Below are 144,179 nucleotides of genomic sequence, written 5' to 3' on the forward strand. Positions count from 1 at the left end.
GTTGTTACTTTAGAAAATCAGCAATGAAACAACTTAAATATGGAAAGCGTTTGCATTACCCACTAAAGATGCTTACAAAGTTAAATGGTAATAATGATCGTTGTGATGAGCTGACTTGTCTTAAAATTCTTAAGCATGGGTCTGTGGTTTCCTGCATCCACTTTTTACACTGGTGTCAGCTCTTGGTTCTCCAATAATGGCCATGTTTTTGCTAACCTGTCTGTGTGGCTGAAGCCACTAGCAGCTGCCTGGGAAGAAGCAGGTTAACCACATCTGCGTGAGTGTATATGTGGATGCATGTGAACGTAAACGTTGCTACTGAGTGCAGTTAGCTGTTTCTTAGGCAATCCAACTGTTCATACTCTTTGTCCAATTGCAGTCTTTATAAAAAGGAGTTTGATCCTGAAAATGCAGATGCACGTCCCCTCAGACGGTGAGGGGCAGACTGATTCAGAGGCAAAAAAAAAGTTGTTGTAAGAGTTTCAATTCGATTACACATGATCTTTGACTACCCTCTTGTTTTCTTATCACATCATATTAGACTTGCAGTATGTTTCCTCTTTCTTTTTTTGTTCTGTCAAGCTGTGATGAATTTTCTTCTTGTCTGGTGTGTTTAGTTCCATCTGTATTTCTGTCATGTGGATTTTCCCGTCACGCTGACAGGTTATCATCTGACCTTTTGTCCCAAACTCTGATAATTTCCCCTTTTCGCACCATTTGTGACAGAACAATCAGTACAGTAGGAGTTCTTTAATTGGCACAACTGGGTTTTTGAACAAGCAGCTTTTATTTCAGTATTACTGTGCCTGTGAGGAGGTGACTGACTTTTTCAACCAGCATTGTTTAATTGATGCTAAAAATTGACATTCTCACCCCCGAATTTGCATGAACTCTGTTTCACCGAATGATTTAGCAGATAATAAACATTAGTTAAATTTTTCACTATATTCATGTCAGATAACCGCAGAATCCTAAACAAAGCATCAATGCATTTGTTTGAATCTCTTTAGAGACCTTACAGCTGCAGTCAATTCATTTTAAACAGTTAAAGTTTCATCAGGTGTTAATGTAACTGATTTATGCGCTGTTAATTTTAGCAGCTAGGATAATTAGAATTGTAAATGTGTTATTCTTTAGCTAACACACACACACACACACTCTCACACATGGGTTATTGTCCCGAGGGGCGAACAGAAGTCCTTAAACAGAAGGTTTAGGAAGCCCCGTCGTTTTCCTGCAGAGCTGCACTGTCATGTAGATGCACCCCAATGATCATCTCTCCCATTCAGCACGCTGTCTTTGTTTTAAGTCCCCGGCCTTTGTGTTCACATGTGCATATGTGTGTGTGTGAGAGAGAGAGAGTGAGTCAGTGTGGGTGAGTAAGTAGGTAAGTATCCCTTCCAGCATTTCCTGTCTTAGAAGCTCAGGCGGCGTTAACCAGGGTTAGCTGCAGCTTTAGCACCTGCTGTCACTGCTGCAGTCCCACTCACTTGTCCAGACACAATGCGTTTAGCTTGGAGATTTGTGCTAGTAATCTGTGTTAAGAGCATTAGCTCGGCCCTGGGTGGGGTAATAGATTGCTAGAAAGTAGCAGACAATAACCAGGAACTGCCATTAATTGAGTTGGTAAGACCAAGTAAAGCAAAGCCTGAGGTTTTCTGGATAAAACTCATGTAGGACAAGGAATGTTTGTCTAGGTGAAAAATTTATGAAACTTGGAGCCTGCGTTGTAAGTGAATGTCACGGTCCTAATCAGTGAAACAACGGAGGAAAGTGGACTTCATCAGCTTATCCAAAATCCCGGAAACAGAGGTCATTAACAGAGATTTTGATGACTGTGGTTTTTCTTTAATAATGTGGACATGTGTTACTCAAATGTGCGTTTCATCAGTTTTGACAATGATGTTTTTAGCTTGTTTGCATGCACTGCAAAAGCTGTACGGTTAAATAATCCCATAATTATTCAGAGTGAATAACATCATCTACTCATCATAATATCATAACACTGTAATCATGACATATCTTCCTCTTCAGTTGACCACATATAGTGTGAAAAAGTATTTGCTCACTTTCTAATTCTAATTTGTTTGTGGCCTATTTGGCATGCTTAAATGTTTCTGATTATCAAACAATTTTCAATATTAGAGAAAGACAACCTGAGTAAACAGTAAATGCAGTTTTAAATGGTGATTTTACTTTAGGGAAAAGCTATCCAAACCTACCCGACCCTATATTAAAAAGTAATACCTCCCTTGTTAAATAAATGAACTGAGACTAACCACAGTTTTTGGAGAGCCGAGCTCATTTCCAGTAGCCAAACACAGGTCTGATTATTGCCAGACCGGTTGAATCAAGAAATTACTTCAATTGAACCTGTCTGACAAAATAGGCTGAAAGATCTCAAAATGCAACACATCCTGCCACGATCTAAATAAAGTCAAGAACAGATGAGAAACAAAGTCACTGGCATCTATCAGTCTGGAAAGCGTTACAAAGCCATTTCTAAGGCTTTGGGCCTCCAGTGAACCAAGATGAGAACCATTACCCACAAAATGAGAAAACTTGGAACAGTGGTGAACCCTCCCAGGAGTGGACAGACTACCAAAATTACTCTAAGACTGCATCAATGAGGCCACAAAAGAACCTAGAACAAAACCTACAGAACAGCAGACCTCACTTGCCTGCAGTTGGTCAGAGTTCATGAAACAACAATAAGAAAGAGACTGGGCACAAATAGCTTCCATTGAAGAATTCCAAGTGTTATTATTATTATTAGTGGCACAGTGGCAAACATTATAATTGGGTGGTGGTCTCATAAGCATTAAGGATCGTATTAAAATATTATCAGGGCTCGCAAAATTTCAAAATCCCTGGTAGCCCTTCGGGCAGGGACTCTTCAGTTTTTGGTAGCCCCAAATAAATTTAAGTAGCCCGAATAAAAAAGAGAGCAATTTTTTGATTGATGTTTTGTTTCCTGTTTTGTTTCCGTTACAATATTATACATTAAAGTATAATATTGTAACGGAAACAAAACATTAATCAAAAAATTGTTGAAACACAAATTACAACATTGTATAAAAATTACAATCATCAACTCAAATACTTGGTTCTAATTGAACAGAAATTTCTATGAACTTGTAAGAACTGTGTAGGACATGAATCAGTCTGTGTCAGATCCTGAATTTGAAATTTCCACTGAAGTCACGGGTAAGAGGCAAGTGGAACCAAGATCTAGGCCATTGGCTTTTTGAAGTTTGCAAAGACTGCTAAATTGTGCCAGTGGTAGTTCACTCTTTGCAACATAGTACGCTGTTTTAAACTGATTTTCAGGTTTATTTTTAGTATGTTATTTGCAATTGGTGTTTGTTCTGGGAAAGATATCGCAGACTGAGCAATAATGCATTTCTAATGGGGGCCTTTCTTAAAATTACTGGTCCCAGTAACAAAGGCGCTAGTCGACTCAGAAATTGAGGGAAAACCAACAACACACCCGGCAGAACATTATGTTATTTACACGGTTGCACATAAGTGATCCGCATGTGCGCATTCGCTGTCAAAATAAAAGACGCGCACCAGATAAGACGTTGCAGCGCGCGTTTGCGTCCATATAAAAGGCACTGTTTTTGTCCGCTAGAGTGGAATTTTCACTTTCTGCACAGACGCACAGAGATGTGGTGCACATTCTGCACCACATCTCTGTGCGTTCATCATTTGTTTGAAGCCAGCTCACCTCCTGCAACCACTTTTCCGAGAATACGCGCTTCTTTTGTGGTTCGGACTCCTTCCAAAGTAATTGCTTAAAGGAGCTTCTTCGACATCTTTAAGAGTTCTAAACAAATGTCTGTCCTCCTCCAGAAAATCTTATGTACGCAAACACGCGTTGCAACTTCTTATCTTGTGCCCTCTTTTTATTTTGACAGCGAATGCGCACCTGCGGACCACTTTTGTGCACCTCTGGTTATTTAGCTCGTCATATTGCAGCCACAGAAATTATTTTGTCCAAGAAACCATAAAGCTGCACTTTCTTTTTGCCTTATAGTCTGATTTGTCATAACCTTTCCGTTTTGTCACTTCTTCACCCTGACCTGTCTTATCTGGCTCAGCAGAACTAAAATATATAGCCTGCTGCTTTTACACAGGCACTCACATAACGCTCAGCGATTCTCTGCGCGATCAACCTCTCACATGTTTAAGCTTGCTGCGGGAGATTTCACTTGTCATGTTTGCATAGTAAGCTAACGATTGATAAGACGATGTCAGAGGAATTGGTGCGCAAATTATCATCACTCACCAATCAGTGCTGTCGCTCTCTATACACAGTTCGCGCGATTGCAAAGTGAAAGCAAAAAACAAGCGCAAATTCAAACGCGATTTCAATATGTCACATATTGACAGTGACTCACCGATGCCAATGACATAATTACCCAGCTACATTTCTGAAAGAATGCAAAAGCATTGACATATATTTTTCCTTCCTATAACAGCCTGACGGGCAGGGCAGAGATAGATTTTGGTAGCCCGACTGGAAAAATCGCTAGCCCCGGGACGTCGGGCTAGCGATTTTGCAAGCCCTGATTATAATCGTAGATGCTTATAATGGCATGGCCAAAGCTTTAAATATTGAAGGTGGGGCTAAGGAGTATGCTAAGAGGCATCGCGCATACACCGCTCTGGCTGGTGAGCACTGGTCTTCAAACCTTCTGTTTGTTTGGGGCAGCCAATCTGAAGAAAGTAAAGGGTGGAAAGAGCTTAAATCGTAACTTCAGCCAATGCAGGAACTGGGTGCCAAGCTGAGACCCAGTATAAGGTAAAGAAGGATCATTACAAAATGTGAGTCATGGAGAGCTACTCTAATAGTCCAAGAATAAAAACATGTAGTTGGAAATGAGGATAATTGGTCCCCTTTAATCCAAGTGCTTTTGTTGCCTAAATCAAGCTAAAAGGTAGAATAAAGGATCCAATGCTCTCAGTGTACCACAGCTATCTTCCTTTAAAATTTTCACAGTAACTATATAGTCTTTGATCAAACAAAAACTGGCACATTGAAGTTGACAATTTTCCCATCAAAGGTGAGCATTTGTTTGGCCTTGACTGTGGCCTTTCAGTAAATGGTATGTTAATTTCATCGGGAAAATGAAACTCTGTACACTCAGTGCAGCAGTGCAACCTTGAGTTGTTTTTATACATTTTTAAAAACACTTTATAACATACAATGAAAGCTGTATGTGTTTGTAGGATGAATCATATTGTTCTTCCACTGATTAGCATCCGTTCCTGCTCTAGTAAGAAATATTATGATCACTGGTCTTCTGCGGTCCACTGCTTTGACTGACACACATACACAGACCTCTCGGCGGGTGCCAACAGCGGGACCAGGTAATGATGGCTATTTCAGTTTCTCTACTCCTGATGTTCACTGGCAGCGTCACACTGAGACAGATTATCTCCTTTCCTCTGCCTTGGTTCGGTATCAGTTGTATGCCACTCAGCTATGAGGATAGGATCCTCACATATACACAGAAGTATACACATACGCAGCAGCATAGATGAGTAGAGGAGGCAGTGCAAGAAAAGAACAAACACAATTTGGGGGAAACTGGGCAGTGAACTTAAAAAAGCAGAAAAAAGGGATAACGTAAAGAAAGTAAACACAACAAAAAAGATACAAAGATACAAAGCCAAATAAGCAAAAAAAAGAAAAAAGAAAAAGAGAGAGATATAAACTAACCGGCATCAGCTTGCAGCAAATCGCCACAAAGACATTGAAATCTAGTGGAACTCTTTGGCTCAGTGAAGGAAAGAAGAAGCATCAGCAAAAGATGAGGTGCTGCGCCTTGGTAACTGAAAAGGTTGTCATAGAAACTTGTGGTGAGAGAGAAGCATCTGAGAGCATCTGTTGGTGTAGCAAACAAAAGTAAACTAAAGATGAAACTGATATCTTTGCTGACAGCTATAAATATCTCCTTATCGGGCTTGTACCTGAAAGGGTTCACTGCCCATTCAGATAAGAAAAAGAGTAACAAAAAACAGCCTTGATACATAAATGCATGTGTACCATTTTATTTTTTTAATGCAATTTGTTTTAATCACCGTTAATTATACCCGAGGATGCTCTTTGTACTGTTACTCCTACTGTAATAAAATACTATTTGACGTGAGGCTGACAGAGAAAGAGGGAACGAAAGAGACTTTCCATGTTTCCCGCTGAACTGGAGGAACTGCACCGTGTCTCGGTGTGTAAAAGACACAAGACTAATCACTCTCATTGTGGCCTATTTCCATGGTAACTCTGCACCCAGTGGTAATTTAGCCTCACTAGCTAAAGACACAGAGCGAGTCATTATCTTAGCGCCAGGCTAGGGCCCCCCATTTAAAGATTCACACCATGAATGAACAATTAGAGACCAGATTGCTGGCCCAAGTGGCGGCGAAAGGAGACCGGGCCAGTATGTGGTCACCCCTTTGGTTGTCTGTTCATCCATCCTTCCTGCTATCCAGCAAAGGTCTTGTTACTTCAACAGTATATGACACAAGCATTCATTTTCTCATCCTCCGAACGTCTGAGCTCAAGGACAAACAATCATCCTTGCTCAGAGTAGATAAGTGTAAATGGTGCAGACAATAATATATATAATACGTAGCGCAGAAGAAGAAGTAGAAAATGTGGCACTCATGGCCTGAGTGATAGAATAACTATGCATTCCTCTCTGGCCAATGCATTATGACATTCACCTTTTTAGCGCTCCATGCTGTAGGCTCTCTGCCTGAGAACACTGCTTTCATTAAAATGAATAAGACGGTAGCATTTACTTATTCACTGGTTAAGTGGTGTTCTCGTTAAAAATGTGCACGTGGTTGTTGAATCAAAAGTGGATGCTGAAAAGGAAGACTGCTGTTTGTATCTCGTGTTGACTGTGATCTTCTCCTAACCTCAGCCGAGCGCTTGAAAGCCCGAGTTTGCTTGAAGCTTGTTTGTGTAAACTGTTGAGCAAACGCGTCTGAGGGGTCACGGTGGCAGGACGACATGAATCATAGTAATGTGAATATCGCTGCAGAGGTTTCAAACTTACTCACATTTTCGAGCATCTTTATCTCCTCTTATCTACATATTTTTATGTGAAACAGAATATGCGAGGCTTGATTGAATTGCTGACAAGCAGATGTGGCTTAGCAGACCTTCCTCACCTGTGTGGTTAGAGCAGCAGGAGGATAATGCTTAAATTAAAAAAGTTTTAGCTTTTGAAATCCAAGAACATTCTCCTAAATTGCTGTCAATTTGCTAGCAACACATGTGTAAAGCTTGTTTTTAATACCTAGTTAGCAATTTTTATTTTGTGGGGGGGTGGAGCCTATCCTAACTGAGAGGCGGGGTACACCCTGGACAAGTCGCCAGTATGTCGCAGGGCTAACACACAGGGACAGACAACCATTCGCACTCACACCTATGGGCAATTTAGATTTTTCAATTAACATATCAAAGTGCATGTCTTTGGACTGTGGGAGGAAGCCGGAGTACCCAGGGAGAACCCACACAGCACGGGGAGAACATGCTCCACACAGAAAGACTGATGGTTGAATTGAACTCAGGACCTTCTTGCTGTGAGGTAACAGTGCTAACCACCGTGCTAACCACCGACTTAGAGGCCAGTTGGAGACCAACTAGAAACCACAAGTCAGGAGGGAAAAAATATATATTCCCCAACTAGTTGGTGAGAGGTTGCTGGCAGTCTTTGGGAAACTGATTGCTAAAGACCGAGTCATACTCACTGAGTGGCAACCACCAGTCACCAGTGTTTATTCCCTGACCAGTTGGTGAGTGGTTGCAGGAAGTTGTTTACTGTCACTGAGAGAAATTGGCTGGTCGTTTTTGTTCTTCTTCTTCTTTTTCTGCTCTGACCTTTAGCACCGCAGATTACCTGCCTCCATCTCACCCTATCCCTATCCTCTTTTGTCACACCAACCCTCATCTTTAACCATGAACCTTCCTCTTTTCTTCCTCCATCTTCAACATCCTGAATACTAAGTACGAGAAACCTGAATAGTGTCGGTGGCTGAGATGGAGATCAGTTCAGAAAAAACTAACATGGAAGGAAAGTGCAAAGTTTTGGGCACCGGTAGCTTGAATTAGATTTCAGATGAAGAATATCTTAAACACTTAGAACAAGGCTGTGGTCTGAATGCTGACAATCAATTTACAGTTCACACTCCTCAACTAGACATACATTGTGAGAGCCATCCCAAACAACAGCACACACAAACCCTCACCAAGGTCAGTGTCTTATTCACATTGTACTGTGCTGTTTCTCTTTCAGCCTCTCTCTCTCTCTCACTGTCAGGCCTTTTGTGTGCCTCCTTCTAAAGAAGCTGTCAAGCTGCACTGTTTAAGGGCTCACACGAGGGACAAAAAGCATACTTTGTTTTGTTTTGTTTGCCTGCCGTAGTGTTGGGCTGAATGAGTGAGTGGAGTGGGAGAGGGAGAGAGTGAGAGTGAGGGAGAGGTACAGAGAAGCGAGTGAGAGCTGAGTGGGGGGTAACATGTAATTTACTGTTTGCCCCACTCTACTGTACATTGCTTTAGTTATGCTAATGCTACTCATTGTCAGGCTGAAGAGATAGCCATCAATCACCTGTCAATTGGTCAATTGGAAGAAAAGAGAGAGAAAGAAAGCGAGAGTGAGAGAGAGAGAGAGAGAGAGAGAGGGCCCCTGTCCCCTCCCTCCTCGTCCTCCTCTTCTTCTCCTTCTTCTCCTCTGCTACCTAGCGGACTTGGGGGTCCAGGGAAAGCCCGGCAGCTGGATCTGGATCTGGATTTGGAGTCCAGGTGGAAAGCAGGAGGAAGACCTGTGACAGCGCCATGAGAAAAATAAACATTTAAAAAATACATTTGAGAATCTGTTTTCATTCTTTGCATTTAGTCGTCTGCGTGACAAAAAGTCCCCCGAGTCTTTGTTTTCCTGTTGTTGTTGACATCTGAAGGCTTTTTAAAAAAAACGTCTAATTCTAATGTGACACCTCCAGAAACTTGCAGTGCCACTCACAGTCGTCAGCCGCTGTCAGCAGAAGACAAACCCTTTATTATGCTAGCTAATGTTAGCGCTAAGATAAGCTAACGGGCCCATTAGTGCCAGTTCATTTAGCTCGTTAGCCGGAGCCTCGGGGCTGATGACATTCATTACATATCATTAGTGCACAATTAACATGTCTCACTCTGACACCGTTGCTCCCAGTGTTACATGACACTTTTAATCATGTTTTATGAAATGTTTCCGCCGGCGTGACTTGATTTATGAGTTTTACATGACATGGCATTCATTACATTAACCAGCTGTAATCATAAATGCTTGTTCAGACTGATTCCATGCTCAGAGTTGGAATCCAGCACCTGTCCTTGTGGCTGAAAATTGGGCAGTGCTTTATTTTTTAAAAAATGTCCTCTTTCATTCTCACACTTCAGTACCTCCTTGCTGTTCATCTTTAAGGAATGCAGTTAAAATTCCTTGCAGCGTTCCACTGTGTCAAGGTAAAAAAATTTAAAGCTGGCTCTCACCATTAGAAGATATTTATAACCCAGTTATGTTGTGATTAGTTGGACTGAAGACCCAGAGATTCTATCTTGAGTGTGTCTCCCACATGTGGATTTTTAAAAGGGTGTTATGTCTATTAAAGGGCTGCTCTCTCATCAGTTTCAGGTCACTTGTTGCTGGGAGCACCACCTGGTTTCTTTAAAACTATTGATTATTTGGGATGGTAAGTTGCACTAGAATAAAAGTCTGGTTTCTTTGATGTTTGTAGGTTTAAACCACTGAAATAGCCTTTTATTCATCAACTGTGAGGCCATAGACTGTATGTAAAAAATGGACATGTACTTAAAGCAAATTTTATGCCCAGAGTCATTGCTGTCATTTCATTACAGGTAAATTTTCCATGTAAGCTTATTACGTAAGTACATGCGAAATGTTAAATTCAAAGGATTCTACTTAAATGACATTTACCTGATTTTTAAATGAGGATTTATTATCATTTTATATACTTCATTTGCATTTCTCTCCAAATTATTGCTTCATTTTTATTGAGGATTAAAAATAATTTCTTTGAGTGCAGTGATCTTGATCCATTAGTAAGCGAAGTCCAAAGTCCAATGGCCAGTCATACAGCATATCCTGCTGTATCCTACTTTTCATTTTCACGTGAACCATAAATCATGATATGAACACAATTTTGTGTTAAATAAGATATAAAAGTAGCAAATGATAGAGAGATGTAAAAAAAACATAATGGCCCTGTTTTTAAGTCAGAAGTGATTTCTTGAATAAAGCCGTATCTACATTAAAGTTAGATTTCACTTTAATTCATATGAAAATGGTGTTTCTTACTATAATGCTGAAAGTTTGCAGAATTTGCAGAGTGGATAGATACTGTTTTTTAACATGAGGTGTGCTGTATTGTTTTATTTTATTGATGAAATTAACCCATTTTGGTCCTTTGTGAGGCACTTAAACAGCAAGATTGTGTTGTGACCATACAATTCCACTGAGAGTTGACTGTATTGACTGTATTTTAGGTAGAAATCTTACTCGGGTTTAAATTAGGTGGTTGCTTTACAGATCTCTAAATGTTTTCTGTCAGTTTCATTAAAAAACAACAATCTTTACTGTTTTAAATTCGTTTAAAGTACAGTTGTCATCACATTGCTTCAGTTAGTTCCTGTGCAAGAAAACCTTGAGAAATCCGTCTTATACAAAGATCTAAGAATGCTCAAGACAGTCCGACACCACCCACACACACAGACACACACACGCTCACACAAACAGTATACTCTTTTTTCTTCCTATCACACTCATCCACCCACTGATTCACACCCAGACAGAGACAGAGTGAGCAGTATTGATTTTGCTGTCTCCAGGCTGTTGAGAGTGTGTACACTTGCGTGAGTGTGTGTGTGTGTATAAAAGGGATTAAGGCCTTGCTCAGCTGAGATACCATCAGCCATCAGCCCTGCTAGTCCGCTTCGGGCTTTCCCGGCTGCCGCATTGTCTATTCTGCTCCGCTATGTGAAAAATGTTGAATATCAACAATGGCTTTCAGTGGTGTATTGTTGAGTTTTTGTATGAACTAATCTTGCCTCAGTGAAAGAGACCTAGGGCTTGGACAAAACGTCTAGAGCCACAGCATTCCTAGCTGGCTCTCCCCTTGAACACTGAGCAGAAGGCTGGGGCTCAGGGAGGCAGAGTGGAGGGGAAGGCAGGCTGGAGGAGAGGCAGGGAGAGGGAGAGCTGAGGCCGGGGTACGAGCTCCAAGGCTGGGGGGGATAAGGGGATGGCAAGCCAGGGGATGCTGGGTGGAGGGAGGCGGGGGAGAAAGTGAGAAGGCGGGAGGGCAGGGGATGCAGCCCAGCTAAGGTGAGAAAAGGTAAGGCAGTGGTGACTGATAACAGGCCGCACTGAATGCTAGTAGAATTAGGTGACCAGGTAGCGAAGATGGAGTGTTAGTGAAGAAATAAATGACTTGTCACAGAAATAGTGTAGGTCATAGTGTAGGAGGACATTTAATCTGCAGAAGTGTGAAGCCTGTTAGGAGGCTAGGCTGGAGGATGGAGGGAAAAAAGAGAAACAAGACGCTTGCAACAAGACCAAAAGAAAAAAAAGGAGAGCCAGAAAATCAGTATTAGTGTTTTGTGAGTGTGGAGTCTCCTTTCCTTTTCCTGCCATGGATGTAATGCTGGTTTGGATTGCATCCAATCAGATGAGAGGACTGTGGCCCTTGTCATAATGACAAGCATGACATCATGGCAAGGTAAGCTGACTGAAAAGATCGGGCTGGATGATTTACTGACTCCCTGATTCCCTGTTACCGGCTGAGCGATGCGGAGTTGTACGATTGGCTGTGCGAATATCTTCATATCCTTTCTCCTTCTTTTTTTTGTCTTCTTCCTCTTTCGCTCTCACTCTTATTAAAAGCTGGCTATGCCATGAGAGAGCCCAGGTGCAGGTGCAGATGTAGAGGGAGTGAGGAATAAGTGTCTCTAAAGCAGGCCTTCCTGGCTGTGCTAGTGTTTTCATGAAGGTTTATCTGGTAGCAAAATGCTGGCGCTGCTGTGTGTGTCTCTGTGTGTGTTGCCATCTCACTCGGCATGCATCCTTCCTGTCCTGCTGTGTCTGAGGGTCCCCCTGCGGGGAGAGGAAGACAGCTAGACGTGGGTTGCAGGAAATGGTTATTTTTTTTCTGTTTTTTGGCTCTGTTTGGAGCTGTGTGTGTTCATTTCAGGGTTGTGGTAGAGTAACATTATAGTGAATTATCAGCTGAACACAGCAGCTGTACAGAAGTCCTGCAGGCATTCTCTCAAGCAGCTGACCAGGACTTCCATACATGTCTCAAGAGCAGATACCTTGCTAAAGGGCACTGCAGAAGAGGAGCAGAAGATTGTGTCCCAGTTCTTTTCTGCTCTGTTAGTGTTTTTGCAGTTAGTTTAAGATTATGAGTATTCTTGTATACTAACATTTGTTATGCTGTTACCATAAAGCTGTCATTTTTTACGGTAACTCACCGCAATCTCAAAACCTACTTAAATTGTGGATTTTAGGCCGCAGCGACCATATGCACTTTTCCTGCTCACATTTGACCAAAGGTCAAAGCTCAAAGGTGAAAAGTCTCTCCTGCTCTTGTCTTTATCCTCCAACTTGAATCCTGCATTTCTGTGCACGTTAAGATGTATTACACAATGCACACAAGCATGAAGAAGATATGAGAAATTGTAAAAAAAAGTTCAATTTTTCTCATTTTTCTGTCATTTCCTTTCAGAGAGATAAATGCATCCAGCAGTGCTGTAGTTTTCTCTTTTGTAGTAAATCGCAAGAAGTGCTCTCAAATTATTCTCAACAGCCTGGTGTGTAGCACCGTGGAGTCTGCAGGGTTCAACTTGGTGTGCCTGTGTGTCTGTGTGTGTGCACGTGTGCCTCTTTGGGGTCACTGCCACAGAAACTTGGAAGTGAGAGATGGTTGGCTTAACCCCTCACCCCCAATACATACATAGAGTCTCTCTCTCTCTCTCTCTCTCTCACACACACACACACACACACACACACACACACACACACAGACACACGGATATGTGAACATTGGTGCAGTCTAATCGCTGGCCTCTGGTGATTTGTCCTCTCAGCTTGAAGCCATGTCATTCCTCCCAGCTCTCCTCACAATTACAGCCCTGAACTGAACTAGAAAATCTGCTCCAATCTAGCAATTAGTCGTGAGGCCACTGACTGTGTGTGTGTCTGTGTGTGTGTGTGTGTCCTGAAGACCGAGCAGGATCACTAAAGTTGACGACAGGCCAAATAGCGATTCTTTTCATTTGAGTCGGAGACATGTGTGCCGACGGCAAGTTAATATTCCTACCTTTTCTTGTAATTGTTGTAAACAAATCGGTGCAAGATGATTGTTGGGCTCACACCAATGACAGTATTCCTCAAAATTAAGACCGCATTCATTCCCGAGACCCTTTTAAAAGATGCTGCTGCAAGTTATTAGTCACCTTCTTTGTGTCTCTGCCTGCTGCGAAATTAAGCAACTTTTAATTTGAGCTCCATTTGTACTCAATGAACTGATCCACCTTCACAATGTGTGCCTCTAAAGCGCCAGAGTGTTTTGTCACAGGACGTCAAAAGATACAGTTAGCATGACCCATCGGGTTGTGAAAGAAGGTGTTGCGACTTGACTCGGTGTACTTTTCGGGAAGATTTTGAAACTTTTCCATCTCTGAAAATCTCTTTTCCACCTTTTAGATTGCCTTTAATACCCTCTTCAGATTTTCTTCATACAAAGAAATTGCTCCAAAGAAATGTGCAGTGCAGAAACTGCTGCTCTTTTTATGAGTTTATCTTCATTGGTAATTGTTTTAATTTTTCAACTGCATTACGGTGGAATTAAAATGGGGCCCTTTAAACCGTCTGCCCTCTGGGTGCACACTACAGAAAAACACAATCTTCTACAGTTCCTCGCATGCTATTTTGGATATGAAAAGTATTTTTATTTTCACATACTTTGTCATTAAAATAGCCTAGAGCTTGTACGGTACTCTGACCTCACAGAGACATGTAGTGACCATGTTGTAAGTGTCTGAACCGAATGAGAGATGGCCTCGGGTTCATAGGGGTAAAGCATGGAGCTGGAAAGTCCTTATAAGAGTAGCAAATCTGAATGAAAGTGGGAGTGTGTGAGGTGGAATGAGAGGAGGAAGTGGGCAAAGGAGGAGAGGAGGAGGCTGCGGTCAGAGAGGGATGTGGTGCGGGGGAAGGAGGTGGGGAGGGAAAGGTTTTCATTGCCAGGGGGGCAGGCAGGCCTGACTGCTCAGCAACAGAGATGCTTAGTGCCGCCTGGCTTCCTCCTAAAGACTCGGCCTCCTTTCCCCCAAACCCACCACCCCCTTCTGTCCATCTCGCTCCTGTGTCCCCTCTTTCTGCTCTGCCACCACTTTTCCCATCACTTCCCTCTCTCCTCCTTTTGTACCTTCTCTCCTTCACCCTCCAGTTGCTCCTGCTCGGTCTCTTTTTCTTCCTCCATTTCTCTCACTTCCTTAGTTTCTCTCCCGCCCCCCCACCTACCCCACTCCACGTCTGGGCCATTACAGACACTCAGCAATGGGCTGAGGAGGGGCGGGGGTGGTTGTGGTGGTTGGATGGAGAGATTGAGGGGGGCACAAAAGGCCTGAGATGCAGCGGCCCGACGAGAGTGGCTGGCTTTGAAAAGAAGCCGGGCAGCTTCTTAATGCAGCGAGTGGACGGACAGACTCGGGCAGACAGACAGAGCGGACTCAGCCCTTTATTCCCGTCCTTTAGTTGATGCCTGTTTTCGGCCAAAAAAGCACATCATGTGCTGTGTGCCCTTCCCTCTGCGCCTGATGTTTTATCAAACACATTAAGATGAGATGGAGGGATAGGAGGGAGGGAGGAGGAAACGAGGGTAATATAGCTGAAGGCCAGCCACTTAAGAGGCTGACAGAGAAAAACTTTTTTTCCGCTCCCTGAAGCAAAGGAGAGGCGCACGCACCTGGACGGGATAGAAGTGCGTGCGTTCGCTTCTTTTAGAGGTCGCTCCTCTTTTATTGTACATTAAGACATTACGCATTAGTGTCTGTGTGTTTTTAGGGTTAATGCTGAGGAGGAAAATATTGACGGCGCAGCACAGTAAGAGAGCTGAAAGCGCTGCTCGATGTTTTTCTTTTTTTAATTTGTTCCAAAAACAGCTTTTGAAGATGGAGCTTAACTGACAGACCAACTGCAGTAAAATGCTAACATAATCAAACATATCTTGGTATGACGTTGGTGATGGGGTTTTTTTGAGTCAGAAACCTAAAGCTTTTCACTTTTTTTCTTTTTTTTTCTTGCCGTTAAGAGATCAATGAACAATAAATACAAAATAAATACAAACGCACAACTCTTTGAGACACTTATCTTTGTGACACACTATCAAACCAGAACAACAGTTTTGTTTAAAAGGCTTCCGTAGTAAACAGATGAGCTGAATGGATTTAGTGTCCAGGTTCCATCTTTTATCAACCTAATTCTTCAACCAATTATGGAGGTTTGTATTCGGCAGTATTATTTCACTGAGATGGGAGGGGTCCTCAAATGATATTTTCTGCCTGCATTTATTTACTTGCGTTGGCTGTCTCTTTGTTGTGGGTGGTGTAGGAGTGTTATTATGGATTTGGCTCTAGGAGCTTAGCTGCTCCGTGATTCTGATATCAGCTGGACTTTGATCAAATGCAACGAGCTTGAAATCCACTTTAATCGGCACTGCTGTGTTGGTTTAGCAACAAGGAGACTTCGCAGCAACATTTCTGAGGAGCTGAGGAATAAATGCACGCTTGTTGACACTTGTTTGTGCTCAAAACTTTAAGCTAAGTTGCACTAAAGACACATTTTGATGATCAAGGTTGTAATCTGGATGCAAGGGCTAGGATGACAAGCAGTAAGTAAGTGAATCATATATTTTTCCTTGTAGTTTGGCTTTTCAAGTTATTTTGTTTGGGTTCTATCAGCCAAAGTGACTGCCTATTAATTAAGTCAGAGTTGGGCTGCTGCAGTTTTTCTGCTATTTAACATATGTGAAACTCCATCAACATTTTGGTATGGTCAGGTTTTTTTAAAAAGGTTTATAACCATACATTGTGTGTAATTGTGTGTGTCATTCAACAACTGATGCATTCACATGTAATTGTAATTAATCTGTTAGAAATGCATAAGAATAAGCACGGGTCTGTGGAAGCTGCTTTATTGCTCTGCCATATTTGAATACCGTGACTGGAAAGGACATCTCCCTTTTTACTAGTTTTAGATATTTAGCAAGACACTGGCTACATAGGCGGAGGAGAAAAAAATTCATAGGCATTAATGTGCCGTGGAAGGACATTTGAATCTGCGTCTGCACCTTCAGACTCGAAATATGAAGAATAATATCTAAGTTTTACCATCTAATAAGAGGTCTCCTTCAACAAAGAAGTGAAAACACGAAGAAAACAGGCAACGCCACCGGCATCTTAATAAAATGTCGCCCTTCTTTCATGCTCATTTATTCCTGATGTTGCGACAGTTACTCTCTGTCAGCAGATGACGTGTGACCCTCCTGTCTCCGGACAATGAACTGGGTAAGCAGCTAAGTTAGCTTTTTGAAAGCTATCGTTAGGCTTCAGTGTCAGACAAATCACATTTTCCCTATGATAAACAATTTGAATAAATGAGTTTATTCACTAAGTGTCACTTCAAAGAAGGTTTCACTACATTAGCTAACAGCAGCTAACAGAGGCTAACAGCGACGTTTATCAAAGGAAAAGTTTATCCTAACAGTTCACTTCAGTATCACTGTCGTCAGACAAAAGTGAACTTCAGTGACTCACTGACTTGTATTGGATTCCTTTTGCAATGTTTTTTCCTCCAGAGTAAATAGACACACATGCTCCTCGGCATTCACCATGTCGACAGCAGAGGTAAACAGTGAACTGACAGTCTACCCAGACAGAAAAAGACCCGAGGGTGGGTCCAATCCAGAGTCAATTTGCAATCTGAGTAGACTCACCACAGATGGAGCAGTGGCCAGATATTGTGATGTGATTTGGGGGTAAAAACATAAAATGCCACAGAGTATTCTGTTGACACAGATCTGTTTTTTTTATTCCACATTTATTTATAATTTATTATTGCTAAGTGTTGATATGATTCAAATATGTTCAAATGTATTACAAATGGTGTACAGCACCATATGACAACAACAGCTGCCCCAAGGCACTTTATATTGTAAGGTAGACCCTACAATAATACATAATAATAAATTGGGAAAACCCAACAATCATATGACCCCCTATGAGCAAGCACTTTGGCGACAGTGGGAAGGAAAAACTCCCTTTTAACAGGAAGAAACCTCCGTCAGAACCATGCTCAGGGAGGGGCGGCCATCTGCTGGGTGAGAGAAGGAAGACAGGATATATAGTGCGTTTCTTACACAATCAGTAGTAGAAACATGCTGGCTGGCAGTCTAAATCTAACGTTTTCTCTCTCTTGGCTGACTAAAAATGTTTGGCCCACGGCAGCCACAGTAGCTAGGGTTATGCACATAAATTGGGAGGACTCATTTGACTGAAGTCTACAATTTACGGACTTCTTCTGAAAATATCACACACTATAACTTTAAAATTTCCCATTTGTTTTTGTTTTCACTACAAGACACCCAAAGAATTAGTCGTGAATTACTATACATAATTAATACTTAATCATGGGAGCCATTCCTGAATTAAAGAAACGGGTTGGTTTCTTTGACCTTTGGACCCTGAATTCATTGTCTACCCACTCACATTTGTGGCACTTGAACTGACACTGACCTTTAATTTAACTGACATGTCAGTGGGATCTGTGACCTGTATTGACAAGTGTGTTGTATTCACTTCTTGAAGCTCCCTGTTGGAAGAATACGCAAGTCAAACATCATAAGTGATCTTTGGAACAACATGCTGTAAATCCGTATTCCAACCTGAAGTGTCCTGGAAATTGTTGAAAAATAAATCTGCTCATACTTGATTTGATACTTTTTGGTATGAAATTACTATCTTATGCACCTTATGAACATTAGTTTGGTCAGTGTTGGGTTAAAAAAAAAAAGCACATCGTGATATCATAACAAAGAAAGGAAAAAAAGGCTTTGGGGAACACCCATAATCCATTTTTTTAAAAGTCATACCTTTTGAGTGGGCTCTCCTACACACACAAAAATATTTGTGGTGTTTGTCGGTAGAACTTAACAAAAAAGCAATTTTGTGCTAAAAAAAAAGTAAGTTGTCTACATGTACATGTTTCAGTGAGTTGACTAATCAATGTTAAAAGTCAGTGCAACACAAAAATTTAAAAACAGCTCCTTAACTTAAATGTTTGAGTATATTGAACAAAATACTTTTGTAATCAATCAACAACAGAAAATATTAAGTTTGTGTAACATGTAAAAATGAGTTTCAACATCCTTCTTGTTGAATTGCCCATACACTGGACCATAACGAAAAAATAATTACAACTGCCATAAATAACAGAAGAAGAAACAGAAAAAAAACAGAGTTTGGCAACACCACCTGGTAAGTTCCTTATTTTATTGTCTTTTATTAATATGTACTAGTTATATAAGTTTACTATGCAAAATATATTCGTCACGCTACAAAGAATTTGTATTAATGCAATTCAGCATTATAAAATTAATTTTAAAAATTAGATATCTGGTCCTTTTAGCCAGCTAATACAGTGCTCAATATTGTTTTTCCCTATATCTGTGTAGATTTTTATTATTTTTTATTTTTTAGTCTGAAAATGGCAGCTACATGCTGTGAATTGGCTTTGTCTCTCCGTGTGTTATGCTAGTTGCTATGCTACAAAAGAAAAAGGGATGTATTTTTTTCTGCTGTTATTTAAATATGTCACTCTGGTCGTTACTTTGGTTAGACATAGGTGTGTGTGAGACCATGCAGACAGCAGAGGGCAACCCCGTAGCATATGTTTGTATCGTGCGCAACAGTTTCTGGATTCTTGTGGCCTCGTGGGAGAAGACGTGTGTTTGCCCTAGACTGTGTTCGGTGAGTTAACTAAGTACTGAATTCTAAATAGAAGAATTACAAGTTATATTCCTACACTTTAAAATGTCATCTTTAAACAACTGAAATTTTATGGTTTTAATCGTAATTTAGCAGAGTAGAGTGGTTGTTTTTTAAGTTTAGCTAGCAAACGTTCCTCACAAATAAAAGAGCAGACTTACAATTAAAATTTGTCACTTGTCAGGGTACATTTGGTTAGCTGATAGACCATGCCTACAGCAGAGCATGATCAATTTGAATCCGTATATGTTCAAATTAACCGGTCAGTAGCTGCTTGTATTTTTATCATGGTGTCAGAGTAAATTCGTGTTTCCACAAGATGGTCTCGGGTGAGGTAACTAATTACTGACAGAGTAAAATGTAGTGAATTTATCCCTGACTAAAAGTATTTTTATCAATCGTGTTGATGTTCTAAGCTTGACTGCGAACTCTGCCTGAGGTTAAAGTTGGTTGACCTAGCCTAGCAACAAAAAAACAATATTGTGTGTGTGTGTGTGCATACGTCTTCCATTTGCTTTCTGTAAATGTAAGCATAATGTAAAGTGTGGGATTGTGGCATAGCCACAGTTGTATTTAAACAGTTAAAAATAAATTTCTCTTACAGATTTGGATTTGACACCTTATTACAAGTTTAAACTGCAGTCTGTAGATGTACATTTTAAAATTCAATTTTGTTCAGTCTTTATGATTCATCTTTTAAGTGTTGCATTGTAGTGTTTTAGAGAAGGTTTTATACTTAAAATAGCTTGTTATCTCAAAAGCTTCAATAATTCTTTGCATTACAAAAGGTTGCAGTAAATTTCAAAATGCATTGGACTTGCAAAATTTGCAAATTTGAAACATCAAGAAGGGATGAGCTCTGAAAGCATTAGAGGCTTAGACATAGCCATGGTGGACTGTTTATGCCTTGCCTATACTGGGATTGCTCATTTAAAACATGGAGTAGCCTCCGAAGCCATTCATCAAGAAGCCATTCATCCTCTGATACAGTGACATGTTCAGAGGTCTTATCTTTCAAATGTCCATGTTGCTCTTTAAGGACATTTTCAACTGAAAGGGAATATTTTAAGCATATAGGGGCACCATTTAAAAAAACTGGAAACTGTTGCTTGTATTTTTGAAAACTGCAACTTCAAAACAAATGTTCATGGAACATATGCTTCTCATAGGAACCGAAAACACATTCCTCACTCATTGGATGACTTCAAGCCTGAGCTGATACAGAGGTGTGTCAGTCTTTTGAATGCAGGAGATGATCCTCTTGAGGAACATAATGAAAATCCATTGTGTGAAGATGTAGCAAATGCAGAGGATGAAGAAATTGGTGAATTGCCTAATTTAATTGAGAAACATTTAGCCCACCTACTACTAAAACTGGAAAGTATATACAATGTACCTCACAGGTGTATTGATGAATTAGTCGAACAGTTACAATTCATTTCAGGTCCTATTCTAAAAAAGATTTTACAGTTAAGCCTAAAAAAGCATAATTGTGCTGTTGATGATTTAGTGATTTCAGATATGGTGGCAGACCTCTGTCAGTGCAACCCAATCACATTGGTTTTTGGAAACAAAGGTCCTCTTTCTACCTCTTACAAAAGAAGCAAATATTTCAAGGAGCATTTTTGTTTGGTGGAACCCACTGAGTATTTGCTTAGTGTTGGGGAACGGAGAACTTTCCAGTATGTACCTGTTTTAAATTCCCTGAATGAAGTCTTGAAAAAAAAGAATGATCCAAGATTTCCTCACACAGGCCCCTGAAACAGATACTAGCTCTGAAACACAATACACGTCATTTCGTCATGGCACTAATTTTAAAAACAATAAATTGTTATCAGAAGAGAGTCCAGCCATTTCCCTCATTTTGTATGTGGATGAGTTTGAAGTGTGTAATCGACTTGGCACCTCAAGAAAAAAGCACAAAATTACAGCAGTATATTGGGTTTTAGCTAATGTAGCACCATTGCTCAGGTCCTCACTGACATCAATCTACCTAGCCATTCTATGCAAATCTGATGATATAAAACAATTTGATTACAGTGCTGTCTTTGAGCCACTGTTGAAAGATCTTGCATGCCTAGAAGAAGATGGACTTTACATTCCCTCATTAGGCATATATGTCAAAAGAACTGTGTTTTGTGTTGGTACAGACAACCTTGGTGCACACTCTCTTGGAGGATTTGTGGAGAGTTTCTCAAGTGTGTATGTCTGCAGGTTTTGTCTTGGAGAACGGTCCCAAATCCAAGTAAGTGATGTTCAAAGTGGAGCATTTAGTCAAAGAACAGTACAAGAACACAGGGTACAGGTTGACACTGTAAAAGGAGATAAAAATGAGTCGCACTGTTATGGAGTAAAAAAACTTTGCCCACTGCACCGAAAACCTAAAACATTTTGATGTTTTATCTGGCTATCCACCGGATTTGCTACATGATCTCTTTGAAGGTATTGTACCTTTGGAGTTAGCACTTTGCCTTAGTACCTTAATCAAGGGAAAGTGTTTTACTCTAGACGAGCTCAACAAATCAATTAAACAGTTTCCATACAGATGGGCTGATAAAACTGATGCACCACAACCAGTTCCATTGAATTTTGCAACAAAAAAACAGTTGGAGGGAATGCGCATGAAAACTGGGCTTTGCTTCACCTTCTCCCCCCTATAGTTGGGGAAAGAATACCAGAGAGTGAACCAGCATGGCTGCTGCTTCTGAACCTTAAGGATATAGTTGAACTTGTCCTTTCACCTGTTCATACAGATTCAACAATTTGTTTTCTTGACAGCAAGATTTTTGAGCATCGGCAAAGATTTCAGGAAGCTTTCCCACAGGAAAGACCGATACCAAAACATCATTTCCTAGAGCACTATCCACAACTCATAAAAGCTTTCGGTCCACTTGTTTTTCTGTGGACTATGCGTTTTGAAGCCAAGCACAGCTTTTTTAAGCATGTGGTGAGGCATACCCACTGTTTTTGAAACGTTCTGTTGTCTTTATCATTGAAGCATCAGTTAATGATTTCCTACCATCTACATGGAAATCAAACAGCTCAGCCGTGTTTGCAGGCAACAAAACTATTAACTGTGAATTTGACTGTGCTAAGAGAAGACATTAGGAAAGCAGTGGAAAATAAGTTCCCTGGGGAGTCAAATGTCCAGATGGCAAATACTGTGTCTTACAGTGGCACCAGTTACACCACTGGAATGATCCTGGCACATGGAAATGTTGGCTTCATTGTGAAATGCTTAAATGCATGGTATTCTGAATATTTCAGGAGCTTTGAGCTTGAAAACACAAGAAGTGTTAAAGTTATTGAGCCCAGTGATCTGTCTGATATCATCCCACTGGCAGCATACACTGTAGCAGGGAAGCATATGGTGACCCTAAAGCACTACATCTATGTGCCGTAGAAAGCACAGTAGCCATTTCAATACAGTATTGTCAAAGCTGCTTTGTCTTCCTTGTTTTAGTTTTTCACTATAGCTCAAATGGTAATTTTGTGGATAGTAATGTTCAATCAATAATTAGTAGTACAACTACCTTGCTGTGCCTCAAGTCTGTTGCTCTGCCTCAAGCCTCAAATTCTGTTTTGTTTTTTGTTTTCCTTTTTTATGTAGGTATCGCAATGTCTCATCCTGCTAAACTTCGGATCATACTCAAAGACCATAACATTCGAAAACTTGACTTACCAAACAGAATCCCTGAAACAGTGAAGGAACTTGAATCTATTGTGAAAGACACTTTTGAAGTTTACTTTGCACTATAAGGATGCTGACTTTGGAGAAGAATATTTTTCTCTGACATCAACAGGTGATATAAAGGACAAGAACACACTCAAGGTGGTTCAGATTATTGAACCCCCCACAGTTACTCTGACATTTAGTGATGTAGACAGTTCCTTTATATCTGCATCAGAGACCTTGGTCAATGCTTCAGCGATGTCAGAGACTTCCAGTGTGTCCTGTGGCACCAGTTGCTCATCTGGATCTCAGGATACAGTAATTCTTTCCTCACCTGAACATCTGAGTCAGCGTTTACAGCGCTGGCTGTTTTTCTGTTCCTCGCTTTGCTTATGATACTGAGCTTTTACTTGCTTCAGGAAATGAAACTTTCAAAAAGGATGGAACTAAACTTAACTTTATTTCAGATATCCTTGAGAAATTGGCTGAAACGATCTTTCAGTATGTTGCCTACCCAACATCTGCACAGTTAGCAGATGTAGCTGATCACCACTGTTAACTTGGAAACAACATTCATGGCAGAACTGGACCAGTATTCCACAAGAATAATGTCCCTGGCCTCTTCAAAAGCAGGTGCTGCAAAAATTAAGATCGAGCGCATCAGGAACGTGCTGCAAGAGGTAAGAATAAAAAAATATAACTGATAATCTTACACAACAAAAGTTAATTATCTAATTCATTGTCCTAGGAGCATTGTTGGCTATCTTTTATTGAAGAATGAATAAGTGAAAATCGCAAGTGGACAGTAAAAATTTGCTAAAATGCACATCACTCAAAACATGTTTTTTTTTGTTGTTGTTGTTTTTTGGGTTGTCCAAGTCAAAATTACAGTGATGTATTTGTAACTTAATGGGTAACTGAGCTTCGAGAGAAAACATAAAACTTCAGTAATCAGAAAGTGTTTTATTGCCAAATGTTGAGCAGGTTTACAACATTAGGAAATTGCTGCAGTACTTAGTGTAAAACATACTGTCAGATAACGCTGACCTCCTCATAAGTGTGTTAAAAGGCCAGTAATATAACTTTTGGTCACATTATTGCAAACTGAGGTTGGTAAATTTAAATAGGTACTTTTCATGTAAGGTGACTTGGTAACTTGAGAATACATTAATGTAAGTATTGGTCATGTTGCAGATAACCTGAGGAGACTAACCTGAGTTAATAATTTGGAGTGTTACAAGTATCTTCATCAACTGCACAATAAATGTTTTTGAGGAAGACAAGTTACACAAACACATTAAAGAGGGTGGATAGGAGCTTTTATTGATTTATCACATCATTGCAAGACTTGTCCACAGGTACTTTTGCACATATCTTACATCTAACAATTACAGTTTAATCCTTAGAACACAACTCAACAAAAACAGTTTGAAATAGTCTCTAAATTTAGGTTACATTTACTTTTACTCACCTTATCCTACTGCTAGCAAAGGGTGCATTTAAAGCAGGCCAGTGTGTAACAGTTTAAATTGAAGTTACAAAGATGAAATCTTGAATTCTTTTAAAAACATATTTAAAATCAATATTTGGCACAACGCATGTCACATAAATGTAACAGTTTTGACTTTTCACCTAATAAACTGTAAGTTTAAGTTTTGTTTTGATTTTTTTTTATTCTCCAGAGTTCGGTGGAAATGAAGAGAGAGGTCGCAATTCGTTGCCTGATGGTGTATCTGAAAGAGAAAGAAGAGGATCTCTTCAGAGAACAGCTGGTAGGTGAATCTCGCATTCTTTTGTGTTTTATTTTTAAATGGCACATAAAATACTGACATGTTTCCATTTAACCTACCTACTTGCCAGGATGGTGAAGAACAGTTCCCAGAAGAAGTGGTAAAGATTGTAGTCACCAGACGTGCAGCAGTGTCTCTCCCAGCCGTCGCTAAAATTGTGATTGAAGGAACTGGAAGACCTTGATGTGCCCAGAGCATGTGCCTTAATGATGGGGCTTATATACGCTCTCAATCTGAGCTACCCAAAACAAGTAAAGAACACTCCAGAAGGTATTTCTGGAACTTGATGGGCTTAAAGCCAGTCCACTGGTAATGTCTCTTAAGTGCAAACTTCTGTCGTGAAACGAATGTGAATTAGTCATTTATAATTAAAGGGCCTCTGTAATGTTTCATTTACATTGTATTGACACAGAAGTATGCGATTAGGTTTGTTGCTGCAAACATTTTGGTGGTGGTCCCCCTGCAGTTTACTTTGGTTAACGTTTTGTTCACTTAGTGAATATAGCTATGAGTATGTGTGTGACTATTTGCCTGCTCCGGTGTGGGTGTGTTGCACGTGCATGAAACGGATGGGCTCATAACTGGACATATGGGGGGCTGACAAGCCTGACACCAGAAAGGACCAAGAACACTGGAATGATTCCTGGGTGGTCAGCTGGTGAATGTCTTTTTAATTTAATTTAATTTTGTCATTTAAGATATTTAGATTGTGTTTTTGATATTTGTGATCAGTTCAATGAAAAGAAATTCTGTTTAATCCCCTTCAAACTAACTCTGTTTTCATCATTCTCCCATTTTCTCATTTCTGTCCTGCATAGTGGATCCATGTTTCATGACAAAATGTCATTGCTTGGTCCCGACTGATATATTATATACTATTAGTCCAAAGTGTGTTTGCATATTAACAGGAACATGGATAGAATATCAAACAAAGGGGTTATGACAAATCAGAAAGGATGGTTTTATTTCACAACAATGGGTTTATAAGGCTTAAACTGATCTGCTGCATACCTATGACAACTGCCAAGCACACACACACACACACACACACACACACACACACACACACACACACACACACACACACACACACACACAGATGCAGATATGCACATGTATGCATACTGCAGCCCACTTCAATATAAGTGCCAACAAGTTACACAGACAATGTGAATGACAAAATCCGGCTAGACCTCTCCCAAGTCTGGCCAAGTTCATCATCTGTAGCCATAAACACACACACACACACACACATGGCCAAAACCCAGTGACACCCAGGCCAACTCACAATTTAACACACACACACACGTAAAATGTGACCACACAGCTAAGCCCCCCACTAAGACCCACAGAGCCGACCATAGCTCTGTGTGTTTGTGTATGTGTTCATGTGGCGGTCAGTACTGAGGCCTTTTCTGTGTGGTTGGGGAGAGCGTATTGAGGGATGGAGAGGCAGAAAAAGAGAAAGAGGATTAGAGCGATATGGAGACAAAGAACAACAATAGTTTGTCACATTTTGTCAGAGAGGATTTTATGGAAAAGCTGATTTAGAGTCTGCCACCAACAAACAATGATCGGAAATATGGGATTTATTACTAAATCAGTTTTGAGAATTTGCATGAAGTTTAACAGTGCTTAGGCGATAATTTCCAAACATAACGTAAAACGTGACTTATTTGAGTTATTTTAGTTTTCATTTGTTGGTATTTAGTAGATACTGTGCTAATGTGATCTTTGTTCGTTAATATTTTCTGCCGTGTGAAGATAGTTTTCAATTAACAAGTCTTCAGTTAGTGTTGGAAGTACATGAGCTGGATACTTCCCACCCAAGCAAAACATGTGATGTAATATGGCTGTTTCATTTTAAATCAAGCAAAGTCAACTCAGTGTTTCACTTATATTATTAAGATTATGTCCTTATTGTTAGAAAGAAGCAAATAAATTAAAACAAGTTTGAACAGTAGAAAGCATGATCTCCAGCCCGTACAGTCTCTATGAATTAAAGTCTGCTTCAGCGTGGAGATGTTGAATTCAGTTTAGGAATATCCTGTAAGTACTTGTGTTTAAATCAAGAATAAGGTCCACATACAAAAATGATCACTCACACTTTGAACTGTGACCTAACCATCCATTTCAGTGGCATTAAAAGCTGTTAACTGTATTTAACAGTCACACATATTATAGTTTAAAAAAAAAAAAAAAAAAAAAGCTTGTCAGGACACCAACAGTAAGACACCTGGTGCGCTGAACATTTTACAATACGCTAAATGAAACTGAATGAAGAGGTTCCAGCTGTGAGGTTATATATATTCTTCTGAAAGCACTAGCAGCTTGCTGACTATGCAGAGTCATCTATGGTGATAATGAGGTTGACTACATGAAACTTTATAGGAGTTGAAGACGTCAGCATTGGATTACCATGCCTGCTGTAACGTGTGTTCACTTTGTCTTGCTGATATCAAGTGATGTTCCATAAGAAATATTAAATGCTAAAGTATATGCTATTCTGCACCACCTGGACAATTATTTCTCCGTAAAACCCGATCTTAATCATCATAACTTGCATTTCCACTTGAGACAAAGCAAAAGTCTCCATGATTAGGATCCTAAGAGGTCATTTTTACCGCCATCATACCTTTGCAGTGTAAATTTCTGCTCAAAAATATATGTAAAAGAAACTTGTGGTTTAAAATGCTGCTGTTCCTTGAATTAAGCAAACAAGAAGGTTCACCCAATATGTGATAACTAAAACAGCCTTTCTTTTGGTCTTTTACCTCGTTGCCTTCTAAATGAGGCATCGCTGCAGTATCATAGCCTCCGAGATCCAAGCTGCTTTCATCCAATCCACAGTTTAGTGAAAATGTCGCCAAAGCAGCAGGCAGTGGGAGATTTCGGGCACACAGGCAGTGCTTGGGGGGGTGGGGGGCAGCAGGCTCGGTTTGAAGTGAATGAAATGATTTAATGTTTCAGAGTCGGCCTCGCCCCCAGGGAATGGAACGATATGGGCTCCTAATTGACACCAGGTCAACTGCCTCCCTCTCTCGCACTCTCACACTGCTTTCTGTTTCACACTGTTTCTGTTTCAGCTGTCGTTCTCTCAGACTCTCTCATACACACACGTTACAGTCTCTCTGTTAGCCAGGCCAGTCCAGCGCTGGCCGGTGCTGGACAAACAAAGGCCTGTGCTGTCTGACTATAATGATGGATGACCACCAGTCTCGCATTTTATAGGGATTTCACAGGAGTCACTACATTCCCAGGCTAAGCTACAAGTCAATAGTCTTCTATCATGCTTCCCCAAATCTCTAAAACCATGTTTCTGAGTTCTTTGGCAAAAAAAAAAGATGATGAAGAAGAAATATTTCATGATTTTATTAGGCCTGAATTAGTCTTTGACAGAGCAGTGGTTAATGACGGCTCAATGTGATTAGCAGAGAGTGGAATGTTTTATAAGTGTCACTGTCAGCTGATTGACAGAGCCCTGGTGGTCATTATTGTTCGCTTTTGGAATGTGTGGACATATTGTGCACAGCAGTTGTCATGTGAGAGTGTGTTTTTTGTGCTTTTAGTGGGACTGAATTGCCACGATACCTTTTATGAAGTAAATCTCTGTCTTAACAAGTCATTTAGTCTTTTATTGAGTCCTGAGATCTTGTTTTCCTAAATAGGCTACTAATGGATTGGCATTATTGCACTTTTGATTTGAACAATCTCATTTGAATCATTTTCACAAATGAAATGAAATTCTTCTTGATGCTAATGGACCGACCTCATTGCCTTCTCGATGTGTATTCTGATAAATACATATTGAGTCTTTTGAAACTAACAACTTTCAAGACGGACCTTTTAAAGTGTACCGCACCAAAGAAACAGTTGATAACCATTATAAAATGCATCACAGAATACCAGTAAAAAGCTGCGATTGGCTTGTTTTTTTCTAATCTGCTGCAGGTTTTAAAAACTATTCAAAAGAGTATTTATATTGAATGAACTTAGTTCAGTAGATGGCATTCAGGGACACTTAATTACACTATTAATTGATTGTGGCTCCACTCTGTAGCTATTGCAGAAGCAGTTATTTGCAAAAAATGGTTCATGTTGAACTAAAGAGCAATGCAAAGACATATTCAGCCTGTCATGAGCAGTGGTGTCTTACCAAACTTACTGAAAAAGAAGGAAAGTGAAGTAGACAGTGGTGTAAAACCTTATTACACTGAAGGATGTCAACAATATTTTGGAATAGCAGCTGCAAAAGGTTTTGGAAAGAATGTGGTTGTGCCAGATATGCTATGAATGTGGTCTGATTAGGGTTAAACCGCTTGATTACGGTCAGAGAAAATTGTGGATTGTTGTTAATAAAAACAGGATTAATTGTATGCTGGTTAATTACATGTCTGTAGTGAGACGGAAACTCTGTTCTACTGAATGAAAGTCACACACACTTCATGCTCATCCACCCTGACCTATACGTCCCACATAGTATTCTACACTGGTAGTGCTGGAGGCACTTAAAAATTGGATGTAGCCTCTGGGTCTGAATCAGGGGTATCAAGCATAAGGCCCGGGGGTCAGAATTGGCCTGGCAAAGACTCCAGACTGGCCCACTGAATGTCTTTGGAAATGTGACAGAGCGCATACATTTTGGACTTTTAAGTGCATTTCCATACATTTCAGCTTGTTTTAATGATAAAGATGTCCCCCACAGCCCTTCAATCTACAGAAAAGTAATTAATAGAGAAACTGCTAAGTTACAGAAACATTTCTGTTTTTTGACTATTGAAATTTCTGTTTTGTTTTGTTTTTTCATTACAATGAGTGTACAGTAAAAAAAACCCAAAAACAATCAAATACGACATTTTCTGTGAATTGACGAAACTTTTCTGTTTTATAATTACACGACAATCAGCAAAGAGCTACCAGAACTTTACACATTTATTTCTTACAATTTAAGACCAAAGAGTCGTGCTGACAGATTTCTTTCGTTTGATACAGCAGCATTTTTTATCGTGTAGTAAAGCTGTAGTAGTGAGATGTGCTGTTGAACATGCACTTCTTTTTCTTATATGTGCAGTTAAACGTCCCATGTAAAATCAAAGTGGACTGTGTGTTGCCCACGATGTCAAATGAGTTTGACATCCCTGGTCTAAATAGTGAAGCATTTTTTAAAAAGAACTCTCTCCCTAATGACCAGCAGGGGGAAGTCTTTCTTTTCTCTTTCTTTCTTTAAAAAAGTTACATTTGTATAAAAATCTATGGGGAAACAATCCTTCTGCTCCCTTGAATTATGACCTCATGAAAAAAAATTGCTGATAAGTTTATGAGGAGAAAAATAATTATTCCCTGACTAGTTGGTGAGTGGTTGTGAAAGGTTACTTGTTGTCACTAAGTGAAAGTGGTCACAGTGCAGCTTGCAGATTGTCAGAGTGGCTTGCAGGTTGCATGGAGGATGCTGATTTGTCTGCAATAACAATAACAGTCGCCTCAAGGCGCTTGACCGCTTGGCGACAGTTGGAAGGAAAAACTTCCCTTTTAACAGGAAGAAACCTCCAGCAGAACCAGGCTCAAAGCAGTGCCTGTGCTGTGTTTGATGAAGCCATTGTAACAGTGGCTGGATGTTCAGTTGTTTTCTATAATGGCCTTTGAATGCAATGTTTAGAACTCTGAATGAAACGTTAAATTTGGAGCTCTTCTTGGATTCACTCAGTTGTTAGATTTGACCTGACCTTGGTAAAGTCATACATAGCTCAGTCTGGGTGCTGCAAGCGTCTATATGTTTAATACCTGATTTATCTTTTAGCAGATGGTAGTCATTACGGAAAAATGTGATTTTTGACATGACAAAAAGAGTGTGAACGGGTAAAACAACAAATATTATTGCTTTTTTTCTCTTCACTGGTAGCCATCGCTCTTTCTATTGAGATCCGTTTGGTCTGATACAGTCTGACTGGCTCTAATTATCCTTGGCTCTAAAAGTATTTTAAGTCTTATGTAAACTGGGAGCTGACCGATACAGCCGGCAGCTCCACCTGCAGTTTGCTTATTTTATTATTATTATTATTTTTGTCAGAGGAAGATGATTTTGAAAGACTGCGGCGATTCACTGTTATATTACAACATTTTTTAAATTACCCTATGAATTCTGAAGCCAGCTTATAGGTGACCTTGTAAACTTTTGTGAAAGTAGAAAGAGAAAACATGGTGCAAAAAAATAAAATCTGCTCAAGTTAACAGACCCGCAGATGGAAGCGGGGAGAAAGGAGTGCAGGTGTCAGAGGCGACGCCAGCAGATGATCAGCTCCCTCCATGACATTTTCAACCCCTCTGATTTTGTAGCGTGCGAGCAAGAAAACACGTCTCGCGCATCTGAACAGCTCCGCAATGACATCTAATCAGATGCCAGAGGAGACGATTGGTGTCAGAGCTTAGAGAAAACACGCTGATTCCCCACCGGCTGTATTGTCACTAAACGCCGCTTCTCTCTATGGACTGTAAATGATTTAATTTGAGCGCCAGATGTGGTGTTTAGATGCTTCTAGCGCTCGTTGAGAGAGAGACAGAGGGAGGAAGAGAGCGTGAGAGAGGGAGGGAAAGAGAATGAGGAAATGACAGGAAGGAGAGAAACAGCTTGGCAGACCGACAGCCAACAGCAGCCCAGGCACTTGACAGAGCTCTCAAACACCATGATTGTGTGTGTGTGCTCGCCAGCGTGTGTATTTTCTTCCTCCACTTGTGTATCATGACAGCTGAATGAAAATCAATCTGCTTCTACATCTGCCATCTTGAGTGTCGGAGAGTGCAGATGGGCCTTCCCTGTTACACTGAGCTTGCTGGCAGCCGACCAACTCAGGTTTTCCACCTCTTCTTTGCTCTCTTTTCTAATCTCAATCTCTTCTTCTCTTGCCCCCTTCTACTCTCTCCTCTCCTCTCCTCTCCTCTCCTCTCCTCTCCTCTCCTCTCCTCTCCTCTCCTCTCCTCTCCTCTCTAATCAGATGCCAGCCTCTGAAGTGGAGTTTTTTCCTGCGTTGACATCTCCAAGTCACTCTGACAGCAGCTGTTTGGGACCTTTTCGAAGATGCAATCGGGGGCTCTAATCACCCTCATTGACGGCTCCGAGGGCCCCTGTTGCAGCTCTGAATGGCAAATTAAAGCGTTTTTAGATAACGTTGGTAATTGGCTAAATCGTTTATAAGCCCGGAGATCACACTTTTAATCTTCAGCCTAACATGACGGATCATGAAACCGCGGGACAGATCTGGTCCGTGTGTCCTTGGCCCTGCATCCCCGTTTCGGTTTCTTTCCTCACGACGTGCTGCGGTAATGTTTGATGCTTAATGATTTGCCCATCAGATTAACAAACACTAATCGTTCTCTCTGCTGCAGCTTGTCTCACTGTCAGGATCCCCCCCTCCTCCACCACCACCACGCTATCCTTTCTCTCCTCTCATCTCCCAAGCTCATCTCATCTCTGGCATTAACTCCATTAGCCTGGTAATTGGCTCTCTTAAAGCAGCGGCCACAGACTCCGAAGGCCACTTAATGTCCATCTCCTTCCCTCCCTTCTCCTCTCTGCTCCGCAGTCGATCATCTACCTTCCTCAGTAAATAGCATTAACTAGTCCTGCATAGAAATCTGAGGCCACATTAGTGTTATCCTCCCCTCTCAGCCTATTGCCAGGCTTATGAGTCCCGATCGCCAGAGGTGATATGGCTAAGTGGATATTTTCTTTCTCACATCACTCCCAAATGGGACCCAAAATAACCCCCAACTGTCAAAGATGAATATGTAAATTCTGCATATGGAGATCTCCTTCCATTTTCTAACAGAGCCTAAGAAACTAAATCTGTATTTAAAAGATGTGGATGTGGAAACTCAGCTCATCATCACAGTCTGGGCCCCTCTGCGACGTGTAGGCCCCGCTTTCATTTCCACTTAGAAGATAAAGTGTGTGGACGTTTCGAGCCAACGGTAAATAGTTTTCATTTGCATTTTTTTTCTTTGTTGATTTTGTGTTCTCAAAATCAGGTTAAAGTCATCTGCACTTGATTTTACTTATTTAATACAAAGCACAGAGGTCAATCATTTCTTGATTGTTGTATGGTTGTGTTGAATTTAATAGAGCCCTTACTTTACTTTTTATGTCTATGCATGGATAAAATAAATAGACACTAATCTTCCAACGTCCAGCTGGGTTCTTGATTGATTTTGGAACTTTCTTAGCGATTCTCAGGTCTTGATAGAGGCATTTACAGTAAGTGATGGATTTTGAGAAGTTTAGTAAAGTTTGGTGTAGAAACACAACCCATCATAAGTCTAACACCTCTAATAGTTGTTTACAGTCAGATCAACTGAAGCGGGTCATTGCAGAAGAGTGTTTGGTACTTTTGAACGTGACACGATTGTCTGTCAGATGGGCTGGACTGAGCATTTGAGAGAAACTAGGATTTTCCAACACAAGCACCTCTATACTTTACAGAGAATGATCAGAAAAAGGGAAAATAACCCGTGAGTGGCAGTTCTCTGCAGAGAAAATACCTTGTTGATGGCAGAGGTGAGAAGAGAATGGTAAGACTGCTTCAAGCTGTTCCAAGGATGGGAACAATAACTTCAATTAATCATCATGTATTAAAACCAAGATATGCAGAAGAGCATCTTTGATCACACAACACGTTGAACCTCGAAGCAGTTAGGCTACAGTAGCGAAAGACCATACTGGGTTGCGCTTCTGTCAGGTAAGAAGAATAGGAAACTGAGGCTACAGTTTGCACAGGATCATTAAAGATGGACAACAGAATAGAGCAGGGCGATATGACCAAAAATATTTATCACGATATACATTTGAAAATACAAATCATTTAGCTTTTGTTTGAAAAAAAAAACCCCTGTGTAATTGTTTTAGGTCAATAAGTTTTAGTGCAGAAAACTACAATGTCATAAATAAAGGTAAGAATTCTGTTTCTGAGATCATAAAGAGAAACCTCGAGGTGGTAAAAGATTATCGTATGTTTTGCAGCTGAGCACAAAATTAGTGAGCCAATATAAACACCAGACCACACCAGAAAAATGTGTCACATAAAAAGTTTCATTTATGATAGCGTGACTATTGAGAGCATGGTGTTTAATGTTGGTAACTGTCGTTTTCACGCTGGTTTATAGCCTCTTTTTTTTTTTAGCTTTGGTGAGGAAGCTGTTCTAATTTTTTAAGTTAAGTTTAGAAGGTTTATTGTGTAATGATGTATGAAACAGATGGGTTGAAATTACAAAGAACTTCCTGATTAGGCTCATTAAGAATTGGTGGATCACAGATGAACGTATAGTAATGCTTTCTTTACTTGTAAAAGCAACAGATACACAAATGCTTAATTTTGACCTTGAATCAAAACACTTTGGTAATTTTAGACCTGCTGATGGAACCGTGGACCACGGTTTTCAGTTTTTACGTGGTATTACATTACATTATAATATTATGCTGTGATGCTTTTTCTCTTCTCTTTTTTCTTTGCCACTGAGTGGCAGTTTCTGTTTTTTGTGTTCAGGTATTTTTGTATTGCATGTTTTCTTTTTCATTTCCTTGGAGTTTTCCTGAGAACAGCCAAACAAATGGAAGTAAGGTGAAATCAATCATTTGTACCACTGGTGCTCTGATCATGAAAGATCCTTATCATACAAGCATCCAGATTTCTCCTTGTGCTTACTTTGTGTCAGCTACGTTGTTTATGCACATGCTCATTAGCTGTGCGGCTTTGCTAGTCATTCATTCCTGTTGTATTTATAGACCTATTGCCCTGCAGCTTCTCTGGGCTGCTATGTCAGTATTGCTCAGATCAGTGGCTTTAAGACATTCTAAGAATTTCCACACCAACATGCATGAAAGCAACATCAGGCCCAACACCATAAAATCCTGTCGCTTGTTGCATGTGAAACGCTGAAGCTAACCAGCTTCTCTTGTTCTGTACACTCTCTGATGATTCCCTTCAGCCTTCAGATCTGTCCTTGTCCCTTTGCTTTTTCAAAGCTCTCCTGTTTGTTGTACGAAACCTCGGTGGCTCATCTGAGGGATTTAAAAACTAGAGTAATTAGCGACAGAGAAGCCATTGGCGTGGAATGATAGCTGCTGTCGTCCTTCAATGTACCCCACAACAAGAGGGAAGCAAATCAATCAATAAACTATTTCACGTCCTTATCATCTAATTTAAGTGCTTGGTCTTTTTGTGTCTGTGGAGTCTGGAGAGGATGTTGATGGAGGGAAAGATGGAAGCGGTGAGCGTTTTTTTTGTTTGTTTGTTTGCTTGTTTTTTGTTTTGTTTTTTGTTTTTTTTGGGGGGGGGGGGGGGGGGTTATTTCATGTTCTTGTGTTTTTCGCCCATGCATGGCAGCAATTCGTGTTTTTCTGACGCCACACCGTTCAGCAGCCTCTGCAGTCTATTCACTGCTGCAACACTGCCTCCGTTGGTTCGCAACTCGCGAAGAAGCAAACACACGTGGGAGGGGAGGAAGGAGAGAGAAAAGCAATCCTTCCAATACAAATTATCAGAAAGAAAAAATTTAATTAGCAATATAAATGCCGGGCGGGCTACATTATGTGCAATTGTCTTGCTATCTTTCCAGAAATTAGTCTTTTAAAATGAATTTGCTGTATTAATCATCTCCTGAAATATTTTTGATCACTGAATTAATAGTTTTGCGTTGGGGGGCTGTGTTTTTTTTTTTTTTAGGTATTCATTGACATAGGTGATTGCCTCTTAATTATGACAGCGTCCTCCTCCTATCCGCGCCTATTAATTCCTGTGTTGTGGCGTCGCCGCAGCCCGCTGCCTGGCCCTGTATCTACTAATTACTTCTCTAATTGAATTTGCTCTCTGTTGCCAGGCTGTTTTTTTAAGTGGCTGTTTGTTGCCGGGCCTCATTGTGTCTTTGTGTGACAGCTAGCTGCTCGCTGCCATGCTGATGGGAGCGGGATGCACTCCCTCTCTCTCCCTCTCGTCTTTCTCCGTGTCTCTTCCCGCTCTCAGTATTCATGTCTCTCCTTCTGTATCATCGCCTATACCTACCAGACCTATGTAGCGTTTTCAGTTTAAATGAAGGAGGGAAATTAATTAATGAGAGCCGCCTGAAACAATTACACGCCCCTCCCCACCCGCTACTGTCTGCCGCCCTGCTGTCATTGGTTCAAACCTCTGTAGGATTGTTGTGACTAAGAGCAACCGGCGTTTTAGCCTCCAGTTCAGGCTGGCATGTGTTTGGCAAGATGATAAGTTGCATAGAGGCTAGTTGTGTACTTTTCCATCAAAAGCACAGCTCATCAGGCATCGGGTGTGCATCCACTAGTAGTGTGCCATACTGCAGGTTTTGGTATCAATACCAAATAAATGCCGATACCAATACTTTCAACCTATAAAGGCAGCGTATGTAGGGTAGAGCAGTGTGTCATGACTCATGAGTTGAACTATCTTAAATTTGCTCTAAGTCACTGTGATTATTAGTGGCCACAATAATTAGTTAACGCAAGAAAACACACCTTTCAGTTTTCTGTGAAACTGGATTGTTCTTTGGAGACCTGAAATGAAAATGCACCGGTTTCTAAAGCACTTTGGATCAACTTCTGTTGTTTACATGGCCTATTGGCTATACATAAAATAGATGTGACAACACAAAAAGACATTTATTTAAACACAATTCAATGGGTTACATACTAAACTTAGAGAATAGAAACAAAACAAATTCAAATTGAAAAATTCAAATCCTGTCTATGACAGTAATGTTTTGGAGTATTTTAGGTAAACTACGTAGTGTCAGTTTATGTCTTCAAATTCATTACCTTAAAAGGTCACCAAGAGATCAGAGTCCTTAACCAGTCCCAATGTCATATTATGCAGTTTTGAATCAAGCCATCTGGATCCACCACATGCATGCTCAAGCTTCATCAGGTTTTAATGAAGCTTGGCCTGATCCTCAAAACAATCTTGCCTTAGTGCCGATTACAGTTTCATTACTTCCTTTATGATGAACCATATTTGTAATATGAACGTCAACAACACGAAAAATACACTAACCTTTTTTTTTTAACGACTTTAGCAATCATCGCGCTTTTGGCGACGGTCATTTTAGAATGACCAAAATGTGACTGACTGACAAAACAGACTTTAATCCAAACACTGACTTATTTTGGTGTTGGAGGAATATTTAAAGAGTTTTGTTGAGTTCTCAAAAAAACATGAATAATTTTTAGTAAAATACGACTGCAATATGTAAAATCAAGTTGATTTATTCAAATATTAAATCATTAAGGAAAATATGGTGGTATAAATTGAAAGTATCAATAATTGGATGAGATTTCATAAAATGCTACAATTTACATTATGTAACAAAATTAGATGGAAAAATTCACATGTATTCAAACTACTTAAAGTCAGCATACTGGGCATAAATAGTTTTTGGAGAGTTGATGGAAAGTTTTTCAGGAACGTTGAAATCTGCTAGACATTCTGCTCATTTTATTGTACCTTTCAGTGGGTGTTTGGGATAATTAGGAAATATATCAGGCATGCAGACCTGCATGGAATACATAGAGAAATCTAAAAATCTGAAAACTGTACTTTTTTGAGTTCCACGTAATGTTGCTGATACCACCACTGCTTGGTCTTAGTGGAACAAACTGGTGATGGACTAAATTAGGACCCTGGATCATCTGCTGGGTTGCACGCACTATAGATTGGGCCAAATTTTGTTCCTTTTCCTTTTATTTAGGCACCAGTGTTCTGGAAAGGTTCTTCTTGTTAAGGGATTAGGGTTACAGGATTCTTTCAAAACCTGACAGACACGAATAGAAGGACACAATTTCACAAGGAAGTGAAAACATCTTTGGGTTATTTCTCAGTTTTATCAGTGGAATTGAAGTGACAGTAGAAATACAGATTCTTAGGCAGCCAAGCTCATAAAGACTAATCAACAACCTCACATCGAGCATTGACAGCCTCTCGTCAGTAAAAATGCTCAAAATAGCCTCAGATGTTTAGTTGCAGCAGGATGTAATACAACATTGCTGCTATCTTTATCGACCCGTCTGTCAATCTCTGCTTCCTACCTACATTCCACCTCTCAGCATCCTCTCCTGCATCCTCTCTCTCTGTCCTCACCCAACCCCACCCCTCCCTCGGTCTTTGTGCAAACTTTCTCCTCCTGCCTCTCTTGATATTGATCCTCTCTCTCTTTTCCTCTTAATCCATCCTTCTCTTTCTCGTCCTCTTCTCTCTCTTCCTCTATCGATCCCTCCTTTACTCCATCTCTCTCTCTCTCTCACTCTCTGCTTGCTGCTATCTGGCTCGGCCTTTGTCTTCTTATCGAGGTTTCGGGGTTTATTCTGACTGCTGTTATTGACAGGCCTCTCGCTCCACGGCCAACTAATGCATCCCTAATCCCACCTTTGTTACTCTGGAATGTTTTCTCTCACACATACACATCCATACGTAGCACTATAAACCACACAAGCATGTGTAAGGTGAAAAAAAAGAAAAAAAAAAGGGGGGGGGGGGGGCATTGATGTTGATCCCAGCCTTCTATTTGTTGGGGAAAGCCATCTATCAATCAAAAAAGGCCCAGCTGTCTGTGTGCGCTTTTGTGTTTGTGTGTGCGCACATGCGTGTGTGTGAGCGTGCACGCGGGTCTTGAGTGACAAGCCGAATCGTGGCTGAGGACGTTTGATAAGCTTGTATTGTCGGTCGTCTCTCTCCCCCCGCGCACACCCCTCCGTTCCACCTCCCTCCACACCTCCACCTCGATAAGAAATACATTCGACTAGAGCTGATAACGGTGTCAGGAGCAGCAAAGCCCCACTCTAAAGAGACACACACACACTGTGCCATGGGAGAGGTGTCTTTCTTCAAACACCTTGGCTGTAAATGATACTCTCAACAAACAGCAATGACAACACCACTCAGGAAAAAAAAAAAGATTCAGATATCGTTTGTGTCTGTGTGCGTGTTTGTGTGTGTTTGCAGGGAGAATGATGTGTGGTACGGCTGGAGGATATCCAAGACTTATTGAATAAAGTCTTAGTGATAGCACTGGCATATGTGTGTGTATGTTGTGAACAGCGCAGAAAGAATATAGTAATAGGCTTAAAGCGGCTAAGGCAGAGTGTCAGACTTAACAAACAACACACTGATCTCAAAGACTGACTGACAGCTGTCTCTGTGTGTTTGATACGTGCGTGTCTCCCCGTAAACAGTTCACGTGATTCAGTGTGCAACAAGCTGTTTTTGACACGAGCGTGTCTTGTTGTACATTTGTCCCAGTCCACAGCAGGTTTTAAAATGAGATCAAGACCTTTGTGAACATCAGCTCTTCTGTTCAAAACGGCCCTCAATGAGTTTAAAAATGCCATCACCTGACCTAAAAAGGCAATCACCGGGCAACAAATGCTGGCACAAGTAACAGATGATTACATTAGAACAGGGGTCAGCAACCTTTCACATCCAAAGAGCCATTTGGACCCAGTTTCCCCGCAAACGAAAACACTGGGAGCCGCGAATACTTTTTGACATCTAAAATGAAGATAACACTGTATATTTTATTTTTTACTTTTATGCTTTGTGTGAACAACTAAGGTGTGTTGCTTATGAAATCCTTGAAGTGCTAATGAGAAAATTACATTTTATTTATGCAATTAACACATTTTGAACTCTTAAAGAAATATAACAAAAGGAAAGACACCAGCCTGAACTAAACTGATCCAGCAAACAAAAACTGTTGTGAGCCGCCACCCTTATATCGCCTTTGGGCTTTTGGAGCCTTGACCTGACTTTTAAAAAGTAATTGGAAAAAAAGCACTATGCTGCTAAAAGACGAAAAATAGATATTTGCAAAATGCTGCCTAATTATGTATTTTACCTGGTTAATGTGTGTGGCGGGGCGTGGTCTGCAGCGCCGCTGCAGGGGAGGCGGACGCACCTGAGCGGCACCCGCAATCACGCCTTGCCGTCTTAACGTCTGTGCTATCTATGCTGTTGTGTTGGTATGTGTCGGGCTGTGAGCTGAAAAGCTACAGCTGGCTGTATGCGTACAGCAACTGTGTGTGAAAAGTGGTCAATAAAGAGATGTTGAAAAGCATGTTCATGCAAACAGCATCGGGTCTGCCGTGGTTTGTTTACAATGGAACTTCTGAACCTCTGCGCACAGCTTCTGCAAATCAGGGCTGTACGAAGTCACTTTCATCTTTACGCAGGACTGTAAAGCTGTCATTGAGCGGTGTTTGTTTTTAACATAGTTCACGGAGGAGAATAGCTGCTGACATAATGTGGATCCGAAGATCCATAATTGGCCTACCTGGGGTTGAAAGTCTCGATAAATGCACGGCGTTTCGGCGGGTACGCCGACTTCCGCAAGTGTGCCGCTTATTTTGAGCGATGAAAACATAATAGAATATAATTGTATTTTTATATTTCAATATCACAATAATCTTCCAATTTAGAACTACAAGTTAAAAAAGAACTAACATAAATAAATTACACTTCAGCTAAATACTTCTAATTTATTTTCCCAAACCACGGGGAGCCGCACTATAAGGACTAAAGAGCCGCATGCGGCTCTGGAGCCGCAGGTTGCCGACCCCTGCAATAGAAACATCACCAAGTGATGGAATGTCATCAATGTGGCCAGGCTATTGAAAGGTCATCGCTCTAAGCAGAAGCATCATCACAGAGTGATGCTTCCATGAGTGGAAACATCATCAGCTATGACAAAAATCTAAATGCAAAGGAAAAATCAAAACAGACAGGTGTCACTCCCAACTTGTCACATAATGATGAGAACTAATCACAGATTCTTGAATATTCAAATAGTCACTAAGAGTGACTTTGTTTATGACACACTTCTTTTTCTTTTTGACCTAAAATATATATCTCACTTGTACGGAAGAGGATTAGGGCCACTGGAAAAAAAGTGGGCACGTCTTTTTTTTTCTTCTTTTCCTGAATTCTGAGATTAAAGTCAGAATTCTGAGAAAACAGTCAGAAGTCTGAGATTAAAATCAGAATTCTGAGATTAAAGTCAGAATTCTGAGAAAAAAAAGTCAGAATTTTTTTTCTCAGTCAGAAAAGAAAAAGAGTCAGAATTCTGAGAAAAAAAAAGTCAGAATTCTGACTTTTTCATCAAAATTATTTTTTTTCAGAATTCTGAGAAAAAAGTCAGAATTCTGACTTTTTTCTCAGAATTCAGGAAAAGAAGAAAAAAAAAAGACGTGCCCACTTTTTTTTTCCAGTGGCCCTAATCCTCTTCCGTACAAGTGAGATATATATTTTAGGTCAAAAAGAAAAAGAAGTGTGTCATAAACAAAGTCACTCTTAGTGACTATTTGAATATTCAAGAATCTGTGATTAGTTCTCATCATTATGTGACAAGTGGGGAGTGACACCAGTGGCCCTAATCCTCTTCCGTACACTTGAGTACGGTCAAATAATCTAAAATATTACCCCCTTGTTGTCCTAATCACTTTTCTTTGTTCTTAGTGGAAAACTCAAAGCAATGTGTGAAGTACATTTTTCCAACAGCTTAAAACAGAAAAGCTTGGTGGAGAGTGTTTGACTGCATCAACTGAACAGAAAGGGCCAAAAAAATATAATTTCATTATAAAGGTTTAAGTTTAAAGGAAAAGGTATGTGGAGGGTTATGGAAAAGGAAAATACACTTATATTTCCACATTGTCTTGTCAAAAGTTGCTGTTGTGTAGTGGTCCAACATCAACTGATGCATGTGGCCACCATGATGTTACCCAATGGCTTTTGAACCCTGGTAGTGTGAAGTCTCAATGTTAGCATTTTTGATTTGCTCTCTTTTTTGGAGCTGAAGTCGCTGTGTTTTCATAAGAAGATGGAGTATTTTCAGCTAATGCTAGCAAGCCTGGCTAACAAGTTTGGCTGGCAAGCTGGATCTATAAACTGTTTGGGCAAAACATTTTGGCACATTTACCTGCTAATTAGGGGGAAGTAACAGTCCACGTAAATGCTAAAAATTTCACTGACAAGCCTGGTTCCACTTTTCTGCTCAGAAATACATCAACATCACAAACATGACAGAGAGGTGGAGATTAGCGCATTGAATTAGCCCAGGTGAGGACTAGCAGACAGTTACCGGCTAACCGCTATCTTTATGCCCTGTTATGCAGAGGAGGTTAGCTATAGACAGTGTTGGGCACGTTACTTTGAAGAAGTAATTAATTATAGTTACTAGTTACTTCTTCAAAAAAGTAACTGCGTTAGTAACTGAGTTAGAAGATTCTAAAAGTAATTAATTACTTGAAAAGTAACTATTGCGTTGTTTTAAAAAAATGTTTAACCCTCTGGGGTCCAGGGTATAATTGGTATAATTGGCCATTTTTAACTACTTTTGATTTTACCTCTACATTTCACCTTTAAAAACTATTTACTTTACCTTGTTTGGTATCATCCTTTTCAGCACAACCTCACATGTCTGAATTTACAGTTGTGTTTTCATTTTGACATACTGTATTAACATAATTGATGTAAAATCAGACATTTTTCTGACACAAAACACAAAACTATCCACAACACTACACACTAACTACACAATACAACACATTAACTACACACTCCAAACACACTAAATGTCACAAATCTCTCATATCTCAAAACTCACTCTATCTCTTTTTCTGCTGTCTCTCTCTCTCTCTCGCCGTCACTCCTAAAACCTCCCCCTCTTCCTAAACAGCCAAATGTCATGTCACCATATAATTTTTTGATTGGTCGACATGGTGCATTTTTCCACCAAAACGAACGGGCTGGTTTTTGTTTTGTTTTTTTATTTTTTGCTCATAAGCAGAGAGTGCTTGGTAGCGCTTTCCTTAGACAGTAAACGTGACGAAACTATCGAGGAAAAAACGCTGCGTATATATTGTTTATCATGACTTTTACGTGGCCTATCAACACAATTTAAAAACTGGTATATATCACCTTGTTGCTTTGTCATCTTGAAGTGGTCATGTGATTGGCTTACCACGACTACTTTATTCTTCCTCAGTCAAACAGCAGCACTCATGCGATTGTTTTGCCCCCTTAGCTCCAGGTGTTGTGCCAAAAAGCGATCCCTGCCAGAAAGTGATTGCCGTCCGCGGGAGTGCGCGCAGCTGCTTAAAGCTGTAGCGCCCAGATTACTTACAGCTACTTCTGTGCAACTAATATAAGATTTAGTAAGCTGAAGACAGCTTCCACCGTCTGTTTGTTGAAAAATAGTAACGCGACCGCACCTCATTTTCTTGTAGAAATAGTAATTCGTTAAATCACTCGTTACTGAAACAAGTAATGCCGTTAGTAACGCCGTTACTTGTAATCAGTGTTGGGAAGGTTACTTTTAAAATGTATTCCATTACAGATTACAGAACACATGCCCCAAAATGTATTCTGTAACGTATTCCGTTACGTTACTCAATGAGAGTAACGTATTCTGAATACTTTGGATTACTTAATATATTATCATGCTGTTTACAACTACATGAATGTACTATTGCTGTGATTTATTACTGTTACTGAAGGTCCGCGGCTCCGAACCGTAGTAAAGGGACCTCTGGCTAATACGGTGGGTTCTGTGTCGGCTCGTAGCTGAAAACTAGCTTTACTTTGTTGTCTGGGTCAACTTTGCTAGCGAGAGACAGAGAGAGGCGTTGAAAGGCTGCTCCAACAGAACTTATTGTTTTTGGAGGAAAACACGAACACGGTGTACAGTCGAGTCTTAATAGCTTACTTACAACTGGGCTCGTCAGGCTCTCTTCTTGGCTGCAGTGGTTATTATTATATTTACATGCTTCCAGCTCCCGTTTCTGCTCGATAACAGCTCGTACTTTTCCTTTTTCTCCCTCCCTCGCTCACAGACACATAACGGGTATGGCAGTCCATTCTCCCTGCAGCACGGACTACACTGCCCATGAGGCTACATTCTTTAAAGCTATACCGGTAGCATTCTGCCTATTAGCTTAGCACAACAACAACAAAAAGGCCTCTCTCACCCAGGAAACACGCAGAGAGAGAGCGTCACCCTGTAACCATGGCAACCGTAACGCTGCCTGGAACAACAGAACGTAGCTGTCAAACAAAACCCAAACAGTCCTGACCCGCCACAATATGAAACAAGGAAGTACCGCCGTGTAATCCATTTATTTCAACAAAGTAACTGTATTCTAAATACCACCTTTTTAAACGGTAACTGTAACGGAATACAGTTACTCATATTTTGTATTTTAAATACGTAACGGCGGTACATGTATTCCGTTACTCCCCAACACTGCTTGTAATGCCATTATTCCCATGACTGGCTATAGACACCCAAAATGTTTTTATGCTAGGTTGTAAACATTTTTATTACATAGCTGGAGTTGAGTTTTTTAATAAAAGAGTCCATGAAGCTGAAACTATGCTTGGAGCTAATCTGAAGGGCTCAGATTAAATTTTGTGTTGGCCTAATTTTTATCCCTGGATGTTGCGCTTGGTTTTATTACATTACAAACTTTGCAGTGACATAAGGAATGGAAATGAAAGCTCAGACTTTAAACAGATGTGAAAAACGATATATTTTGAAGCTTAGTAAAAGGTTGTGGGCTACATATTGCTTACAAGATATAGACGTGCTTAGAAGTGGTTGACAACATCAATATGTGGGACATTCACTTCAACAAAAGAAGAGAAGTAAAGAGATGAAAATAAAAGTAATAAAAAAATCAGATTGAAAACACACAGACACACACATACACAAACACACACATTTGTACAAGTCCATTATGGCAAAGAACAGTGACCTGTGAAGAGAGTTCAGGAGCAGGGCCGGAGCACAGAGTGCTGTGGACGAAGGAGATAAAGGAGGAAGGAGAGAGAAAGTGAAAAAGATAATGAAAGAGTGAAATTACCAGAGGGCAGGAGAAAAGAGGGTTATTGTGCATGTGCATTAACGGGGTGTATGATGAAGTTAGTTTTTTTGTGTTGTGTGCAGTGACTAGGGGCTAAGGAGTCGGTAAGGGAGTGAGAGGAGGGGGGAAATCAATGGCAAATTACATGCGCTCGGCTGGCCCATTGTACAGTATGGCTGCTATATTCTAAAGAAGGCACTTCCAAGATGATGCAGCCAAATGGTGGATGGACTCCAAGATCATTTTTATTGATTTTGAAGAGCCGTCAATAGAGGAGAATGAGGGGAGGGATGGAGGAAGGAGTGTGTGTGTTTCGAGGTTCGGATGTGTGTCACATGGCCAATACAATACCCCAGCTTTTTGTCCCTGTCCAGACATTAGCAGCACACCCACTCCCACTGCTTTTCATTTACATTAGTGCCTGGATGGGCGAGCGAAGGACACTGACAGAGAGTGAGAGAGAAGGTTTTCCATAAAAGAATTGGTGTGGTAGCAGATGCCGGCATTGTTTGGGTTCGGGAACCCAGAAATATTTGGTATTGGGACTCCATCAGTGTGGTCATCCAGTTTTCCACATCAGAGCTAATAGGTGTGTAGCTGGTTGTCTGTCAGGGAAAGAAGAGGAGAGGGGTTTTGGGTAAGTGATAAAGTAAGGACTGTAGTCTAAAGCCCTTTAAATGGGCAAAAAAAAGTCTTTCAGAATGACTCCTGACTGAGAGAATCTGTATGAAAAGGTTTGTTACATACGTGAACCTCCTGGAAAAACTCCAGCATCATAACAAATTTGAACTGAAAGAAAAAGAACGAAAAGCAATATCTAATGCTATATAATGACATCAATATTCACTCTTGCTGTTATTGAAATATTTAATTTCACACACAATAACACTTAAAAATATGCGGAAGAGTTAAAAATCCTTCGCTGCTATGCAACAGGTTTCAGTGTTTAAAAGGACAAGCAGCATGTGTGCGATACACTGGCGGACAGAATAATGAGGCTGTGTGTTGGTGTTACATGATAAACCTTGGCAGTGTGTGATCATTTGATTCTATCAGAGAGTGTGTGTGTCACAGAGCAGCATGGCAGCACTAAATGCAGCAGATGTTAGCTGCAGGAGGCCAAAGCATGACAGCTTGGAACTCTTTGGTAGATGGTGAACACACACACACACACACACACACACACACACACACACACACAGGCACACAGGCACACACTTGACTTACATGTACAATGATAATTAGCGGCAAAAAGCGAGCCATGATGAAAAATATAAATATGTTCTACCCTAATAATGTGTCTGCTGGTGAACTCACACACAGACAGAAATGCATGCAGGACAGATTTCAACATCACAGGTGTTTCCAGCTACAGAGACTTGAATTACCTGAATGAAAATGGCTGTGAAATGAAAAATACAATTTTAAAAGTGATAGCACTGCAATTTCCCAAAAACAAAACTACTGATATATTTGTAGAAGTAGGCACAAAGTCACAAAGTGGAAATATAAAGTATAATGTAGCCCAACTAAATGTATTTTTTCCAAAAACGGAGAGGATCAGAATGAAGAAAATACAATCACGTGGCCAGGTTTGTGCAAGCTGCAGGCCATCTGTAGGTCAGAATTTATGATGGTGTAGGTCGTGTGCAAGGACAGTTTACCTAGACCACACATGCAAATGAACACATGCTGCATCTCTGTGGAGAACCTAATGCACTCTGTCTCTGCTTTCACTTCAGATTATATATTGCTCTTGAATCAACTTGTACCAAGGCTTTTAAATAAAACTTAAGATGAAACAACATTTTTATATTAAAAGGTAACTGAAAAGTAACTCAAGGGAACACTCACAAATTGTAATACTATTGCAGTACTTTACCTGTCTAGCAGAAAATGTCCAATTTTTAAAATTTTTGGTTGATATTCTGTCTCTCTCCATCAAAGTAAAACTACCATAAAAATTAGAGACTCTTCAGTTCTTTGTAAGTGAGCAACCACACAAAGCAGCGGGGGATGAAATAATTATTTCCACCTGACTGTAGATATATACATTTATAGGGTAGATTAGAAAGAATTATCATTTAAAAAGGCTTTATTTTTTAAAGTGATTGTAAACTTTAAGTGTTCAACATCATTGGTCCATACTCATCCCATGCTTTTGTGATCATGTCTGAAGTTACTGCAGCCACTGCTGTTGCTATGCAACCTACCATCAACCACATGGAACTTACGAATACGCGCTTTCTAACAGTACGTGTTCCGTTAGTTAGTGAACAGCTGCAGAATTAAAGAACTTTGAAATCTGATGATTCTTTTTTACACCTTGTATCTTTTTTACACCTTGTATCTTTTTTACACCTTGTATATTGCATGAGCAAAAAGCCTGTCTTGGAAGTGACACAAAGCAAAAGCCATACCGACTCAGACGTCACCCAGCTTAATAAGGTCCAGGTCAGGTCCTGGAGAACTAGGACATACTGATGAGATGTGGGCTACTGGAACCACGCATACATGGAGAAGGACTGAGAACAGGGAGTTGATGGAATGCTATGATGCACACTGACCAGGAAGCACCTTGTAGCTCAGTGCTATAATATCAAAAGAGCCAGAGGCTACAGCAAAATAAAAACACCAGTGAGCATTAGGGCCATATGCCAACCCTGGTTGAAGAGTATAGTGGAACTGAAGCAGATGATGCCCAGCCACCTGCAATGACAGATGCATTACTGAGCTGAGGAGGAACATCATGGGTGAACACCTAAGGTAGCCACCCAGCCCAGAGCATGACTCTCCGAGCTTGCTGACAAGGTCCTGTCAGAGGAGATACTTCCAGACATGAACACAGCGCTGTTCATCATATTCCTGAAACCAATGAGTTCATGGACGCAACAATAATCCTAGAAACACTTGGATATAAGATCAAGCGTGCGTATAGAGAAAATCCCCCATGGAGACAAAGACTAGGAAGCAAAATCAAGGAAACCCAGAAGAATGTTAGTGAGAGACAGGTCCAAACCCCGTCCACTAACCTGTAATTGAAATTGAAGGCAGAATATGAATATTTATATGTAGTTATAATCTAGTTAGTTTATTTAGTTACTGATATAAATATGTTGATTTCCAAAATATACCAATACTGCATAAGAAGTATGTCAATATACTCATAGATGCTATGACATAAAAGGCCTTATTTAGAGTTTGGAGTTTGACTTGTCATTTAAATAAAGGTGCTGATGTCAGCGGAAACAATAGTTCATACCCTGACGGGTCTTAGGCCTATCAGAGATCTTTACCTTTCACACACTCTTTCATATATGTACACACACGCATGTACACAAGAAGCGAGGCAAACAGTCCTGATTTATTTTCCCGCGGATCTTAACACATTTTTGCGTCCTTTATGAGCTGGTTGTGAAATTCAACGGATCCTGTTTAAACAGGACGGAGACAAGCCAAGTGTACGCGTGTGAGCTCAGGGCACGTTAAGTCACGACTCGCTAAGACCGCAGTGTTTGAGTCTTTCCCGAAACGCACACATTATCAGTGAGGTGTGAGGTTTCTCAGCCTGAAGTTAAACACTGAGCGTTTATGGCTTTTACACTTTACAGCTTGTTGACTCTGTGATTCAAACTTAGACTGTCTGTAGGCCTGTCGTAGACACTGTAGGATGAAATGCCTGCGTCTGTGGACAGGCGTTACACAAAGAGCAAATACGCCTGTTCAATCAGTAACTTTGTGTGCTGTTTTTATGCACTATATTTATGCCCAAAATGCTAACTTTAAGTATTTGGATTATATATAAATTTTCCATCTAATTTTGTTACAAAAGTACAACGTAAACTGTAAATTTAAAACTGTAAACTGTAATTAAATGGTTAAAAAAACCCTTTGATTTGACATGTTTGTTACTTTATGTCTTCACGAGGACAAAGAATCACTTTTTTGAGTGTAAGTAAATGGTTCCTAGACTGTTGTTTCCAGCCTTGGTTAGTGTCATGGTCTTTACATCATTTCTTTAATAAAAACCAGGTTAATTTAGGAGGGGGGAAATCAATGGCACATTAATTTTATTTCGTAGAGTCTGTTTTAAAATGGTGTGCAGGTGGAGACAGGAAGTCTGAACCTGTCTGTCCACACAGTCAGTGGTGAGTCCTTATTCGAATTATAAGTAGCTGCTAAGCAGACAGGAAAAGATCTAGAAGAGATCAAACTTTCAACATTGACGTGTGTGTGTGTGTGTGTGTGTGTGTGTGTGTGTGTGTGTGTGTGTGTGTGTAGGGACTATTAGTTTGTCAAGCTGCCATGTCTCACACCTGATAGGTGGCAAAGAAGTACCACATTGTGTTTTTGTTCCTTTTGTTTTTCTATATTTAATACCAGATTATTCCGTGTTTTCCGTTTTTGTCATTTGCAAATTAGAGCCGCAGTGATAAGCTGATTAACTGATTGGTAGATGAGCAGAAATTATTTTGTGCAAAAATACAGAACGAGAGTGAGAGAGAGAATTAGATGTCTTTTCATGTCCTTTCAACACGGGTGGATTTAAGACTTCTTCTTATTGTCATCTGTTGATGTTTCTTTGTGTTTGAGGACAATCTGCTTCTTCCCCTTCACACACACACACACATACACACACAAACACACACACATTTTTAACGTTTTATTCGCCAAATCCATCAATGAATAAATCAAGAAAATAAACCCAAGAGCAAACACTTTTGAACAAGATCAGTAGCTTCAAGTGTGCACTATGTAGACGACAACAGAGTGAATGTCATCAGAAGAGAGCAAATTAAATAAACATTTCCACGCACGTTCTTCCTCTTCCCTTCATTAACCTTTGTTTAACCTTGCATGTGTTTGTGTGTGCGTGTGTTTGAGTGTGTACCCATACGTGTTACATATGCCAGTGTGTAAGTAAAGGCCAGGGGAATGTCCTGGTATGTGACCAACATCGGGCCATTCCCTCGCTCACCATCCAAGTCAATCACAGAGCTCTGATCCTGCCATGCTCATCCACAAACCTGGATAAACATCAAAACTCTCCTCTCCACTCGGTCTCTGTCTCTCTCCTCACCTCTCTCTCTCTCTCTCTGCTAATCAGATGCCAGGCTCAGTCACTTTGTCAGAAGACACGCCAACATGCTCTCAGTGTGGACCGCTGCTATCTCTGTGTGTTTGTGCCAGGCTTAAATCTTCCTGATTCTCCTGTTGCCTTAACGCCTCTCTACCCTGGTGACCACGGCTTACCCCTCACCACACACACAAATACCAGTCAGTAAGCGTGAGCATAAATGTGTGTGTTTTGCATGTTTCACAGCAGTTACTGTGTGTTTGTTTGTTTTTTAAGGGAATGCTTCAGTTAGATTTCCAAATGTGTCAATGTGCAGTCAGACTGAAAACAAGGTATAAGATAAGTTGACGATAGCAATTAGAAATCTTAGAAATTAGAAAGCTTATCAGACAACAGCGAGAGATGGCATTAGTTAAAAAGGAATATAAGGCATGAAAGTATTCAGTTGTCTTAAATTCAATGTCTTTAGTTCATTTCCACCATAAATTTAAACCATCCCCTAAAATCTTTCATCACCCTGAAGATGAGAATGACGAAGAACGTGTTGCTAGCTGGCCTGCTCATTAAGCTTCATCTGTAGTGCTGCAGTAAATATTAAATAATAATTACTTTGAATGAAACATAGGATGGAAAGAAGACTTCAGAGTGGCTGTACATGTATTGTCAGAGCTGTGAAAATATGAAAAACGTGCGCTAGATGGACTGCTCCATCTACACTTTAAACCTACGGGATCTGCTCGGCCATACGAACCAGTGCTCCGAAACTCCCAGCACATAGTTTTTGTGCTGAAGTTTATGGCAGAGGAGGTTTGGAGCTCTGTGGCTATCGTGCAGTTATGCAGTCAGCAGGTTCCTAATCATTCTTTTACAAATGCTTGTAACGGTGAACTGCATGGCTAGGCGCTTATTGTTACACACCAATGACGATGAGAATAAAAACACTTGAACTCAAAGATTAGAAGTGTGGCCCACGTTTGTGCACGATCTGCACTGTCAAAATGCTATCCACTATATTAGCATAATGAGCATGCCAAGTGCAATTAAAGCCTAAAACATTCCGTTTTTACAGAGATGTAGTCCAGTTTACGCTGCATATTAAAATCAAGCCATTAGTGCCAGTTGTTGAGGTCTGTGTTGCTGTGACATGCAGTTTGCAGTTATTGTCTGGGGCATATTGGAGAGATTTAATGCGTAACTATACAGCAAGTATTATGGGTGTCTGTGCCTCGTTGCATCCTTCCAAGGCACACTGGGAGAGTTTCTAAATTAAAGTGTGGATTAGAGTCTCTTATTTTGAAAATTGGTATGCCATTCTTGCATCTGTTTTTCTGCCATGCAGCCATGCCCAGTATATTTCAGGAGGTTAGTCTATGGAAAGGGGAAGATGCAGGGCCTTGAAAATAATAATTATGCCTGGCATTTAAAGCCGTGTGGCCACAAACTTGGAGTGATGGCATATTGTTTAAATCAGCACATTTGGACTGTGTTTGAACAACGTTCACTGTTCATTTTGAGCTGACATAAAGCACATTTCTTTGCTGTTAAATTTTATTTAATATGGTTTTAAAACTCTCGAACTTATCTTGCAAATATATTGTGAAAGCATGAAACAAAGGTCAGTCCATAAATAGAAATAGAATTTTAAGTTCATATTGCAAACATAGAATAGGGTACAAAACAGGCCCAAAATCTTTAAAGAGATTCAGCATATTTTACTGAACGAATATTAAAATTAAACAGCAAACAATTGGTGTTGCAACAGTGCAAAAACAGACATCTTAGGTTAGAACAATGAAAGCTTCATATAGCCTTGAACATATACATATGATCGAGGCTATGCATGGAAATTGTCAGAGAAGCTGTAGTCATGTCCTTTGTCGCACTTTCTAAATACTTCACAGTATTTAAGGTCAACACTTGAGATCGAGAGGCTCAGCATGTGACCGAGGAACAAAAGCAAAGTGTCAACAGTTAGTGTCCTCACATGTGTAGAAATACAAAAACGTATATGTATCTGCATGAGTGTGTGTGCGTGCAGGCACGTGTGAAGGTATCATCCCGGCTCGGTAGCAGCTAGCTACCGGCTAAATGACTCTCCACACTTCATTAGCAGAGATGAGGTGAGCTGCTCATCTCCTCATTGTTAGCTAGCGCTAAGCTGCAGTAATCCCAAACAAAGGGCCAGGGCCTTGCAGCAGCCGGCGTGGATTAGAGAGATTCATTCTCATTCAAATTGGCCTGTAAACAAAACCAGCGGTGGCTGGGAGTGAGATGAGAGTGGAGAGAGGAGAGAGATGAGTGTATGATGGAGTGAGCGTGAAGCATCTTATATGTATACATCTGTAATATAGCTGCAGTTTGTGTGTGTGTGTATGTGTGCGATATTACAGGCAAATCTGTATTTTGCGTCTGTGAATATTTCAGTGTACAAAAGAGGCCAAGAAATTGTTGGAGTTTGAACTGGAGCCCATTGTGCATGCAAAGTGTGGAGAGCTTATTTTCTTAGTTCCCTTGACTGGTGTTCTTGCCATGCACTCATGTTGATTTGTACAGGTGAGGGAATGTCAATATGAGACGTTTGAAGTTAAGCCAATACACGGGAAGTCAGTGGTATTTCCGGTCTGTTCCCAAAAGCAATCATAAATCAGATTTAAACCAAGAGCATAGGGAAATTTCAATAATGGTGAGTGGTCTTATAGCACCTTTTACACTTCCCACTATAACAGAGTGCTTAACTGTATTTGTCACACACTCACCATGTGAGGTCCCTGCTGTTGTCGGCCTTACTTCCCTCCTTTGCCTGAGCCTAATAACACACAGTGTGTATTTTTTGCCCACCTTCAATGAAGCTTTAATAAACTTCAGATTGCAATAGTCATTTGAGATGTGGCTCCACTTTTGATTGGCTGGTGCAACCTACACCTTTAGCATTTTAGCATGAAGATGTCATGGACATTTTGACACATGGAGACAGACCAGGATTCATCTCTTTCCCCTTGTTGGGTTTTGTAATGCAGTGTTTGTTTAAGAGTGGTGTCATTGACATATATGCACTGAATTTACATTGACTGATATTAGAGCTTATGTATTGTACCTGCTTTAGTGTGACTGGGTCTTCTGTTAACTTCAATCCTCTGGCTCTCCATGAGGCAGATGGCCCTACAACAGATTCCTACGATTTTATTTTCAGCTCCTTTCAGCGTGCTGAAGTACATTTTTAACTGCAACTCAAACCATGGGAGTTGTCCTTTCACTCTGCCTGCTAATCTGACTTGATCACTAATAATCGTCAATCAGCTCAGTGAATAAGTTATTTCAAAGTAAAGTGTCCTTCCTCTGGCTTGATCCGTGACTGATGTTTGGGTTAGATTATCTTTTAGCTTAATGGTGAACTGCAGTCCCACCAGACGCCCTGACATATCAGATCAGCTGCATTTCCTGACACGCATCAATTTTTGCAAACGCCAATTTTGGCTGGGTGTGATCATTATTAGCTGTCAATCAAGCAAACAAGTTCGTTATTATAAAATCATAATTTTAATATGATGCCAGTAACTGAATATCTTACTTCACTTTTTCCTCAGGCATTTGAATTTGATGCTTCTAATTTATGATATCGGTCATGTAGTCCTGTAATTCAAATGACGTTTGAGCATTTGTAACCAGCTGTTGTGGTTTGTTTAACATGATGAAGCCTTTAAGTTGTGCAAGTTAGCAATAAAAACATTATGAAAGCTATCCATAAACACTAAATGAGCTAAAATGTCATTTTAATCATCATCCAGATAATTTGTAGTGGTGACAGCATTCACTTGTACAGCCAGGCAAATGTCATGTTTAATCTGAAATCTAACCCTGTTTGGGTTTGTCATTCCTACACAGTGACATTTAACTGCTCATTTAATTGGAGTTTTTATGTCACGCTGATCTCAGTATGTAGAGAAGTACTCCACAGATAGCTTGTTCTAAATTCAGAGTGGTGTTGGTTTTTGTCAGATCAGGCCATCCCCTGCACACAGATGCTTCTTTAATTCAGGAAAAGACGAACCACAGCAATTAAAAAGAACACAAAGAAATCTTAGATTATTTTTTTCTTATTTTGCTGTTTGATCACTGCTATGAATAAATGTTATAAATATCTCTCTCTCTCTCTCTCTCTCTCTCTCTCTCTCTCTATATATATATATATATATATATATATATATATATATATATATATATATATATATATATATATATATATATATATATATATATATATATATATATATATATGCTCCTTGGTGCAGACGGATTGCAATGTGATGAAAATCTGTCTGCTTTTAGACAGCAAATATTTGCAAAGCTTCGTCATTCAGTATTGCCGTCACTCCAAGTCTAACCACGATTGTTTGGAGACAGGTTCCCTCACTACATGGCGACCTGTGCAATCTCCTTGCAAACAAAAGTGGTCACCCAGAGGTTGAGCATGCAACACCCTCAACCCCTGGGAGACATGTTGGCCACTGTTTCAGTCGGTGTCAGGGAACAACAAAATTAAATGCAACCAACTTTTTTTTTTTAACAAGAATGTGGCAGTCTTATTTTTGCATTGGTGTGATTGAGCCTTAACTTGTGTTGAAGAACAGGAAAGAAACTTATAAAGGGAAAATGGTGGACAGTGGGACGAAAGCTAAAAAACTGGACTGGCACTTTATTAAAATGGATAGTAATGATAGCTCACACCAAAGTCCTTTTAGAGGCAAAACTCACAACTTAGTCACCAGCTTGGGAAATCCTAGGCTCATTTGAGCAGTTATCCAGTTGTTAAGTGATGATGTAAGAACCCTGGGTCCAAATTACACTGTTTTTATTAAGGTTCTGTTTTTAACATGTTTTAATGCTTTTGTATCTTGTTCTATTTAATCTGCACAAAAAGTCAGTGATCACTGTCGGTCTCTATCGGTTTTTATTACACTATTCATCGACAGCATGTTTTAAAGCTCAGTTTTTAAAACTTTACAGTGTAACTACAGCCCAGCCCATGCAGCAGTATATTAATGACTAACCTTGCATTGTGAATGGATTATCTCAGTTGTTCTCCCGATTGAAGTTCAGTCCGTTTACAGCACCCTACCATGCAACTGCATTTGTCCCTAACCATCGGGAACCCTCATCTGGGTGGAAAAAACATTAGTGTTCATCCTCCAGCTTCACTGTGCTAATGTGTTTACATTATGCTAACCCTAGCTGTGGAGCTAGCAACGATGTAGCACATCATTATTTACCAGCTAGTCCAACTTCAGTAACCCCACAGATGTCTCTGCTGTTTAGTTTTCTGTCTGCATTTATGTCGAAAGTGATATCAGAGGTGTACATTTTAATTTTTCAGAAATCCTTCAGTCAGAACATGGAATATCATCTTTAGATGGAAAGTAGCGAGCTAACTCCCTGCTAACTTCAAACTAAAACATTTTATTAAAAATTAAATTTTAGACAGTTTATAACTCACCGTGATGCCGCAGTGTTTGTTTGACTTTGGGACCAGAAGCGGAGTTTGGATGTTGACTTAATGATGTCAGATTTAAAGACTGGATTGAGTAGTTAAGTGTCATCTAAATGAACTCTAATAATGCCAGTAACTAGGGGATGGAAACTATATAGACTCACCCATCTGTACAGTTTAGAAATTGTGACTTAAGTACAAAAGAAGGTTTAACTTTTTTTAACTGAAAGTTGACTTTTGAATATCATCTTTGCTATGTAAGAATTCTCCAACATGTATTATAATTCAGCTTTTTGTGAGTGTTTCCCTCGTATAATGAAACCATTTCTATGTTTTGCCTTCTTAGGGGTGTTTGTAATTTCTTCAGTGAAGTATTGTAATATAGCCTAGACGATTGTTTTTCAGTGCATAGTTATTGCAGAATCATTGTCATGTCATGTCATGCACTCTGTCATTATCACCTCCATTTTCTGGATTAGCTTCTTGGCCATAGTTGGAACAACATTTCCAGCCTTTTCTACATCAGTGAAAGAGCCAGTGGGAGGTGAAAAATGAGCATGGTGGTTTTGTTCAGAACAGTGATAATCATATAGGATAGTCTGCGACTGTAGAGAAACAAAACATGATCAGAATGAATAAACAGCAATGTTTCAGAAGTGAGTTTACAGCTGTACAAACTTGAGGCTAAGCTCAGCCTGCACGGCAGTGATTAGTATTAATGCTAACACTGGTATGGTAATATGTTAGAGTGCGTAACTTATTCTAAAAGCTTTGTTGCATTTTTAATTAGCTCCAAACAACCAGAGATTTAACATAAAGTCATTGGTTTGCACTGCTAGATCATGACTTTAAGAATCTAACTAGTGTTTTGGTTATCTTGTTTGACATCTGTTGCAATGCTTTTATTTATGTAAGAATGTTTACCTGTATGCACCCTGTTAAAGAAAAAATCTCAAATGAAGGTATTTGTTAATTAGCAGAGAATTATAGATTTTTAAAAAAAAAGTCTGTGACTCTCCAAAGACTCACAGACAGAGTGCAAACTTTCTTTCATGGTGGTTTAAGAGGAAGAATCCGTTAATTACTAAATATCTAGAATACATCGTCTTAGAAACGATGATTAGTGTTAAGAAGTCATTTCTTTGCCACCTCGAAGATATTAGCTGTCCAGTAGTTTGACATGAACTCACTGACTCTAAACCTTTTATGCAGCTACAGCAGGCATTTTAACACCATCGCCATCCAGGTAACAAGGAAATGATGTCCTTCACAGACCTTCCTGATTGGCTGCTAGCTAGCTCAAAATTTCAACCCACTACCTGAAAAGCTGTTTTTTCAAATTATCGACTTATTAACTCAAATTTTTTTGTTATGGAAGCCTTTTTTTTCCTTTCAGTGGGGGAAACGAGCTTCCACTGAGACTGCATTAATGCTGACACAGTCCTGTAACATGAACTATAGCTAAAGAGCGTGGTGGCCTACAAAAGGACACTGTTTGTGCTTCTGTGTTTAAACAGTTTGTGTTGCATTCTTCATTAATGAGATGCCAGTATATTGTGTTGCTCAGCAAATATCTGACAGCTGTGTCCGTATGTGTTCCTGCCTCCTGAACAAACAGCTGCAGGACTGACCAGCCACCTCCCTTCTTCTGGCGGTCAGCATTTTAGTATCTTCAAAGCTTTAATCCTCAAACTCCACAGCTTCGTGCCCTGCGCTTCTCAAAGTCCGACCATGTCCACATTGTGGCAGATAACTTTTAAAATGCTGTCCGCATATGGAAATTTATGTCCACTCTAGCATTTTCAGACCTCTTCTTCTTCTTCTTCTTCTTTTTTATGTATTTCTTTTTTGAAAAGTTGTCTGTCCACTCTCAAACTTGAAAGCAACATCAAAGCTGGGCATTACATCATGCGGAGGAGCGGGACAGCCACAGGCCGGTTACTCTGCAGAGTCTGCTGCAGAAACCTTCAATCACCTTCTGTTCACTGGCACCACAGAGGTGGATTTGTCACTCAGAATGCTGTGCAATAGATGAGTGTGGTTCTTTTAAGAGACCCAACTGTAACGTGAGGCTTTGTGACATTGTTAATAAACAAGTGTGGGAGCGCATTTTTAGTAACGAGAGAGACGTTGTTTCTAACTTGTCTCTTTTTACGTGCCTTGCTGATTTCACAAAACGTAACAATTTCAATGTTTTTAACTGTTTGTTTAGTTAAATTGAGGATTTTGCTATTTTTGGCATGCTTCTTCGTGTCGCCACGGCCGACAGCTCTTTTGCTGAAGTTGGTTCAATCTGTCGAGCCCCGTCAAATTCTACTTTTAACTTCTTGTGCTTTTTTTTTTTTTGGTCAATTTCAGGTAAACATGAAAGTGTTAAAATAGCATCATCATATAAAGAGATTTATAGCAAAGGAGGCTTAGATTTTCCTTTGAATGTGGCGTAAATTGCCTTGCTGATACCATTTGAGGTTATAAGTATCATGGCATGATACTCGATGATGAGAGGCAGGAAGGAGAATGGCTTAAACTGAGAAAAAAAAGACTTGAACTCATAATACTGAACGTAGTTTAGGTAGTCCTGAAAACATTGCGCAGTGACCCATGATCCTCAAAAAAAAAAGGAAAAAAAAAAGCCTTCCAGCGATGTTACTATTTCTTCTCAAGGACGAGTTTATTGGTGCTAATGAATGGGTATTTGTGCTGTAATGTTTGTGTTTGTAGCGTGATTGACAGCTGGTTGGCCACGTCTCCTTCATCCAGGGCCTTCCCTTTTCACTGATTACTGTGTCAGTGTGTCTGCATCACACAGACACAAACACACACATGTTATGCAGACACATGAGGGGCTGGGGGTTGGGGGCAGCACCGTGGTTCTCCCATTAGGCCGAGCTGGGGAAAAAAAACCAACAAAACACACACAAACAAAACAGCACCACATACGCGCTCATGCATATTGAAATGCAGGCATGTATGTGTAATATGCATCTGATTGAATGTCTTTGAGAGCATAAATATGTGTCTGTGTGTGGCCGTTTGCTTTGTGTATGTTAATGGTCAGCCTCAAGGTAAAACACATTAGTATTCAGCGATGATGCTGGTCGTTCTAAAAAGCTCTCATGGTGCCAGTGAACTCTCCCGCTCTCTCTGTCTCTCGCTCTCTCTGGCTCCAGTTTTTCAAACATGCTATCATATTCTCCGGCCCCTGTGGATGGGTTTATAATTAAAAGTGCTCCGGCTCTTCTAATATGAGTGGTATGGCTGTGATTTAGACTACATGGCACAGACTGATCAGATAAAGCCAGAGAGTTGTGCTTCGTTGCAGCTAAGCTTATTCACACTGAGAGCGCTGATCCCCTCTCGCTTTCTCTCCGCCATGTTTTCCTCTTTAAATCTCGCTCTTGTGCTTTTCTCTTCTTTTTTCCTCTCTCTCTCTGGATGCCTTTTAGGCCTTTGCTCCTATTGGTCATCACTTTGTGTTTGGTTTTTCTTTTACACCTTTTGAGTAAACCTCCACCTCTTTTTATACCTAGATGCAGATGTAATTGTGTTACGAGCTCAGTGATGCGCAGGCAGTGGTTGCGGTGCATGCACACTAGGTGCATTTCAGATTTTCTGATGCTTGAGTTTCTGTCTTTTCAAGCAAAGTTCTAGAGAATCGCTTAGCCTGTGTGCAAGTGATTTTACGAGGGCATAAAAAGGCTACTGGGTTATTGTTTTCAAAGAAAAGACACACAAAATGAAAGTAACTAGGCATTTATTTCTTTAAAATAAGAATACAAATGAGTTCATGCAGAACCTGTTGTTAAACAAACCCCCACCCACTTCCTGTCACAGCTGATTGTAGATTCAACAAGCACACTAACTGTGTGCACACATTGCGTTTGTACTTTGGAGAGAAACTCATTTAGTTCATACAAATGTAAAAAAGGAAAAAATTTTGAGCTTTTGCTTTTGAAATTGAGGCGTTTGAAGAAGATGGTGCTTGTAGCAAAACAGTCCTGCTTCACAGTGAAAGAATACCAGCAGACTGAGAAAAGCTTGTGCTGATGATGGTGCTGACACCAAACTTTCCAAATGCTCTCATCTTGTTTGTTATTATCAGCCTTAATGGCATTTTTCTCATCTTATGAACTGATAAATGAATGAACTCTGTCAGGAGGCGTGAGTGAGGCCTTCTTCTTAATCCATTATTCACTGATGTCATTGATAAGTACATATCATATGTTTCTGTAAGTGTAATGGCCGGTGGTGGTGGTAGTGTGTGTGTGTGTGTGTGTGTGTGTGTGTGTGTGTGTGGCGTGTGTGTGTGTTGGGGGGCTGATTCGGTGAGTTTGAAATGTGATTCTCTCCTTGCATCTCCTTCTCACCTTTTCATCCCTCTATCCCCCTCATCCCCTCTCTGCCCTTCTCTCCATCCTGCCATTCATGCCCCCTCTCCTCTCCTTTGCAATCTTCTCCAGCTGCCCCCACCCTCACCCTCCAACCCTGTGTGACAGACAGGGTGTCCTCACCTTGTAACGATCAGTGACATCCAATATGTTTGGCTTGGGGATCATCCCCTGTGTGTCTATTGTGCGTTGTGTTAAACGCTTTATTGATTAGCCATGAGTTAATTACGAATTACATCAAGACTGTGTGTGTGTGTGTGTGTGGGGGGGGGGGGGGGGGTTGCAGGGGGGGTCTTGCACACTTCTGCAAGATCCATCTTATAGGCCTATAGGCAAGTATCTCAACATTACCAAGTTACATGAGTCACCCCCGCCCCTTTTCCCATTAACACCCAAGCATTTATATTCCCAGTGCCTTATAAGCACTTAAAGGTCATGCAATATTATTATTATTATTTATTTATCTTTGCTCTGTGATTGTGTAATGAGAAGGGTTTGCTGCTATTTTGCACCCTGGACACTTAATTATGTGGAGTCCAGAAGTTGACACACCCTGTGCAAAATCCACAGCAGACCTCTGGAAGCTAATGTATTCTGGATTTAAGCTCCATTGTAAAAAAAAAAAAGAAAAAAGAAAAAAAAAGAAAGGAACATGCCTGCACCTGACCTGCTCTGCTGCAGCTCTGCAACACAACCCCTCACATCTGACTTCTGCCAGTTATAATCCAGTTATAATAATAATAATAATAATAATAATAATAATAATAATAATAATAATAATAATAATAATAATATCTTTGCAATCTGCAAATGCAAGCACTTTTTCCAGCCTTTTTCCCCCTCCTTTTTATCCCGTGTCAGTTTCTCTTTGACATTGCCGTGTACTTTGCAAAAAAAAGAAGAAGAAGAAGGAAAAAAGGAGCGAAAAAAAATCTTTATCAAATCCCCATTCTGAGGCTTTCAATAAGGCAGGCCATTACCTCACTGGCGCTTTTGTTCGGCCTATACAAGAGAGAACAAAATGGTTATTCAGGAGGACGCTTTAGATTTTTATTGTGGGCTCGCTATTCACAAAGAGCACCGTTATTGTATTAAAAAGAACCATCTGTGGCAGAAACAATGGCTTCAAATTATCTGTGAATACCCAGTGAACAAAATATAAAGCTTTTTCCTGCTCATTATGTGGGCTAAGCTAGGGGGTGGAAGATAGGAGAGGAGAGGCACAGACTTTGCTATAACTGACTTTTGTTGTTCTTGCTTGCATTCTTCTCCTTTTTAAATCGGCCCCCTTTTCACATTGTGTGTCGCCATAAACGGCTTTTTCTTGTTGCAGGGCTAGCGGAGAGGAGACAGCGGAGAGCTCCAGACAGACGACGGGGCTGCACGCCGGGATCTGCACGCCGACAATCGCGCACCGGCTGCCGGGTCGAAAGCGCACGGACTACCAGGTGTTGGTGGTTGGTGGCTCGGGTCGGGGGGGATACGAACGGAAAGTGCGGGCTGGGTGCCGGCAACTGGAGCTCTGCCCCGGACAGGCTGAGGCTCCATCAGCGGTGGGAGAGATAGACACGAAGGAGGCTGAGCGACATGGCAACTTGTTTAATTTCTGCCAATCAAGACGAGAGGAAGACAACTCCCAAACTGGCAGTAAGTTGGAGTGCGGCGGAGTGGAGAAGCCCTGTGCGTGTTGGTGTGTGCGTGTGCGTGTGTGTGTCAGTGTGTGTGTATAAAACAGTGTTGTGGAATGACACTGCCTGGAATCATGAGCTTGACTGACTGTCTGTGTTGTTGTTGGCCGGTTTGGTTTTCGTGTAGCTCAAAAATCATTTACATTTAAAAATTATTTAAATTGATTTAGCTTGATAAAAATATAAAAATATGTTCTATTTTTTTATTTTAAAAACTCGCGAGTATCATAGTATTTGCTCCGAGCTGTGTTCCAAACCAACCCCGGCTTATTGTTGTTACTTACAGGCTTAATTTACGCGCCTCTGTGCTTACTGTATTCGGACCGCCATAAATTTACAGTAAATCCATGTTTACATTTTACTTACATTTCACATTTTCTTACATTGTATCTTCTTTTTTTCATAATTCCTCGATGTCTTTTATGTTTAATGACATCAGTTCAGTTTTGCAATGTCTTTAAACTTTAGAAGCTCCACCATATAATCGAATTTATTTAATTCACTTTGACATTTTTAGTTCTGTCATTAAAAAAATCAACAGCAAACCGTGTTTAAATATTTAACCTGCTTGATTATACATGTATATATATATATATATATATATATATATATATATATATATATCACTGTGTGTGTGTGTGTGTGTGTGTGTGTGTGTGTGTGTGTGTGTGTGTGTGTGTGTGTAAAACAATCTCTTCCTGTATTTTGTATTATTTGCGTTATTAATTATGGTGAAGATTCTGCTTAGATTATTTCTTGTTTGCTTCTTTATCCCTTGTGGCAAAAAACAAAAACAAACAAAAAACAAGTTTATTTCACCTGAAACAACAAATGTGTTTTTTATTTTGTTTCACTGTAACAGGAGTAAATCCCTTCATAGATTTTGCCATGTGTTGCATTTGAAAATTGTCACCGGTAAACTCTGATCATTGAGATCCTCTGTAGAAGGATTCTGACAGGAGATACTTGAATCATTTTCCACTCATACTTGTTGTTTTTAAAAATACTCTTGCAGAGATTACATCACCTAAATTGGTGCAACCACATAAACAGCATTTTTAGCGTCACGGCTCGCTGCGCGTTTGCAGTTTTTCACCCCAAACCTGGTGAATATACCATGGGGGCTTACATGTGGTCCGAGGGAGCCGCCCCACTGGTTTCTCCCTTTTTTTTCCTTCTTCTTTTTTTTTTTGTTAAACAAATTCAGGATGATTGCGGATGCATGGGGCCATTCCCGACTGGCTGGGGCCTGCTTTCAGAGAACCGCAGAGCCCCGCTGTTCCTTTATTATCATAAGCAGATTAGAGGTAGGGGGAACACACTCAGATGCAGATAGCAGCCGAGCGGCCCATTTCAACCTTGCATTAGAATGGACCGAGCTGCATGTGTCGCCTCTCGCAGCCTTTTAAGCACAAGATGAATCTTATGTAAGGTTGCCGGGGGCCGGCATAATGAGTGCACGAGGGAAGGGGTGGGTGCGTGGGGGATCCGCTCCTCTATTTATTATCAAATGATTAAAAACAAAAACAACAGAAAATCGTCGTAATAAGGCCCGATATGTTGACTTTCAGTTGGGATTTCATCTGGTTGAAACGGAATTCTTTCAGGTGTCTGGACTTCATCTGTCTTTAATTATCGTGACTCTCTGGCTTAGCGATCCAGGCCAGGAGATGTGTGACAGGTGACTCGGGTTTTTCGGAGCTTTTTTATTACAATATATTTATTATATATTTTTTGTCTAAGGGCAGTTTTTGTGATAAAAAAAAAAAATACTGATGCTTTTAGACTCTTTTTTAAGCATTTCCTAGGCGTTGAACTGAACTTCTAACTCATCCTCTACTCCCCACAAGTTTTGCAGTCGCGTGTAGGTCCCGTGTTCTCCACTAGGCGGCACTGGTGTCACGCAGCACAGAGGCTTTGGGCACCTCAAATGCAGTTTGAGCGGGGGGGGGGGGGGAGAGAGAAAGAACTAAAACAAGTGAAACTAACACTTCCAGCACAGACCCCTCCCCACAACAAAAACTTTTTTTCCTCCCAGAGACTCTAAAGCCTGATAGTTTCGCACTCTACGGCGTGTGTTTCCCTACACAGTAATCTCGGCCTGCTTGATCCGGCCTGAGGTGAAGCAGGTGGAGGCCGCTCTCTCTCTCTCTCTCTCTCCCTCTCTCTCTCACACACACACTCACTTTATTTGGCTGACACGCTCGTTCGGGCTCACTGAATGAGCTGCGCCTTTTGTGCAAACACACTTTATCTTAAAATATTCCTCACCTTTATTTCTCCCCCTCCTCGCGTCCCCCGGTAAGGCCTTACTTCGCCCTCTCTCTCCCTCGCTCTCTCTTACACACACACTACAAAGCCCTAACAACAACAGCAGCACTCGCAGTGGAAGTGACGTGGAGTAGGGTCTTTGTCCGGACAGATGTAGCGACAACATCCCAAACAAAAAAGCGCTTATTTGTGCTGAGATGAGCCCGTCTGCCTTCTGTGTGTTGGCATTCAACTTCACTAAAAGGGACAAAAAGGGGGGGAAACATCTTGGATTACCTTTCCTCTTTTCAACGCTAAAAACCAGCTCATAACCCCCCAGCCCTCCCTCCTTCATACGCACACACACACACTCAGACACACACACACACAGTCATTCGATGCTTTGAGTTAACTAACAAAGTTTATTTAAGTGTTGTTGTGCTTTTGTTCTGATGGATGTGGGTGGTGGTGTTGGTGGGCGATTGTTGTAAGCGGAGGAGAATGAGTGACTTTTCGATTTTGGGGCCGAGGGTTAGCTCCCGCAGGCTGTGGCTTGTGTCGGAAACAAAACGCTGTCTCCACCTTTAGGGACAGATGATGCTGAACGGGTTTGATAGTTTGATAGACTCCCAGCTGTGGATTTGTTGTTAGAAGTAAAGTCTACAGGCTCTAAAAATAATTTCCTGAACGTTTATACTGTCATTTATTCTTTTTAGTTTTTTAATCCAACTTTAACTTTCTGTGTGGGTCTAAAAGTTTGCAAGCAGCCACTTTCTCGCTTCTGCATCACGCTCTCTTTCAGTATGAAGTGTGGAAATAATCATCAAGTGCTCCCATTAACATGTTCCCACAGAAAAATCCCCATCAGCCTGAAAATAGTAAATATGTACTTGGTATTGGCTCATATGGGCACCCTGTGTATGTGTGTGTGGCTCTCTGCGTGTGTGTCTGGGGCAGGCAGACTCCGCCCCTTTATGCTAATTAAGGTCTCCCATTGGCGTGTCGCTGGGAAAAAGGCCGGCTCTGATTGGCCGAGTCGAACCCATTTATACGCTGACAGCCCCCGGTCGCATGAATGGTTGTCTATTAACTTGTTTCACAAACTATCCGGAGTTGTCACGGCTCGGCTCGGGCGGACAGAGGCGAAAAAGTGCGGGTTTGTTGACGCTCGTTTTCGGAGAAGCGACGGGAGAAGTTTTGTGGACACAACATTAGCGGGGAGCTGTTTTGGAAGAAGGCTCTCTCTCTGCGCGCTGAGAGGGAGAGAGAGGAAAAGAGAGCGAGTGTCTGTGTGTGTGCGTGAGCCTGTGTGTGCGTGTCTCTGTGTGTGTGCGTGTGTGTGTGTATATGCGTGAGTGTGTGTGTGTGTGTGTGTGGAGAGAAGCGGCTTGATGCTTGTTGTTTTTGTCCAGAGAAAAGTTGCATAGAGAAATCCCGGCAGGTAACTTTTCGCTGCAGCCCTGCTCGCTCCTCACTGTCCGCTCCGCTGGCTGCTGGAGTTTTTCTCTTGGCTTCTTTGTTTTTTTAACATTTTTTTTTCTGGGATTCAACTTTTTTGAAATTAAAAATCTGTTCCCGATGTATAACATGATGGAGACTGAACTGAAGCCCCCAGCTCCCCAGACCAACACGGGGGGCACGGGCAACACCAACACGTCCGGCACCGGCAACAACCAGAAAAACAGCCCCGAGCGGGTCAAGAGACCCATGAACGCCTTCATGGTGTGGTCCCGGGGACAGAGGAGGAAGATGGCGCAAGAAAACCCCAAAATGCACAACTCGGAGATAAGTAAGAGGCTGGGCGCAGAGTGGAAACTCCTGTCGGAGAGCGAAAAAAGACCTTTCATCGACGAAGCCAAGAGACTGCGGGCCCTGCACATGAAGGAGCACCCGGATTACAAATACCGGCCCCGACGGAAAACCAAGACCCTCATGAAGAAGGACAAGTACACCTTGCCCGGTGGCCTGCTGGCTCCAGGAGGCAACGGGATGGGGACCGGGGTCGGTGTCGGGGTCGGGGCCGGGCTGGGCGGCGGAGTGAACCAGCGCATGGACAGCTACGCCGCGCACATGAACGGCTGGACCAACGGGGGCTACGGCATGATGCAGGACCAGCTGGGTTACCAGCACCCGGGGCTGAACGCTCACAACCCGAGCCAGATGCAGTCCATGCACCGCTACGACATGAGCGCCCTGCAGTACAACTCAATGACCAGCTCCCAGAGCTATATGAACGGCTCCCCGACATACTCCATGTCCTATTCCCAGCAAACCACGCCGGGGATGACCGCCCTGAGCTCCATGGGACCCTCCTCGGTGGTGAAGTCCGAGTCCAGCAGCTCCAGCCCGCCCGTCGTCACCTCGTCATCCCACCGGGCCGCCCCGGGCTGCCAAAGCGGGGATCTGAGAGACATGATCAGCATGTACCTGCCCGGGGCGGAGGTCAGCGAACCGACCGCCCAGACCAGGCTACACATGTCCGGGCACTACCAGAGCGCCGTGCCCGGGACGACGATCAATGGCACGCTGCCGTTAACACACATGTAAGAGACATGAAAGCAAGAAAGAAAAGGAGAGAGAGAGAGAGAAAGAACTTTTATAAGAGAAACTGTGGACTACTTAACGTTGGACTATTTTTGTACAGAAAAATTTCGGGGTGGGAAAAGTTGTATAGAAGTCTCCAAGAAAAAGAAAAAAGGGACACACGACTCTTTTTATTTTGTCTTTTTTTTGTCTCACATTTTATTCTAAGGAAGCTCTAGAGGAACGGTAGGAGATCCCCCACCACCGCCACAGCCACCATCCCCACCCCCTTTCACTGACGGATGAAGTTTGGAAGACTTTAGAAAGTGGGAGTCGCAATCAAAAAAAATGTTTTATTATTGCAATCACCCTTTTGTACAGTATTTATCAAAGAAACATTACAATCAGACGAAAATTGTTTGTTAAACTGCAAAAGGTTGCATATTTCTTTTTCCATTTCTCTTTTTTTCCTTCGATTTGTTTCATTTTTTCCTGTTTTATATAAAGCAACGCCAGTTCTGCAGATAAAAATATTAAAAAAAAAACAAAAAAAGTGAAAGATAGCAGAGCTGAAATTCTTATGGGAGCTCATTTAACACTTCACAACACTGGAAAGAAAAAGGGGACATGAAACGAAGCAGGTAAAACTGCTCTTTTTGTTGTTGTTGTTGTTGTTGTTTTCATTTTTAAAGGCAGCATTACTAAACATTTTATTTCTTGGAAAAAAATATATATATATTAAAAAAACGACGCCTTTTTTGTTTTTCCTCTCAATGCAGCTTAAAATATAGGTTCTTAATTTATATTTCCGTCTCCCACTTTTCATCTGTTAGAGGTGTATGACGCTTGTACTTTTTATTTTTTATTTTCTAATTGATTTGTACAATTTCTGTATATTTCTTGTGATATTTTAAGTTTTTATTTCAAGAAGAAGAAAATTTGTTTTGGGTTTTTTTTTCATTCCCGTAGTTGTATTTTAAGAATTGTGGCCTGTACGCAGAACAGCCAACCACTCCATGTATATATACTGGAACTAATACCATCCTTATAACAGTTACAATTTCAGCTGAGTATATATTTTTTTTTCAATATGCAGTTTGAAATGAATAAATTTTGGAAATTTGGATACTTGAAATTGTTTGAGTTTTGATTTGATTCATCACTGGGTTTTCTTTATCTTGTTGTTGTGTGCCAGGCAGTCATCACATGTTAAGTTGTCATCTGTCTTCTTCGTCTTCTTTTAAATGTGTACTGTAAATTCTAGTATTCTTAGTATTCTATTAAGTGCTTACAGAGTACAGCTTTGGGGCGACGTGCCTCCTTTAAAGTCCACAAATAACTGTGCGTCGTGGTTAACCACGTTTCTATTTTCTAGTTCCTGCGGATGGTCCACATCAAGCCCAAAGTTTGTTGCCTGTTTCCTAAAAAGTGGGGGGAAGATTTTTCCACCAAAATACCCATCATCCCCAGGTATAGACTGTCATTTCTCCTCTTTTATAATTATTGCTATTAAGAGCCGGTTTACAGTTTGACATTTTTTCTTTCTCTTTTTAAAAATTTAATATACAAACTACATTTTTCCCTTTCTTTCTTTTGTACTTCTTGGATTACTGGGCCTTCTTTTGTAAGGCTGATAGATGACTAATCATGCAGGAGCTCTAATGCCAGGCGCAGATCTGATTCCAGGTTATTTTAGATTAGAGAAGAGAATGTGTGTCATCCGTGGATTTTTATTGTCTGCTGACACCGTGTTGCAGTGTTTTTTGTGTTTGTTAAGGAGTATTTTCAGCAGCTTAAACCTTTGAGTTCCGGCTTTATTTCCTCTCGTTCATTGAGTTTATCCAATAATAATGATAATACTAATGATAATAATAATAAAGGCAACAATAATATCTGTTAGTTTTGGAAGCTTTCTCTGTGTTTCTCTCGCTCCTTTCAAAACACGGAGCTGGCTTATCAGGCTGAAATAGACCAATTAGGTGGAAATTGAAGGTGGAGCCCTCTTGAAGGGAGCCTGGCCGGGATGCTTTTTCCTCGGCCGTGTAATAGCTCCACGCCGATACTCGAGTGTGGTCATTTTAATTTAATGTTTAATCAAACGGGCCCTGCTGTTTCCCGTTAACCCCGCTTCTCATGGTTCAAGCTCTCCGGTGACTTGCTGCACACCACCACCACCATCCACCCTTATCCACCCTCTGCCTTAATAAACAAAAACAAAAAACAAAAAAACAAACGCATACAGAACAGACTCCAAAATAATCCACCCATGCACCTTTCTGCCAACCAGGCGGATTCCCCCCAATCATAATAATAATGATGATCCTTATGATGAGCTAACAGCTCGCCCTGAATTTAACTAACGGTTTTAAATCTGTGGGGGGAGTGTGTGTCTGTGTGTGTGTCTGCGCGCGCATTGGGCCGTTGTGTCTTGCAGGCTGTGTCCCGGGGGAGCGGCAGATGAAGAGGCCCCTCGGTATTCATCCGTCCACTTCTCCATCTCCCTCCCTCTCTCTCTCTCGCTTCCTCCTAATCGGACCTTGGGCAGGTCAGGGGATCGTTGGGAGTCCCATTAATTATTGATGTAAACAGTTGAATCGGTTGTAATAGCCGAGAGCGCTGGTGATAAACAATTTGTTTTATTAATTTATTTATTCCTGCTTAAAAAAAAAAAGCAGACGTGTAAAAATCTCCCGTTATGTTTCCAGGAACGCCGTGGGCCCCTGCAGGCCCACAGGGCCCCGCAAAATGATCATTTTTTTTCCCGGCTGAGCGTGGCACCTTTGATGTGATGGAGGGGAAAAACCTTTAAAAGGCAAAGAACACCAAACATGCTCGATGGGCAACTTGTATTTTCTGTGGCGTGTCATAAGACCTGTGGCTGACTGGTAAAGACTTCCATGTGGACACAGGATGCTTGACTTGAGGCCGTGGGCAGCTTTTATTATATTATTATATTAATGCTCCTATTTTCTATTGCTGCCCCACCTACCCAGCCACTTTTTTTTGTTTGTAACCCTTCTGTAAATGGTTTGCTCTCTGTGTGAGCGAGGCAGTCACAAACTAGGACACTGTGAATGTTCACTCGGAAAACACTGATATCGCGCTATCTCGGTAGAAAAATATTAGCCCCGCATTTAACCCCGCGTGCTTTCCAAAATCTGAGCTGGTCTGAGAGGCTCTGAGCTCCGAGCCCGGCGTTCCTGTTCAAACAGCACAGCTGATAGCGGGAATTAAGTGGCCTGCCTAAAACGTTACACCCCACATGTGGTGTTTTTAGTCCACGGGGACGCTTTGAACGCGTCTCAGTGTTCAGATGTATGTTTGCTGCACTTCACGCAGTCAGGTGTGTTTTGTTTGGCCCGTGTAGGTTGAAGCTGGGAGGCCCGGTTGAGGTGTTCCCCTTCATCCTTTCGTTCACCCATCTACTCCCCCATCCGACCGTTCATCCATCCATCCATCCACCCACCCATCCTTCTGTTCCTCGCGTGCAGAGTCTGGCTGCCCCAGCTCGAGGATATTTGGCCTGCAACAGGTGGTAAGCGCGCGCCTCCTGTTTTTTTACGCCTCGGGTTAAAAAAAAAAAAAGAAAGAAAAGAAAAGCAATAAGCTCTCAGATGTTATCTGTGATAACCTGGTGTGCGTCTGTGCCCATATCGCGATATTGACGTGTTCCGTTACAAAGGTGTTTCTATTAAATGCAATTAAAAATACATAGATTAATGACTGTAAAAAATAGAAACTAAAAGCAGCGCAGCTTCTAACAGGACATCAAAGTGGAGCCGAGCAGTTTGAAACCGGCGTGTGTAAACGCTGTGAAGTGAGCTCAGATTAAACTGGCTCAGCGAGGCCTGCTGGAATTTCAATGTAAATAAATGAAGAAACGATGGATCGAGTCAGACGTGTCAGTTATGCTGGACAAAATCCAAATCCCGTGTTTGTTGTTCAGATTATATTATTATTTATTATTTAATTAGGTCAAATGACCCACCTACCAAACGCGCGTGCACACACACGCAAACACAACGAGCTTAGTGGCCTGTAATCCCACGAGAGCCACTTTCCCTTTTCACCACCACGCAAATAATAGGGGGCGAGGGGGGGGGGGGGGGTGACGTCACCCGCACGTGAAGCGTCTATCTCCGTTTTCATAAAATCGCTGTATGATTTTTTTTTTTTTCTTGCAGGTTTTTTACAACATAAAAACTCTACCAAGTGTACACGCGCTGGCTTTGAAACCAAACCGTTATTATTATAATATAATTAATAATAATTATTATTGTTTTTATTGTTATTATTTTAACAAAAGGCAGACACAAGACTGAATGGGAAACATGTTTAGTAATAAACGAGCTGTGATGAGACAAAACAAACAGCCATGGATCTGTGTGTGTTTTTATCATTCTGTCTGTCTGTGTAACTGACGCCATGTTTAAATGTCGGTCAGAGCAAGATCACGGTTCCCTAAATAAGGGGGAACCCGGCCATCCCCTTGTTCTCGGGCCGGGTCCGGGGTACGTGAAAAAAATTGGACCGCTTCTATAAATAATCCCAAACGCCCTGTTTAGATCCTTCCTCTCGTGTCGCGTCGTTATTCTGCATCCCTCAAGTCTTTTTGTTTTTTAAGGCTGCCTGACATCTCTGCCTGCATCACAGCGCAGAGAAGAGTTGAATAGCAAAACTGTCAGAGCAGAGAGCTGTCGTGTGTTTCAGCTGCCCGTGTGTGTGTGTGTGGAGCGCAGAGGGACTGAATGGCAGCCAGTAGCCTGCTGATCCAGCGCAGGTGCAGGGGTTCTCTCTCTCTCTCTCTCTCTCTCTCTCTCTCTCTCTCTCTCTCTCTCTCTCTCCCGCTACTGCAGTGAATAGGACCACACACTGACACAGACCAGCATGCCATCAGCCTCGCGCTGCTCTCGGCCTGCATTCTCAGAGGCTCGAGGCCTCTGCGACAGCCCCCACCTACCACCACCACCACCCCTCACTCCCTCTCCCACCACTTCTCCCCCTCCTCCCCCCACCCCCGTCACTCTCGTAGCTCCAGCTCCCGTTTATCATCTCCGCTCATTGATGCTGACAGCTTTATAGAGCGCCATCATTAAGGACATGCACAGTTTGAAGGGGGATCACGACTCTTTAGTAAAAAGCAAAGAAAAAATCCCCACAACCAAAACACCAGTGTCTCTGTTTCACCGTGCGGTGCCTCAGGTGTCCGCGTTTTTTTTTTCGTGTCCTCCATCGGCCGTGAACGCGCACGTACAAAACTTTGGAATTCACTCCCGTTTGCAGTAACATTAAAGTTTCTTGATAGTTGTTGTTGTTTTTGGGTTTTTTTGCTTTACTTTCTATTGTGCCTAAACTCTTTTTTTAAATATCCATCACTAACTGCATGTCATTACGAAATCTGCGTTCCGTGTTCCCGAATGACACTTGTAAAACTCGTGTTTCACACCCACGTGGTTGCATAAACGTGATGTAGCCTACTCCTGCACTCTACTTACTTTGTTACTTTTTAAGGCCTTTTAGAAATTAGCGCTGCAGGCCTCGCTTAAAGGCCTCCCGGGCTTCCTGAACCTCAGTGGAACATAATGTAAGGGCTGCAGATCGAATGAATTTTCTTGAGTAAAGCTGATCATGGAACTGATCATATACGCCTCATTTTGCTTCTTGTATAAAAACTGAAGCCAGGAGAAAGAAGGCTGGGAGAGGGATGGATACAGAGGGATGTGAATATTTTTTCCCCTCTGGCTAAAACAACACAAGGCCTGGCGCAGGTTGCTGTAGCCTGGTAGGAAACCTTTCTTGCGCGATGCGCTAAAACGGACCCGAGCTTTGCCACAAAAACGAGTAGAGTCGATAAATTAGAGGGCTCATTAGAGGAATATATATATATATATATATCTATATATATATATATATATCTATATCTATATATATATATATATATATATATATATATATATATATATATATATATATATAGAGAGAGAGAGAGAGAGAGAGAGAGATAGATAGATAGATAGATAGATAGATATGGATAATTGAATCGAATTTAATGAAGTGGCCAAAAATGGCCAGATAGGAACCAGAGGGTTAAGTATAACTTTAATTATTTTAATCTTTGTTTCCTTGCATGCCGGTTTAATGTAGCTTTACTTTCAGTCTTCATTTCTGTCATACACTCATTAAAAAATCTAATCTAGAAATAAAAAACAGACACACACACACACACACACACACACACAAAAAATGCAAGTATCAAAATGCACATTGTCTTATAACTAATTCGAGTTAATACAGCCATAATGACAGTATAACGGCATGCTAATTGGCCTTTTCCCTTCACAACAATGCTACCAGATCAGCATCTCTTTATTATTTAATAACGTCAAACGCTTGGCTGGCTGTGCTGGCTGCTGAGCCTGCTGGCTGCTGTTGGGGAGAGGACAATGCAGCTCCAATTCAGGAGTTTCACTCAAGAGCTATATGATCGCTAAAAAAAAAAAAAAAAAGAAAAGAAAGGGAAAAAATCAAAGCGATTAGAGGAAAGCCAGAGATTCCGCACCGCTAGTGATGCTGGCGGTGCGCAAATGTGTCTTAATCAAACCAGTGTCGCGCATATTTATACTTTTTCGTCTCTTTAGAGCAACAGGTGACCGGTGTGAGGTCCGTTCCTGCAGTTACAAGTGAAAATCGGTCCTTTGTTGTCCGGAAATTAGGAGACCGGTGAGGGCGGGGTGATCGTGCACTAAAGAATTCTCTACATATACTAGTTTGTCGGGAAAGTCCACTAAATTTCCGATTAGAAATAAAGAGTGGACATCGGAAGTGATTCAAAGGCAGAAAGGCAGTAACTCAGTCAATAATCTCAATGTAAATAATAATAATAATAATACGCATTTTTTTCTGTAGACTTTATAAAACAGAGCGACAATTTCCCGACTCCCACAGCATGTCGTTTGTCTGGAACAACGTGAGCGGGTTTCTAGGCTGACTGCCACCTCAAGGCCGGCTCAGGCAACTCAAGGAGACCCGGGGGGGGGAGGGGGAAAGGAGAGGGAAAGTGGACGGGTGGGGTGTTCTGCTGAGACACAGAAAGGGCCGATCTGTGCTGCAGTGACTGGCTTTTTCTTTCATTATAACCCACCACACCCACCCACCGACCGCCACCACCACCCCCCGGTGAAAGTTTCGATCCACTTGGCTGAGGTGTCGTACTTTTGATTTTCTATATCGTCACTTTTCGAATTAGGGCGAATTTGAAACCGAGGTCTCGATTTCTTTGCTCCCAGAGTCAGTCTTTGGATACATTTAGTGTTCGTTAGTCTACACAGCCGAGAGCATCACCGAAGCTCTCAAGCCCTTTATTTCTGTCCCACATGGAGAAAACCGATGTTTTTAAAGCATTTCTTTCTTTTTTCTTTTTTTTTTCGGCACTCTTCATTTTCCAAACTGTTAAAAGTCAAACAATAAAATACCGATTGCACAGAAAACACGTGGCAGACAAATTTTGATTGATTTGAATTTCTGCACCAGATTTGCGCACTTGAAGCCAAAGATGAGTGTGACAGCGACATATTGTTTCATTTTAGAATGAGTGTAGCTGACAGGTTTACTGTCAGGAGTCTGTTTCTGTCGGGGCACCATAGCTGGAGGTGGTTTGCAGGCATTCGGAGACTCTTTGATAGAGAAGGCTGTTGAGCTGATGGGACTGAATCATCATTAACAAGCCAACAGACACAGGAACCCCCACCACCACCACCCTCCCTCCTCTGGTCTCATTTCCCAGCATAGACACTAACCTCTTTCACTCTGTCATCAGCCCGACTCTCTCCCTCTCTCTCCACCGAGTCCAGCACAACAGCACAGTCCATTGTTCCCGGGCCCCCCTCCCTCTGCCTGGCCCCCCGATCCAACTGTTGACCAACAACTACACTCGCACATTAAATCGGGAGGGGGCGGCGGGTGCTGTCCTATTTTAGAATATGACACATCTAGAAATGCATGCTGAGAAAAAAAGTGGGGCTAAATGGGTGAAAAGGTGTGGTTTTAGTGTTTTAGTACAGCAGAAGGTCCTGCCAAATGATACTAAAGAGCATACACCAATTATGAAGACCGTTCTAGAACAGATAAAATATATTTAAAACAGTCTGATATTTTGCAGACTGGTCCAACGCAGTTAGCTCATCTGGTCTAAAAAAAAGGTTGCTTTTCAAAATAAAAGCATAGTCTTAAAAAAAGAAAAAATCTAGCCTTTTTGCTTTTCTCAAACTGAGCTTTTTACCTATTTCTTTTTTGCTTATTTATGGATTATAAAAAGTTCTTAAATGATAAATATTAAAGCAGGCTTCAGTCTTTTCAAACCCAAGAAGAATCACACATCAAACCTGGACAATATCCAAACAGTACAGACAGAAAAAACACGAGAAATCTGATCACTTTTTCCAAACCCAAACAAGTGAAACAGGCTTGATCATGTCTGTTTATAGTGTTTGAATGGATGTTTCTAAGCTGGGCCACCTTTTAGTAGTGTATCTACAGTTTTAATAACATTGTTATACACTTTAAACAAAATACACAACTTTTACCAGCCAGTGCTACTAATATTTAATTAAACCGGTGTAATTTCAGAGGGATTCTGCTGTCATTGTTGTGGAGATTGTGACACATGTCATCAGTCAACACTGGTTTTCGTTTTTAAGGAATACTTGGAAGAAAATGTGTTCATGTGGGGTTTTTTAAGGTTAGACTTGTATTACAACATGTCACAGAGATGGTGCAGTTCCTGAAAGCCTGCTGAGATATCAGCACGACACTTTCCTCTGCTACAAGCGCAGTGTATACATACACATAAGGCCCGCTTCTGTCTTACCTCACTTTCCCCTTATTTTCTCTGGTCTCTAACTATCAGATAAAGGCTGAAAACATCCTCCATGTATCATTTGCCAAATGGTTTTATGGTTTGGGCCTCAGCAGCAGCAGGCGCATTTTGATTTGCAGCGATACTGTTTTGATAACTCGTGTCGACACGCAGATCACTTTCTGTCACGTAGAAATGCCATAACTCTTCCAGTATTGAATTATTTATCTGACCCTCACTTTGCATCCTTAGCGAGTTTAAACATTTTGCATTGAAGCAAGGAACTAGAGAAGCTACAAATGTGCTGGTTCTAACTGACTGAAATTTGTCAGACAGTTCAGAGTTCAGGGAATTTATGACTCTTTATTTGGCCCAAAACAAAATCTTACTAGTGTTTTCTCCCCCTTTTTTTCAAGAATTGAAAACATAGAGTCTTAAAGGAAGGCGAACACGGCGTGGCATGGAGCCTTCCCTCTTTAAAATTTCTGCATTTACCCAGCTCCAAGCGAGAGCAATTTCCTTTTATTATGCGTAAAATCTGGCTCGCTGGACGATGGTGCGGACTGTAGTGTAGATTTCGATTGATTGCATCAGTCACTATCAGGCTATTCTGGAGCTGGTGACTCTGAGGTCTCCCTCTCTTCGTCTCTCTGACAGAAGCTGTTGTTGAATGGAAGAGTGGCCTCTTTCAGTGTGGGTGTCCCCTCGGGGCCAACTGGGAGAGATAATCAGACAGGACAGTTACAGACAGACGGACGGATGGACGGATGGGCAAGCAGATGCAGTAGACTGAAGTTGTTTCTCTCAGACTCACAAGAATTTGAGACTGGGGGTTGTCATGGTGGGCGGGGTTATTATTTTCTACACGTTAAATGTTTCAGATGGTGTTTTAATTCGCTGTTTTCATTCTTCTACCTTTAAAAGTCACTCAGCGAGGTCTGAAATCCCGTCTGCAGATCTGTAGTGGATGTGCAGCAAAATCTTCTGTTTTATCTCACAAGTGGGTGCAGATTAGCTCAGATTGGACTGGATTAGATTAGAGTCTTGCTGCTTCTTGTAGCACAGCACGCACACTAAACAGGAAGAAACTAAGATTACTGTAATGATTATAAAAATATAGAAATCAGCTCTACTAATAAATGATGATATGAAAACGTTAATTATTTCTGAAAATCTGTTGTTAAGAAAAAAGATGTCACCTTGTCTTTAATTATATTTACCTCAATTCATCCTAGTTTCTCATTTCATCCATAAAGATACGGACTTAGAAACCAGGCTTTAGTGTAACATACTATATGCTCTTCATCTTCTTTTTATCCAGTCAGGAAAAGCATTTCTCTCTAGGTAACCATAGTTCTGTAGCTGAAGAAAGTGTGTCCCTTAATGTAACTGTGCACACAGATATATTTGAGCTTTAAAGTGTTCATTGTGCGCTGTTAGGCTACAATACCGACATTTTTTTTTACTACAGTTGTTCATTTATTATGATTTGCTTCACTGATAGTGCCGGCGTATATTTTCCAGAAAAAAAAAAATCAAAACAAAAAATCTTCTTGTACACTGAAGCATTAAATGTGATAAATGTATTAATATGAAAAAAATAATCTCAACCCACCCCCCTTTACTCGAGCTCATATTTCAAAAGATTGCATGATCATTACAGTGCAGCTCATTGCTGGAAGTTTCCATCACAGGTTTATGAGTACACCTGTATGTGTGTGGGTGGGTGTGCGTGAGGGAGGGAGGGAGGGAGGGAGGGAGGGAGAGGGACATGGCAAATATAGGGCAGAAAGTGAGAGAGAGAAAGAGAGAGAGGGAGAGAGAGATGTCTGCAATAGGTTGGGTTGGGCAGGTCAGTGCTGCAGCATTTGATTGTAAATAAGCGAGGAGTCAGTTCACACGCCGATCAAGTGACTGCCGGGAACAAGCGAGCCATTTGAATCAGGTGGCTATCTCCCTATCTGAGAGATCAGAGCCCTGTCACCCCCCCCCCCCCCCCCAACACACACACACACACACACACACACACACACACACACATACACACAACCTGCCTCCTCCCTGTGCTCTCGTCATTGTGTGTTGCACAGTAAAGGGACACACGCACACACACATGCACACAAATGAAATGACATGTCCCTCCCTGCTGGCTGTAAGGGCAGGCAGAGTGGCTGGATGAGATTTCACTGTCTCACGTTAGAAGAGGAGAGGAGGCAAGAGGAGAGAAAAGGAAAGGAGGAAAGTGGAAAGGAGAGGCGGTGAAAGGAAAGGAGAGAGAAAGAGAGAGGGACCCCCCCCCCCCCCCAAAAAAAAAAGAAAAAAAAGATAACATCCAGAAATCTTTCCTGTTACCGGCTTTGTTGTCTCTCAGAGTCCCTGCAAAAAGAAAGTGGTTGAAATCATATTTCTGTTAAACTCGTGGCACAAATTTTCACTAAAAATCAAAGAGACCTTATGTTTACACTGTAAACTTGTTCAGTCTTTAAAATGTGAAGTAAAAAAGCGGATTAAAAAAAATGAACGGCAACACTGAAAATATTGTAAAGACATTTACAATATTTTGAATCCAGTAATGACTCCAGATATTGTCTTTATAGGGAAATAAAATAAAACATGAGAAGATGAACTAACAATTAATTTTCAAAAGGGCTGGCAGTCGATTTCCATCAACAAAACACTAAATTTGTTCCTTCAGGGCAAAATTCATCAACAGTCAGTACCCTCTTTGCACTGACCATATAACCCTGAGAAGCCAGAGGATGCTCTGCAGCTACACTGCTTGTCACAATAAATACCTGTGAAAAATGGATCCGACACACACACACACACACAACGTTGTCTCAACAACGGCCCCCAGGGGAGTCGATGATGTGCGACAGCTGCTCCCTGTTCATATTGATTAAATGACAGCCGGGATCATTTACCGATTTACAGACTGACGGAGCTCAAACGTACAGCGCCGCCCCGAGGGAGCGTTTCGGACTGTTAGCCCAGACAGCCTGCGGTTTATGTTCACAGCCGCTGCTTTAATGCGAACATCATCCTCTACCCCACTGTGTCCCACAGGACACACTTAAAAGATTATGCTGTTCATTTTCGATGTTGAGATCATCACTACAGTGACTTCTAAACGAGCGCAGATCAAGTCATGATGACACGGTGGCATTGCAATGTAGTGATAATGTAGTGATGTTTGTTTCACAGTCAAAATTTCAGTTTCCTACAAAAAAGACTTTTAGGATTCCACAATCACTGTACGCATGAGAGGCATGACGGGAAGGGAGGAGGATAGCTGGAATTTATGACAGCAAAAGAAAGGATGGGACAAGACTGGGATGGACTTAGCAGGACAAGGAAGGACAAGACAGGTCAGCCTGGGCAATGTGTAGCAGCTATATTTAATGTGATAGGATAAAAAGATGCAAAATAAATCAGGGGAATACAAGAAGAGACATGAATGGCTATAAAAAGTGAGGACAGGACAAGAGAGAAGAAACCAGACAGCAGGATGGAGAAGTAGGGCCGGCTGTCCCATTACTGAGAGTTTTGAGTCTCTTTGTAGACTGTGTCGCCCTGGGAATGAGCCAGGTGAAGCTGTTGAGCACAGATTAAGGCAAAGATGGATCAATCGCCTTAATATTAGGGCGCGTGAGTGACAGCAAGCCCGGGGACACAAACACCCAGACTATTGATTTTGATCTCTCCTGAATTGCTTTTCTCAAGGCATGCGCATGCCGTCAAACATTTACAGTTGCACACGCATAAAATCGTGACAGGCCTCATTGCTTTGCCTCTGTCTGTCATTCTTTCACTATTACTGTCTAAATCAGACACAGTCCAGTTACCAGGACTTTTGTTTGAGACTCGATGGGCAGGAACCCTCTGGCTGTGCTTCTTAATGAGCTTATAAGATATTTAAACAGTAGGAGGGAGGTGACTTTAAGGAAGCCATTAGCAATAAATTGTTGCCTACTAAGATGGTTAAAGCGTGTGAAGAAGCGTAGCCTGAAAAAGTTCAAACGTGGCGATCAATGCGCGTATTAGAAATTGCAAAGTAACGGCAAATTATCCAATAACAGTAAAAAAGCAGAAGGAGGTGCTAATCCATACATCGTTTTCACCAGTCCAGTCTTCAGTGCTCCCAAACAAAGAAGCGTGGAAGAGTCTCGAATAGTTAAAAGTATTATGCATTCATATAAAGGCTACTATTTCAACTTTCGTCCATTTACTTTGGTATGCCCGATTGCTTGAAATACTGCAATATCTATTAGCCTTGGATGTGGTTGCTATGGAGAAGAAGCCATTCAGAGGCACAAATTAGAGCTGTGGCAAATTTAACATACTGCATTATTATTATCATTATTATTTTTAATTAACTTGCTTATTTCTAACTTTTGGATCACCAACAAAAACTGGCATAGATGCTTTCCTTTAAAAAAAACAAACAGTGTGGCTCAGGTGGGAGAGCGAGTTGTCTGGTCGGTGGATCGATGCCCGACTCCTCATAATCTCCTTCAGCCCGTGTGCCAAAGTGTCTTCGGGAAAGCTGAGTTGTTCCTGATGCAACTGCGTGAATGTGTGCGCGATTGGGTGATTGCACGAGTGACTGAGACCTGCAGAAGAAAGCGCCTTGAGCACTCAACTGAGTAGAAAGGCAGCATGTAAGTGCCAGTCCATTTACAGTCACAGTTCTCAGATGAAGGAGGTCATGGTTGTTGCGTGGATGGGTAGTAACTTAAAAGAAATGTTGATTACTCGATGTAGTGGCTATAAATTAAGTGCATTATCTGCACTGGAATTAGTCACAAGCCTCGCTTTACATGGGGTCGAAGAAGAGTAAGAAAGAGCTTTTGTTTTTTCCCCGGTTGTTATTGGTCGCTTTCCCCCGTTAGCTGGGATAGATGCTCGAACAACTCTGTAACTGTGGACTGGACTAGGCAAGTGTCAAAGTGTCGACCGGTAGAGAGAAACCTGCCCACTTATTGTCATGATACATTTTTTTTAAACCAAAACCTCTCCCCAACTGTATTAGGTGTTTTAACCTTGATTACAAAGGTTACTGCCTCTAATTAAGCAATCATTTAACAACCGTGATCCAAAATCTGCAGCTGGACTGATTTAAACCTTTTGCTGTAGCCTATCAGGCTCTGTGATTGGATTTATCTCAGCACAATGCTTCCTGAAAGTTACTCTTCCAGGTTTTGTTTACACAAACGTGTGCCTTTGACAAACCCGCTCATCTTTTGTTCTGACAATTCAATCAGTCGCTTTTTTTTCTCCCCAAGCTCTGGGAGTGCCTAACGCTATCCAATGAAAACCAACAGGACTTCTCCTTCCAGATCCCCACACAAGCCACCCTGAATTATTTTTTCCATTTAAAGAGGGAAAAAAAGTGCAAAATGTGCATTTACTAAAAGTTGAATGTACACAAAGGTGAAGGAAATGTGAAACAAGCAAATAAATATATAAAAAAAGCTCCAATGTGGCAGTGAATGATGGGAGGGAAGTCTGCATTGGGAGCAGTGGCCTAATAAGGCTAAATACCAGACTGTGAATAATCTCCCAGTAAACTGTCTACTCATGAAAAACACAGAGATGCAACAGCAGCAACTCTCGCTTTCTGCCTGGCTGTCCTCCCTGCCTCCCTCTTTGCCTCCCCCCCACCAGTATCTTTCTCTCTGTCCACACTGCTCTCTCTCTCTCTCTCTCTCTGTTGCTCTTCTCTTTCTTTACCTCCCTCGCTCCTGCTCTCCTTCCTCCCACCTCTTCCTCGCTCCTCGTCTCGTCTCGGTAAGTAGGATAAGGCTTGGAGAGCTCTGTCGTCGTGGTAACTGCCAGAAGTATTCAGTTTGAAGTTTGAGGAGGTCAGTTTGCGGGTCAGACTAACCCCCCTCCCCAACCACACACACACCGACACACACAGAGCCAAAGACAGAGTAGGGGTGTTGAGGGGACCCCCGTATGGGCCTGGGCCCTTATACATGAGGGGATCCGGAGGGGGAATTTATGTATTTGGAGGGGCAAGGGCCACTGCAAAGCTCTGCTACTAAAACAGTTGTGGTGTCAGAACTTTTAGAGATTTCTCGGATCGAAATTAAGCTGATTATGAGTGATATCGGACATTGTTGTGCTGGGATTTTCTGCAGCTCACTGACTTCAATCACTTTCAGTCCTTTAGTATGATGATCAGCAAACCCACACCTCGATGCTGATTTATGCTAATGGGTGTTTCAAAGCTTTTACGTCTGAAAAGTGGAAGAAATCGAAGGGAGTAAACATAAAGAAAGTGTCTGCTTTCATCTCTTATCCTTCTCTTTTTTATGAAGGAAATTTTACCTGACAGCGGATTTTGATGTCCTAACTTGTTGAAAAGTACCACCATTGTACTGACAGGAAAAATAAAAGCTGTTAAAGCTCAGGTCTTCCCCGTCCATGTATCAGAGGAGCTGGTACAGTACTAGCAGCATACAGACACCACCCCCAAAAAACAAAACCATTAATTCTGGCCCAGCGACGCTCAACGGTCACCAAAGCCTTGTCAATGAAACTTTGTTGTCCCGTTGACTGTAAGCCAAAGTCTTCCTGTGCACACTAACAGTTCTGGCAGTGTGTCCACTCACACCTTAAACAATCTGGCTATTGGGCAAGAGTTTCAGCCCATCAGTCTCAGACAAATGCTTGCACTCCGAGCAGGCGCAGAAGCCCTCGACTGCTTCCACACTGCCGCTGCAGGTTCGGACTCCTCATCGTAAACTTTTGTAAAACACAAGTGAGTGAACAGGTTGTAAAGCTGAATCAGTATTAGTTAAACAACCGCTACTGGAACCTGCGCTGTGCGCGATGAACTGATTTATTCTCTTGTGGCACAACAGTCATCTGTAAAAACAAGAGATGAGTCAGGTTAACTGAGCAGATGACGAGTAAAGTTTCCATGAATAGTGCTTCTTTCTTGTCTCAACTTCCTCCGTCTCTTAGTTTTACTTTCTTTTTTTTTCTTTCCCCTCTCTTTTTCTTTCCCTATCCTGGGTGGTTTCTGATGTAAATGTTTTTAGTCAGTTGGCGGCTGAGGCTCAGCAGGTGGTCCACCAAATCCACCGTAACCCCCGGTAACCCCTGTCCAGCCAATCCAAATGCTGCCCTGCCCGCCACTGCGCTTAGTTAGCCCTGACAGGACCTTCTGTGTGTGTGCGTGGGTGAGAGAAAGAGAAGCAGCACTCAAAGGACGGGCTGTGTGCTCGGAGTGGTCATTAAAAGTTTATTAGAAGGTTTTCACATGTTGTGAAATTTGGTTTAAGGCAGATGAAGGCAGATGTGCGCACTGCATGAGTGTCTACTGTTTGTTAGATTATCTGTGTCTCACATCCATCCATCCTTTTTTGACTGAAACAAAAAAGTTACCCTTTAATCGTTCTGATGTGATTAATACAGCATTTCTGAAATATTTTGAAGAAAAACAGCTTAACCTGGAAGTGATTTCTCTATATGTGCATTTTCTTTTGTAAAAGAAAACAGATAGATAGATTACTAACTAATATCTTTACCAACTAATATTTGATCATATTCAAATCTGGGACATTTTAAACTCTTAAACCTGTAAACCTTTAAAATTATGACATGTTTTTTTGGTGTAAAGTAGATTCTTTTTTTCTCTCAAAATAATAAAAAAAAACTATGATTTTGTTTATCAGATTTTACAAAATAAAAAAAAATGAAGCAGACTTTTTAAACCCTCATGTAGAAAACCTTGAATCATGAGACTAAACAACTTTTGGAAAGGGACAACTAAAAATTAAACTTTTCGAATGAAATAAAACAGCCCATTCATCATTCAAGGTTCTTTGAAATGAGTGCAATTAATAAGATTTAGCTCATTAATAAGACTGTTTTTCACCAGTTTAAATGAACCCAGAGTAAACTGCTTCTTTGTGAGTGAGAAATCTAAAGTGCAGCATTAAATGAGTCAAATCAAGTGAGTCTGTAGAAATGGACAGCTAGACAGATCGATATAGATAGAGAAGTTGATTTTAAACATTTAAAAGAATAAAGTAAACATATATGGACATTCAACAAAACAATTTGCCAGTATATTAATCATCTGCATGTAAATTTTATCCTCATAAAGAACAAAGAAAAAGACAGCTATCGTTTGATTATCTTTAAAGATTAAAGATGTGACAGCAGCAACAAAAAATCTTGTGAGCTTACGTCAAAGGCTAGTCATTTTCAGAAATGCAGTGATTTTTAATTTTATTGGAAAATATTTCCTAAAGCAGCTGAAGCTCAGGTGTAACTGTAGACTGCATCTATATCGTATAACACACATATGTTACTGTAATCAACACCAGGCAGGAAGACGTTTATCTGTTCAGAACCATGTATTGTTTCGCAGATTAAAAAATGCTGCTGTGTTCTATTCAATTTTTTATTCAGTATTCCTTACATACGTTTATGGGGACATAATATCATTTATTTATAAAAGAAGAGTGTCTTGTAGCAGTGTGTCGGTGTAGTGCTTATCACATTTACCCAACAAATTAAAGATCACCAGTTTTCCTGAAGGAAACACAAACCCAGGCTCAGGGAACATAGAAATACATGCCGCTGAGCAAGGATTTTATTATTAACCTCAAGAGAGTAATTAGGTGAGCGAGGACATTCAGGTTCCCAGAAGTATTGTCTAAAATCAAAGTAAAGTCAACAACACTAAAAGGAACTGAATCGTGTTGCCTTGATAGTTTGAGTCCTCTTCACTTTTTCTTTTCCACAGTGCCGTATGAACAGCAGCACATTAAAACTCAGTAAAATTATGACTTCAGTGCTAATCAGATTCCCCGTGCGTCACATGTAGAGAATGGCAACCCAGGTTTCAACCCATCTACTCACTTTGAGTTTCTTTTACAAATACATTTCACCCACTGTTCATCAGAGGACAGAGCGCAGAGCCTTCCTCTGATATATTCAGAATTCACCTAAACACTTCAGGACATTGTGTTTCACCTGTAAGCCAGCATCTCAGCAGAAAGCTCACCCTGCCAAATGAATGTTTGATAAATCTTTTATGAGTTAGTCTTTCACTTCTCCGGTAGTACAAATGCACCATTGGCATCATTGTGCTCACATTTTTTCCGTTACCATGATAACCCTTTACCTCCTCAGTGATATGTGGATGGAGATCACTTGAAGATGGCAGTTTTCAAAAATGTTTGTGTGTGTGTGTGTGTGTGTGTGTGTGTGTGTGTGTGTGTGTGTGTGTGTGTGTGTGTGTGTGTGTGTGAGTGTGTGTGTGTGTGCGAGAGAGAGAGAGAGGCAGTGGATTGATGGATAGTATAAACGTCTGTGCTATCATCAGCTTTGATTGGCTTTGAGTGGCTCTGAGTGCTGGGTCCATCCCAATCGCTTTCTGGGGTTCTTAGGAGCAGTGTGTGCGTGTGTGTGTGTGCTTGATGTTCATGCTTTTTTTCTCGTGGTATTTCTCTGTGTAGATATTAAGCCCTTGTATGACCTGCAAAGTACAAAACCACACGAGGGCATCAAGCAGGATGAGTGGTTTTTAGAGACTGCTATTCAAACAGAGGATGTAGGGTGAAACTGCGTCAGCAGGCAGCTGCTACCCTGAAGTGTCCCTTGAGCAAGACACTGTATCCCTATCCAAGAATGAAATGGAAAACAAATTCACAATGGGATCTTTCGGAATCATAGCTCCAGTTCTCTTTTTTTTTTCTTAAATATGTTCATATCAACACATTGAATGCGTTAAAATGTAACATTTCTTCCCATTTGAGAAGAACTCATCCTGCTGCAGCTTCAGACTCTCAGCTGAAATCTCAAGGCATCCTGTTTGGTATCATCATTTATCACCTTGAAACTTTTTTCCCCTGGTAAACACTTTTTTCTGGCACGTTGACGCTGGCCTCGTTTCTCTCTATGGAACAAATAAAAGCAACCAATAAACAATTTAGCGATATATTTAAAAAAAAAATGGAGTACCAATTTCCTCTAGGCTGAGGGGGAAATGTTGTCACCCTCATTACCCGACGCCTCCCGCCCTCCTGCTAGCTGCATACATACCAAAGACAGCACTAGAGGGAAGAGAAAGGCTCTCAGTTAATATTTAACCAGGCTATGTAAAGACGCAGTCAGATAGTTGAGCTTAGAAGCAAATAGACTCGTGTGTGGCACAGCAGCCTAATGGCTGACATAGATGGAAATACTGCAGCTGAGAGGAAACAGTGAAATACTCAGTATGTAGGAAAACATGTAAATACCATGAATATCATAATATCCTTGTGCGTGCATGTTTTAATGTTGTCTTGGATGAATCTGAAAAAGTCAGTGTGGAAAACTTTAAGGAATTATTGAAATTTATCTTTAACTGGTGACTGAATGTCAGTTTGGTGATCATTCGTTCGAAAACAAGCTGCCATTGCTTTATAAAAATCTACAGGTCGACGACAGCGTCAAATATCTGCTAAAAAGCTCACGGTATGATGGCATAACCGCATCATGATGTCTGGATGTGTGTCAAAAAGAGAGCGCATTTTTTTTTCTTTTTTTTTTTGGCTAAGTTGGCATTACTTGTACCATGTGTCCGCATGTGTGAGAATGTGTGTTTGTATTTGTGTTTTGTATAGAAAGTGCTGCGTGCAGTAGAACAGGGATTTGGTGCCATCAGCACAGTGATGTCAGCACACAGAGACAGACAAAGCCAGAATCCAAACCCTCTCCCAACTACCCACAATCCCGCTGGAAACTGTGGGGGGCCCAGCCCTGGGGGCCCACTGCCATTACACACACACACTTACACAGACGTGTGTTAATGTGCGCATCCACACACAGATACCCAGAAATGAACACGTATGCATTTGTGCTCACAGGTCAATAGATGCATACATACCTGCATACGTGACAAACTTACATGTCCACTCAGTGCATATTAGTAGAAGTATCTCACAGGGACGGGGCTCATGACTGTAGAACTACACTGCAAAAACTGGTGGTCGTGATTTTTTAAGCTAATTTTCACCAATTCAAACGTGATTAAACTAAAACCAACTGCACACCTTTTTTTATAGCATGCTCCTGTAACTCCCTTTTAAGGAAGTTACCCTATGACTTTTTAGGAAATGACAGCTTACACCAGCTTTGTGATAAAATTCAATTCAGTTTTATCTATATAGCAAACCCCAGCAATCAAACGACCCGCTACGAGCAAGCACTTGGCGACAGTGGGAAGGAATATCGAGGGGTGCAAGAATTCTTTACTTCACTTTCCAAAAATACCACCGCTGATTGGTGGTAGCCACACTGCATTATGTGAGCGTCTGTATTAACTCTGTAACGGCACTGAGCGAGCAGTCAAATCAGAAACACACCTCTGTTTGCTTTGGCCTGGCCCTGTGCCACGCTGTACCAGCCTCAGTCATACGCCTTGCAAATGGGGAATGACATTACTGTTTTTGTGGTGTAATTTACATTAATGTTCTGTCACTGTGCTGATGCAGGTGCTAATAATGATGCAATAACAAGTTTAGATAGCAAAATGTGTGACTGATGAAAGACTAAGAGATGCTGCAAACAGCTATAAATTATTGACAGCTTAAATTCAAGCTAAAGCTATTTTGTTTAGCTAGCAGAAAAGTAAATCTTACGGTTTTCCAGCCTGTCCTCTTTCATTTTCCATTGCTCTACCTGTCCAGTCATACGAGCGCATGAGAGCACTTAGTGAGAGCACTTAAAGAGGGGATTACACACAGATTACCATTTATCCACAGCACATTTTTATGCACTTGGAAATTTTTTTAATTAGTTTTTTGTCTGTGTATCACATATCCCGTCTTGTATAGTTTTGATTTATTATTATTATTGTTATTTTAAATGTTCAATGATATCTTTCTGCCTGTTTGTGGTGGCTCAATATGGTTGTAAAACTAAACATGTCAATCCCATTTTAATTCCATATGATCGATGTCTGGATAAAAAGGATTCTGTCTTCTTCATGAGAAAAAAAAAGCAGAAAATTGCCATGTATATTCGCAAATGTATCGCCTTAAAAACGTGGTCAAACACAGTGTCAAGAGACAGCCTTGAATCCCAAATCAAAATGAAACTGTAAGACTTTCTGTTTTAGCGCTGCTCTGTCCTTGTCGAGCTGTTACGCAACAATTAGTAACTGTTGCTGTTTATCTCGCCTCTTTAAATGCCCCTCTGTCCCAAACAGTAGGAGCCAGACTGGGCCTGGTAGTATGTGTGTGTGTGTTCGTGTTTGCGCATGTTTGAGGCTTATTTTGGGCAGTGAAATCGGCGTAACTCGCCGTACTGGACCCAAACAGTTCTTCATTATGCTGCGAGGAAGAGTCCGCTCGTACTGCCCCCTATTCAGCCAAGACAGGGTCTGAAAGGGGAGCACTATGTACGTGTTTATGTACGTGCTTTTTGTTTGCACGGGTGTGCTTGTGTGTGCGTGTGTACAGTTGTATAGAGCGACTGCAGGGAGCCATATAAAGATATGTGTTGAGCGATTTCTGTCTGAGTTGTGCCCTCATCCCGCCTCCTCCTCACGCTGTCTGTCTGTGAGTGTGTGTTGTAGTGGAGTGACAACAATAGTTTCCTCTGACCCGCATAATGAGGGAGTTCCTCATATTCAGACAGCTGGGAGTGGATCTGCTGTGACGTTAGTTTTAGGCAAAGTTTGCAGTCGTTTTAACCAAAGTCACCTTTAACTTTCTGAATCTAAACTTTAGTGCACAGAGGGGGGGGGGGGAGTCAGCAAGTTACTAGCCCCCGAACACTACTCGTTGCCTGGTAACACAGCCTTGCATCAGGAAACACTGGGAACTATTGTGGGTGTACAAGGATTCACTGTGAACTCTGACCTTATAGTCTCAGCAGCTTTTCACCAAGCCAGAGTGTTTTCATAAATCTGCCTTCTATGAATTCACCTACATCTGCTCTGCTAAACACACAGAATGAATGATTTTATCGTGTTTCTGTACTCTGCTGATCGTCCATTAAATATATCTGAGCATCTGTATGTGGCAATCTTCCTTCTGGGTCTGCTCCTAAGCAGATCTCCAAGTGAATACTGTAAACAAGGCAGAATACATGCTGATTTCCCTTAAAAACAACACTCCATTCCCCCCCCCCCCCCCCTTCTTCTTTTTCTAGTGATGTAACGAGAGAGTGAAGACGCGAGTGAGAGAGCGGGACAATGGGAAACGGGATGGCAAAATGACAAATGGTAAGTTTAGGGAACACACCTAAATACACACTCTCAAACACGTACACGCACTCATGCACACAAACACACACAGAGTCCCATAGAAAAAGACAGCAATGCCTTGGAGGGTGCCAGTCATGCCCAGCTTCCGCTGCGCTCCAAATTGAGCGTGGCACAGAGTGTATGAAGTCAGCCGTCTGGAAGAGAGCCAAGCATTGTTCCTGCAAGCAGCTGGATGGTAATTACTAGAGAAGGAGAGAGTGAGTGTGAGAGAGAGAGAAGCTTTGCATCCTCACTGCTGTTGACAGATTTATATAGTAAAAGTTGCACACAAACACGCTTGAGAGTACATTGCCGGGCATTGATTTTTATTTATTAACAACCTAAAATCAGTCACAATAAAAATTGTGTTCAATATAGTGGGCAGAAAGCCCCCCAACCCCGAACCCAACTGCTCATTTGAAGTGAAAAGAAAATGAACCAAGATCCCTCAAATAGCTTTTACTTGTTTCAGGCAGCAAATAATTTTAGTAGCAAACGTTATGATGTGGAACGCCGATATCTCTATAAAAAGTGAGCAACTCCATCTGCGCGAGGAGTGGCTAAAAGCTACTGAAAATAATTTGAGAAAATACACTTGTATCGGTACCCAGAGCAACAGCACATTCTTGTTTTGTGTGTCCAGATTTATTAAATGGCATTAAAATAGTGTCCCAAATAGCACTTACATGAGTGGCTAGTCTTACGAGTGATTTACAAAGGTTTTACTGTTTTCTGAACACAGGCGCAGTTTGTTCTTTTTCATATCAAGCGTAAAAAATAAGACATGCTGTTTTCCTAGCATTAAATATTGGTGCGGTCAGCAGTAAACTGCATGTCAGTGTTAGTAAATTACTTCCAGAAATACTTCCAGGAACTTCCAGAAATATATATGCAACATGGTCAGTCGCAAACATCTCTGAGTTCCCAACTCTTACACACAGTCTTGTCACTGCAGTTTCTTTGTCAGTACCAACGGTACTTTGTCTTTAACACTAAAAACCTGGCCCTTAATGATTTGCGGAGTACCTTTCAAAGGCTGCCAGTTTGGGGGGTAGATCTGGGGAAAGGCTAGCTAATGGTAGCACTAGCTTGGTTAGCTTGCTAATTTTGACTACCCTTAAAGAAATATGCTTAAGCAGAGAAACTGAACAGTTCTACTAGTGAAACAACACATGCCTGTTACTCAAAGCTGCCAGACCTCTACTATTGCCTTTATCCAAATTAAACAGCAGCGGTATAAAGAATCAACATGTCAGATGTCACAAAGTGGGAAATTAGCTTTGTGAGAGCAAAACACATTTTGGAGCCAAGCTGTATAAAAGACAACAAATCTCTTTTGTTTTTAAAAGAAGCTTTAAAATGCCCTGTCCTCAACTACTATAAATTTCCTGTATGGGCTTACCTAACACAAACTATACTACTAGCACTTTTAATCTTCCACTGCATCGCTGCATACATACCATTGTGTGTTTATCAGTTCCAAGCATGTGTGTTGTGCACATTTATCTGATATATATTTTTTTAAAGCTTCAGATATAACCTACATACAGTGAAGCATCTCATGCTGTAAGAACATTAGAAGAGTAGTAGGGCAGTTAGTCAGAGAGGAGGCCGGGCTGGAGGAATGTGTCAACTTACTGTCAACTATGTGCTGCTTTGTCATGAGACCGCAGAGCACTGGAAACACGTAAAGTTGCCTTTTTCACACCTTCGACTTCTCCCGCCCTCTTCCTCCTCCTCCTCCTCCACCATCACCCCCACCACCCCCCTCTTCCCTCCCCACGCACACAGTGGCAGCAGTAGCCAGGCCAGTGCTAGTGCAGCTGTGACCAGAACAATAGCATTCCTCAGGTTTTAAACGCCTGGCACTTAGATTCCTAACAGTCAAATTCCTAGCAGGGAGAAGCTGGGGGTTGCTATAGGACGCCGAGAGCTGTAAGAAGCCTTGCAAGGAGACGTACGCTGTAAAGCACTGTGTGATTTGGGGTTTTTATGAGAGGGATGGGTTTGGGGTGGGGGGACATCTCTGTCTTCTCACCTTGTGTGTCCCCCCCCTCCCTCCCCCCCCATATGTGACACTTTCAACACTCTAGTTTTAGCAGTTTAGGTTGAGAGGCGTCCCGCTGCTTTGCCAGGGCGTCATGTGTTGATAGAGGCACCTGTTAAGTCAACACGTTCACCGGCTTGTTTTTGGCACATGCGGCGCTGAAAACCACACAGATGTGTTGAGAGTGACACATTAGTTTTAAGAGTGTTAAATTAGGTGTTAACAAAGGACACAAACACACGCCGGTTGTTTTTCCTCCCTAATTTTGTTCACATTTTCATACAGAAAACATTTTAGAAGCTTAGATCCAAGTGATGTTCTAAAGTTAAAGAATAAACGGTGATGCCAAGGTGCTTGTACAGTCTACCGTTTTCGTTAACAACGTGCCCCAAAATATATATCTAATTTAAACATGTTTAATTTTTTTTTTTTTTTTATGTTAGAGAAAACGTTAAGCCCAACATCACGTGTGCCTCTACTGTGATGGTTTTAGTTCAGCACAGCACTGAGCTGCCCCGGCTATCGGCCCAATCTGAAATAACCCCCCAAAATAACGACTCTCTCATTAACCACGCCTGTTTCACAATTTAAATATAAATGAATCCAATTTACAAACCCTTGGCTGCGATGAAGGAGACTCATTTAGAGCCAATCTAAAATTAATGAGGGCATCTGGAGAGAGAGAGAGTGGAGAAGGGGCCCAGTGTGGCTTAACAGATACTGGAGTTAACAAGCTACTGTACTTTAAACACTGGAAAATCCCCATTAATTTTAAAGTTAACACAGCACTGTAGCGTGAATGGTGGAGAAGAGCTTTAATGTTACTTCAAGCACATTACGGTGACATTTTCAGACTGACTCTTGGCCTCTCGCTGTCTTAACCTCCTTTATGTTGTCATACATCAGCGTTTGTCGGTCTCTCCGTAGTCGTGCAGTATTAAATTTTCTAGACGTTTTTTAATATAATGGTCGTGAAAGTGTTCCTGTGTGTACGTGCATTCAACTCTGACACTTCCATCCTGTCGGATTTACAATGAAAAACCAAAGCCCTGAATAGAATAACTCACAGGAATTGAAGGAGGTAATTCTCCTCATGATACGTTTAATTTAGTAAAACTTTGAAACATCTGTATTATTATTGGGTTTTTTTTGTTTGTTTTTTTTACTTTGGTCTCCTGGCTACTTAATGGCACAACAGGTTTGGCAATAAATCTACCCAGGTCGTGGATTTTAGTCCATTAAAACAGTTCTCGCGCCATTTGCAACGTTCCTTTCCCCTCAGCAGCCGATGGAGTGGCCCCAGCAGATGCCAGCCAGCTCCCAGCCAGCTCCCACAGTGACTGTTTGGTTTTGCAGGTTTAATTCCCGATGGGTTCGGGTCTAGAGTGATTAGGCTGAGCCCTAAAGGCCAGCAGGCTTGTCAGGTGTCTCCACACATTAACGTTGTTCTGCTCACACCCTGAGCTGACAGCACAGCGAGGCAGAGGAGGGGCGGAGAGAAACACTGATCCGGTGCGGTGGATGGGACAGAAGGATGGAGAGAAAGGGACAGACTGTATTGTTTGGATTGGATTGTTAGAACTTTTTTAAAAAAAAATTAAAAAGAAGTTTTATTTTCATAATTTCCATGATTGGGTAGAACTTTCCTGACATTTAGGAAGTGACTTTAGCAGATAATCAGTTATGTTAAAGGAGAAAATGACGATTGAAGGCTGGGAGCTCATTCATAGTAAGATAAACAATTTCTGGGTCACTTTAAAAGCATCAGTGCCTTGAATTGTTACTATCAAAACTACACCATCATTTATAAAGTGAATCTTTAAGTTTAAATTGATAAAGACTCAATATAACCTGACTCCCAGGGGCATGTGCTGAAGAGTTGTTCATACAGATATGAATATTTCTGTCGCTGCGTGTAAAGAAACACTTTTTTCCCCTGACTTTTAGTTTCATTTTTCTTTTTGCCAGTGAAGGCAACACACTGGTGGGTGCTACCTCAACATTTTCTTTAACCTTTGACCTTAAAACCAGCTGAGTGACAACATTGCTCACTGTTCCCTGCTGGATTCAAATAAACTTGCATTGTGTCTGTGCACAAACAACTTCCTGCATGCAGACGTGCAGCTTGTTAAAAAAAAGAAAAAAACTCTTCCTGCTTCTGACCTCCAACCCCATCCTACTCCACCCACCTCCACCGCTTATACAGCATGGGAGGGGGTGAAGGTGGCGGTGGATGGGGAGGTGGCGTTAGACATAAGGTTTTGAAGTAGGGGGGAAACTTGTGTCCTCGTCTTAAGGAGTGGAGGAGGTGGACAGGGTGGCGGGAAGAGGTTGGATGAGGAGACCTGCTGAGAGGGCAGCTTATATGCGCTCCACCTTCTTCCTGCCATAACGCTCCCTCCATTTTTTTTCACTGCCTCCTCTAACCCCCCCCCCCCCCCCCCCCCCCCCCCCCCGCCTTTAGCTTCAGGGTAAAGTACATTACATGCTTGCTAATCAAACCTCCATTACAAGTTTGGAGGGAGTGGAGCAAGAATCTTCTTCTTCTTTCCCCTTTCTGCTCACTTCAGTAAACCACCTTCATCTTCACTCGCAAAGCTCTTCTTCACTTGAATGTTATGTAAGTGTCCTTGAAGTATACCAGTGATGTGCTAGCATTTAAACAAGATACAGTTTATTTTCTGGATATTTATTTGAGGAAAAAATAAATACAAGAAGCCAAAATCATCTTCTCTGACTACACGTTGATCACAAGTAGCATGGCAAGCATTCCCTGTAGCACCAGTTACAGGTGAGGGCGAAGAGCACAAACAAGCTCACTAGCCAGGCAGTTGGTCACAACAATATTTTTTATTTGAGTTTACGATTTCATTTGGGGGTTTTCTCACATTCTGACAGTGCTGAAATAAAGATGCCAAAAATTGAATGGTACTTTAACAGGGTTAGAAGCCCACCAAGCAATGCCGTATACCTTATATTGGCAGTAAATAAATATATCAACAAACATATTTAGAATATTGGTGAAATAATGCAGGTAATTTATAAATCTGACATACAATTCTGTTTTCATTTTCCTTTCCCATGATGCACTGTTTGTTTCTTCTTCACTCACCTCTATGCACTCTCTATATGTTCATACACCACTCTGCATTAAATCATTTATTAATATTGCTCTTCACTGTCTTCACACACAGCGGTTTATTCATGTAAAAAGGGAGTTTTTCCTTCCCACTGTCACCAAGTGCTTGCTCATAGACGCTCATTTTAAATATTGGGGTTACATGCACTATGAGGTAATGATGTAATTTGGTTTAATATAAAGGAAATAAATTGAATTCATTTGCATTATTTACATTATTTTGGTGCATTTATTTGATGAACAGCATGTCACTTTAACTTTTTTCCACACTGCACACCTCCATAGTTTAGGATGAGCATGTCAGGTATATGTTCATTATAATAGTTACTATTATTATTATTATTATTATTATTATTATTATTATTATTATTATTATGGGATGTTCAGTTGAAGAAGTTTAATACTTTGCACGTTTATTTAAAAATTAACTCTCTATTACTTTTTCAATCAGGTCATGTCTTATTTTGGTTAGAATTTGATTGTACAAACAGGTGAAAGCAATTTTTGACATAAAATCATTAACAGTTTTATGCTGACTACTTTGTGCTGTTTAGAAGAGTCTTGGCCATGCTTACTGTGTAACAGAATGACTGCCTTTGTTTCTAATCTCATCTCATTTCAGTTACAATTAAGCTAAACTAACAGAAGCTTTGATGGAGTAGTGCTCTGATTTGAATAAGCTGCAAAAGCCTGCTCAGAGCTCTGTGGTCTGCTTAACCATACAGGGGATCAGAGGATGAGGTCTGCACAATACCACAGTGACACATACTGGATCTACTGTACACAATATCTGGACTTACATATCAAAACCGATACACGGGAATACAAAAGAAATAGCAGAGACAGTCTTAAAGAGGTAATTATGCATGTGCTGAACCAAAGCTCAATTACCATTTTTAAGAGCATGAGCTCTCCTGACATAAATAGGCAGCTTTTGAAATGTAATGCCTCGTCTTTGTTGCGCTCTGTAAACATAGGGGCAGTCATATGAGTCCACTATATTATCAGCTATTGTTATGCATAAGCTCCGTGTTGGTAGTGCTATTGACCTTATTTAAAAGACAGAAATCTATAAACACAAAGTCATTTATGAAAAAGTAAACTACAAACTCAAAGTCTGACTGAAGTGTAGATGCTCTGCGAATATTTTCATTTGCATATCCGTCTCCCCGAGTGACTGGAAAATGCATTTTGAAGGCGATTCAAGGTGCAACATACAACTTTATTATTTGGCAACCCCCCAAAAACGTTTCAGTATTATTTAATGCTAAAAATAATTTAGCCTTCTCCTCTCCACTGCCTCTTCTGTTGGTAATTGGATTTAGTGAACACCTGTATGAGTGTAGATTGTTCAGAGGATTATGGTCAGGGAAACCTTGAGTCACAACTAATTACCATCTTTTTCTTGCTCTTACTCTTTACTCTCTCACCCACCCACACACCCACACACACACACACCCACACACACACACATATATTAATACACTCACTGTGTACTTGATTTTTTTTTCTGTAAACGAAACTCAGTTGATGTAATTGCTATTTTAAGGCTTTAGTTAAACCTTTATAGCGGTAGTTTATGAGGCGTGTTGTTATTTTATGATTCTGGTTTCCCTTTACTCTGTCCTGGGTTTACATGACAGATCGTCATGTTAAAGCAATCCAAAAAAAAAAAAGATTGGCCTGAACTTGTTTTTTGTTTTGAGGAATGTAAATTATTGCTGCTCTGCAATTTTTGTTAATCTCAATGTTTTGGCTTCTGCGGTGTTTATGGAAGAGCACTTATTTTCCTGTACTAAACATTGCCCGTGTTTCTCTTTAGAGCTAAGTTGTTGGTCCGCTGTTCCTGCAGAGCCACCCGTGGTGTTGGGGGTCTCACAACATTTCCTCTGTGTGTCCTCTTGAGCTGAGATTGCTGCTTTGAGCCAGCAAGGAAACCAATCGAAATTTTTCCAGGTGAGAACAAGACATTCATGCTGTTGATTCTCTGTTGAAACATGTGCAATGTCATTGAGGTAACAGTAAGCACCTTTAGCTCTGAGATTAGTTTTCTGCAAAAAATTATGGCACAAGGTGAAAATGTCAGTTTTGTCCCCCGACTGAGGCATTTTTTTATTGGACTCTTGTGGGAAATGTTAGTTTATTTATATATTAATCTGTGTTCACAAAATGTGGGTTGTGTCGGAACCTAGTAATATACTGCAGTTCAGCTCCAGGCGATATGTCAAAGATGTGTATTTTTGTGTCTATACTCAAAATTTTTTCATTCGCTTCACTAGAATTAGATGAGTATTCAGTGCTTCTCTCAAAGGCTCCTCGGCTGCAAAGGAAGTCTACTGTGGTTTCAGAACCACTGCAGAGGAGGTTAAGGTGGATGGAGGGTTTCATCAGCCTCAAAGACATGAACCAATAGTTCTGAGTTAAATGCAACTGGAATATAGAAAATCTTTTTTTTTTTAAATTCCAATAATTAATCACCAATGAAAGTATGTTTGGTATAAACATACTTTCATATATATGTCAAGTACATTTTATTTGTCCAGATTCAATGATGTTGTGATGTACCAAAATTTCATGGAAAATTTACAGACTATATAATAATAGAGCGAAAACCTCAAAAATCAGACGGCCCCATACCCAGGAACTGGAATTTGTTCACTTGGCAACAGTGGGAAGGAAACACTGTAACACTCACAATCTTGGACATCTAACGATGATTTAAACAAGGGTTTTTCCTCTAACCTAACAAAAATTCTAACAGTTTATTGTTGCCTGTTTCCTGCTGCTCCTATGCTCCATTTAGTTGGAGAACTTGTTGAGTGCCATTGGACACAGGACAGAAGTCTCCCCTCTCAAGACGCTTCTCAAGCTCTTTAGACCTGTCTTTGAAAGTGGGAACGGAAACAAGCACACAGCCTAATTATGTGGCGTAACATGAATTTAGGTCAGTAAGTAGACGAAGCTGATGACCTAGAGCTAAACTGTCGGACAGCAGAGGAGGACTGAGGACGGGCCAGGGGTGTGTGATAAGTCAGGGGAAGCAAGAAATGAGCTAAAGGAAGAGAGAGTGACATATATAGGGAGGATATTCTCTGTCCCACAATGAAATTTAAGACAGCCGTGTAGCTCTTGACTGAACAGAGACAGAGTCTGTGTGTGTGTGTGTGTGTGTGTGTGTTTGGGTGTGGGTGTGTGTGTGTATACATGAGCAATGAACAGGCTATGCTTGTCCTCAAGGCAAAGAGGTCCAGCGGCTTAAGCTTCATCGGGCATCGAGACAGAGAGACACACTTCATGTGAACAGGTGACATTTCATGAACAGTGAAGACTTGAAGGAGGGAGAAAGTAGATGGGAAGGGGGTGAAGCGGTGGAGCAGCGGGGAGGGAACATGAGGGTAGAGAGGCATCCAGCAGGTGACAGGGGAGGAGCACTAAAGGGCAGCGGACAGTTCACTCAGTCCAGCTTACTGATGTGTTTAAGTAACACTGAAAGTGAAAGATAATCTAAAAAAATAACTCTTCAGTTTTTCTTTACTTTGCGTTACTGCACTGAACTTTCATTAATCTCTGTAAAGACAACCCGCCAAACAAACAGGGCTGTGTAAACTGAGATTGTTTTCTTGGACTTTGCACTGATACTGAACCCAGTAGGCTACTTGTCAGCAAGGGCAACATTTTCCTCTTAACTTAACTCAATGTCCAAAAGAGAAAATTTGTCTCGAGGCAGGTGAAACACACAAAGACATAAATTATGAAAAGAAAGACAAAAAAGAAGAAACAAACAAACTGATTGTCACAAAGAACAATTGGAAATTCAGTTTTGTCTTTTTAAAAGAGAGAAGTAGTCATCATCAGTTGACTCATGCTAAACACGTGAACGTGAGACAAAAGAAAGTGTTGTTGTTGATGTTGTGAAGAAAAGCTCAAACTCTGAAGAGGACGCCTTAAATCATTCACAAATAAAATGACTAATTATTGGTCTGCACACTATTCCAACCCCCGGGTTTTTTTTCTTTACTATTACAATACGCTACTTAATAAATCCTGCTGAAATCATACAGTATAGATGACTGTATCCCCAGATGACAGTGACATTACGGCAATATTTGTTCACAGAATGTTCACCAGCTATTAAACAAGTCATGATAGTTAAACTGTTAAAGCATAACAACTTTAGCCTGGTTTAAAAAAAAAGATTCTCTTACAACATCCTGCCTACTGTATTGTAAGTGCTCGTGTTTGGAAAAAGAAGGGAAAAAAGACCTGAAAAGCAGTGAGAAGTTTCACTTAAAACTTTTACTCTTTCAGCCTTGTGTTAGGGTGGAGGAGTCCCGCTTTTGTTGTCGCTAAATTCAGTTGAAAAGACTTTGTGATTTGCACAGAGAATCCGTTCCTGTCGCAAAATCGCTTCATTCCAGCTCCGAAAATAATGACGCTAATCATCGCAGCAAATATCTGTGACCGTGAGGACTTTAGAACAAAGCGCTGTTGTTTTTCTGCTCCACTGCTGCATCACTTTCTGATGTTGCCACTGAAGCAGGTGCAGTTTTATTTTAAAATTGTGGCCGGTCCAAGGGTTGGTGAGATGAGGATAGGGGGAGGAAGTGAGTGATGGACAGCTAGAGGGGGGTGAGGTGGTGGTGGTGGAGGGGGCGATGGAGGGCAGCAGAAACTTCCCATGCTGGCCTCCCAGTGTGGCTACGTAATGAGGGCAAGGGACACACACACACACACGCACGCACACTCGCAGACACACACTCGAGGCTGAGCATGGCCCCACGGCTGATTAGCGGCACACAAAGGCCCCAAACAGAAGTAGCAGAGAAAACACAATGGGAGCAGGGCCTCAAGGCGTGGTTTACTTCTGCCCCGAGGGAGGGGGCGAGAGAGGTAGAGAGAGAGAGAGGGGAAAAGAGAGAGAGACATGGTCCCACTGTGCTGGATAGGCAACAAGAGGCAGGGAGGAGGGGGTTCAGTGGGGTTAGAAAAGTGACAGAAGCAGAGAGGAGTTTTGTTTTTGTCCTGATAAAGACATGACGAATTTTTGCCGAGTTCTGTTCAGTGAACTTCGGCATCAGGTGACTTAAAAAACACGAATCCTGCGATAGTGAGCTAGCAAATATTAACGGGTGGGGAAGGCTGATTAGTGCAGTTCACAGGGAGAAAGAGTGCGCATGCCTCAATATTTTCCCCACTCCAATTAAATCATTTCTGGCCAGTACTTGTGCTTTTTTTCCAAGTTGTAATTTACACAACTTACAAAAGTGTGATTTACACTAGAAAATCAATTTTACTGCTTTAAATGCTAAGCAGGGGCCACAATTTGAGTTTTAAAGCTATCAGACAAAAAAAAACACCAAGACAAAAAAAAGTTCAAAAGTTGTGTGTTATTAGATCCTAAATATAATTCCTTTAAGACTGCACGCTAACATATATTTGAGTAATTTTATTACTCACTGTGACTGTGAGGTGGGTCAAATCAAAATCAAATCAAAATTTATTTATATAGCACATATTAAAACAACAGTGTTGACCATAGTGCTTCACAGTCAGTAAAAGCATGAGACCATTAAAACAAACAATAAAAGAGGACAACAAACAATAGGTAACAACACAACAAGCTAGACCAGCCAACTAGACAGAATCAAAAGCCAAAGTAAAAAAATAAGTTTTAAGACGTTTAAGACTGGATAGACTCGGCAGTACGAATATGAACAGGTCGCGCTAGTCTTTTAGTGCTTCTTTCTCGCCTTTTACTAACTTGCAACACATTCCTGCTTCTGTCCTTCCCAGAAGAAAGTTAGAAGAAAACTGTCACGTTAGACCATCCAAACGTTCCTGCTTAACTCTAAAATCTTTTGTCTGCCTACTTTCACTCCTACGCGGGCCCACTCCCACCTCTGCAGGTCGTGCCCACTGCCTCCTCTTTCTCTCTGTCTGTCAATGCACGCACGCACCGCACACACATGGACACACCTGCAGTCTGTATAACTCCATAAACTAGTTAAGATAAGTAATTGGTGTGTTTGTCATAAATTCACAGTAAAGGCTGTGAGTATAATAAACTGCTCTCATTGGACGTTCTTGATTATTATTTTTTCATTCATTTATTCACAACTGCCCCCATTACTGATTCACAAACCCTTCCGCGATATACTTCAGTTAACTTTATTTAAACATTCATCCATCCATTTTCTAAACTGTTACACCCACAGGACACCTGACATTAAACATCCCCAGTGTGTTTTGAAGGTTATTTTATGCTTTTATGTTAAGTATTTTTTCTATTTAATGGCAGTGTGTTTTTAGTTGAGTAACATTTCAGTTATGTAACAGTAATTCTGCTTTAGTAGCAATTTTCATTACACTTTCCACTATTATTAATAGAGACTTCCCCTCAGAAAAACGCTCACGCTGTCATTTATGCTTGATGTTATTAAATCCTACACTGCAAAAAATATGCATAAAAACATGGAAAATGTCCTTGTAAATTTCTGATAGTACGTTATCGTTTTTTGTAAATGGAGGTTTCTGTAAATGGTGAATTTGTTGTGTTTATAAATTTATTTATGTATTTATTGTATTGTATGTTCACTTCAAACCAAAGTCTTTTCCTTACATTAACCAAGAAGTGCTGCTAGCTAAACCTAATCAAATGGTGAATGACAATAAAAGTTACTGGGGAGTAAAAGTTCATTCATTTTCTTCTGTTTGCCCTCATCAGGGTGTTTTGGGGGTGCTGGAGTCTATCCCCGCTGCCATAGGGTGATAGGCAGGGTACACCCTGGACAGATCACCAGTCTGTCGTTAGGCTATATTCACACCTATAGCCAGTTTAGAATCACCAGTTAACCTCACCCCATATATGTCATTGGGAGAAAACCAGAGTTTTCAAACCCTGCAGACATGGGGAGAACATGCGAGCTCCACACAGTAAGGCCCCAGCTGCTGGACCTACAGGACCTCCTTGCTGTGAGGTGCTGGTGCTAACCACCGCCCAAGGGAGTAAAAGTGCAACTCAAAAATGGTAGAAAGCCGCAAGACTGGAGCCGGGTGTGTTTGTGAAACCACAAACCCACCCGCCTCCTGATGTGGACTCTCTGGGTCCTTTGGAGTGAAACAGCACTGTATGTCATTTTAGGAAGGCTTACTCACGTGGGCCTTTTCAGACAGTAGAAACAAATGACCGAGACGGTCGTTTTAGTCACACAACTCACTGTACATGTAAGAAAAGCTTATAGCATGTTGCTCGTTTATCACAGGACCGCACTACAAAATCAAAGCCTAACGACCTGTCACATGAGCGTTACATGGCGTGAAGACGACAATGAAATTCGTGAACATAACACAACAAACCAGAGACATTAATCAACCTCACGGTTACACGAGTGTCATTGCTGCAGCTTTTAATTATGTAACATTGCTTTGTACACACATTCCCTTAATCTTTGTACATGGGTACAAAGACATACCTTGTAATTAGCAGCATCAATTTTCTCATGCACAGAATAGGTTGGATGACAATGGCCGTAATTTCTATTCCAGAATGACTGAAAATAGAAGAATGCTGGTAATGACAAATAAACATTTTATTATTACAAATGTGGTGGAAAGGCTTTTGAAGAAGTGCATTAGAGAAAAGGCCAAGATTATAATGTGAGACAAGTCCGTTGACAATTGGTTTCAGGATTTTGGTGACTAAAGACTGCCTGTTTTAAAAACGGGACAACTCTCTGATGGCCACAACTCCAGTTTATACACCATCAATTTGAATACAACAGGACGCCGAATGTTATCTCAAACTCAGGGCTGCTCCTGAGTTTCTTGCTGCCTTACCTGTCTGATTATTGGGGTCTCCTTTATTATTGTAGGCTTTTGACCCTACTATACGAAGCGCCTTGAGGTGACTGCTGCTGTGATTTGTCTCTATATAAATAAAGCTGAATTAAACTGAGCCTTTCATGACTAGCTTTGCCATCTCGTCTTGCTTTCTTGAGGATTTTAAATTGACACATATTCCAGCTAGGGGATTCAATGACTCTCCGTCCATAGACTTTGTTTTACGTAGGGCAGCCTAGAGTTGCACTGACATGCCTCAGTGAAGTCTGTCACAGTGTTACCAAGACTATCAACTGTGCCCATTATTACTAGCTGCGCAGGAGTTATTGCTCTCTAAAGCCATTCAAATAATTCAAATAATACTCAGATACGGATATACTTTAGGTTTACTGTTTTTCTGGTTTGTTAAATGTCAAAATGAATACATTGCCCTACATAAATATTAATAGATTCTTCTGAGCATACGTCTAATTGATAATGGCCCATAAATTCAGTGCGAAGCCATAAAGTTAAACATAGACACATGCAGTATTTTAAATCATGGTTGTTTGAGTTATTGCTACCAGAGAACATGCTGAGAGCTTTATAATCATACCAGCAGCTCTTTGCATAGATTACTATCTACATATTTCTACAGAGAATGAATATTATATGGCAACGACTAATGAACACGGCCCTCTTTTCACAGAGGGGAGCAGCGGCTGCTGTAATCTCCACTGTTCAATTAGCTGAAGTGACCGGGACGCCACCTACACTTCATTAGCTGGAAGGCGAAGGTATGGAATTAACCTCTTTCTCTCTGTGACTGTTTCTTTCCTTTCTCTGTTTCTCTACATCCCCATTTTCCTCATTCCTTGAGAAATATTGTGAAATATTGTCACAGCACAAGAATGAAACTATTTCAGATTAGCTTCTATCAGTTAAAACACAATTTTCTCTTATTTTACGTTTAAAATAGAAGCTTTTTGGATATTTACTCAGAAGCAACAGAGAGAAAAGGAAAAGGAGAGTGTGTGTGATTGTGTGTGTGTGTGTGTTTGAATGGGGGGTATAAATCCACAAAGACAATTTAGATTTTCCAGCTTCTCGTCCTGTTTTTCCAATTACTTAATGCTATTTAAATACACCAGAGCTGACACACACACACACACACACACACACACACACACACACACACACACACACGTGCACACATTAATGGTCCTAAAATAAGTCATGCAGTAATTGTATTTGATAAATCATAAAGGGAGCCCATCAGAGGAAAGCTAGCTGTAATAAAATGATAAACTAGACAATTAGGAAAAAAATCCCCGGCCTTTAATTTCCTAAACACACTCTGGAGAGAGACCGTTTAAGCCGGAGCGATTCGACGAGATGCTCACCACATTATTTCCTCTTGTATCTGACACACTGAATTACGCCACAGGGCTCTGAAATGTCTGTAGCATTGGCAGAGCACTGCAGATCCACACAGACAGACAGACACACACACACAAAGCTTGTTCACATCTTCTCAGTCGGGTGTTTTCCAGTTTCATATGACATTTGTCCAGCAAAGACCTCAATACAGTATGTAAACAGCAGTAGTGCCCAGATACTTTATACAGTTTTTATGTTTCAAAAGCAGTCGTTTACAACAGACTACTTCATATTACAAACACAATTTTAGAGGAAGAACATTCAGACGGTCTTTTGTGAGCAAGCACTTGGCAACAGTGAGGAGGAAGAAGTTCCTTTGAACTGGAACTCCTTTCCTGAGCCAGGTTCAGAGAGGGGGGCCATCTGGCATGAGGGGATTAAAAAAGAGCAAAAGGAAGAAACCATGAAAAACAACATAAACAATGAGAAAGAATAGATAAAAGTTAATTACATTCAAAAGTGCCATAATTCAGATTGTGTAACCAACTTACTTACTTTAAACTTTAGTTCTAAAAGTGGATGTGTACTCTAAAACAAATATTTAACAAATATTTATTTATATTTTTATGTAAATTTCCCAATATGACCAATATGGTGTTGTAATATACAAAAACTTTGTGCTGGGTTCAGGTTTCAGTATATTTTCAGCAAAGCAGGGAAAAAATAAAGCAAAAATGGCACTTTTCCCCATTGCTCTTATTGTAACAGCTAATACACTCAGATTCTTTATCTTGACAATAAGAAAAGCCTGAGCTGTTTAACAAAATAGAAAACTTTCTTTTAAGAAGTGTACAGATCACTTTTGTCCTTTGTTTTTTACATCCTGCTACAGACAATAGACTTCATTGTCTGCAGACTACTGTGAATTTATTTTGTCAGCAACGGTAAAATATTTAACAAGAGATTACGACTGCGACAATATGACAAGCATTTTGCAAGCTGACAAAACTTCTGGTGCAGATTAGCTCTGAAAGGTTTGCTGCTAATTTAGCATTAGCTTTTTTAAAGTTTTTTTTTTTAGCTACCTCTTCTTTTAAAAAAGTTTCTAGAAAAACTTGACAAAACCCAGTTTTGTTCGGCGCAGCCCTTCAGTTTCTAATGGCGATGGACTCTAAAATGACTTTATCATTAACTTATTTAGCTTATGTGCAACATGAAAATGGGCAATTAGCTCTACAGAAAAAAAAAACTTAAGCTAACCTTACTAGCACACCGTACCTGATGGACAGCTACTGCTGAACTGCCAAAATTTCAGGGTGGAGCATTTGGGGAGTGCGAGTATGTGACCATAAATAGATCCGTGGCAGTTTAGTTCCCAGGGCGTACTGCTCTGAGGACATTTCATACCAAACTTAACATTGTGTTCTTCATGCTTCAGGACAAATACGCCTACTGATACACCCATAATTTCTGTTCCTCCTGGGAAGTGACCACAGCAAACAATATTTACTACTCTCAACAGTTGCTCTACTTTGTGGCACTTTAATTTTGTTATGAAATTTTGAGATCCGGTGATATTTGTTTAACCGTTAATGGACAATAATGGACAACTATGACATCTAAAAAAGCTATAGCTAACACGTAATGATTACTGGATTACAGTGACACATGGGATTTGTTGAAAGCAACGGCAGAAGAGAACATGACAGGACTTATCCTTTAAGTCAGAAGCAACTCTGTAGTAAAGTTCTTTCATGTAAGGTGTTATTATGTTTCTGCTTCACATATAATATTCACCATCTGCTTGTAATGTGGTTGGTTGATGAGAGGGTTCCTTGTAGCACAAACTGTGTGTGTATGTGTGTGTCAATGGCTTATGAACAAATGTTGCTCAGGTGAAGTTTAATTATATATAAATACTGTATCTTAGCCCCTCATATGATGCCATTTCATTGTCAGGCTGTCCAACAGGAGCACAGGGATATTTCCTAGTGGCCCGAGGATATTTTGGACGCCATGAGCAATCAACATGACGAACTCTGACAGACCATCTAGAATCCATGCAACAAGCACAACGTTCTTGCTCTTGGCCCTCAGTTTGATCGCTCTCCCTGCGATATCCATAGCATGAGGGTGCACACAAATTGCTAGGAAGGGATCATGCCATTCAAAAATGTAAAAAGTTTAAAACTCCCTGTCAGAATGTTATAGAGAGAAAAATCAGTATAGGAAGTTACTAAGTATACAGGCATTCACCAACTACTGTGTGACAAGTGTGCCACAAACTTGAAATGCAGAACATTTGCATTCAAAGTAAAATCGTGCTGGTTACAGCAGTAAGGCACAACTTTTACTATGAAGGCTCTCCGTTTCCAAATTCTGTTGCATTTTTTAGTATCACTGCTGCTCAAAGAGTAGTTGGCAAGTGTTTGCAGACAAGCTGGCATCTTCCATGTAAACCATGGGCAACTGTGGCAATCTGCTAGCAACCAAATCAATCACAAGAAAGCTTTGTGGCCAGTTTCACCCAGAGGCAGCTAACAACCTCTCACCAGCTGGTCGGGAATTGCACATTTTTCACATTGACAACTGGTTGTTGTCAGCGTGTCTATGACTGGTCCCTACACCTGTGTAACTCAGGCCTTAGATGGAATTTTGGTTACTGTACTGTTGTTCTTGTTCTACTCTCTGAGCTAAATAACGTTCCCATGTCAGAGTCAACATCAGCACTACCAGCACTACTACTAATAATAAATATATATTTATATGTAAAATAAAAGTATTGATTATTTGACCACAGTAATTAATAAAAGACTGATTTTTTGATATTGTGGATAGTCTACAAAATTAACTGCCCCCTGCTCTTTATTCCTCATTCATTGCCAAATAACTTTATAGAGAAAAGTGTCTGTACATAAGTATATTCAAGATTCTGCGATTCAACATGGCCACTCACGATAAGGTCACGTATCAGGTTGATGGAACCTTAGCTAAGCACGCTTACAGCAACAAACCCTGTATTGTCACAGGATGACATTAACTCTCTGAGGCACGTTTTTTTTCTTCATGGCTGAATAAAAATCTCATTCCTCGCTGACTTCTGGCTGAGACAGGCATGACGGTGTGAGATCAGCGCCACAAAGAGTTAAAAAAAAAAATCAGATCTTTTGGGTTCCTCGTGTAAATGCAGACAGACTGTGTAGGTGTGTGTCTGCGAGTGTGTGGCGTAGGTGCTGCTGTGTAAAATAACATGGAAAAGGTGATTTTCCACTATAGTGAGGTTTCCACAGTGAGTTCCCCCAGGCAGCAGCAGAAACATGATTGAATTTTGTGTGTGTTTGTGTGTATGTGTGTGTCTGTGTGTGTGAGAGTGAGAACAGCGGCTTGACTCGACTAAGACGCCTCACCCCTCTGCTGCACCTCCACCACAGTCTAATAGTATTTGAATTCATTAAGTATGAGAAAAATGTTGTTATTATTTTTTTACAAATACACGTCATCTTTATTGTTTAACAGTAAGAAACACAAGCTTATCTCCATAATTCCTCAAAAGCAGAATTTCCAGAGCTGTGATTTCTTCACATTACATCACACTGATGATGCTAGACGAGAGAGAGCGAGGAAGAACGAGGCATTATTTTTACACAGACCGATTTGTTGCTGACAACACGCCACAATCCTGTTTCTCTGTCTCCTTGTAGGTGATGCTGACGGTGTAACATCAGGCGAGTACGAGAGATGGAGAAGATGCTGACGTTTCCCAAAAAAACCCCACACAAACCTACACGGACACACACATGCAGGCACACAGTAAATGGGAGTCTTCTGTCAGGAGTGTGAGTCATTCCCTAGTGTAGAAAACTGAATTAAAGTGAATCAGGCTGAACTGAAATGACCTGAGCTGAAAAGAAGGCTTCAGCTGGACAGCTCTCTGAAGGTGCTGAGGGAAAAAAATTAGATGACAAATAATTTGGAAATAATGCAGATGGCACACTGTGGTTTCTCGAGGTGGCCTCGCTAGATTTCCTGTTCTGCATTCACTTATTTCCTTTTTTCATTTTCATGTTTACATTACCTTCTATAACATTTATTAAACTGTACGTCTCCGGACTCTCAGCCTTTGTGTCCGATCTGTTTTTGTATTTGAGCTTGTGCCATAACCATCAAAAGTGTACATTAGTGCACTGTGACATTTCCTTTTTTGTCTGTGTGCCAGCAGTCTGTTCATTATTGTGGAATTAAATATTAGACACAGAATTAGATTTTTAAAAATAAATCTAGAGGCTATTTTAAGCTAGCTGGTGCCGTTTCGTTTCAAATCGTTTGTTTTTCTTTTTAACCACAACTGCACAAAATTAGTCTTGCTTAATATTTTGTAATGATGGCAAATTATGGTTTTCCATCTGAGCTTCACACTTGATTCAATTAAAGAGTGTTTGGATAACCGGTACAGCAGATCTGCTCTCTAAGCAACTCCAGATTCAGTGACCTTTGCATTTTGAGTTTAACTGAGACATGACAAGAAATAAAACAAGTATGTGTTCAGTGTGATCGTGCCAGTCATAAGTTACTTCTTCACAAGCTGATTTTTGACATGGTTTAAATGTGGGTTTAATCACAAACTCTTCTTTTTTTATTGTACCTTCTTGTTCTTGAATCTTGCGCTCCACTGTGTAAAAGATCAAATAAAAATTAAAAAAAAACATTGTGAAAGACTCCTAATGTATTAGTGTTTCATTTATATGTATATGTATATGTATATGGCGTGTAAAAACATATACACTAATACATCCAAGCAAGTGTTGTGAATTCAGACACTAAATCACTGCAGACTAGTACAGAGGGACAGTAGCTTCTGGCTATCTGCTGCACTGAGTGTAAATGATCGCATAGCTGTGGTTATAAGTCACAGTCATACATGCTGCTGATGGAAGCTGACACCCAGGGTGTGTGTGTGTGTGTGAGTGTGTGTGTGTGTGTGTGTGTGTGTATGAGAGAGACAGAGAGACAGTCATTTTAGACTCATCGTGTCACTTCCTTTCCCTTCTGTGCATTCTCTCTTTCCTCCTCATCCTCGATGCCTCGGGTGATGAAACTGACTCTGTTACATCAGAACAAATGACTCCTACCCCCACCTATCGTCCTGCCTGGTCCACACACACATACACACACACACACACACACACACGTATTTGTTCTCACTTTAGACCCACATTAGTGTGTTTAACCTTATTGATAAGGTTTTGCCCATTGATACAAATCAGGATGATCCATCACTGATGCCTCTGTTTAAGGGGTGGAGAGGAGTTGATAGTGATGGATGGCAGACTAATCAGTAAACACAGTGACCTGAAGAGCACTGAGACACACACACACACACACACACACACACACACAGCCATACAAACATAGTGACAATGGCTTTAGTTTCACTAAACCCTTTGATTAACTATGTGTTTTCTTACATGACAAGGCAGTAATATTTATAGGGAATTACACTGGTGCACAAGAATCAAAAGGAAGTGGCAAAATGTCAGAAATATAAAATTCACATTGAGGAAAACCAGCCAATAATCAAATAGGTCTCAGAGACTACTGTAAACTTCTGTTTTTAATGTTTATATAGTTGGAGGACACGGAAACCTGATGACCAGTGAAGTGAGAGCAAACCAGACTGATTGTATGAAAGTAGCTGTTTGATAAATAACAGCCGAAGTCGAGACAATTTTGATCATAAAAGCCCCAATTTTAGCCTTACAGTGCACTCGTGGACATGAACAACGTCAGTGTAACAACGTCAGTGTAACAACGTCAGTGTAACAACGTCAGTGTAACAACGTCAGTGTAACAATGACATTTCCACATTTTTGTGTGTGGAGTTATTATCAAAAGCATGCCATGATTTATACTTGCAGCCTTCTCGGAATAAAGGAGCAAATTAAGACAAATAGAAACTCTTACTCCTGCTATCAATCAAAAAAAAGTTTTGAATTTCTAATGCAAATTATTCATATTAAGCAAAATAAAAGTTCATTAAAAATATCTCTGTTAAACATTTTATGGGCAATACCTTCATTAGAGGACTAGAAACAATCATTTCTGATGAGTTCTTATTTTTATTGCACTGTTTTTGCTTTTAATTCAGTTTAGTTTCGATCTTGGTTTTAATTGAGTTCAATTTTATTTATATAGCTCCAAATCACAACAAGTCACCGCAAGGCGGTTTCTCTTGTAAGGTACAAACTCTACAATAATAGGTCCTAATTAATTATTATTTTATGGAGAAGGGATTCAGGAAAATCAGTACAGGTGTTACAATAAAGACACAGAACGTTCTGAAAGCAGTTGACTCGCAGTCATCTAAAGTGTCGATAAACTTGTCTATGTATTTTAATTAAACTTTTATCAAACCAAAACACTGTATTTTTACTTTATTTGAATTAGTTTTGCAAGTTCACAAAATTGTTTCAATTAGTTTTTTTTTTGTTTTTCACATCTAAATTTAGTTTCAGTTAACTATAATAACCTTGGTGTCTACTGTTATGCATTAACCCCCATAAATCTCATATTAATGCACTGATGGTTTTGCATAAAGTAAGCATCTAAGTGTTAACAATAGAAGAGCTAAAGGACCAAAAGTTGAACATTTGCTTTTGACCTTTGTAGCTGGCTTGATGGGATAATCTGGTGTGTGTGAGTGTTTGTTGGAGAGTGTGTTTGCTGGTGTCCAGAGCATCCTTTGTGATGCTGGAATTAACTGTGACTTGTCACGTGCATGCGGCTGCTGACCTCCGGCCCCATTCAGGAACCATCCCCTGTGTGTGAGCAAGTGTGTCTGTGTGTGCGCGTGTGTGTTTTGTCAGAGGTAAAGATCAAGCTCAAACACAAGCAAAAATCATTGTTCCTGATGGAAAAAACCTACAAATGCACTAGCAGAAACTAGCTTACTGTGGCTTTCACCTGCTTTGGGTGGATGACTTTGATAAAACCTCAAATAAAAAATATAAATGGTCTTTATTTATATCTAGATCTATGCAAAAAGCACATTTTCTCATTCAACGTTAGCCTGCATGAGGCTCTCCTATTGGACGAATACTGCCTAAATGGATGGGAAAAGGACTGGTTGTTACACAGAGTTATTTTACTTGTGCAATCAATGTACTTTGCACCACACCTCATTCGCCCATTCATACAATAACTTTTTTTCTACGTCTAAGTGCTTTCTATCTGTCATTCACACTCCAATGAACACACCCAAGGATACTTTGGCTTGCAGAAAGAAGATGCCTGGGATTGAACCAAAAACTCTGTGATTATCTCTACCTCCTAAACCACAGCCACTGTGTGATTTTGTGAGGTTGTAAGACAAGTTGCAGTGTAACGATGCGGAACAATGAATGAAGGGTGCGCTTTATCGTCCACATGCAGCATTGTTTGTTTTTAGTGTTGTTGTTTTTTTCGATCTTCAGCCTTTAATGTCACTGTAGTTACATATTTTGAGCTTCCCCAAGAGTTCTCCAAGTTTGTCCCGTAAAACACTTTCTCACTTTTTCCATTTCAATGAGTATATATTTATGTTTTTTGTCATTTTCATTCGATAGAAAAAAAACTGAGTCGATGAGCCCGTATTTGCTTTCATCCTTGATTTCAGCTCCTTGCAACTCCTCCGCTCTTCTCTCTTGTTACTGAAGAGTGACATGATTGCTGAAGCCTGATAATGTCATGAAAATAGAGCGTTTTACTGCAGTACATGAAAGTGAAATTCAACATCTCTGACTTGCTCTGCAACAGTCAAGTGCAATTGCAGCAGTGACAGTAACTAACTTAGTAACTTCACATAACTTGTGAACACTGTCTCCATTTCTTAGTCACATATCTGTCCGAAAGGCTTGTTTCTCAAGAAATACATGGAAGGTTTTATTTCTTTGTGAGTGTTCAAAAATCATGTGTGAAATCCAGACAGAGAGGCCACATTCCAACGCTTGATCACTTCATTTTTGGTATATTCTGAAAAAAAAAAAAAAATCTTAACAAAGAATTTGAGGCCTCAGACTACAAATCCATAAAGTCTCAAAATATAAACGGCAATGCAGACATATCTGTTGAGTAAAACTTTATAGAGCAATTATTTCTACATCTTTTTAAAAAATGTCTTGAAAGGTCTTAACAGCAGCATTGTATCAGGTCTGCAGATGACAAACATCTTATCGAGTACAGCTAGCTATTAATACACAGGCCTGGAACTGCACCCCTGCAAATTTACATTCCCATTTAGCCGATTAAGGTGGGGATTGCATCAGGAGGACATTTGGCACGAAATTCTGCCGATTAAAACATGCAGAGCCTGCTGTGATGAAAAAGGCAGAACTCGAAAAGCAGTGTCTTCATTTAGCGGTCTTTAAGTTTTTCTACCTTTTCTTTGACCTTTCATTCATTCCCTTGAGCCACTTGCTGTATGTGGAACAGATTAGATAACCTAACATAACATAGAAAACATTTCTCCTGTACAATCAAAACTTGAAGTGAAAATTTTTACCTGCATCCCACATACAATGCCACAACTTTGTTGCCCTTATGTTTTTCTTTGATGCTGCACAAGGTGTCTGGTAAACTGTCAGGAGCAGATGCCACAGCTGTGGAATGTGACTCTGTGAGTTTTTGGACTTGTGAACAAAGATACTGAATACGAATGGATTTGGTTCAGCACGACTACATGTGGCAGAACCGAGATAAAAAAAAACAATGACCGCCGATTGAATCAAAACACAAAATCAGTGACTTAATTTCAACTGATATGTCACCTTTTGTCCTGTCTTCCCCCCACCCCTGCATATATGTAAGTAAGCTCCTAGCTTTGCATGGCTTTCTGCAGTTTTAAGTGTAGTCCCTAAAGCTAATTTCCATCACCATACTTTGAATTTTTGACTCAACTAAAGTCAAGGTTTACAGGATTTCTCGTCTGCTCCTTATAAACAGAACGTTTGAACCACAGGTGGGTGAAACTGCTGTGCCTGTGATGGTCATATTAAGGATACCGCAGTCGGGGATCGGGCTTTTCAAGCGGTGCCACCAAGATTGAGGATTTCTCTTTCGCTGTCTTTCCACTGTACAGACTCCACTGACTCATTCAAACAGCAAGTGAAGACATTTTTCATCCAAATTGTTGCTAAATAACTTAGTATTGTATGTTATACCCTATTATGTTATAGATATGATATACTTCTATTTCTTGTGTTTTATTGTGAAATAACTCTTTTTGTTGCAAAAAGCTCACCTAATCAGAAGGGAAACCACACTGCTAAAAAAAAATTAAATAAACATTTTTTAATCAAAGTAGAGCATCAAGTCAGTTAAACTTCTGTGGTATTGATCTGATCAACTAAGTAGCAAAGGGGGTTGTTAGTCAGTTTCAGCTGCTTTGCTGTTGATGAACAGGTGCACAAGAGGGCCAACAACGAGACAACCCCCAAAGCAGGAGTGTTTGTTTTCACTAGTTTTGCATTTGGCTCGGGTCGGCTTCACTACAGATAGCATAAGGCGATACTTGGATCATACAGAGGTTGCACAGGTAGTTCCTGTTCCAGGAAGACACATTAATACAGGCCATTGCCACAAGGTTTACTGTCTCAGTACAGTTTCAATAGCATGGAGGAGATTCCAGGACACAAGTTACTCTGGGAGAGCTGGACAGGGCCGTAGAACGTCTTTTACTCAATAACGGCACACGTATGTACTCCTTAGCGCAAGGAGCAACAGGATGAGAACTGCCAGAGCTACAACATGACCTCCAGCTGGAGGCTGGTGTGAGAGAGCTATGACCAAACAAAGACTTCATGAAGGTGGTCTGAAGACCCAATGTCCTCCAGGGGGCCATAGAATACCAGACTGGGCAGGTCCACCTCTGGTGCCCTGTGCTTTTCACACATGAAAGCAGGTTCACCCTGATAACGTGACAGACATAAAAGTGTGTGTTGATGCCATGAATGTTATGCTGCCTGTAAGGCATCTCCACAGAGGGACGCACAGTGCTCTACAGGCTACGCAACAGCACCCTGAATGCCATTAGGTATCAGGATGAACTCTTGAACCCATTGCCAAATCCAAAGCTAATGCACTAGGTCCTGCTGGTGATACCACTGCCATAGCACTGAGAGTTACTGGTGTGTGGGCACCGGTCGTCCCCACACACACCTCAGGAACATCGTGCACCTCAGACTGTCCAGGACTTCAGTGATATCCTGATTGAGATCTGGCAAGTGAGATCTCCTACGACACCCTCCTTTGTCTCGTTAAGAGCATGCTGGATGTTGTCAGGCATGAATACAAGCATGTGGGGGACAATCAAACTCCTGAGTACCATTTTGAGTTGCTGCAAGGATTTTTTTGTTAATGTGTTCCTACACATTACACAGTCCGTGACAGTATGGATGTATCAAAGTGTCACTTTAATTTTTTTTTTGAGCAGTGTACATAGCTCTCTCATTTGAGGTGTAATTGCGTGATGATATGAAAATTGTGAAAGACTTTGATACAAGATTCTTTCAAAAGTGATTCAACTGACAGTTAATTTGGGTTTGGTCTAAAAACACAGTCATGACTGTGTGTGTTTACAAAAGAAAACAAGTTGTGTTGTATGTTGCCAGGAAACAAGATGCGAACTGCAGCGTCCCGTGTCAAACATTTTGTGTGCTTTAAGTGAAATACGCTTGGAAGACAACGGGAAGAGGATGAATTTTCCGGCTGGTTCATTTCAAAAGAAGCTTGTTTAATACTGCATATGCTTCAGTCAGGATGAACATTAAAGCATACCTGATTCTTTTCAAAAAAAAAAAAAAAAAAGTGAAATACGCTTTTCAGCAAAGGTTTTGCACCATTATAAATTCTAGCCTTTGCATATCAGAGGAACAGCTAAAATATGATATGTTTTTAGAGACTTTCATAATGAAGTGCTGCCATTTTTTGTTTCGAGAAAGTTGTCTGTGAATCATCAACGTCTCAATCTAGTGACAGAGAAACCGTAATGCAGAGTAGTTGACATGCATTTACTGTAAGCACGCTAATGTCTCAGGCCTGCCAGATCACACTTATAAGAAAAACAAACAGAAGGTATTTTATCCTGTCAATTATGGTGTCAAAGAGTTGTATTACAGTGGGCTGGCTCAGAGCTAGCTGGCTCAGAGATATGTCATGTGAACACACACACATACACACATATACTGTAATTGAAATCCTACCTCTTTAACATTGTGAAATGCCCTTAAGCTCTCTGGAATATACTCTTCATCTCATCCCCCTCCACCTCTCTCTCTCTCTCTCTCTCTCTCACACACACACACACACACATACACACACACAGTAGAACGAAACAGAGCAAACTGGTTTAACACTATTGGAGTTCAGATATATTCAGTAAGAAGACATCCGTCTTACCAGTGCTTCACCTCTCTGTCTATCTGGCACAAGATTATAAAATTGATTTCACCCTTTGAAGGAGACCTCAGGTAATTATCTGTTTGGAGGAAGAAGACAGGCAGGGACATAGACAGGTTACAATGATGTAAAAAAAAAAAAAAAAAAAAAGGAAGAAAAACAAACACTAATGTATTATTATGGAAGCCCGTTTCCGCCACTAAAAAAACAACAAAAAAAAAAAACAGGTATCCATAACTTGGAATTGCGAGTTTTTTACTCGAATTTTTTGAGTTATTAACTCAAACTTTCGAGTTAATAACTCAAATTTTCGAGTTAGCTCTGCCAATCAGTTTTCTATGTGAATGAGGTCACTTTCTTGTTACCCGGAAGCATATGGCGCAGAGTAACACGCACTCAAAACCGTATTGCAACAAACTGGCGCTTTCGCGAGTACGTTTGCTGATAGTAACGCCATGTGATTCAGCTAATAACACAAGGATTTCATCATTTTTGAAGCCACGCTGAAAATACTCAGCAATCTGTGCATTCATGACTGGATGTAATACTGGTAGCTTAGTTGTAGCATTTGTACCTGAGGGCTTCAGCTTCCGGGTAGCAAGGAAATTATGTCATTCACGTAGATTACTGATTGGCAGTGCTAACTCGAAATTTCGAGTTAATAAGTTGAATTTCGAGCTAATAAGTCAAAATTTTGAGAAAATAACCCCGAAATTTCGAGCTATGGATCCTTTTTTTTTTTCCCTAAGTAGCGGAAATGGGCTTCCATATATTATAGATAATATGTCTTTCATTTGAAATAATAGACAGATGACAAATTAACAGATACACCAGGGTATCACCAAAACAGCTTCAATCCATCTTCTCTTCACAGCTTCAGACCTCTACCTGAGTATGAAGCGCCATTCTTCTACAAGATATTTCCTCATTTGGTGCTTTGGTGGTGGTGAGACTTGTTTAACATGATGATTAATTTGGGATGAGATCTGGTAACTGTGATGGTCAGAGCAATATGAGTCACATAATGAGTGACATAACTTTATTCCTCTTCAAACCTTGAACCCCATGTATTGATGGGGGTACTGGTACTGGTTCAGTTCACTAGCTGGGCCCACGTCCTCATTTTATGTTTGACAGCATTTTAGTAGGTAAAGGTGAATGCTTGGACATGAATTGAGCTGCGGTTTGGGGAAGGCCTCGAAGGGGACTAGCGGCGGCTCCCGGGGCTGGCAGATTCCCATGTACTAAATAGAAGTGAAGAAGTTTAGGAATTGAAAAGGGAAGGGAGGCTCACGTAAACGAGAGTGACAGCTCGCAGAACTGGGAGAACCTATATAGATGATAGCTGGAAGGAAAGTGTTTGGAGGCGTGGTCCCTCTCCTGAAATTCTGATAATCTCCAATACAATTTAAGATTGACTTTATTACCTAAATGAGCTCAGCTGTGCAACATGCTTTGTAATGATCAATGCAGCGTTTAGGTTCTTGTGGATTGGTTCGTTATGCAAAGGATGCTGTATATTTATTGTTTGTTGATTTTCAGTGTTATGTCACACTTCTGGGTACAAATAAGCTAAACGAGAAACTAAAGAGTAGGATTACGCGTGAGAAATAAATATTGAACTCATTAAAAAAAGAAATGACAAGAAATGAGCACAAAAAATATTGTGTACTTGAAATATCGCTCGTATATTTGGTGTCATGTTGTCCCCTCTCTCCTCACCTTATTTCACTCCTTTCTTCCACCTCGCTCATTGCTTCATCTCTTAACCCCGTGAAGCTTCTTCTCTCATGTTCTCATAATAGGTGTAAACTAATGTGATTCCACATCGTGTCATGACATTTACACTGTGCGCCTCTTTACTTCTGGCTGAATGAACGACTGAACAGAGCTCTAATGAAGTGCAGGCAGTGACTGGAGTTGATGGCAATGACTGCCGCAAACACAAAACACAATACAGTCTCAGTGTGAGAGACACAACAGACAAGACTTTTTCTCCCCATCACATGTCTGTCTTTCTGTACTTCTCCTTCCATTGTCCCATCCAAATACCCATCCCAATGTTAAATACCTCTTTTGGCCCATTTGCCTTGTTGTCTTTTGAAAACCTGCCCAATTATAACCTTTTAAATGTAAATAAGTCCCTAAAAATAATAAGTGTCCCTTCTTTCTTTTTATTAGCACCTTTCATATGCAGCAAATTTTTAAGCTCAGTTTTAGGATGTAACAACAGCCCATGGGCTCACAGTTTGACAGACATCAAGTATCTGAACACTTCAGAAAAGGATCACTCTGAGGCTAAGGTTTCAGTGTGGACATGAAGCTTTTCATAGCAAGTCACCCAAACCACACAACAGCATATTAATGACTAACTTGTGCTGTGGATGGATCATCTCAGGCCTTCTCTTGACTGAAATTTGGTCCATTTTCAGCATCTTTTCCCTGCTGTGTGATTGATTTGTCTGTATACTGACTTTTATTGACGGGAATAAAGGTAATACTCATCCTCCATCTTCACTGTGCTAATGTGTTTATTTTATCCTAGCCATAGCTCTGTAGCTAGGCACCTGGTAACAACCCCACTATATATCAGCTAGCCCAACTTCAATAACACAACAAAGATTGCTCCCGTTTAGCTTTCTGTCTTCATTTATATCTAAAATGATAACAAAACCAGTTTTCCAGACATCCTTCAATGAGAACATGATTTATTATCCTTTTTTTTCATGGATGTCTGGATGTTAAACTTCTATGGCAGTGTTTGATTGAGTTTGGGAATCTAGAAGACCCAGAAATTGCTAAAAACATCACACTTTAGAGGCGGATAGTGCTGAAAGCTGTAACAATCAGTAACACTTTGCAGCAAAAAACATGCAATACCTTTTGGGCAGCGGAGAACCACCTTTTCTAAAGAGCAGTATATCCTGCTTTTTAAGTAAATCTGTTCATTTACTTGCCATGCAATGAATTTATCAAGAGGAAGGTGTGCGGTAAGTGTAATAAGTGTAATAGGTTAAAGATTTTGGATCAAACCACCAAATTCAAAACTGTTAGGCCAAGAAATGCAATCATTTTGGACGCCTCGCTTGTTAAAATCATAACAAAGCTGTAGAGATGAGGAAAAAAAATGAGGGAAGGCAACAAAACGATTATATGGCAGAGTGCCACCTTTTGAGCATCCAACCCAGGACTGCCCACACTGGGAGCATAGCCAAATGCTTGAGAGGTTTTACATAAAAAAAGAGGTATTTTTACACATTTGTCTTGAATTTGTGCCAGCTGAGAGAAATCTATTGTGATTTAAAAGCACATCTGTCCATTAGAAATATTAGCTGAAGTGTGAAAATTGTGTAATAGGCAACATACCTGAGATGAATGCTGCTATTTCATGGCTATCCGTAGCAGGAAGGCGTGTGTTGCACTGTCATGTCTCACCTGGGGAAGTTCCTTGTGAAAAACTTCTTCACTGCAAATATTTGCGTGTGTGTTGTCGCTTTATTTTGTCAAAACAAATGATAGTTAATGCCAAAAGTTGAAAATATCATTTTGGTGGGTGCCGTGTTGCCTTGGCAACAGAAACTGCATCAATCACTTAGAAATGGCATTTCACAGGAGGATGCTGTGCACCTTGGCAGCACTCAGGGCTAAGTGTTGTTGCCCCTAACCGCATCCTTCATATCACTACCAAGGAGAGATGGCACACATTTGAAAAATTAACCAGCACGGACTCATCAGGTGACAGTTATCTTTAAGAGCATGGGGATGCCGCCTAAAACTAAGCATGATTTTCTGTAGGTATATTGTTAGAGGACGACCTCTTCCCTCACTGTTCTGGATTATATCCTTTGTTGCCTTGAAGAGAACACTTAATCACCTTGAACAAGATCTCCTCTGCCATTGACCACTGAGCAGCTCAGGACTGTGTATGAGGATATGTGTGTTGCCCAATCATTTGGAGCATGAAGAACAAAAAGAGTTCGCAGATTAAGGGAAGCTCAGGGGATTAAGATCATTTCCTGTGTGTAAGCTGTAAATTAGTCCTGCAGTACCACAGGGGAAAAACATATCAAGTACCATAGTCCTGCTGGACTCAACTTACAGAATTAGATGGTCACCTACCTTCAGACGTCAGATAGATCGCATGAGTTTAGCTCAAATGCGAGGCCATATCTTGCAGCGTTAAAAGAAAGAATAAAAGTAGACACTGGCTCGCTTGCACAAGCTAAAAATGTTTTAGTTCGCCTGCTATAATTCCTTACGCCATGTTTCTTTGTACATGAACTATCACAAAACAAAGACATACTCTTCAGAGACACACTACACAAGTTGGTAGCTGGTTAAAGCTAATACATGTTTAAAGATTGCATATAAACTGTCTGATGGGTAGTTTTGCTAGTTTTTGGTTATGTATGACACAGACATGTACAAACACCTTTTTATTACTAATATCTTCGCTATACAACTATGTATAATCATATGACCAAAACTTGGTTGTTTAAAAACAACCACAACAAGAGAATGACATATACATCTAACACAGATATATACATGTATTCATTTATTTGTCTTATTTGAAAGCTATAAAGTCAAGTTACACATAAACCTGTTCAGTTTTAAAGGCAAACAAAAGCATACATTTGAGGTTAGCTTTTGGTTTGTCACCTGTGATACGTCCATCATGACATAATTTGCTCCAGTTGGTCATAGCGTTGGTTGCTTGAGTCAAGATTAATTAAACTTTAGATCACTTGTACTCTGAACACACCAGCTTCACACTGTAAACAGTTATTACACTTAACATCACTTCAAGTCTGCACGTCATTGTCTCTCATTTTCACATTGGTGCTGGTCAATTTTCCATTCTGAGCTTCAGTTGCCATTTGATAGTCACATTGCAGCTTGAACTAGTCCACTTGAAATTAAAAAGCCAAGCCTAAACCAGAAATTCAAATGTAGGTAGACTGTCTCCGTTGCTGCTATAGATGCCTCAGCATCAAAGAACAACACAATAATGTATTTTGGTCAGGTGTCAAAATGATTTGGCATCATATGTTTATTCAATTAGAGCTCCAAAGTTGTGCTTCCTACAGTGCAGATATTCAGAGGTTGGGTTTTGCTTCCAATGACATTTATTCTGCCTCATCATGACTCTGCTCTCTTCAGTTCCCCACTCTTATCTACTCATTTATCTTCAGTCTCCCTTCGCCCTTTCAATGTAGCATTTTCTTTGGGATTTATCTCTTCTAGTCACTCTCACGCTTTTTTCCTCTCGCGTTTTCTAACAGCTCTTTGTTGGTTGATTAGTGGCCTCTATGACTTGCGTACAGACCAGTGACTGTAGAAAACACTGGTACAGACACGCTAGACAGAGTAGGTTGTTTGCTTTGAGTACTTTTAATATAGCACAGACTGGCAGCATTATGCTGAATAGGTTTAGAAAACAGTGGTATTATTTAGACTGTGTGTATGTAAGTGTCACCAAGTATCCACTGTGTATGTGTGTGTGTGTAGTATTGTAAATGTGTGTGTTGAGAGTTCACAGTCACAACTGTCTGACAAAACCCGAATAGTGAGCACTGTATTTCAGCGAAGACCTTTCTGTGGTCTGTCAGTGACTATCACCACCACTCTGTAACCTCCACTGACATTAACACACAACCCAGTGTGAAACAAACAAATTCACTTCATCTAAATATGCTGCAGAGCAATGCATATTCTAAAAAATATCATTTTACAACTGGACGTTTGAGAAACATGGCATACATTTCTTCTATTCTGCTCACAAGCAGCGACAGTGGTTCATCAATTGTTGATGACTGCTAATAATGGAGGCAGAACTCAATCTGTAGTGTAGCTGTACAGGGGAAGATTTGTCTTCTGGAATTTCTTGTCAGATTGTCAGCTAATTGTAATCTAATCCAGGCAATCACATCTTCCAGAACGTTTGCTAACTGTGAACTTTATGCACGCCATCCTTAAAGTCAAATTATAGACATTGCAAAAACACTGTGGTCCAGAAGTTATTCACCAAAATGCTGGAAAGGTGCATCTTTCCTGTTAAGTGATGCTTCATAGTGTGTTCCAGTTGCAGTTGTAAGTTAAACTTCTCAAGTTAAACTTGAACCCTACCAACCCCAATTTAACAATCCCAGATGGGCACAGTGAACATAAACATTAGTAAAATAATGGAACATTAGTAATAATGCATGAATTATTCTTCAGCGGGAAATCTACGTCATAACTTATGTCATAACCAGAAATTCCTTTTAACCTTATTTAACCTCCTGAGATATGTAGCTGCAAGTCAGGTCGCTGTCCGCAACGACTCGAATGGCGTGAAAAGTAGCGGTTTCCATTTACATTGTAAAAGCAGAGCACTGAACAGGCTGTGGCCATGAATGTGCTGCAGCTGCAACAAAATATATGCTTGTGTTGTATGAGCGTCAAAAGCAAAACAAATTCTGTTGTTCTTTGTTTCCTTGTATTTCCTTGTCTGACCTTTGAGGCAAATAGAATGCAGCATAGCAGTTATTATTTATTTTGTGCTTATTGTGTGGTGCCAAGTTTGTGTGTTTGCGTAGGTATTTGCCTATGTATCTCCTCTACTTCGCAGATGGCCTATTCAAATGTGCTTGTGTTCAATCCTCAAAAAAAAAAAAAAAAAATCAACAGCACGTTGCTCAACATCCATAGGTCAAATGGCGATCTCTTGAAAAGTCGAACAAAGACGCAAAGTAACAGAGTTCACAACGAATGGGAGAAGCATGAGAAATATCAATGATACTCAAAGCATAAAACGCTCAGGCAGTGATGCTTAGTTTGGCTCTTTCTTCAGCTCTTTGTATGGTATACCTTCACTCTTCTGAACGACCAGTGAGCACATAAGCAGAAGCAAACCAGTTGTGTGCCTCCAGGTGACAATGTTGGCAAAGCGGACTGTAGGCTCTGGGTAGAGGGCCTCTTATGCTCAGCATATGTGACATCACCACAGCCATGTGACCATTTCCGGTGCAATAAACTTCCAGCAAGGAAAGGAATCTTTTTTTTCCAGTGCTTTCACTGGAAAGTCTAATCTTTTCAAGCTACTGAAGCATTTCTTACTATATAATCTGGAAATTGTAGACCTAACTAACACAGTTGCACTAGTTACGCCTTCAACCCGTCCTGCCGGCTGCACCACCCATGCAAGGTTACAACAGGTTTGAGAGGTTCACAAACAACCAAAACAACACAAAAGTGTGCCACGCTCCAGTGGATGTGACATCACTTTTGGCATTTGTGTGGGCGGCAACTGTGGCTATACTGGGCCCATGGGGCCAAGTATGAAAAAGCATGAAAAAGCCAATGCACGCAACTGGACTTGGCGTCATTAGTGCATTGCTTCGTAGGCAAATGTAATATTTGTCATTATTTTACACCTAAAAAGCAGCTTCCACCAAATGGAAGAAGTATGAGAAGTATTTCTTTGAAGAATGAGCGGAAGAGAGTCTCCAAGCTGCCAGTGGTTGTCACACGAAACACCTAGTTTTAATTCCTGCTGATTTAAATTCCATTTGTTCTGTTGACCAATAATTTTTTTTGCTGAAGGCTGTATAATTGCTACTAAGTCCCTTTATACTTGATGGTGAACTCTCTTGCTGCCAAATACTGCTGTGTCACAAGGCAGTAAAACTCATTTAAGTTGGTAATTCCAAAATAGACGTTTAAAAGCTTTCATGACAAGGAAAAATGTTTTAAGAAAATGATGCAGATTATAGAATGTTGTAGATTATTACTTTACATCGTACCTCAGTTAAAATGACCGCCCAGCTGGTTTTGGTGGTCAAGCTGTTCTTTGTGATATTTAATATTCTGCCATTAGCCACGATGGGCAGATCTGCTTATTTTATGTCCCTTTCATGTTTCTTTGGTTAAGAGACTTTGGTGTATGCCAAAATTGGAAAGTGTGAATAGAAAAGAATTGACCAGTAACAGCAAACCCAGTGACCTGTCTGTGCCACCCACACACGTTCTTCGAAACACACAGAAATGTTCCTCTTTACGTCACAGTCATGTCTCTGTTTTTAGGGTGAGGCTCGCTGTTGGTTTAACTAAGACTAAAGTGGCCCTGAGAATCCTCCAAATGTGAGAGCGTTAAACTCACTGTAGAGCAGAGAGGAAACAGGACAACAGAAAGATAGGTAGGAGAAAAGAGGGAACGTGATAATGAATCACTAAATCCTGGATTAAAAAAGAGATGGACCCATCAAAATAAGAAGGTGCACACACACAAACTACACCCTTTTTGGCTCCTACCTCAAAGCACACTGTGTGCTGTCAATCTCACGTGCTGCACAGTAATATTCAATATTTAGTATTTACTGTTATATTCACATAGATCATTGCGATGATGTTATTATATTGCTCTATTTTTTTGCTTGTTTTCTTTCTCAACAGGTGATCCAGGTGATTGATATATGTATTTTTTGTCTGTTTGTTTTGTTGGTTTTTGTTTTTTGCCCTTTATCACCGCTCCTCTTCCCCGCTGTTTTTCTTTCCCTCTTTCTTTCTCCCTTTTCTTTCCCCAGTCATGTCTGTCCAAAGCAAAAGCAAAGGTGAATCAAATAGACCAATACGGCAAGGCTGGGATGGTCCATTTGGTAAAGTAAATCTGTTGGGCATCTTTCTTTGCCTTTAGACAATAATTCTGATGGCAAAAGAACCAAATGGGACAGGCAAAAAGTGGTTTAAGTGGCTATATCAACTTTCCATGACATGACTTGAACATATAGACTATGTACAAATTATCTACTTATTATATATATCCAATATAATAAATAATTAATTAGTTACTTTGAAGGGCAGCGTGTAAAACAGGTGAACAAAAACAAGGCTCAAACTGTGAATGCGTCCATTAAATTAAATGAAGTACAAGCCCCTGATTGGCAAAAGATTTGATTAAACAAATTAAACCTGAAAACATGAAGACAACTTAGGCAGCTATAGTAACAGTGAGCATCATTATAGGGATTCCCCTCCCTCACACACACTTGTCTACATACCCAATCTTGTCCTCCCCTTCCAACTTTTAACTCAGTGAAAGGAAAATGAAAAGGATTTAGATCAGCAGATTGTCCGTCATAAGGACCGCCAAATGCTAAAAATATTACTGCAGATCATCAAAAGCATGCCTGATCTTTTACATCAGAATACCCTATGAAGGTAAGATCTGCACACTTTTTCACTTGTTGAACTGCAGTCATGCAGTGAGGCTGGTATCTGTGAAATTCTGCTGGAAGGCTTTGATATGTAGGGTGTCTTGCAAGAAATGTTGCGCTCTCACTTTGTTGACTTTGCAACTCATGGCGCAGCTGCTGTGATGGGCCCATACAGAGGAGCAGCAGCGCTCCTATGTCTGCGTGAAAAGGTGAATCAAAATCTTCCGTCATTCACTGCATGAGTCACAAGTTAGAACCTGCAGCCTGTGTTGCTGTAAAAATGTTACAGAGATAAGTCCATCAGATTTGCATAGATGTGGGTAAAAGAGGGGCAACAGTGCACAGATGACCCCTCAGAAGTCAGCTCAAATCAGTAGAAGTATAATGTAGCTGCCTATTCATAGTAGACAGTGATTTGGTAAAGATGGAAATATGTCACTGCTTCAAACTCTTTATTTATTCATTGGGTTTATAGGATTTAAGCTTTTGTCTTATGTTTTGTTGCATCTCCCAGAAGCTCAAAGAAAACAACAAATCAGCTGAAGTTCTCATAAATGTTACATAAACAATAAATCCTCGTACAGACTCTATACATTATAACCACCTTTGTCACTGCTCATGACTTTTCCCTTCACCTACAGATTTTTAAATTTAAAAAAGAGAGAAAAAACAAAACAAAAATGCTATCAGGAAAATGGGCATCTTCAATCCCACAACAAGATTATTTTGATGTAATTACCAGACTTTTTTCCCCTCGTGGCTTTATGTCTAAAATTGCTGTAATGCTGTCATCAAATCATTTAGCCATCAAATTAATGAGTACACCTACAGACTATAAAAGAGGAATATTATACTATATTATCATCACCATTCAAAGTGGACGGAGAAAACATTCAGTTTTTGGACGACTTTAATAAGTTATTGAAGCTACACAAACAACTGACTATTGATATGGCATGAGAAAAGTGCAGCTAAATTATGTAAGATGAAAACACCAATGAGATCACTTTAAACTCTGTCTTGCCCCCCCCCCACACACACACACACACACACACACATGAACAGAGTGAAGCGGCCAAGCAGTTGAAGCAGAGCAGGCAGACACACCTGAGAACCTGCATGCTCTGTTTGAGGAGGGAGACCTGTTGTTACCTGCCTTTAGGCTGGGTTCACACACACATACACGCAAATACACACACGGTCTGTGGCTAAACAAACCAACTATCCCAGGTGTGTGTGACTGTGTGTCACACCATGTGTTTGTGTGTGTGTGGGCAGGCGGACCCTCCATCAGCATCCTGTCACACACGAGATGTTTATCCGATTTGTCAAGATAATCTTTCCATGCCAAGGAGGGTGCCTCTGCTCTCTCTCCTACTCATTCACTCGCACACACCTGGGGGAAGGTTCACCGATACCCACCGCTTGGCCTGAAATGGAGACCCTCCCCTCCATCTTCATGGCAGGTAGCTTGTGTGTGTTTCTTTTTGTCATCATCAAATGCACAAAACTGAGGTCGAGGTGCCTCTGATTTTGAATTTTGCTCATGAAACATTTCGTCTAAGTCGATCAGCTTTCCATTTTTGAAAATACAGATTTGTTCCTCATATATATATAAATTGCTTCATATACAGGTGCACTGCATAAGCGTTAACCAGTATATTGAACTCAGCATGTGATCACAACATAATCGAATACTAAGATGAACACTAAGGCTACGTCCACACGTACACGGGTATTGCGTTTGGGCCTTTCATCCACACGTAAACGGCGTTTTGGGGTCACTGAAAGCAGATATTTTTTAAAACTCGTGGCAGGGTGGAGATTTTCAAAAACTCAGTTTTCGCGTTTAGGTGTGGACGAAGAAAACGGAGATTTACTCACGCAACGTCGAAGGTGTGCGCCGTTTTTGACGTCACTCTTTGTGGCATGTTATTGTTTACAAGACTACAATGGAGGATAGAGACAAAATGCTGTTAATCTTACTATCTGCAGTTTTTCCATGCTTACATATACACACATAGTTACTGTCCCTCCATTTAGAAAGACAAAGGCCTCAGAGTGAACTTGGCTTCTACATTCAACACAGATGCTCTCAAAACCCAAATCCTGACGTCGATTTTGAATAAATTGACCTTTTTAAAAAATTTAATTTATGTTTGCTGTATGCATTTTGTTTATTCCTAAATTCTGAGTCTACACCAACTAAAATACTGTCTTTGAAATGATGAAGGCACTTCAAAATGGCACTTGAAAAGTAACACAAAATAAGCTGCCGTTCCAGAAAAACGTTTCTTTAGTACAAATGAGGACACAAATCCCTGTTTAGTCTTTCCCTCCCAGGCTTCTAGACTTCTGATTGGCCAACATTTTGTTTTTAGCGTTTACATGTGGACGGAGATATTTTTTCAAAACTGCACGTGTGGACAGGATTAAAAAAAAGAAAACGGAAAATCTCTGTTTTCAAAAATACCCGTGTATGTGTGAATGTAGCTTAAGTGGATTTTAGTCAGTGCAAACATTAAACACAGTCAAAGTTTCAAATAAAGAGGCCAGTGAATGTACAAGTATTGCTGTAACCTTTTGTTTCATAAGTGGCAACAAATCAGAAGAAACAAGGGCTACATTACAGCCCAGTATAGAGGACTGGCTAGCGATTACCCGGTGAGTGGTTCCCAAAAGTTGCTGGCTTTGCAACAAATGCCCCAAAGGTGAAATAGGTTGAAAAGGGGGTGTTGTACCATGAACCTCATTGTGATTGCTTTGGCTGCTAGCAAATCTCTATGGTTGCCTGTAGTTTGTTAATTTGCAGCTAGAGCCGACTTGTTAACTACTAGCTAAGTTTATAAAGCTTATAAAAGTGTTGTAAACCTGAAACATAGAACGTTAGCCTTCAAAATAAAAGATGTGTGTCAGAACTGTGGCCAACAGCAAAGGTGCTGCTTTTACTTTCAAGCCAAGTGACGTCTAGTTTGTGTCGCACTTTTGAAAGTTTCTTATTCTAGTTGATCATAAAAACAAGCTGTTAAAGGTCATCATAATTCCAGTTGGTATGCTCATGGAGAACAGAAGTATGTCACAGGAATCTGGACAATTTCAAAATAAAACACCTTGGAACTATGAAGGTGGTGATTATACTTGGTAATGGATGTGTATATGGACCCAAGCACCACAGTTAGCATGAATAACTAATAACTCCTGTATATGTGTAGTGTCTCTACTGATGAGTCCATGGCATGACAAAAAATGTCTGGCAGGTGGAAATTTAGATGCATTTTTTTCTTTTAGCAAAAAATATCAAACATTTGATGAATCCAAGACTCTCAAATATGCAGATTTTCATTACATTTTGTTAGTAAATTAAAGAAGGTTCCTGCATTGGTGGTTGGACAAAACAAGGCATTGGATGGCATTGCCTCTCCAATAAATCTAAACCTACCACCCACATAGCTTGCTCAAAAGGTAAATATGTGCTTTGTAAAGACCCTGCAGTACCGGAAGTGTTTATATTTTCAGCTTTAAAGTTCATTAGAAACCTTAGCCCTGACAAGATTGAACACTATTTCCTTAACTGTATCCGATATTGAAATAATATAGTTGCAGGTATTTGAAAATGTAATAGTTTTTTGACCTTGAATCTAGGCCAGATGAATGAAAGTGGCAACCGAAACTCTGCTAGGTCAAATTCATGTTCATAGATTACCAATATGTTGAAAGGAGCAGGAACAATGACTGGTAATTTCTATTTAGGATTAGACTTAATGTTGTCAGTTATACCTAAATAAAATTGGCACAGTGATTTGCATAAATAAGCAAACCAGCCAATGCAAGCAAACTTGCACACACACTCACAGGCTCAGGCTCTCTCTCTCTGTGCTTACATGCATATGCAAACATGCGTGCCTAAAGTCAAAAATCCTGGAATGTTGCAAAGCTGATGATTTTCTAATGAATGGTTTCATTGGCCATGGTGAGGATTAGCATAAAGGGATTGGAGGGAAATATTTACATGGTTTTAATGATTCCTAAACTTTATATTTAGAGGTTTGTCTTATCAGCCGCAATCATCTCCCAGCTTGGAAAACAAATCGCCGAGTCGAACGACGGCACAATTACACGCCTCTGCCACGTGCGCGTTGGTCTGTCGCCTCTGACAACATCGGTACTCTTAATGTGTAACATATTAAAATGTCTCTGGAAGGGAGAGATGAAAGACTTAAACGCTTTAAGTCTCGGGCACATCCCTCATCAAACATTTTAACACTCACTTATAAGTTCAGCTTTCTTAAAAGAAAAGAACAGAAGGCTTCGTGGGGATATATGAAATCCTACTTGCACTTCAAGTGCTATTCCTTAGCCGGGAACATTTTTCCAACACGTGAAAGATTTGTTTAGATTTGCTTGTGATTGTTGAGCCACGCTTAAATTAGTGTTAAGGCTGTGACATGCCTGGTAACATTTTGGCGTTTGGATCCACATTAATTCGGAGCTTTATTCAATTTGCTGCACGCTTGGGACGGGTTCCAGTAAGTCAGAAAGGTACATATTTGTAACAAGCCTGGCATATAACAGGGGTCATGTGGGTTCATGAAGGGGTTATTTTGCGAACAGATTACCATGAAATCATTTCAGCAATGAGGTCTGTTCAAGGTTTCCTGTCAGATAGAGAAGCGTTCCCCAACGTTTTTTGCGCCACGGACCGGTTTATCTCTGACAATATTTTCACGGATTGGCCTTTAAGGTGTCGCCGATAAATACAACAAAATAAAACCAGTACTGGTACCAAAAAAAAAGATTTAATCATAACACACAGGAAAAGACCCAGGGAAACCGAGTTAACTGTCAAGGAGTGCAGTGTGGCAGGCAGGAGTAGGACCCAAAATGCAGGCGCTCAGACTCAAGGTGTTAACTCAAAGTCACAGCTTTATTGGCTGGCAGGAAAAGACATACAAACTAAACTGGGAAACAACAAACTAAAACTCACAGGGAGCTCCACACAGCAAGAGGGACGACGCAACACTGACTCAGAGAAACACAGGGTTTAAATACACTGGGAAGTAACGAGGGGAATGAGACACAGAAGGAGAGCACAGCTGGGAGAAATCAGAACTGACGAGACAAGGGAGCAAAGTAGGATACACTCACATGAGACACAGACCTTCAAAGTAAAACAGGAATTAGCACAGACGCAAACTAGACTAGGGGAGACAGAGCAACTAAGAAACACAGACAACACCAACAACAAAGAGACACAGAGGGCAGCTACTAAATACTCAGAGAACTAAACAGAATACAAGAAAACCAAACTAAGACACTACACTAAAGAATAAGCTGGGACAACAAAGAGAACTAAGAACATAATACAAAAAACTCAGAGGCACAAGAAACTCAAAACACTGGGTCACTGACCCAGGACCGTGACATTAACAATAAAAGCAATAAAGAAATAATGATAAAAACCGATAAAAACCCTGAAAACCATGAATTTCACACCCGAGCCTCAACTCTCGCGCCCCGGTACCACGGCTGAGATAGAGTGTTAATGAGTGTTAATCACATGGGTGTAGTTTTAAGCTCAGTTGGCTCGAAATCAAAGTGTTTAGGAACAAAGGTGTGCAAAGTTTGGTAATTGGCTATTTTTTGTTAATAATGATTTAGGTTTTCCTTTTTGTGAAGCACATGGCAAAATTTAGAGTGAAAGATTCAGGGCCTAAACAGCCTGGCAGATTCCTTCATGCTGTTAATATTGCCATTGTAATCCACACAAGTTGTCCTTAGTGTCCAAGCGACAGCTATTGTTCAAAGAATGTCAGAATGCATGGTTAAAGGGTTGGCAGTGGAGGAAGTAGGTAGTTAGCAAGTCAGTAAACTTCTTTGCCAGAAGACTAGGTGTATTTTGTAATGACTTCCTCGTCTCAACTCCAACTTGTCTTGGCAGTTAAAAATTGAGTTTTTCCTCCCCACTGTCACCAAGTGCTTCCTCATAGGGGTTGTCTGATTGTTGGGTTTTCTATTATTATAGGGTCTGACCTTACTGCTGTTGTGATTAAGCGCTATGTAAATAAAATTAAATTCAAGACTGTAGTTGAAATCCAAGTAGGGAGCTTTGCATTCACCTGCAAATTAGTTTCACTTTCACTTATTGCTTGGTTTAAGAACAAAAGACTGTTTAGTTAGGTTTAAATGTGCTTCTTCACAACAGTAACAGGACCTTTAGCTCAACCTGAAGATGAATCAAGGATCTGTGACAGGCATCCACATGTGTCATAGTGGGAATGACAGTCTCGTCTCACTGTTCCCTGGTGAGTTTCAAATGAGAAAAGATAAATGTACGTTTTTGATCATTTAGTGTATTATAACAAAATAATTAAATTCCCTTCACCTTTGTACGGAACAACAGCGTCCTCATCTCAAATGTGTTTACACTCAGAGCGAAACACACAACAAATGTTGTGACCTTGAATTTAGTGAGATGTACCTTTTCCAGTGAAGGAGGTATATGAATATAAAATCATGTGACTTTGACCCATGGAGGTCACATATTTCCGGTCATCATTGTAATCTTTACCCTAAAGTCAATGAAGCAATTTCAGTAGCCAGAAATTAAGCAAACACTATCAACTCGTTAGAACAAAAAAAAAAATGATACTATCAGTTGATTTAAAAAAAGAATTTTGTTTTAAAGACTTGTTGCCTTATTTTTGTTGTTTTGTTGCCAGGGCATTTTGCCCACCTACGCTGCTCAGCCTTTAATGTGTTATCAGACTTCAGGGAAAAAAGATGGCTTGAAAGCTGCAGCTTGAAACCCACACACACAACACTGGTGATGCTTTTCTTATCTGGCCTTCAGGAGTGCTCCAGTCAAAGACAGATATTTGACTTGGTGGCAGCGTATTGCTTTAAAACTAGTTGTAGCCTGCTTTTTGTCTTTATGTCCTGTCTTGTGTCTTTGCCTCTCACACACACACACACACACATCTAACATTCCCCTTTGAGGGGAACACATGCTCCAAAACAGAACGGTCTTATCTTCATCTGTGTTTTGCTGTTTTGATGAATGTTCGGATGTTTTTCCTGGAGCACGAAGTGAGGTAAGTAGCCCACACACACACATACACTGCCATATCAGAAGGAGTATGGGACAGGTTAGGCGAGTTTTTTTCCACTAGACTGGGACTAAACATGAGTTGCTTGCTCAGAGGCAGAATGCTCCATCACCACCCAGTTCACACAGGGCTGCTGGAAAACCCTCTTGCAGGGTTACCTTTGTGCTTCCTTATTGTAAAGCAAAAGTTGCTCAACAGGGTAATGTTGAAAGTGTTAGTTCAGGAGATTAGAATTCAGGAATGAGACCTGTTTTAGTTGCAGTCATTGACACAGATTCATTAAATTAGCAGAAATTAAAATTCAAGGCTTTCAGGTGACAAATATAAGCTGCTCCAAGTGTATCAAAGTCTTTTGGGATTCTGAGCAGAGTCTCGAGTGCTTGGGGTCAAGTTCGCTTCCACGTCGACCAATTGCAAGCCAGTGTGAGTAGCAGACTGTTTGTCTGTTGACTGCACAGAGCCAAGAAAGAGTCACATAACACAATTAGCCCCATCTGGCAAGCCGATCAAGCCAGCTTTTGGGATGCTGGTAGAAAGAGTTTGTTACTGTTGGGCTGAGCTAAGCTTACTGTCTTTCCACTGTTTTTCAGTCTTCATGCTATTGGGTTAACCAGTGTTTTAAATAAACACAGGTCGAAACCAGCTTCTACCAATCTGATAGAAACAGCAAAATAATTAATCAGAATTCAGTATATATCAAATAAGACCTTAAATTTAGGCCCTAATTTCTAAAGTCTAGGAGCAGGAGCTCATTAGTATGCCCAGGTAAACTCCAAGAAGCCATTTTGGGGCATCATGAGCACTTAAATGAGCCCTTAAGTGGAAAACCTACCACTTTTTTACTAGTTGTAGTACATACAGTGACTCAACCAGTTGATCATATCTTGGGTTGGCCAGACAGGATGAAAGATAAAAAGGCTACTTCTCTATGTATCTGCTTACACACACACACACACACACACGCACACACACACACACACCTGCTTGCCAGGCCAGCCATGTTTTCCATCATCACGTGCATCTCTCTGTTGAGCTCGCAGACATTAAGTCAACCAGCCCATTGCAGTGATGAATAGGTTGTGGACAGGTGAGATCACCTTCTGTCAGGGAAAGAGTCTAGTATGTAGAAACTGGAAAGTTGCCTTAGAATAGAAAGGATAAATGCAGTTCAGCCTTTTTAAGAAAAAAAAAATCAACATTCTTCTGTCGTCATGCATTTTCCACATGCAAGGTAAGGCTGAAGACGGTGTGAGTAGTCAGAAATTCTCAATGTGTAGAATATGCTTTCTTCTTCAGTGCGCCCCAGTCCTTCAGTGCAAACAAATGTGTGGCAGATAGAAGCTGTTCGGTAAAGATGTTACATATGACTTTGTTATTGTGCAGCAGTTATCATACTACTCCATCCAGTATGGTGGAGATTGGGTGGAGAATGTTGTAGGAGGTTTAATACTTTATACTGCATAAGTATGTTTTTCCCTTTTTACCCTGCCATTGTTGACACCCCACCACGTGGTCAGGTGGCACGAACAACCAAATTTGTGAATGCGATAACTCAAGAATGAGGTGACGTAGGATTTGCAAATTTACACCATAGATGCATCTATTAGTAGGCCGAGGGGTAGCACTGGCGGCCATGAGTATTTTTATTTTTTATTTTTGTGGAATAATTGTTTTAGTATTGGAAGCCCCCTTCTTTTTAAAAAGCTATTTCAATTATTCAGTCGGTCATGGAGCGTGATAAACCTGCATTAGGCAACACTAATGTGCCACTAGAACACAAGACTGATGGCTGTCCAAAACTGGAATCATTTGCAAAACCTTCCTGTGGTGGATGTGGTTAGATGAAAGCGAATGTGCTTTTCTTTCAAAAACAAGGCCACTTCTAAGCGACCTCAAACTTTTGAGTGGTTGAGCACAACGGTGTGAAAGTGTCTGAATGGCTGCATGTTTTTAGATGTGAGCACAAATGTGGCCTATTCTGTCTCTCATCTGTAACTTAACCAACCCTCTAAATACAGTGTATGCATGTGCTTGTAAGTGTGTGTGCTCACTGATAACCTGTAAGCATCCAGATGAGTGCAAAAAAAAAAGCTGTTAAGTAGCATAAAAAAAACTTTTCGGTGTGCCTCAATCTGGTTTTAGTTCTGTCCCAGAGCACAGTCTAATGGAGCATGACAGCTCCCTGGTTCCCAGATGACCTTTGACCCCAATCACGGTGGTTGGGGACCCTATCCTACCTTGTACTATGCACACACACACACACACACATACACCTCAGCGCATTGTTTCCACAGATTAAAGTAGATTGCTAGGAAACTTTGTCAGACGTGCAGCTTGTGTACTAATAATTTAACTAAGGGAGGAACTGAGGGACATTTGTGTTTTCCAACCAGAAGTTGTCTCATGATCAAATTCATCAGCAAGTTTCAGTTGCAGATGGAACACAAAACACATGTTGCACCAGTCCTGGCATACACGTCAAGGATAAAAGATGCCATCAAATTCCTTTCAGCATTATGTATTCAAATGTAAAGCCACATTTTTCCCGATAATTCTCCTGAAAGAGTAAAATGCAAGCTATGATGGACAAATAAAAGTGGTGTAGGATGAATGATCTGTTTGCTGAGTGCTGAGAATCTTTGACTAGTTTCACTAGTCACATTCTCTTCACTATGTGTGACTTATGTGCTCATGACAGCTCTATACTAAGTAAACTTAACTCTGGAAATTTACACACACACACACACGTTTGCCTTTATGCAATATTTCCTTCCTTTTAAAGAATTTGGTGATTGGTGGTCTTACGAAGTACACTAGAACAGCCCCTAATTTATTTTTACATAATTTGATATAATTAACTATAATTTAATACTGAACGTTATATAATATCTCTTAAAGTAAACTGTGATGTGCTTTGTAGTGCGTTTTTTCTGTTTTTTCTGTGCACGTGTTTGTTAGCGGAGGGTCATGGGCCGTGATTTTGGCGGCACTGCAGCAACACAACTCTTTCTCTCATCATTAACATCCTCTACACAGACACACACAGACATACTGTACATCTGTCTGTCCATCCCCTGTGGTTAGTCTGAATGGTTGTGAGTGTGTGCGTTGCTCAGAGATGCTTCAAATACTTGTCACAGAATCCTAACCAAGCAGAAAAAAGCCCACCGCACTTGTACGTACATGCACAGGCCCACAAATGCATGCATGTGTGTCTATGTGTGATGCAGATGTCCAGTGACAGCTAGCTGCTGGGGGTCATCTGGAAGCAGCTGCCCAGGGGAATGAGGGCATCATGTGTGGTTTTGTGTGTTGTCACCCAGATTTCTTCCAACACATTTGGAGCAAATTGTCAGTGACAGAAAACATATTTAGCTACAAAACGTGAGGATCATGTAGCAGTTGTGTTCTTCCCAGTCGACACATTGTATCTGTCTAAATAAGACGACCGAACACTCCCTTCCAATATTACATCATTTGTGTTTGTTACGATTTGTAAGTTCAGGTTTTCCTTCACTTTGCACCCACCCACTTCTCCTCGTCTTCCTCCCATCCTGCAGCTGCATCCAAAAAGCAGGATGAGGGGTGGAGGGGGCAATGAGGTAAGTGGAGTGGGGTTTGGTGGGTGTGAGGTAGGGTAGGGAGTGGGGGGCAGGAGACCACCAACCCCTGTGGAGAGCACTGGTCCATTCCCACACCGCAGGTGACTGCCCTCCATCGCTCCTTTTTTTTCTTTCTTTTTTTTTTTACTCCAGTCTTCCCTCGGTCATTTTTCTCACCCCAGTTCCTCTCTCGTCCCTTAAAGGAGCGGTGTAGCCACAAGTTACAATATTGTCCAAGTATGAATAACACTCTGACCACTTAAAACCACTTATTTGTCAGTGACGAGCCAAAAACCTGTTTTTACCCTATTTACATCAACAGTGTGAGTTCCTTGCATGCTTAGCTACACTCACAGTGAGGCTTATGCTGCAGGCTTCTGTGCAGTTTGGGCTATTTTGCGCAGAAAGTAAAGATTACAAGTAAAGAATACCTGCAGCAGATGCATTTCTTTTACATCTAGTCCCCTTATTGCTTTTCCTCTTCTTCACATAGGTTCAACAATGAATTCAAACTTCTGCTTTTCACAAGTCAACAGCAATTACACCTAGAAGCGAAACAGGAATGCATTCTCGAGCTTTCAATATGCACATGTACCGATCAAAGCACAAAGATGAACTGTGGCGTTTTTCCACATGACCACATTTAGAATGACTAAGTAGCTCCTCCTCCTGAAGCCACATCCCCAGCTTCCACCTGTTTACAGCATAAGGTCAGAGAGCAAGGGTTAACTGGGAATGTTAGGGGTTTGGGGGTCTCAAAGGGGTCATGGTGCATGCTACTGAGTGTGTGTGTGTGTGTGTTTTAGAGTGTGTATGTGTGGGGGTGTGTGTGTGTGTGTAGTTGTCAGGCGGACGTTTACAAAAATAAAAAAAGAATAATTATTAAAGCTCACTTTTACATCTAAATAGTCTCTGAAGCAACCTGCTTTTCTTTGCCTTCATATATCCCTGTGCAGCCACACAGGTGTCCTCGGTAAGTCTGCCTCATTAGTCCTTTGCTCGGGTTTAAGTTTTCAGTGCTAAGCCGTGTTTTAGCCGACCGACTGTGCCAGTACAAATGATTAAGGTGTAAGATTTCCTGCTTTAACAGGAGTAATAGGAGTAACAGGAGAGTGATGGCGACGCGGAACACATGGGCCTAAGAAGTGGTCTAACCAAGCAACACAAATAAGAACACCTGTGGGGTTTTACCACCTCTGTGATTATGAGGAGCGCCTTCTCAGACTTTGAATGAGTGCGTAGCTACCGTGCAGCTCCTCCTTGAGGTTTTAAAATTACATCCGGTAATAAGCCTGAACAATACTTACGCACAAAGCGTTCTCAAGAATGTGGAACCTGTTTAATTCTGGTTCCTAATTAGAACTACAAACAAACAGACATGTTAAGAAATGACAGGTTGGTCCTTGTTACAAACCAGAAAGTATTCGCAGTAGAAGTCAGAAGTGTAGCATCAGCAGGTATATCCAATTTAAACAGAACCTGTAATGATTTTTGTTATTTTCTGTCATACATGTTGGTTTACATCGTATTTAAATTAAATATGACCAGGTATTAAATTAAATGTAGGTAAAAGCAGTTCTGGTAGGACATATGTTCTTAGTTCAGACTCTGAATACAAGATTTGGAACATTTATTCTACTTCTGTGCCTAGCTGACATCATTTTGTCACAGTTTTTTAAGAGTTATTAGGGGGCAATTTACTATCTGCTGCAACAGCAAAATAAAATTTTACCATTGAGAATTAAGATCCACAGATAAGAAAAATGGGTGCAAACAGTCGCACCCAGGAAAAATTCTTCTTGTTCACCACCAAAGTAAAGTGGACAGTCTTTAACGCCATCCCTGCCAATGAAGAAATATTCCAGCAATGGCTGTTTTCATGTCACGTGATAATATAACAATAATATATTCTGGGATGTCTTGGATGATCTAACTTCAAAGCAATAATCTGCCAGGAGAAGCGTGTAAGTCTTTAAATTTATTATTGCTACATGTCCATAAAAAGAATGAAAACAAGTGAACGTACAAAAAGTGCCAGTAAAACATCCATGTGACCTTGACCCCGACCTTGAGCACAATTTGGGTAATGGCCCTGTCGGTGATCATTGTGTGCCAATTTCAAATCTAAACAATACTGTGGGAGAGGCATTGCTCCAACTCAAGGAAGAGGACAGGTGGACAGAGAATGGATGCCTGGCCAAGGCTTGAGCTCATCTGTCCTTCGGCCTGACAAGCTAAAAACCAACCAATGGGAAAGTCTGCTTAGATACAGAGAAGAGTGGTGCAGCAATCACTGCATTGGTTACCTTCAATAGGTGTTGTATACACCAGTGGAAATGGCTTATTTTCATTGGTGGCCTGTGCACTTATCCTTGTATTTACTATTTTTGCAGTAGCACACATGGTAACTGAGTCTGATATAAGATTACAGTATCACTGCTCCTGTATTTATTACTGTCCTTGTTTCATCCCTTCAACCTGCTCCTCTCTCTCTCTCTCTCTCTCTCTTCCTCCCTCTCTCTCTTATTTGGGCCAAAACATGAGCTCACCTGGCAGTGAGACATGAGGGTTCAAGTTCCACAATAGCTCTGCATCTCCTATGATAGCTACTGTGTGTGTGTGTGTATGTGTGTGTGAGGTCCGTGTGTACTATCACACTTCATCTCTTGTTTGGGTTTCAGTAGGTTACACACGGCTGCTGAGAGGAGGCTGTATGATTACCATTCATAGTGCTACAATGAGCTCATCTGATTTCACACACACACAAAATGCACACCCACACATACACGCACATTCATATATATATGCATATACATAACATCCACACGCACTGCCCTGAACACAGACCCAGGTGATGGATGTACACACACAAAGCCACACTTGCAGGAACTCACTTACATAAACACACACGCACAGACCACAAAGCTGCTGTAATAACACAAACAGTGTCAGCTGAATTATAATTTTGCTGTTGTTTACGTACCAGGTTTTCCATGACCTCAGTTCGGGTTCTGCTAGCAATTGTTTTGGAGCACAGAAGAACACTGTGCACAGGCAGTGTTGCAGAAACTGATGTGGACTGATCTCTATAGCTGAAGATAGTCTGTGTGGTTTACACTCACACTTTCTTCCATCACTTTGCCCCTTCCTCTTTTTTTCCCCCAGACCGCTGCAAGTGTATTTTGTTTGTCCTTGAAGCATTTTTCATGCAGACAAACTGGGACCCAATCACATAGTGTCAGAGACTTGTGTGTGTGTGTGTGATTTTTTTGTCCTGCTCTATAAAGTCTTTTATGTTTATGATCCCTGCAACAAACACACTTTAGTCTATAATCATGGACACTGACATTAATTAGACTACACATTTAAAAAACAAACTTTTATACTAAATTTGGCTTGTTGTAATATGCAAAAGCTCTCAAAAGAAATGATCTAATCTAAACTGTCATACACCTCTGCTTTACTGTTAGTTATTAGAAGTTACAGGTGTGCAAATGAACTATCCAATTTAAAACATTTGTTTTATGCTGTAAAATGTATCTAAAATATTTATTCATTTATTTAACACATGTTAATGAACAGCAGTACACCAAACATATAAAGTGCAATCAAGGCAGATTACAGCAAGGTCACATCAAATTTTATAATTAATGAAAACACAAAAACAAGGCACACCAATCAGGCACAACATTATGAGCACTGGCAGGTCATTGTGGCACCTGTTAGTGGGTGGGAGATATTAGTGATCAGTCTTAGAGGACTGAAAGGATCTGTTACTAAAATCTTAGTGTAGATACCACAGCACTCCTTTAGAGGTCTAATGGAGTCCATACTTCAGTGGGTCAGGGCTGTTTTGGCAGCAAAAGGGAGGCTAACACAACATTAGGCAGGCGGTCATAATGCTATGATTGACTGGGTCCTTTAGAAAAACAAGAAAACCAAGAAGAATTTTTTTTTTGCAGCTTTTCGTCCTAAGAATAGAATAGAATAGAATTAAACTTTATTGTCATTGCACATGTCAGAAGTACAAGGCAACAAAGTGCGGTTTGCATCCATCCAGAAGCTAAGACTTTAGAAACGAATGTTCCTTTGAATATTACAGCTCACCTCTGAGAATCTGACAGAATATTAGCATCAGAGTTAACTTTGGTTTGCAAACCTCTCTGTTAACAGTCTTTGCTGAAAGGTCTGCAAGGCATGTCATTCTAAATGCTGTTGCACACCTGAAACCAGTGCATTGATTACTTGTTTACATTCATATCCTTTCCTTTTATGTACTGTGTGAAACCTCATGTAATGTTGCACTATAATCATTTATATCATTACTGAGTGAAACGTAGTGTTTCTTGACATTTCGCTGTTTCGTTTGTGGCAGCAGACCTACAAAAATGCCTGTGATTTGTGATTACAAAAGCGTTGCATGCTTTAGTTAACAAACGTGAGACTGATGACACAGTGGGTGACCTTTCACTTAAGGCTAGGCAAACCATTAGTCATTTTTAGAAGGCTTCCCTTCATAGTCATTGTCTTGTGAGCTTATTGTATCTGGTAAACTGGATGAGATCATTAGACCTATAAATAAATGCTATTTGAACGTGGTCAGCTCCAGATTGCGTTCAAACTTTGTCAAAGCATTGGGCCAGGTGAGGCCTTAAGGGGGTGGAGCTCAAAAACCGTCAGCCTGTTCTACATATTATGTTGCCACAGCAACTACAGTGCAACCGGGTTTCTCGCAGCCAAGCACTAAACCCTGTGCGACCTGATAACAACCAGAGTGCACACATATATATATGCTTACACAAGCACACGCATTCATGGGAAAGAGAGTTGGCCACAGCAAGCATGCAGTACTTCTACTGCGTTTTCATAAGACTGGCAGGTAACACTCTTGCACTAGCTCACTAGCCACTCTAGCTCTGTGCATACCCAGCATTTATTAATTTGTAAGCTGATATGCCAATATTCTGATAGAATATAGATAGACTGAAAAGGCAGATAGGGCTTAAAAAAAGCAGACAGTCTGGACAGACTGGTTGATCGAAAAGGTCAAAAAAGGGCAGGTTTATAGGTGGAAAGGAAGTCAGACAGTTACAGCGCCTGAGAAAAGCAGGTGGGTCTGACTGGTTCAGTGATTTTCAGTGAGAAATGATGAGAATGACGATGCAGTTTTTATAGGCAGTCACGTTACTGACCTGTTGCCAATTAAGCTAATTAGCTGTAAAATGTTCCCACAGCTGTTTCTTTTTAGTAACATTTACTTTTTCAGCCTTTTTTTTAAGGTATGGTGCTGTCATCAAATTCAAAATGAGCTCATATTTTTTATTTAAAATGGTCCATTTACTCAGTTAAAGCATTTTATATGTTTTCTGTGTTCATGAGATTTTCAAATCATTGCATTAATTTCTATGTTGTACAGCTTTCCAACTTCTTTGGAAGTGGGGTTGTATGTGAATGAGAAGGTAACATTTTGAAAAGTGCAAACGGTAATAGGTGTGTAGGAGAGGTACAGGGAGAGACAGACATGCAGTTTGACATGTAGATCAGAAAGGAAAAGAGAGACAGACAAGCTGTTAGACATGTTCCTCAAACAGACAGGTCAGGAGGTTGGCAGAAAGCCTGGCTGGTCTTCTTGCTCATAACAGCTGTAATTATTGAATTAGTCTTGAAGTTCAGTCCAAGGCCTCCTAACATTTCACATCGAAGCTAAGCTGCACCACAGAGCTGTAATCCTTTGCCTGCCAGCCCTGGATCAATGTGTGTGCTTGTATTATGTGTGTGTGTGTGTGTGTGTGTGTGTGTGTGAGAGAGAGAGAAAATATGAGATATGAGAACGAGGTTGCGTGTGTTTGTTTTCATATAAGAGCAAATGATTGTGTTCACTTTCCCCTCCCCTCCACACCCTTTTCCCCTCCTCTTTACCTGCCCCTCCCCCGCCCGCCCGCCCGCCACACACACACACACACACACCTGTGCAAGTGTTTTCAGGTGTATTTGGTTTGGTTTGGTTGGGAGGGAAGGAGTGGAGTTTGCAGTATTATCGCCCTGAGAAACCTCTGATCTCTAAAAGTACTCTCTAAAACCCTGCTGCTGGAGGAGGGCTTACACACACAAAAACACACACACACACACACACGCCAACAGGTGTGCTGTGCCCAGTGTGAACACTGATTTGCTCGTACAGAGTGTCAAACAGTGCAGGAAGGTTGGCTGTGTGTGCGTACACGCCTCAGTTGAGGTTCTTTGAAGAGAAGGCCTGAAAAGGTTCTTCTTGTTGAAGCTGCTCTGCGTCTAATCCTGCCTGCTGACAGAGCCTCATCCCCAGCACTTCCTCATGCACAGACACACACGTATGCACACTCACAGCAGCTGGCCCAGACTTGACACAAAAGGTTCAGTCCTTAATTGCCAGTTTACACTTTTCTGAAGTTGGAAAATTCCTGTGACACTGGATTTGAACTAGAGAATGAACTGCTTTCCGCTGAAGCTGTCAATCTGTGCAGCGTTCCCTGTGAATCCAACATGTGCAGATTAAAAAAGTCGAAAACTTTGATAAAGTAAAGTAAGGAGCAGTTTCATATTAGAGTAGCTGTGTGTCTAAGATGCCGTGTCTCATACTGATGTTGCTCTGTGGTTTCAGAGATTCCTCGATGTACTGGTGACTCTGAAAACACAATACAAGTAAAATAGCTTTAGTTGAGATTTTGTTAGCAGGCATTTTTTTTCTTTTTCTTTTGACTGTAAAAAATGGTGAGAAAAGCTAATAAAGATTTAAGTAATTTCATGAACATTGCCAGTGTTATAAGACTACAAAATCGAGCCACAGCAAAACACGGAGCAGCATGAACTGAGAGTTATGGACTCGCCTGCTAGTGCTGACCCAGAATAGCGAGGGAAACACTATTATCATGCTTTTCATCTGATAGCTGCCTAAAATGCCAGAATGTAAAAATTAAAGCTGCAACTTTAAGCTGTGCCACATATTTCTGCAGATTTTAGTCTGGATTATTTAACACCCAAGCCCGACGTGGGGGCGTTCTGTAGCATTCCTCATAAATGTGTACAGTGTTGCATGCTGTCTGACCCGTTTAGTCTGGTCATTACACTAGTATATCAGTGTGAGCCATCAGTGAATGCAGTCATCTGGAAAACCCTTCAAATTTTACCTTCCTTATCTGTCAGCACCTCACCCTGACTTATTCTGGTCCCACACACATGCGTAAATGCAGACAGGATACTCCAAAACAGACACAGTAATCGAGGGACATGCATGCTTGCAAACACACATAGGCTGGCGCATCAGGGGAAGGAACGGCTCATCCACTATAGGTATGGACTTTCAAACATCCAGATGCAGTTTCCAACATCCACCAGGTGACCTGTGAAACACTTAGGTGTCTGGGTCAGGCTAAAGTAGCCACTTAGCAAAAAAGATTTCAGACACTAAAAGATGTTACTCTTCAAATAAAAGTTGCTTTAAAAAACAAACAAACATGCATTTAGAGTAAGACCTCCATTAGGGTTGACCATACAGGTGAAAATTCCATGTAAAAGGTTAATATGTAACTAAATCCGAAACCCTGAAACCTATACAGGTCACTGGCAACATGGGGATGTTAACTGATTAAACCAATGCATTAAGTGTAAACTAGATAAAAGGAAAAGCAATGTTGGCAAAGGTTCATGCACTCATGATTTAACTAGAAGTACAGATACTTAAGTAAAGAAGTTTTGCCTCTACACTGAAACAGAAAATGAGTAGAGTCATGGGTTAAAATGAAAGTAGTGTACCTTGGGGGAAAAGAATCAATAATTTCTGCTGTGAGTTCCTGGAGATTTACTTTGTGGCGAGGCTGTGAGCAGCTGACCTGTGCTGCTGCTGCTCTTTGTGGATTTAGCTAACTGAATTCAACAAGACATAACTAACCCTAACTCTAGATAGTGTAGTGAATCTAATCAGCATCATCAGTTTAATTTGCAGTCTGCTACCCTTGATGTAACCTAACATTGAGCATCATATCTACTCTGTACCAATCCAACATACAACATCACACTAAATTCATCACAGTACTGCAGATAAATCAGTGTAGCCGCCACTTAATTGCCTAGTACAATATAGTCACGCAGCCTTTGATTAGCAAAAAGTTTTCTTTTTGGTTTTCAGGACATTTCCCAGAAAAAAACAGATTTCAGCAACATGTCATGTATCAAGCCAACAAGTACTCAAGAAATTCTTTAAAAAAAAATTAGATGGTATACACTATTTTGCTAGAAATATTCACTTGTCCATCCAGATCAGTGAATTCAGGTGTTCAGTCAATTCTGTGGGCAGGAGGCATTACGGTGTGGGGTTGTTTCCCAGAAGTTGGGTTTGGCCCCTTAATTCCAGTCAATAGAATTCTTAAAGCTTCAGCATAGCAATTTTGGACATACATTTTAGAGAGTTTCACACTCCCAACAGTTTGGTGAGGTCCCCTTCCTATTCCAACAGACTACACACTAAAACACCTTTGGGATTAATTAGATTGGAGACTGATAGTCAGGCATTCTCAACCAACCAGAATGTATTTATTTATTTATTTATTTAGCAATTCTGGAAAAATGGTCAAGAACATAAACACACTCCTACACCTTGTGGAAAGCCTTCCCAGAAAAGCTGAAGCTGTTATACCTGCAAAGGCTGGGTCAACATCATAATAAACCCTGTGGATTAAGAATGAGATGTTATTCAAGTTCATATGTGTGTGAAGGCAGACGAGCGAATACTTTTGTCAATATAGTGTATGCTATGCAAAATTCCAATTTACAAATCTAAATAAATAAAGGTCATTTCTTTTTTCTGCTCCAGCCCACAAAAAGTATAAAAGTTACTTGAACCTCCTTTATTCCTGTATAAGTATGAAGGGTCTGCCTATGTCCAGCAGTAGTTAAACAGATTTGTAGGTATGATGACCAAGTTCTGAAAACCAACCACAGCTACTATTGTTTTTCTCATTTTCTGCCTCTTCCATACAGTCCAGGTTAGTATTCAGTACTGAATACTCTTCTGTATGGCTGACTTATCCAGGGAAAGAAGTAAATACTAATGAAGCTTATATTTATTTCAGTTTCATTTCATTTCTATTTCTATAGCTCCAAATGAAAACAACAGTTGCTTCAATGTGCCTTAAACCCCCCCCAAATCAGGTGACCCCTCTTTAAATAAAAACTTGGCAATAATGGGAAGGAAAAACTCCCTTTTAACAGGAAGAAACCTCCAGCAGAACCAGGCTCAGGGAGGGGCGGGGCCATCTGGCATGTTCAGATGAGAGTAAGGAGTGAGCGACAGGACAAAAAAGATCCTGTTGAAGAATGCAGTGAACATGTTTGCAAACTTTGGCTAATAGGGACATTATAATATTTCTCTACTGCTTCCTGCTTTAGAGTTATCTGGATTCTTAGCTGTTAATTACTCAAAATATGCAAACTTTGCCTGCACATTCAAGCAGGATACTTCAAATTATAGAAGTTTTGACAATTTAGAGTAAGTTGTAGGAATGAAAACTAAACAATAAGATAAAAGACGTTAACAAATCTCTGCAGAGCAGAGCTTTTTAGCATTGGTGGGTTGTGGGAAAAATTCCTTATTCTCAAACTGCATTTTTTTAAAATAGTATTTTCATGAACTGTGATGAAATTATTGAAACAATCTCTGGCCATGAGCAGACAATTATTTTCCATTTTTATTCATTCCTTACAGCAGTGAATAACATTGCACAGCCTTTAGACAGCACGAGGGCTTCAAAAATCAAATATGTTTCTTTTAGAAATGATAATAAAATGTATTGAAAACAGACAACATTAGACACAGTGGACAAAAAGTTGGAAAATTCCACAGGTGTGAAGCAACCTGGAGGGTTAGTTGGCAAACCAGGGCACAGCAAAACATGCACATGCACACACACACACAAAAAGCCCACACACATTAACACACCAAGGCATGCATGCAGATAGTTTTAGTGTTGACAAAGAAATGAGGAAATACTGGAAAGAGTGAACAACTCATAGTGGACACAAGTTTTCACTCATAGTGGACAAAGTGTATGAAGCCAGGGCTAAAGTAGTTAAAGAAAACCCAATTAAACATGAGACATTTGATTTATTTATCTAGCCAATATTACAAACCTGTGAATTGGAAAAGCAAGTGAACCTTTGTTTAAAGTATTTGGTGTGACACCCTTGTGCAGCAGTAACGGCAAATAAACACTTGTGATAAGTCGTGCACATGGCCACGGAGGAATTTTAGCTCAATGCTTCGTACAGAGTGGTTTTAATTCTGGGATGCTGGCGGTTTTCCTCACATGAAATCTCGGCTTGTGGCTTTTTATTGGATTAAGATCACGATTTTGAGTTATCATTCCAGATCACTTGATTGATTCTTCTTCTTCTTTATTATCTTATACTCCTTACAT

At 40.7% G+C, this 144,179-nt stretch overlaps 3 protein-coding genes across 3 annotated transcripts; all 3 read left to right on the plus strand.

Moving 5' to 3' along the window:
• The first annotated feature begins 11,179 nt into the window (after positions 1-11,179).
• On the plus strand, positions 11,180-107,111 carry LOC102781288 (uncharacterized). Its single transcript, XM_087830554.1, has 6 exons — positions 11,180-11,793; positions 60,773-61,086; positions 87,919-87,991; positions 95,021-95,154; positions 101,726-101,813; positions 106,098-107,111. The coding sequence occupies exons 1-3, from the start codon at positions 11,786-11,788 to the stop codon at positions 87,924-87,926; spliced, it is 330 nt and encodes a 109-aa protein (XP_087686680.1). The 5' UTR covers positions 11,180-11,785; the 3' UTR covers positions 87,927-87,991; positions 95,021-95,154; positions 101,726-101,813; positions 106,098-107,111.
• On the plus strand, positions 22,930-24,786 carry LOC148097977 (uncharacterized). Its single transcript, XM_087830969.1, has 3 exons — positions 22,930-23,473; positions 24,476-24,565; positions 24,654-24,786. Exons 1-3 carry the CDS (start codon positions 23,369-23,371, stop codon positions 24,765-24,767), a joined length of 309 nt encoding a protein of 102 aa, XP_087687095.1. The 5' UTR covers positions 22,930-23,368; the 3' UTR covers positions 24,768-24,786.
• Positions 64,088-66,069, plus strand: sox2 (SRY-box transcription factor 2). The gene has a single exon (XM_006797790.3). The coding sequence runs from the start codon at positions 64,956-64,958 to the stop codon at positions 65,922-65,924; it is 969 nt and encodes a 322-aa protein (XP_006797853.2). The 5' UTR covers positions 64,088-64,955; the 3' UTR covers positions 65,925-66,069.
• Positions 107,112-144,179: the final 37,068 nt, after the last annotated feature.

The sequence above is a fragment of the Neolamprologus brichardi genome, chromosome 17 (genome assembly GCF_056152115.1).
Source record: "Neolamprologus brichardi isolate AB-2024 chromosome 17, ASM5615211v1, whole genome shotgun sequence".
NCBI lineage: Eukaryota > Metazoa > Chordata > Actinopteri > Cichliformes > Cichlidae > Neolamprologus > Neolamprologus brichardi.

Coding starts and splice junctions, on each gene's coding strand:
- LOC148097977 (XM_087830969.1), top strand. CDS start 23,369: ATGGCAGAACTGGACCAGTATTCCACAAGAATAATGTCCCTGGCCTCT. Junction 23,474..24,475: donor TCAGGAACGTGCTGCAAGAG/GTAAGAATAAAA, acceptor TTTATTCTCCAG/AGTTCGGTGGAAATGAAGAG. Junction 24,566..24,653: donor ATCTCTTCAGAGAACAGCTG/GTAGGTGAATCT, acceptor CCTACTTGCCAG/GATGGTGAAGAACAGTTCCC.
- sox2 (XM_006797790.3), top strand. CDS start 64,956: ATGTATAACATGATGGAGACTGAACTGAAGCCCCCAGCTCCCCAGACC.